The following is a 144,179-nucleotide window of genomic DNA, read 5'->3' on the forward strand; positions in this document are numbered from 1 at the left end:
ATTCTAGCCCTTTTCACTGCCATTTTATGTTTTTTCGTGTATGTTTAATTAATCTACTATTGTGTAAATAAAGCATTTATTATATTTTCAGTAGATGTCATGTGTATATTCACAGTTAAAATCTTAGTCAAAACTTGGAAAATAGTATTTTTAATATCTGACACTTTTTTAGATTTTACTCATATTAAATTATGTTTCATATATAAATATTTGAGGGAAATTAATGCCAAGTTTCTCCTGAACAAAATTATGTACAATGAGTGATGGTGCACTTAATATGAAAAAATTAAATTATGGTCGAACAGACATATAGCTTATATTTCAAGTTTTGTTTTGGTTCAGGACCTGGACAATTACCTCCGTCCTTAACCCCTTAAGGACCAAACTTCTGGAATTAAAGGGAATCATGACATGTCACACATGTCATGTGTCCTTAAGGGGTTAAAAGGTTAAACAGAGTTTCCTTTTTTTCCATATTGATTGATACTTGGGGCTGCAGAGTTTTCTAGATGTTTCTACAATGTATGCAATTATTTGCCAGCTATCAAGTACCATTAGTTCCCAGCATCTCAATTCTTAAAGGAATAGTCCAAGCACTATAACCACGACAGTGCAGGAGTACCCTGTACCCCTGCTATCCTATTGTATGACATCAAATCATTTAAAACAGTTCAACTTCACTGTGCAACTCGTGGCCTCCACTAATGCTCAGTGAGAGCAAGAAGCCAACAGAGCAGGGCTTAGCTCAATGAATGAGAGGATTCAGCTAATGGCATCTCCTGAGCAGAAGATTCTGACTGTCCCCAAGCTGTAGAGGAGGAGGTGATCCGATGTAAGAAGGAGGGTTCCTTACAATGGGGGGCAGGCCCAGACTGCACATGGTCTACCCTGGAAGAGCATAGAACCAACATGCTCACTTTGTGATGGGGCGTGCTTGTCATTGGTGATGACAAAACACTCCCTATCTGGCCCCGCCCCATTTTATAGAAAATGCTTTATAAATATTTTCATAATTAAATAAATAATAACAAAGATATCAACATTTAAAGTGCATGTGTTTGCTGTAAATCTTGAGGCTATGCATCATCTGCAGTAAGCTCTGCCCAAGCATTAAATGATTCAACCACTCAAATGTATTCACTTTAATTAAAGGAACAATGCAAGCACCATATCAACTACTGCCTGCTGTAGTAGTTATGGTACCCAGAGTGCCCTGGAACCCTCCCGCAGTACTTTGTCAAACCATTTTAGCATGGTTTAAAAACTTGACTGGGTTCCATAAGGCACCTGCAGCTGTGGTCTTGCAAGCAAGATGTAATAGCTGATCTTCAGGACTCTACCCCACAATTCGTTACACATATATCCAGAGGAAGGGGGGCTGTATGATGAGATGTGCCCCAGAAAAAATACTAATATGTGGACAATAATTTGCCTGTTTTGAGAGCAAGACTCATTGGTTGGCTCTCTCTGGCTTTAGAGTTACCGGTTGAAGATATAGTTAGGCTGTTTGTCAATCACCCACATTAAGATTTTAAATATTACAGTACTCTAAAGTACTTTTAAAGTACAAATTCATGTTCTATATCCATCTAGTTAAACGGACATTTGATAGTTTATTATATTTATTTCCTATATACAAACTTTTAATATTTTATCTATTTACTTCCAAAGGACAAAAGTAAGCATTAAACAAGATTGTCAAATTTATTGAAGATATAAGCATATTTAGAGATCTTGCAGTTAGATTTAATTTATTCGGGGAACTTATGTCAACTGTATAACTGTTGAATAAAATGTTTCCCTTGGCATTCTAAAAGGAGGCTTGGCACTCTACTAATTATAATTGGGATGTCAAATTCTTGGTGTTAGTAGAGCTGGGTACACGTCAGAGATATATTTCTGTAATTGAAGGGTTGAAACTGCATCAATAAAGTTTTGTAACTGTTAGAACTGATTCAATGGTGTAACTGAAGGACACTGACACTGTATTAATTATAGTGGGGGTGTAGAATTATCAGTGCCAGTAGATTTGGACATTTCAACATGACTGACACATTTATTGCGTTTATTATCAATTGTGTATGCCCATGCTGTGTAGTTAAGTCCCCTAAACCCCTGGTTCATTGGGGATTATGGGAACCACCATTTTAACTATATCTGTGTCTTCCAGTACTTCCCACATATCAAGTTGGGGTGAGTGGTGTGATCCCAGTAGATTTTTATTAAAGGGAACCTATAGTCCTGACAATATCTTTTTTTGGGGGGAGAACTATACATTTCGTAATATTGCTTTGACCTCTATCCACTAAAGTTCAATTACATATATCTTACATACCTAATTTCCAGCGGCATGTCACCCCGTCTGCACTGCACGTTCCACCTCCATCTTCTTTAGAATGCCCGCTCGTCTTCCGCATTATCATCCAATCCAATGCTTCTCATAGAGATGCATGTGTGGAAAAATCTAATGGTCTCTGTGAGCAACATTTGATTAAAGAACTGAGACTGAATCAGTTATTGCAGCGGAACTGCCTCTGGTGGCTTCCTGTAAAATACATCTACTTGTGGCGTGTTTAATCCTGTAATAAAAAATTGCTTTTTCTGCAAAATGCATTGTTTTACATTACAGGGCTAAAACAATAGGGGCATTGCACCCAAACCACATCATTGAGATGAAGTGTTCTGAGTTCCTACAGTGTTCCTTAAACAAACTCATGTACCTCACAAAATTACATGTAAGGTAAAACCATATTTCATTGTTTCTGGAGATTTTCATTCCCTCAATATGTTTATAAAACATACAACAATTTTGTTTTTAGTGGCAAATATTACATTGTGAGAAAATTTGCTTTGTAAACATTTGAAAGTTGTATTCCCGTAAAAAATGGGAAAATGTTGAACTTCCCTTGAGAAGAAAGAGATGTTCAAGGTCACCCATGGTTTCTGAACGTCCTTTCCTTGCACCTGTTTATTATATGTACTATAAACTCATCATTTTAATTGGAATTTATTACATGCATATCTTTGTACATTTTAAACACTGTGTTCATCAATCATAACATAGCAGGTTTTAAGTCTGATTGTATTTTCAAGAGCATCTGTTTTTGAAACTGTTCTTAATTAAGAATATAATTCCCATTTACATAGATAAAAAGCTTATCTTAAAATAGGAAATATCCAATTGGCATAAAAAGATTACCCTTGTGAAATGTCCTTTTTTTTAGCACTGGTTCTGCTTACATCTAAAAATAGGTACATTGTGAAATGTCTTTGACATTTAAATTAAGCAATTTTCCAGATGGAGCCCATTGTCTTGCAGGTAAATTAATTTTATTTGCCATTGATATTACTTGGGAATTCGTCATTTGTTTCAAGCATCTGTAATAGGTATTAAACTCAATTTATGATTTAGTACAGTGCTTCTAAACTAACCTATACTTACATAATGCTCATACTATTGACAAAAATAACAGTACATGGTGCATTCTGGTAGAATAATATCTTAGCTGCAAAATAAAGATAAAATAAGCCAAGTCAAGCTCATCTGAGTTTGCATTTCTGGATGAAGTTTGCAATATAAGGATCGGAACTTTGCGTGCCAATCATGAAAAGCTGGCTTTAAAGACAAACCACATGACGATTATGCGGATGGAATTTTATTTTATCCAGATCTCAAGTTTCCCTCAATTGAAGGGCTGAAAATATAGGGCCACCCCTAACACTAGTACAATCATGCTATTAGCAGTGGAGGGAATGTGCATTATTTGATCTCTCTTGCCATGCATGTATCAGCAAAGAGACACCAACATAATGCAGGATAATCCCAAGAGATATATGAGACACAGTTAAAACTTGATGTCAGTGCTATAATTGCCCAAAAAAGCAATAGCAAACCTTTTCTCCGAACGTTTAGCAGGGATTGGTTCCCACTGCTGGATTGTGGTAACGGAGACTTGAAGTAAGTAATGAATAATACCCATTTCAATATAGAACCAGCATGATGGTACCTACATGTGATGCCAATGTTCTCTTCAATACTGAAGCATCTGCATTTATGTAGATTTTTCCTTCCCTACTCCAGTTATTCATTATATAACATGAACACTTTTAGGGATTATCCCAAAGTTGTTTGAAGAAAAACTGTATTTCAAGATTCAGTTCGCCAGTCACCTCTGGAGCACCCAGTATAGAGACCTAACTGTGTTCTGCTCATTGCATCTAACCATATGCCCAACCCTAACTCTTCCAACTAATCCTTCCTCCAATGCCAAGTCTACACTTTAAAAACTGTATCCTTGAATCCTTGCTTACGGGCATTGTTGTACTCAGTGGCTGTAACCTAAAAGTTTTCGTTTTTTTGCATCAGTATGTATTTTGCACATAGAAACCCACAGACACATTGCAATATGTGTGTAGTAAATACTTCAAAAAGTATTCCTAGGTTTGACAAAAATTGGGGGTAACAGGGTCACATCGAAGGAGACAAAATACCTCATACAGACTAACAAAGCTTGTCTGCTTTTTAAAATCAAAATGTTTTTTATAAGACTTATTTAAACTAGTGGGCTGCTAAACTGCCTATAAGAAGACATTTACCAACAAAAGCAATCTGTCAAATCGATTAAAGAGAAATACACTTCTCACATGTTTTACCTGTAACCTCAAAAATACTTGAAAAATCTAGCTGCACTCCTTGTTTTATATGACTTGTAACTAGAAAAATAAAAGTACAGTCAATGCATATAATTTATTTCCCAAATCAGGAAAACCTCTCCTCTTACATTTGTTTTAAGTTGCACCAGCTGTTCTACAATTATTATGGACACTATTGAGGTTTAGGTTTTAGGTCTTATTTGTAATACATTTATGTATCATATAAATATCTAGTTAGGTTTTTAAAGTGGATGCAGTGTGTGTGTAAAGTGGATGTAGTATGTGTGTAATGGAAGCAGTGTGTATAATGGATAAAGAGTGTGTGTTTGTGTAATGGATGCAGAGTGTACAATGAATGTAGTGTTTTAAGATGCAGCATGTGTAGGGGATGCAGAGGGTGTGTAGTGGATGTAGTGTGTAGTGGATGCAGTGTGTATAGCGAATGCAGTGTGTGTTTGTGACTGCGTAGTGAATGCAGTGTGTTTATGACTGCGTAGTGAATGCAGTGTGTGTGTAGTGGATTCAGTGTGCATAGCGAATGCAGTGTGTGTTTGTGACTGCGTAGTGGATGTAGTGGATGTTTGTGTAGAGGATGCAGTGTGTATAGTAAATGCATTGTGTGTAGTGATGTCGCGAACATAAAATTTTCGGTCCGCGAACGGCGAACGCGAACTTCCACAAATGTTCGCGAACGGGCGACCCGCCATAGACTTCAATAGGCAGGCGAATTTTAAAACCCACAGGGACTCTTTCTGGCCACAATAGTGATGGAAAAGTTGTTTCAAGGAGACTAACACCTGGACTGTGGCATGCCGGAGGGGGATCAATGGCAAAACTGCCATGGAAAATGACATAGTTGATGCATGTCCTCCCCCCAGGCCCCCACCCCTGAGAATGGTGGGGGAGGGACCTACCGTCCTCCCCCCTGGCCCCCACCCCTGAGCAGTGGGTGGGGTCCCCCCGGCCCCCACCCACTCATTGATGACAAATAGGGGGCGGACCGAACATCGCATATGTTCGGCATCCGAGGCGAACGCGAACATGCTTTGTTCGCCAGGAACTATTCGCCAGCGAACCGTTCGGGACATCACTAATTGTGTGTAATTGATTGTGCAGTGAATGCAGTGTGTGTTAATATGCTGTGTAAAAGAGGGGCTACATTTTGTGGGAACAAAAAAAGTTGTTATTTTTGATATTTACTTTAGCAAATGTTATCTTATCTTCCCCTCCCTGCTTCTTACCTATCCAAAGAGGGGGGGGGGAATTACATTCTCTGGGGGTGTGGTGGCATGTGTGCTGCCAGGCTGACAGGCACTCTATACTGCAGAGGGCTCCCAGACAACCCTATCTTCACTTTCATGCTGCTCCTCTTTCCAAGTCTTGTGAGCATGGTGTGTGTGCTGTGTGGAGTGTTGCCATGGTAAACGGTGACATAGAGAAAGGAGTAGCTGGAAAGTGAAGATGGTGTTGGCTTCAATATACATGCAGCCGGGGTCCCCTCAGGGGCAAATATATATATAGCGATAATCACTATATGTATGTGCACATTGGAACTGTGAGGCCCTGGCCCTTTACAGCCATATCTCTCCAGGCCAGTCTCTATGGACAGTCCGGGGCCCCTCAGGACCGCCGGGCCTGTGACATCCATTATGGTTATCATGCTCTGATGACAGCCCTGTGTGTTTGACAATGTGTATGGCAGTATATATATGTGTGTGTTTCTGAGTATCTGTTTGTATGTGCTGTGTATATGTGTGTGGCATTGTGTATCTTTGTGTGGCATTGTATATTTATTTGTATATATGTGTGTCTATGTGTGTGGCAGTGCATGTTTGTGTTTGCAGTTTGTGTTAGTAATGGTGGATCTGTGAGTTGTTCTATATGAGTGAGTGTCTGTGTGAATGTGAGCATTTATGAAGGTGAATTTATCTGTAAATATATGCCTCTGTGTGACTGCAGTTTCTGCATGAGTGGCCAGGGCTCTAACAAGGTGCCTCGATCTGGCACCCTGCCTCGGAACCTGGGCAATCTTAATCTGACACTGACTGAGCACAGTTGTTAGAAATGCTATATAAATAATAGTACAATGCTCAAAAATAGCCTGTATTCCAGTGAGATAAAAAAATCCCAAATTCCTTGGAGCGCAAAGGGTTGCAATTCTACTGGATATTTCAATAGTATGCTTTATACAGAAACTAAAAAAAAACAAATAAGTAATAGGTTCACTGTGAGATATTCTTTATTTTTATGTCATTAACTTATATGTATTTAAATTAACCCTGTGGGTGCTTGGTGAGAACAATCATATTTTCACTCAGGTTTGCAGAGAAGATTTACATGAACTGACTACTTCTGCAAACAATATATATATATTTTTTTTTTACACATGACTTTAAAATAACTGAAATGCTACCGTAGGAAACTCTGAAATGTAGTCTCGTCTTCCAGCTGAAAATGAGGTCACATTGTCTCTTCTTTAAATACATAGAATGAAATTATATATATATATATATATATATATTTTTTTTTTTTTTTTTCTGTTATTCCAATAAAAAAAGGTATTACAAGTTACAAATTGTATTTGGTTTTTACATCTACATCACTGGACTAATACGGCTACAATCTCTCTCTCTCTCTCTCTCTCTCTCTCTCTCTCTCTCTTTTGCACTCCTACCTCCAGCCTATGTCCTGATGAAAGTCCCGGATTAGGGAATGAAACGTTGACTTGACAATAAAGTCATTGAATGACCCTCCCATCACACCACATTTTAATATTTATTTTCTTTTCTATTTCTTTTTCCTTGGTAAGCCCTCTTCTTTCTCAGGCCTACCTCATCGTCGGTTCCGGCACACCACAACCGACTTGCTCTTTTTCACTATCCTACATTTCATTATGGTATTTTACTCTGTACTATCATGAGCACCTAACACAAATATATATATATATATATATATATATATATATATATATATATATATATATATATATATATATATATATATATATATATACCGTATATACTCGAGTATAAGCCGAGTTTTTCAGCACATTCTTTGTGCTGAAAAACCCCAACTCGGCTTATACTCGAGTCAATAGTCTGTATTATGGCAATTTGCATTGCCATAATACAGACTGGGGCTGTGGGGGCTGCAGAGATCTTACTTACCTCTCCTGCAGCTCCTGTCAGCTCTCTCCTCCTCCACGCCGTCCGTTCAGCACCTCGGTCAGCTCCCAGTGTAAGTCTCGCGAGAGCCGCTGCTCTCGCCAGACTTACAGTGTGAGCTGACAGAAGAGCTGACCGGACGGTGCGGAGGAGGAGAGAGCTGACAGGAGCTGCAGGAGAGGTAAGTAAACTCTCTGCCAGCCCCCCTCTCCCCCCACTGAACTACCAATCCCACTGGACCACCAGGGAAGGAGCCCCCCTCCCTGGCACGCTAGCAAGCAGGGAGGGGGGACAAAAAAAATGTATCATAGTAATAAAAATAAATTAATTAATAATATAACAAAAAAAAATAATAATAATACAATAATAAAAATAGTAATAAAAAAAAATATATATAACAAAAAAATTAAAATAATAATAATACATAATAATACAATAATAAAAATAGTAATAAAAAAAATTATATAACAAAAAAATTAAAATAATAATAATATAATAATAAAAATAGTAATAAAAAAATATTATATAACAAAAAAATAAAAATAATAATAAAAAATATATTAAAATGCCCACCCCCCACCAAGGCTCTGCATCACACACACACACACTGCACTCACACACACACTGCACTCATATACACACTGCATTCACACACACACTGCACTCATACATACACTGCACACACTGCACTCATACACACACTGCATTCACACACACACACACACACTGCACTCACACTGCATTCATATACACACTGCATTCATATACACACACTGCATCCACACACACACACACACACACACACTGCACTCATATACACCCTGCATTCACACACACACACTGCACTCACACTGCATTCACACACACACACTGCATTCATATACACACACTGCATTCACACACACACACTGCACTCATATACGTACTGCATTCACACACACACACTGCACTCATATACACACTGCATTCACACACACACACACACTGCACTCACACTGCATTCATATACACACTGCATTCATATACACACACTGCATTCACACACTGCACTCATACATACACTGCACACACTGCACTCATACACACACACTGCACTCATACACACACTGCACCCTTACACACACTCTGCACTCATACACACACTCTGCACTCATACACACACACTGCACCCATACACACTGCACCCATACACACTGCACTCATACGCACACACTGCATTCTCATACGCACACACTGCATTCATTATATACACACACTGTAAATAAAAATTAAATTAACCCCTTAAGACCGCAGCCAAATGTACAAGTTGTGATCCAAAAAAAACGTAAACAAAACCTGGCATTTGCGCTATATGTCTGTCCAACCGTAATTCACCTCTTTCATATTAAATGCACCCACACTTATTATATATCATTTTATTCAGGGGAAATAGGGCTTTCATTTAACATCAAATATTTAGGTATGGAACATAACTTAATATGAATACAATATAAAAAAATGAGAGAAAATAAGATTTTTTTAAATTTTCTTAGTTCTATGTGACATTCTAACTGTGAATGTCATTATACTGTTTGCTTTTACTGCAATAAAATACACATATTTGTATTCAGCGATGTCTCACGTGTAAAACAGTACCCCCTATGTACAGGTTTTATGGTGTTTTGGGAAGTTACAGGGTCAAATAAAGCATGTTACACTTTTCAGTTTTTTCACATTGAAATTTGCCAGTTTGGTTACGTTGCCTTTGAGACTGTATGGTAGCCCAGGAATGAGAATTACCCCATGATTGCATACCATTTGCAAAAGTAGACAACCCAAGGTATTGCAAATGGGGTATGTCCAGTCTTTTTTAGTAGCCACTTGGTCACAAACACTAGCCAAAGTTAACGTTAATATTTGTTTGTGTGTGAAAAATGCAAAAAACTAATTTGAAAGCCAATTTTGGCCAGTGTTTGTGACTAAGTGGCTACTAAAAAAGACTGAACATACCCCATTTGCAATACCTTGGGTTGTCTACTTTTGCAAATGGTATGCCATTATGGAGGTAATTCTTATTTCTGGGCTACTATACGGTCTCAAAGCCAACGTAACCAATCTGGCGAATTTCATTGTGAAAAAACTGAAACGCAAGCCTTATGTTTGACTCTGTAACTTTTGAAAACACCCTAAAACCTGTACATGAGGGGTACTGTTATACTCAGGAGACTTTGCTGAACACAAATATTTGTGTTTCAAAACAGTAAAAAGTATTACAGCAAAAATATCGTCAGTGTAAGTGCCGTTTGTGTGCGAAAAATGCAATAAATTTCACTTTCCCTGACGATATTATTGTTGTAATATATTTTACGGTTTTGAAACACAAATATTTGTGTTCAGCGATGTCTCCCGAGTAAAACAGTACCCCCCATGTACAGGTTTTATAGTGTCTTGGAAAGTTATAGGGTTAAATATAGTGCTAGCAAATTAAATTCCCTATACTTTCGGCCTGGGTTGTTAGGCAGGTCCCGCTAATTGTAATTAATTAGGATACCTAATTATGTAAAATTATTACATAAATATATATGTAAAATTATTATATATACACGTGTGTGGATATATATATGTATATATATATGTATATAATTTTTTTACAATTATTTTTATTTATATATAGGTATACATATAGTGATGTATACGTATATACTTAGGTATATACATATATATATTATTTCGTTCTACGTGTATTTTGATATCAATATATATATATTAATATCAAAATACAGTTAGAACGAAATTACACAAATATATATAACACAAACATAAATATATATATGTAAAATTATTATATATACACGTGTGTGGATATATATATGTATATATATATATGTATATAATTTTTTTACAATTATTTTTATTTATATATAGGTATACATATAGTGATGTATACGTATATACTTAGGTATATACATATATATATTATTTCGTTCTACGTGTATTTTGATATCAATATATATATATTAATATCAAAATACAGTTAGAACGAAATTACACACATATATATATTTTTTATTTTTTTTTAATTTTTAAATTTATTTAACGTATTTATATTTTTTTTATTATAAAATATATATATAATTATAATTATGTATATATTTAATAAATATCCCTCTACGTGTATTTTGATATTAATATATATATATATAATTATATATATATATATATATATATAAATATTAAAATACACTTAGTGTATGTGTTAATGTGTGTGTCTATATATATATATATATATATATATATATATACTTAGATCATATATATAATATATATATAAATGATCTAAGTATATTTGATGTGTAACTGTAATTTATTTTATTTTGTAACATTAAGGGGTTAAGAGGGGAGCAGAGGGGCAGAGACAGTGTCAGCCAGTTATTTTACATCACTGGCTGACACACAGGATCAGTGATCACAGTGACAGGCTGTCACTGTGATCACCTCCTGCAGATCACGGTAATTGGCCACAGGGGGAGTGCCTGGGTGGCCAGGCATGCCCCCCACCGTGATCTGCAGGGGGATCCTGCCTGCAGTTACTATGGGTCAGCCAATAGGCTGACACATAGTAACCTCTGATCGCAGTGACAGGCTGTCACTGCGATCAGATCGCAGGGAGAGGCTGTCTCTGCATTCAGATCACAGTGACAGCCTCTCACTGCGATCAGACTCTGCAGATCGCGGTCACTGACCGCAGGGGGACTGCCTGGGGGGCCAGGCATGTCCCCCGACCGCGATCTGCAGATTGAAAATGCGGCCGGCTCCATGTGTCAGCCGATTTTAAAATCGGCTGACACATGGTAAATACCGATCGCAGTGACAGCCTGTCACTGCGATCAGAAGCTGCAGACCGCGGTCCCCAGGCACATGGGGGCTGCCTGGGGGGCCAGGCATGCCCCCCAACCGCGATCTGCAGCGGCCATGTGCCGCCGGCCACGTGGGAGTAAGACCGCCCAGGATGTACTATGCCGTCCTGCGGCGTTTAGAACCGCCCAAATAAGGACGGCATAGTACGTCCTGCGGTCTTAAGGGGTTAATATAATTTTTTTAGGATCTAATTTTATTTAGAAATTTACCAGTAGCTGCTGCATTTCCCACCCTAGTCTTATACTCGAGTCAATAAGTTTTCCCAGTTTTTGGGGGTAAAATTAGGGGCCTCGGCTTATATTCGGGTCGGCTTATACTCGAGTATATACGGTATATATAATCCTTTATCTAGCTAAATTGAGAAATTGTTTACATACAGGGATTGTTTTGGAGATTAAATTAACTTTTACCCAAGTGAACACATTCAGAGGACATCTTGTTTTGAATTACCTATGTTTTAACTCCAGTCTGATATGTCCCTTTAAATATATGCCAGCACAATACAAATTAAGTACATATTGCTATGCACTAAATTGGTATTCCAAACCTGGTTACCTGGAACTGATAAATTGCAGTAACAAATATATAATTAACTTCTGAGATGTGACTAAACTATAACATTTTCATTGTAAAGCAATATCTGGGCACTACTATGTCTTGTCCATTTTTTAAAACACTAAGGTTGATAATGATTTCATATTTTTGGATAAGCATTTAAAATTATTTTTTTAATATATTAATATGTAAAGAAACATCACATATAAAAAAATAAAAATATATAATATTTTTAAAAATATTAAATTATTTGGAAAGCTCATCAAAATATTAGATTAAGGCCCAAGTACTTATTGCATTTCCAGTATGATTAACAGGTTAACTGTACTATTTTTTTGATATTTCAAAACCACTTTACACCTTTCCTGGTCTATGAATACGGTTCTAATTTAGTGAGTGTTAATGTCTAAATGGTATTGGGCTATGAATAACTATGCAGCATAGATTATTTAATATACAAATGGAAAGGTGTGAAATAAGAGTTGCAGAAAGCATCACTGATGGCAATGCTTTCAAATCTTAGAAAACCTCATGTTTCTTTCATTGTTCAAAAAATATGTTTAAGAATTCTTGTGGCTTGCTAAAATGTATCACAGCTTATAATCATGTTCTATGTCCAGTGAAAGTATTGTATAAATAAATAATTGAATGCATAATAACTTTCATATGAATGAATAGTAAATTAGAGAAAAAAAGTTAAAAGCAACATATGAAACGCCAAGGCCTACGTTAGGTGGTCACAACTTCCTATATGGTCATGTTTGTGTTAGGTTGCCTATTCATACCCGGAGTCATTCCAGTGCTTGTTGTAATGTTTTTATCATATGCTGCATCAATAGTAGTCCGAGGCTACCTTAGACACCTCGCATCCATCCACCTTCAGAATAATTTATGTGAGGCACCCTCACAGTGCTTTTTTTTTTTTTAATCTCCACTTCTAAAATTCTCCATCTCAGCTATAGTCAAAGTTTAACAAGTTTAGCCTAAATTATGCCATCCATATTTAATTTTTAATAAAGTGTTTACTAAATAACTCTGATCGTTATTATTGAAATCTTGATAAAAGAGAGCCATTGCTAAATAGGCCCACTTATTGTTATTAAATGTTTCTATCAATTTTTTAATCTTGTATCACTCTTTTTTTCTTTTTCCTGTTAAATAATATATTTATGGCTTATTTAAATAGCAACACATCAAAACATTCAGTACATAGTAGACAGCTGCCTCTTTCATCCTTCATCTCACTGACCATATGTGCAATCATTAGTTAATATTTAGAAATCACGGCAATTATATTAATTGGCTTAAGAGTATTTTGAATCTAGTGCTCATATTTTGATGGAACTAATTATAGAATTTTATAGATTAAAAACATTAAAATATCTATTCCTCCTAAGTGTCCTGTTAACGAGAAATAGCGCCAAATTAGGACCATGCTCTGTCATAGTTTACTTCATTTGTATAGTCTGACACTATTTACTTAACACATCAATAGTCTATTATGTGGTTCACAAATAACTATGATGCCAAGTTTAACACACAAGGGCAGAAAAAGGACTTTATAATTTATAGAGTAGGTTAGGGTCAAATTCCTGAGGTCACACAGAGAATGGAAAAAGAACAGGTGAGCACAGAATGTAACACAGGCTGTATCCATGGATCGTGCAATGAATAAGGTAAGAGCACCAACAAGGAATCTCTACATACTTTGTGGAGTTAAACCATGGTGTCCGAAAAAAAAAGAAAGGGGGAATTGTGTCTATGACTGCAGCAGCAGAATCTAATGGCAATATGAGATGTGCAACTCTTTTGACCCAAATATGATAATGTGTCCCTTGTGTGTGTGTATAACAGTGTTGATGCATGTACAAAGTGCAGAAGATGCTCAAGAGCACAGTGTCAGTAAATCTCCTGCAAAACACCATGACCCTAATAGATACTGACTAGTTTACAAATGTGATTTTTGTTTCTACAGAAACGTCACCACATACCATTGTTTAGTGAACAAATAATTGTTCATCTCTATCTAAAGAGGATACATGTGTAATTCAGCCAGTCATGTATTGAGTTTTGTGATGTATTCAAAACCCACAAATTACTAGACTCCAACTTAAGCAGAACTTGCTGGTTATTTACCCTGCAGAACAAACCACCTTACATTGTAAAGCTCTACAATGCACCACACTCTCAGAACTGTAAAAAAGGTTAGAATGCATATTCCAGTTATTTTGTAGCCAGACTGTAGTGTAGTTGCTGAATATTACTTTTTTTTTTTCGTAAAGGAAGCTATCCATTCATAATGAAGTTTATCTAGCGTTCACATCTTTGGCTATTTGTGGCTTCAATTCACAATACAGCAGAATAAATGAAGTGTGTTAAATTCCGATGTATGTGTGACTTGCTATGGTGAAGGTAAAACTGAAGGTTTGCTGTGTACATTCTGACCATTTGAGTTTACATTGATACAGTGTCAATCATTGCAGCAGTCATGATAGGAGTTTTGTTTGTACAATGCATGTTAACAGTCTACTAAACAGTAAAATATTTTAATATATCACATATTTACACTCCTTTGACTCTGTTAGTAATTCAACCTTTATCTGCGGCTTATGAAGAAATATGAGTGTTATAGAGCAGCAAAACATATAATAATGATATCGGTGAAAAGGCAGTTTTTGTGTGAAAAATGTAAAAAACTAATCTTAACACTAAATTTGGCCAGGGATTGTGAAAGAGTGGCTACTGAAAAAGACTGAACATACTCCATTTTGAATACCCTGGGTTTTCAACATTTGCAATAGTTATGCTATGATGGGGGTAATTTCCATTCCTGGTCAACATAGGACCAGCAAACCAACCACTCAAATTTCAATGTGTATAAACTGAAAAGGGGAGAGCCCTACATTTGACCCTGTAACTTTTTAAAATTCCATGAGGGGCACTGTTGTACTTCCAAGGCATCACTGAACAAACATATGCATATTTTATTCCAGTAAAAGCTAACAGTACTATGACATTCACAGTTAAAATGCCATGCAGAACATGCACAACAAAAATATCTTAATTTCTCACTTTTCCATTTTGTTTATTTAAAATTATGTTTCATGTTGAAACATCTGTCCTTGGTGATCACTAGAATTTTTTTAACCCCTTCAGCAACTTGGGATGGGGGTAGGAGGGAAAGGGGCACTGTAGGGTCCTGCAGTGCCAGGAAACCTAATACCTTTAAGGTCCTGCCACAGCATTTGAATCAGTTTGAGGTCTGTGCAATTGCAAAACCTTGATTCTTTTCTTTTTCAATCATTCTGTTATAGATTTGCTGGTGTGCATCAGGACAATGCTGGATCATTGTTCTGTTGCACGATCCAATTTTATCAAAGGTTTAGCTGTCTGACAGATGGCCTCAAATTTGACTCTTGAATACTTTGTATACAGTAGTAGTTAATGTGGTAAGCTCAATGACTGTGAGCTTTCCAGGTACTGCGGCTGCAAAACCAGCCAAAACCATAGCCCCTCCACAACCGTGCTTGCCAGTTTGTATGAGGTGTTTGTGCTGATATGCTGTGTTTTTTTTGCCAAATGTGACATTGCGCATTATAGCCAATCGTTTCCACCTTGTTCTCGTCTGTCCAAAGGACATTGTTTCAGAAGTCTTGTGGTTTGTTTAGATGCAACTTTACAAACTGAAGCAATGCTGCTATGTTCTTTTTAGATAAAATAGGCTTTCTCCTTGCAACCTTTCCAAACAAATCATACTTGAACTTTAACATTTAACATGCTAACTGAGGTCTGTAGAGATGTAACTCTAGGGTTGTTTACAATTTTTATATATATATACATTGCGTGTTTTACATAAACACATAATGCATCCCTTACACACAGACAAAAAAAGTGCATCCCTTACACACAGAAACACACAATTCACATACACTCAAACACACAATGGATCCCTTACACACACACACACAAACACATAATGCATCCCGTACGCATACAGAAACACACAATTAATCCCTTACACACGCACACACATACACACACACACAAAAATAAGAACATATGATGGGTCCCTCACACACAAACAAAATCACACAATGCATCCATTATACACACAGAAACACATAATGCATACCATATGCACAAACACTTTGCATGTATCCCTTACACACACACTACACACTACACACTTCATCACCTATACAATGACACTTTATCCCCTACACAAACTAGATTGCCTTTAACCCCTTAAGGACACACGACATGTGTGACATGTCATGATTCCCTTTTATTCTAGAAGTTTGGTCCTTAAGGGGTTAAACTACATTTCATAAACATTACAACCTTTTAGAATAAAACACAACACATCCCCTTCACAACCTGTGAACGGAGTCAGGGGTGGGTCATGTATTCATGTAGGATTGAAAGGTGGCCCTGAAAGCCCATGCTTTGTGCTGTGTTACCCGATCTTATGTCTAAGGGTTTTAGTTTGCAAGCATTTTTTTAAAACCAATCTGGCAAAAGTAAATAATATAGTAATACTATTAATGCCAAACTAAATAAAGCAAAAGTAAATGCCAAACTAATATAACTATTCCCTACCATCTGTTCATTTACATATTGAAGTCAAAAGCTGGGTATCAACTCTGCAAACCTCTCAACTAGTGAGACTAAATTACGGTAAGGGATGCAGTAGTGGATGCAGTGTTTTTGTGTATAAGGGATACAGTATAATATTGGCTATAAGTACATACAACCAATCATGATCTAGTGAATGCCCATCAAAATAAGATAAATGCATGTCAATATTCAGAAAGACTTTATTTCCCCTGAGGTCATTGGAGTGGATCAATGTTGCATTATTTGTTATTGTTGCTGTTTTTCATTTTGGTTGCATTGGATCTTAGAGGTATATTACAATCCAACATCAGTAACCAATCCATACTGTATTCTAACTTTTGGTCCCACAGTGGTTTTTAAAATGAACATAAACCACTATTTCATTGACTATTCTACTATGAGTTACCAGTAATTCAAAAAGAGTCTGAAAACGTTATTGACTAGCTCATGATCTACTTGGTAGTCTTTAGTGATGTCCCGAACGGTTCGCTGGCGAATAGTTCCAGGCGAACATCGCTTGTTCGCATTCGCCACGGACTGCGAACATATGCGATGTTCGGTCCGCCCTCTATTCGTCATCATTGAGTAAACTTTGACCCTGCACCTCACAGTTAGCAGACACATTCCAGCCAATCAGCAGCAGACCCTCCCTCCCACCTCCTAGACAGCATACAATTTAGATTAATTCTAAAGCTGCATTCATTTTTTTTTGTATTATTTTTTTTTGTGTTTGTGTTTATTATGAATTATCATCCATAGCCAGTAACCTGTGTTTATTATACATTATCCCCCATAGCCAGTAACCTGTGTTTATTATACATTATCCTCCCATAGCCAGTAACCTGTGTTTATTATACATTATCCCTCCATAGCCAGTAACCTGTGTTTATTATACATTATACCCCATAGCCAGTAACCTGTGTTTATTATACATTATCTCCACCATAGCCAGTAACCTGTGTTTATTATACATTATTCCCCCACAACCAGTAACCTGTGTTTATTATACATTATCCCCCCATAGCCAGTAACCTGTGTTTATTATACATTATCCTCCCCATAGTCAGTAACCTGTGTTTATTATACATTATCCCCCCCATAGCCAGTAGCCTGTGTTTATTATACATTATCCCCCCATAGCCAGTAACCTGTGTTTATTATACATTATCCCTCCCATAGCCAGTAACCTGTGTTTATTATACATTACCCCCCCATAGCCAGTAACCTGTGTTTATTATACATTATCCTCCCATAGCCAGTAACCTGTGTTTATTATACATTATCCTCCCATAGCCAGTAACCTGTGTTTATTATACATTATCCTCCCATAGCCAGTAACCTGTGTTTATTATACATTATCCCTCCCTTAGCCAGTAACCTGTGTTTATTATAAATTATCCCCCCATAGCCAGTAACCTGTGTTTATTATACATTATCCTCCCATAGCCAGTAACCTGTGCTTATTATACATTATCCTCCCATAGCCAGTAACCTGTGTTTATTATACATTATCCCTCCCATAGCCAGTAACCTGTGTTTATTATACATTATCCCCCCATAGCCAGTAACCTGTGTTTATTATACATTATCCTCCCCATAGCCAGTAACCTGTGTTTATTATACATTATCCTCCCACAACCAGTAACCTGTGTTTATTATACATTACCCCCCATAGCCAGTAACCTGTGTTTATTATACATTATCCCCCCATAGCCAGTAACCTGTGTTTATTATACATTATCCCCCCACAACCAGTAACCTGTGTTTATTATACATTATCCTCCCCATAGCCAGTAACCTGTGTTTATTATACATTATCCCTCCATAGCCAGTAACCTGTGTTTATTATACAGTAGTCCCCCATAGCCAGTAACCTGTGTTTATTATACATTATCCCTCCCATAGCCAGTAACCTGTGTTTATTATACATTATCCCCCATAGTCATTTATCGTTGGACCTAGGCAGCATGATGTCTTAGGCTGGCCCAGAGTGAGTGAGTGAGTGAGTGAATAATATAATATATATGTTCAGAAACATATTAGTAATATATGTAAATAGGGTTCATGCAAAGAGGGTGAAAAGGTATTAAAGAAAAACACACTTATTGCATCAAATTTACAAAGCCAAACTTTTAAAAGCTTTCCTCATTTCTTTCTCGGGATGAGGAATATATCGGTTGTAGACTGAGGATTTCCATCTGCCCAATCTTTTAATAATATGCACTGGAGTGTCAGTGTTGAAGGAGACCGAGGCTGCCCCTATTCTAAATGAAAGAACAGAGACATGGATATAACCCAATCTTTGGAGTAGTGTTCTGATGTAGAAGATGAATTTAGCCGTAGTCAGAGGGATTCAGTGAGAGTAGTGGTGAAATGTGTGTGGCATGACTGAGTGTGGGTAAGTAAGAGTCAAGTATTTTAACTGGGCACTAGTTCTAGGTGGGATAAAGTGGTATAGCGGATGGATGAGTAGTTTGGTTCGTTTTAGAGGTTTGTAGAGAAAGTATATAGTGATCATGATTTTTAGCGATATCCAATATTTTTAAGGTGGTCCCAAACAAACATAAAATGCTATATAAAATTTGTGGGAATATCGAATAGTCGTATACAGTAAATCAGAGAGGGCTCAGAATATCGAACCATCGATCGGTAACCTGGATGAAGTAAGGGGTCTATCTGTTTTATTAAATACGCAGTAATATGCTTTTAATGGGATAGGACGTTAGGAAAGGTGTGTGATTGGGATATGTGGTTGTGGCTGTATTTACCTTATCCTGGGAACGACCTGGCTCCTAAGCTTGAGCGGCGCGTGGCTGGATCACTCCTGCCTCCACACGAGCCGCATGCGGCTTGATCTCCTCTTCTGACTTAGCCGCGTGCACTGACCGCAGTGATCGGTCACGTGGCCCGCCTGGCACTAGGAGCACGGCTCAAGTCACGAGCTCGCTCTTAAAGGGGCAGTGGGAGCCAAAAAGTTGATTCAAGCTCCCATTGGCCCACGTCATTCCAGCACCCCCACACACAAACGTTTTGGGGGCGTAGGCATGACGTGGGCCAATCCAATGTTAAAGGATATTTAAACTTCCCTAGCCCTATCCACTTTGTTCTATCGTGGTTTCTGTGTAAGTATCCTTTAGTGCGTTCCTTGATCTATTTTGTTTATTTTGGTATTGACCATGGCTTTGTTCTTGACTCTGAATTTATCTTTAACCCTTTTGTGTCTTGTTTGCCCGTGTAACTGATTACCATCTACCTGACCGCTATTAATGTCGGGTCGGTCAGGTAGGAGCAACATTGCTGGGTCATCCCCTTCTGGGTGAAATTTGCTTGTTGATAGCTGCTTAAAGTGAGATATTGAGGGAGCTCACACGAAGTGCGTCTTTCCTCCATGACAGCTAGGCCCCGCCCCCCGGAAGCTGCATTCTTAGTGAGAGGAGGGACAGTGTAGCTGCTACTGATTTAATAGGGAAATCGATAGCTAGGCTAGTGTATTCAGTGTCCACTACAGTCCTGAAGGACTCATCTGATCTCTGCTGTAAGGACAGCACCCCAAAAAGCCCTTTTTAGGGCTAGAACATCAGTCTGCTTTTTTTTTTCCTGTGTAATCTAATTGCAGTTGCCTGCCTGCCAGCATGTGTGTCAGGCTCACAGCGTATACTGTGCCCACTTTCCCAGTGCCACCACTCATATCTGGTGTCACAATAGCTTGCATTTAAAAAAAAACAAAAACTTTTTTGACTGTAATATAATAGCAGTCAGTTTCCTTCACACGTGTGCATTTCAGGGCCTGCCAAGGCACAGTGTCACACCAGTGCAACTCATTTCTGGTGTAACAGTAGTGTAAATTTAAAAAAAAAAAATACATGGGGGCTTTTTGTCACATTTCGGGGACCCTTGGTGTTGTACGTGGCTGGGTGGAGGAAGAGACCTTCAATGACATCAGTGAGGACAAGGAACGGGATATGGCTAGCTTGGTATCCAACCTTGTGCAAATGGGGAGTTTGCGGTTGTGCAAATGGACTGTTTGCGGTTGTTTGCGGTGCGTTAAACGGGGAGTTTGGTCTGTCACTGTGAAGCGGGCGTAACCCTTACACTACCTGATCGATACAACATCATACCTGATGTTTTAAAGCACGTTATTCCAAACAATTTAGGAATGTTAGGTGATTTATGCCCTTTATGGATTAAAACCAGACTCTGCATCAACTATGTAATTTTCCATGGGAGTTTTGCCATGGATCCCCCTCCGGCATGCCACAGTCCAGGTGTTAGTCCCCTTGAAACAACTTTTCCATCACTATTGTGGCCAGAAAGAGTCCCTGTGGGTTTTAAAATTCGCCTGCCTATTGAAGTCTATGGCGGTTCCCCGGGTTCGCCCGTTCGCGAACATTTGCGGAAGTTCGCGTTCGCCGTTCGCAAACAGAATATTTTATGTTTGCGACATCACTAGTAGTCTTGCAATGTTGAGCCTGAGGCTTATACCACGAAATAAACAACAAAATCTGATGCCTTCCCATTTTGATTATACAGCAGGTTGAAGGTTACAAACAGTCAATTGAATTAATGATGCATCATCAATCTGTTATGTTCCATGTGGACATTTCAATGTGTATGTTACTTTAAGGTAGTTCCAAATGGACTTTTCAGATAATGTGTACACGTGTGTTTGTTGTGTTCTTGATTTTGCCATGTTATATAGCAATTACAGTGCTTATTATTCATTTCATTTGTTTGTTTGGTTAAAAAGGAATCATTGGTAACAGTTTGTTCATGTTTTTTTACATAGATAATCTTGTCAGGGGGTGGTGTGTCATGTTGGTTCTTCCCATGAGCAAACACTGACATTTTTTGTAGGTTTTGGTAATTTGGATGTGAAATGTTTTCATTCTATTTTTAAATGTCAATCCTGCTAGAAGAATTATGATCACTTAAACTTGACGATGTAAGACAAAATACAGGGCCTTTTTTCACTGAATTGTTAATGGTCGACTAGTTCCAGGTGTTTATTTCATTTTATATGTATTATTTTTAATCTTTCTCCAAATAGTTCTTAATAAAAATTAGGAGCACGGGAATAAGAAATACATATTACCATTTTTGTTAAATAAACACTCTACTGTAGTGGTCATGGTGCCAAGAGTTCTGTGGTGAGCCTCTAATGCAGGTAGTAAAACCGTTTTTTGTTTCACTTCTTACCTTGCGTCCACTAGGCAACACTCCACTCCACATGTCTCTTCAGTTGGAAACTGCCTGACCAAAGCCCAGCAGTACAGGTGATCAGCCAATGTGTTGGCCCTGCCCAGCACAGTGTTTCTTAGGAGAGCTAATGGAAGCTCCTAGCTGGCTCGACTATTTATCAGTATAGTGAGATAGGGCATTATAATAATAAATCCTTCTGTTTCAGGAAATTACAGAAACAAATCAGTTTGGCTGATCATGTACATTCACATAATTTTTATTAACATAATTTAAAGGCATTCACACACATTCTCTCAAGCAGTGGTGGAAGCAATGCAGAGATATCCCTGGTGCAAAAAATCGTTTTGTGTCCCTCTCTAGCATAGAGCCTCAACTGTTATACAACTCCTATGATGTCGTGCATTATGGGTATGTACCATTTGCTCATCCTTGCTGGGTTTTATTTATAAACTGAGTTTGTGTATTTAAATGTAAAAAAAATCGATTGTGTGGGGTATGTGTGAATGCAGGTCATTGCATGCATGTGTGTGTTTGTACATACTGTTGCCATTTGATTGCAGTGGTATTAAGTGTTTAGGTTTTAATGCAGGGGTGTGGTTGCACTTTTGGTGTTTGAATGCAGGTGTGCATTTGTGTGTAGTGTTGGCATTTGAATGCTGAAGTGTGTTTATATGTAATATTAGTGTTTGGAGATAGGAGTGGGTTTGCATGGATTGTTGGCTGTTGATGGCACAGGTGTGTTTGTATATAGTTTGACTTTTCAGTGCATAGGTGGGTTCTTATGTAGTGCTGGTGTTTAAATGCAGTAGTATATTTGTGTTTAGTGTTGACTTTTATCGGCAGCACAGAAGGAAGTGACAGCCGGTCACTTAATCCCAGAGAGACTTGAGCAGCGCGGTAGGGGGTTGGAGGGGGAGAAGGCAGTGAGAAGGGGGGCTGGGCAGGGCTGGGTGATACAGGACAGAACACAAGAGAAAGCAGGAGAGGAGGGCGGTACAGACTGCAAGACCAGCCCCTAACTTCAAACAGCCTTATCGTGCAGACTGGAAACAAGGAGAAATATATAAAAAAGTGAGATTTTTGGTGCTTGTCTAGTACAAATATCATAACTTGAACTTCCCAAATCAGAGTCTCTTCTTTCTGGCCATGAGTATATACAATATGGGAAAAGGGGGTATAGGAAAGCAATGCCTTCAAAGTATCCTGTAAATCTGAGTAGGAGTGAATCAATCTGAATTATAAGAGGACAGAGGAACAGAATATAGTGTAGTATTTCCTCTTACTGGTGAATTGAATAGCAGAAATAACACTTATAAAAGCTTACAATCAGCTCCAGATATGTGCACTTTGTCAGTAGAATCTTGGCGCTTTGTTAGAAGATGTTCCAAGGCCAGTAGGTAGTTTTTGGTGGTAAGCATTGGGGGTGGTCTCCTCCAGTATAATAGCAGTTGGAGTTCACTGGATAAGAAATAAAACAGAATATAGTGTTCTCTGTATAAGTGCAATAAAAAAGAGAAATAAAAGCAGGTATACTCACAAAAGACAGCGGCATTAAGAAGGTTGTGCTCAATCCCAAACAGGTGGTATATCCCCCAACCAGGGAAATAAAATTGTGAATCCTCCAGATAAACAAGATAGCATAAGACACTACTAAAACACAGACATGTTTCAACAAAACTGAGATTTATCAAAATATTACAGTATAATGGACCTATCCTGTATAAATAGCTATACAAAATAAAAAAATAATAATAGTAAAATAGGTGACTTTTTAAAAGGGTACCAAGATGGCCACTGTATCATGAAAAAGGAGGGCTAATATTTCTTCTGCAGCCAAAAAGGCATGGTCAACATGGCCTAGAATATAAAACTATATTCAAATTACAGTATAGAGTGCACAATGTCACGTATTCCGCACATAAAAATGTGATTAATGGCATTTACTGTCCTGACAGGAAAAGTTGTGCCGAGCTGCAATCAATCCACAGGAGGGTTTGTGCTGAGCAGCAATCATGCAAATGGGAAACTGCTAACTGCCTTTGGGATCAAAGGCCGGTTACAACCAATCGGATCCACAGGCGGGGGTATTTAGGCCCAGTTCTCCTCTTGCTCTGTGCCCTGTCGTGGTTTCCCTTGTGGATGTCCGAGAACGCTTTATTGATACTGTTTTTTCTGGTTATTGGACTTTGGCATTGATTTTGACTTCCCTGTTCTCTGGCATCCCTGACCCCTGGCTTTTCCTTATTGTTGTGTCTCTATCTGTGTCCCTTAACCTTGGCATTCCTGACTATTCTTTGGTACATTAGTCCGGCCATTCTAAGGTCCGGTATACGTTATCTATCAGTCCTCTGTGTTACACAATTCTACGTGCTGGATCATACTGTAATCCTGACACACAAGAAGGTGGGGATGTGAACGGAACCACTTCCCTACTGAAACAAGCATCATGAAGGAAATTAAGTTTATCACACCACACCACATTATCGGTCACAAGGATAATCCTTGGACAAGGGATGCCACCCTCCAGCGTTTAAAAGGTAGGAAAGTGGAGGGTGACTGTAAAAGTGTATATTTTAATCTGCATGTGTGTCTGTATGTATCTCTTTGTCAGTGTGTGTTGTGTATTTGTATGTCTGTCAGTGTGTGTATCTGTATGTCTGGCAATGTTAGTTGTGTATCTGCATTTGTGTCTGTCAGTGTATCTGTATGTCTGTCAGTGTGTACATGTGTGTGTATCTGTGTGTCTGACAGTGTGTATCTGTGTGTCTGTACCTGCAGGTGTGTGTAGCAGTGTATGTGTATATGCACATACATCTCAGCATTCAAACACCAACACTACACACAAATAAACTCCTACATTCAAATACCAAATGTAATCATTAATTTTATATCTTTACTTGAAAAGTGAGGTTCTGAAAACCTAACTGCAGCCAGAAGAAGTTTATCCTATTTTAATTCCCTACCTACTGCCAAGTTGTGCACGTCTGCTTTGGGGTAATAGTGACCATTCCAGAAACAATCCCTTCATTATAGAATAGACACCTGTTAGATTCTCCAAAGAACGGTGGAGCTAGCCATTATTCTATTTTCCACTGTCATATATTTGTTTTCATTTATACACCCGTGGAAAAACTATTTAAAGATTGACTGATCTTCATCATATTCCAACTTGTTTATTAATGCATTCTGGTACAGTTTATTTACATTTTGAGTTTTCTTTCTACGTAATGGAAATGCCTATTTCACATTTTGAATGCTCTTGTTCGCCCTGTTGCTCCCCCCCCCCCCCCCCCCATCACCCTTTCCGCCTCGAACTTTGCAACTCACTTCACTGAAAAGATTTCTACATCAGGGAAGAGATCTCTAACCTCTCTTCCTCCCCTTCCAATACATCTTCCAAAATATTACCCAACCCAGCTTACTCCACTGTTCCATGCTAATTCGCACCTACTACAACAAGGTCTTTGCTGTGCTCCGGTCCTCCCACCCCACCACCTGTTCCATTGATCCTATTCCCTCATATCTCATCCGCACTCTGTCTTCCTCTCTTGCACTACCTCTTACTAAAATTTGCACTCTCTCCCTTTCCTCTGGCACATTTCCTTCATTCTTCAAGCATGCAACTATTACGCCGATTCTGAAAGCGGAGGCCTGATATTCCACAGGTTAACTCCACTATAGATCCCAGTGAGGCTCAGGAACAAGTAGTAAAAACACCATAAAGCAATAATTCCAGCAAACAAGTAATCCACGAATATCCCCATAAAGATCCCAATGACTGGACGACAGACAGCATCAGGAGCAGAACTGACCTTTAATCCACACAGTCTCCTTATAAAGCATTCTCCCATGCAAGGGAGGGATTCACATTAATCAGTACAGTATCCAATAGTGTAACCGTTACCTCCCACACATCTCCTCCCCTCAGTATGACACTTAATCCCATTATACATACTGTAGTTTTCCCCGAGTTCTGAATGTACCCCAAAACAAGCAGTTACAATAATACTGGGGTACCCCCTGGTAGCCCTGATCTGGGTGACTAACATATCCAAAAATCACCCAGATCGGACCATGAGTTCGGGAGTTAGGTGGAGGGTGTAATTTGACCGACCGCACACGAGGTGGTATCCGGAAAGAGTTCCATGGGTTTTGGCCCTGCGGTCGGTCTTCGTTTGGGAGGTAAAACACACATCAAATACTGCCATCCGCGATTAATCTTGTATTCGTATGAATCCCCTTGTTCGGTACTTTGAACCTACCGAACGGGAGGCTGATTAGCCTTCCCGTTCGGGAGTTACGGAGCCATGGAGGTCTCAGTGGTGTTCGGGTAATCGAGTGTCCGATTTGAGTTCCAGACATTCGACGACCAAACACCGCTGAGATTTTCATGCATAAGATGGCCGCCGCCACGTGTTCATATACCGAACAGCGGCCAGCCAGATACATCACTAAAGTACCGATTTAGTGGGAACGCTTAATAAGGTACACACTTCTCTCTGGGGTGGTCTATTGGTTCGGTAGTTTACATTCATATGGAGTACGGATGGAAACTACCGAACAATCATACGAATCCCACATACATTTTAAACATAGAAACAGAAACAACACACGAATTGTAATAGTATTACAGCCTTTTAGGACAGCCCTGGTACCATCTGCTACATACCCTATATCGATACTGCCATTTGCCTCCAGGATCCTTGAGATACTTCCTCAAATCCAACTCTATGCTTGACCCGCTTCAGTCTGGATTTCGCGCTCGTCACTCTGTTGAAACAGCTGTGACCAAAGTATCCAACGATTTAATCGCTGCTAAATCTCGCGGCCATTACTCTATCCTAATTATCCTTGATCTTTCTGCTGCTTTTGACACTGTTGATCCACAGCTTCTTCTCATTTTCCGTTATTTCGGTCTACGAGATACTGCTCTCTCCTGGTGCTCCTCCTATCCCCCCCATGACTCCTCTCCTGCAACTGTCAAAAATAACAGTAAAATAACTAAGAAATAAGTTCTCAGTGAATACTTTTCTAGCAACCTATTTCATTACCCGTACTTATATCCTTTGTGTCACTATACTACACTCCCTCTAGCATGTAAGCTCATTGAGCAGGGCCCTCAACCCCTCCGTTTCTGTGCATCCATTTGTCTGGTTACAATTACATGTCTGTTTGTCCACCCATTGTACAGCGTTACGGAATTTGCTAGCGCTATATAAATAATAAAATAATAATAAGGAATGGCTCCATAGCTTAACAGTTCTGTTTATAAATACCACACAATAACTTACCTTTAAATAAAACCCATGGTAATTATCTTTCCATCAGTGGAAAAAAAAACAAGTTTTAAGGTTTAAAGAGTCCTGCCTGGTGTAATAATTACGATGCCAGGAGTACTATGATCTAATTCCACAGTAATGGGGTAAACTGTTAACAATGGTTTGTCCTCTTATCTGGGTCCATGCCAAAAGCCGATCCAGTCGCCATTCATTGACTGGGAGCATCAGCTGACCTCTCTGGCCTACTGTGCAAAATAATTTGTACATAGTTTACATTAGCCAGTCCAGAAGTTCCTGTACCAGGCTGGCTACCGTCAGCAAAATGATGCTACCGGAAGTGGAGTTATACCTTCAGCAGCCATGGCATAAACTCAGCATGTGCAGTGTTTCAAAGCGAAACCCTGCACAAACTCCTTGGTGTAACCCTATAAATGAGTAATTAATATGATACTTTTTATATTTTTTTTTAATGTATATTGTGGTTGACAATTTTCAAACTGATGGCTGTTCTGTATATGGCTGCCATAAAGGATATGTTATTATGTAGCTTCTAGAAAGGTTTATTCATGCTCTCAGTGTAAGCAAAGATTCTGTGAAATTAGTTTTTTTTTCATATATTGAACATATAGGTGGTATTTTTGATAACACCGTGACGATATTATTATGTTTTATCCTAGGTGTACACTGGTGCTCAAGGTAAATTTCTGTTCTACAGAAAAGCATGCACATCTGATAAGACCTTATCCTGACCTTTAATATAGTTCTAAATTGTCATAAATAGTCATAAGATCACCCTTTAGCCACCTCTTTTCCATAAGGAATTTAACTCAGTTTGGCTCTACTTTATTAATAAATACATGCATACAAACATACATATATAGTTTCATACATAAATAACTAATCTATTATTACTTTCAATTATTTTTTAAAGAGCAATGAAGGCAGCTTTGTAAAAACATCCAGTAGCAGTTTGACAGCTGCTTCCTCCTCTCGTATTGACCATGTCTGCAATCATGATTTTACGCAAGTACAGAATATATAGGAGCAACCAGGGTATTGTTAATATCTAGCATTGGCCTGTGTTATTATAGAGTGGAATCCCATAGCACCTGTCCCCACATCAAATGTGCTTTAAAGCAGAGTTATATGTAGCTTTTAAGAATTCTCAGATAGAGCACATGGACTCTATTAACGTCTTCAGAATGGCGGAAAATGCAAAGAGGACAAAACACCACAAGAATGATTTAGACTTAGCGAAGGTTGAGTTAACATTGAAAAGAGTCTTTTTGCTAAGCTGAATTGGGCAGGCCAGAGTATGATCATACATCTAGGAGCAAGCCTGAGTTATATCCATCAGTTGTCAGTGTTGCAGGAATGACAATGTCCATACAATAGTAAACCTGTATGCAAAGGTCCCGACAGAATGTAATATTGCCTTAAAACATGGTCTTGAGAGCTGACCACAGACACATTTTCACTTGAGATCCTTAAAGGTGTAATTTGCAAATATAACAGGGACTATAACATTCAGACCTTACAATTAGTACCATTGCTGTTTAAACAAGTCCAGACTAACACAGATGTTTATATATATATATATATATATATATATATATATATATATATATATATATATATATATATATATATATATATATATATATATATATATATATACATATATATATATATATATATATATATACACACACACTCTTTTGTTATTACTATTACTATTATTTTTTGTTTTGTTTTTTATCTTTGAACTGAAAATGAAGTGGTCTGGGTGCCAGGTCCCCCAGTTTTTAACCCTTCAGATGTAAACCTAGCAGTTTCAGAGAAACTGCTATGTTTACATTGCAGGGTTAATCCAGCCTCTAGTGGCTGTCTTCCTGACAGTCGTTAGAGGCGCTTATGCGACACTGGATGCAAAAATCGCATTCAGCGTGCAGAACGTCCATAGGAAAGCATTGAGAAAGGCTTTCCTATGGACTGATTGAATGCACGCGTGGCTCTTGCCGCGCATGCGCATTCCGCTCCACTCGGGAGCCGATGTCGGTTTGGGAGGAGAGGGCACCAGTGCCGAGGAAGCCCGGTGCTGGATTAAAGTAAGTAGCTGAAGGGGTTTTAACCCCTTCAGTGCCAAGGGAGGGGGGCCCTACAGATGGGGGGGACCTAAGGGTTGTATAGTGTCAGGAAAACGAGTTTGTTTTCCTGACACTATAGTGATCCTCTAAGCTATTCTTGAATAAAACATTTTCCACTGGCAATACCCCTGTTTTTTTTCCTAAATATAATTCAAATATATATATCTTCTATGTGAGATATGTATAGCCTATTAAATATTAATCGGCAACAGGAAATCGATGCCACGTTCTAGAGAGAGAGAGAGAAAGAGAGAGATTAAATAAATATTATATATATATGGACCCTGGAATGAGGCACCTGTGACAGGGAGGGGTGCAAAACTGCAGAGTTAGCCTGGACTCCCAAATATATAAATGAAACCAAGAGGGCTGCACTCACCTGAACATGCATACATTATAGGGTGCTGCTGGGGCCAATTTATACAAAATACAGAATCCAGCGCACTTGCTTCTTATTCACTAAACAATGATTTCAAATTGTAGAGATTGTAATAGTTTTATTTAAAAACACCTCACCTAGGCAAAAAATAATGGGGGCTTAGTTGCCTGCTCTTATGAGATTAATCAACTTACTTGGAAAATTCTTCCTAATTTTTAAATAAAACTATATTACAATCTGTGTGAACAAACAGCTTACTGATTTAGAACTATATATACACAAACTTTGTAAGTAGTAATGTGTCATTGTGTAGCTTTATAATGTTTTAACTTGAAAAGCGTCTTACTGTACTTGACTTTGAGAATGAAAACAGTACTAAAAATGCTTTGCATTTCACTAACTCATTTAAGAGTTGCATTGATGGATATGTGTTTTGAATGTTTTCTGGAAAAGACAGCTAGTTTGTGTAAGTTTAGCAAAGCATGATGTATTGAAGTATGTTCCAACTCAGTGGAGCTCGTTTTATTGTGGACAGAGCCACATAGCCCTGTATTGTAGAAAGCACAGGCAATATCGTATTTGATAATTGAGAGCAGAACCTGGAACAAGGTATTAAGCTTTCTGAATATGTTTGGGAAAGAAACAAAAAGTAGCAGACATTTCTGTGCATTTTCTCTTTTTGTAAACAGTTAAAGGGACACTGTAGGCACCCAGACCACTTCAGCTCATTGAAGTGGTCTGGGTGCAAACTCCCATCACCCTTACCCCTGAGCATGTAATTATTGCAGTTTTTATAAACTGCAATAATTACCTTGCAGGGCTAAGTCCTCCTCTAGTGGATGTCTACCAGACAGCCATCGGAGGGACTTCCAGGTTCTTTGACGACTATTAGTCATCTACACAAAGCAGGACGTCCTCACGCTATGCATGAGGACCTCCAGCGTCGCCGGAATCACCCTAGGAAAACATTAAATAATGATTTCCTTTGGAGAGATCCTAATGTGAGCGTGGCCATTGCCATGCATGCGCATTAGGTCTCCCCTGCCGTCGTGGGAGGAGCGTTGGCTGAGCTGAACCAGCACTGAGGGACATCGGCGCTGGACCCAGGTAAGTTACAGAAGTGGTTATTAACCCCTTCTGCACCACGGGAGTGGGCTTTGACAGAAGGGAAAACTATAGTGCCAGGAAAACGAGTTTGTTTTCCTGGCCCTATGGTTTCCCTTTAACATATTTGGCTGCATGTTATATCAATTCTAGGTCCTTAATTGTGGCCTTAAATATTAGAACCACATATTTTTATCAAGCGTGTTTTCCTAGAAGGCTGTAAGACAGGTGGTACTGCTCAAAAAAATTAAGGGAACACTTTGTAAATCCAAGTCAATTACACTTCTGTGTAATCAAACTGTCCACTTAGGAAGCAACACTGAGTGACAATCAATTTTGCATGCTGTTGTGCAAATGGGATAGACAACAGGTGGAAATTATAGGCAATTAGCAAGACACCCTCAATAAAGGAGTGGTTCTGCAGGTGGGACCACTTCTCAGTTCCTATGCTTCATGGCCGATGTTTTAGTCACTTTTGCATGCTGGCAGTCTTTTCACTCTAGTGGTAGCATGAGACTACAACCCACATAAGTGGCTCAGGTAGTGCAGCTTATCCAGTATGGCACATTAATGCGAGCTGTGGCAAGAAGGTTTACTGTGTCTGTCAGCGTAGTGTCCAGAGCATGGAGGCGCTACCAGGAGACAGGCCAGTACATCAGGAGATGTGGAGGAGGTCGTAGGAGGGCAAAAACCCAGCAGCAGGACCACTACCTCTGCCTTTGTGCAAGGAGGAACAGGAGGAGCACTGCCAGAGCCCTGCAAAATGACCTCCAGCAGGCCACAAATGTGCATGTGTCTGCTCAAACGGTCAGAAACAGACTCCATGAGGGTGGTATGAGGGCCTGACGTCCACAGGTGGGGGTTGTGCTTACAGCCCAACACCGTGCAGGACGTTTGGCATTTGCCAGAGAACATCAAGACTGGCAAATTCGCCACTGGTGCCCTGTGCTCTTCACAGATAAAAGCAGGTTCACACTGAGCACATGTGACAGACGTGACAGAGTCTGGAGACGCCATGGAGAACGTTTTGCTGCCTGCAACATCCTCCAGCATGACTGGTTTGGCAGTGGGTCAGAAATGGTGTGGGGGGGCATTTCTTTGGGGGACCACACAGCCCTCCATGTGCTCGCCAGAGGTAGCCTGACTGCCATTAGGTACCGAGATGAGATCCTCAGACCCCTTGTGAGACCATATGCTGGTGCGGTTGGCCCTGGGTTCCTCCTAATGCAAGACACTGCTAGACCTCATGTGGCTGGAGCGTGTCAGCAGTTCCTGCAAGACGAAGGCATTGATGCTATGGACTGGCCCGCCCGTTCCCCAGACCTGAATCCAATTGAGCACATCTGGGACATCATGTCTCGCTCCATCCACCAACGTCACGTTGCACCACAGACTGTCCAGGAGTTGGCAGATGCTTTAGTCTGGACACTTTTTCCTTCATCTGGTATGGGTAAGGGAAATGTAGTCTTCATTGTTCGTGAGGCATCATTGTGTATATCTACATTTTTAAGTATGTGCAATTGCTGCTTGGAATCTTGGAAATCCACTACTGAGAGGTAGCACCAATCCTGTGCAAGTGCTCCCTATTTGAAGATGGCCCACATTTAGTTTTTCTATATAATATATATATATATATATATATATATATATATATATATATATATATATATATATATATATATATATATATATATACTTGCATTCTATAATCATTCTATTTGGTTTTGCCTGTTTATTAATAGAGAACTTGTTGTATATTTACATGGCCATTGGTTTATAAATGCTCACACATGTCTAACATACCCAACATATCCAATCATACCTGAAGTCCTGAAACATGACAACTAGGGCTTTGAACCACATAAAAGAAGAAAACAAGGAGCATAGGGGAAAGCAGATAGTGTAAAACATAAGAGGGTTTTTTCATACAAAATTAAACCGATTCTTTTAAAAAATTAATTCACTAAAATTCTGTCAGATTTTCAAATTCTTGAATTCAAAATGTCATTGAACTTTGAGAATAGAGGATGCGGGTGTAAGGAGGATATCTTCCATCATCAAAGTTATTTGGGGGGGTTAACAGTTTTTAACTGTAGACAAGTATCTCTAGACAAAACCAAATTTTTTTGTTTAGCACAGCATGGCAACTTATAAACTATGCTTCCCCAAAATCATCTAAGCATCAGCAGTTATCCCCCTCCCTTAGTATTGCAAACATTAGAAAATTAAAATTCTGTTGAGGTGTGTCTTGCACATACGTACTTTACTTGGTTACTTAGTTAATAGTATAAAAAAATGAAATAACAACCAAACCAGGCATACATATATTCTGCATCCATTTTCTTTTTAAATAAATTCTTTATTTTTGAAAGATTTTGTTTTATGGGAAGGGGGTACAGAAAAGAAAACAGGGGGTTAACGTTTGTGGTACAATTTTCACATTATAAACATATACTTATTATGGCATTGCGTCATTCTAAGCAGGTATACTTGTCCTTTGACCTTAGTTTCTGCGTTTAACGTTTGCATTTCAATAACTTCTATGTTCTTTTCAGGATTGTTGTTCTTTGGTCTTCGGGTTGGGGTGGGATACAAAGAAAAGAAGGGCACCATATCCCCATCCCTGTCATGATATACATTTTGTTGTTGTTCTTTCGATATGTCCTCTTAGTAATTTCTTGCAAAGTGTTTGTTGTGCATCTTTTGGATGTGGTTTTGGGTTGTCAGGGTGGTTGGTATATTGGGTTGTGCCACTTCTGTTCGGAGTGATTGGGTGGGAGGGAGGTTGGGTGTTTGTATGTGCTGCGTTTGTTTGTCTTCTTGTGGCGTGTAAGTCTGTGTTGTGTGTTTCAGGCGTGGGTGTCTTTGTTGTCTTCGGAGTGTGCCTCAGCTTCGTTCGTTGTGGGGTGGTATCTGTGTTTTGGGTGTCTTTGTTGTTGTGGTCAAGGTTCTCAAGTAGTGCGGGCAGTGGGTATTGTCGCCCTGTTCAGTGTTGGCTAGTGAGTATATGTTCTCTGGGTGCTCTACATGTTCCTCTTCCACAGTTTTGTACTTTCCTGTTGTAATGTTTATGAGGTGGGTTAGCCAGTTTTGGGCATTCTTGGGGGTTTTGGATTTCCCCTGTTATTGTCAGACTTCCTGTAGGTGATGCGAATAGTGTCGGTTTGGTGGTTCGGGTTTTACCTTGGTGGATGTACTGCTGGGAGGTGTCTTCGTGTGTGTTAGAATGGAGTGTGGTTTGAGTCTGAGGGGTAGGATGTGAGTGAGTGTGTGGGGTAGGAGAGAAAGGCTGGGAGGGGCTTGTGAAAGGAAAGGGGGGTTGGGGAGATTGGGACGGTGTTGTGTTTGTGATTGGTGTAACTGTGTGCGCCTTTGTGTGATGTTGGTCCGTTGGAGTTTTTAGGTTAGAAGTGGGAATTCATAAAACCATGGGTCCCAAATTTTATGAAAGTGTTTGGTTGTGTCGTGGACCATAGCGGACATTTCATCCATTTTAATGGCGTCTTTTATTTTCCGCTGGACTGTGTCTATTGATGGTGTGTCACGGCTTCCCTTATTTTCAGCTATTGCTCTCCTAGTGGCTAGCGCAATCTTAGCAATTAGTTTGTTTTGGGCCCTTGGTGTGTCGGCCATGGGTTTAGATAGGAGCCATATACATGGGTCAAGTGGTATGTCTGTGTGAAGGATCTTTGAGACCATGGATGCTATTTGGTGCCATAATTGCGCTGTAGGGGTGCATTCCCACCACATGTGGAGGTATGTGCCCTTGTGTCTGCAGCCTTTCCAGCATAAGTCAGTGTCTGACCTGCCCATCTGTTTGAGTTTTAGGGGGGAGATACATTCTGCATCCATTTTAACTACACACTCTGCAGCCACTTCCTAACCCCCTCGCACAGCCCTCATCATTCCACTGTTTAGCTAGACACAAATTGCCTCTGTCTTAAAGATCAGCCATACTTTGAAATAACTTCAGTCAGCACAAATTGTGTAAGCATTGAGTTCAGAGACAGGATGGAACCAATTTTGACTGCAAAAGTCATATAAGCATAGGATCGGGAGGGTCAATAGAGTCACTAGGGAAAGTGCCGCCCTGTCAGGGTTTCTTTGCTGTTTTAAACAGCAACCCTTCCTTTTTCAGAGACTGAGTTTTCAGCTGTAATTAACGATCAGCTCCTTCACTATGTTGCCACGGTTACTCACCTGAGAATAGTAATCAACCCTGCTGCTAATCAGTTCAGCCTATTTAAGTAGCAAATCCCAGAACCTCCTTGCCCTTGCGTGGTTTCCTGTTCCCCAGAAATCTCCTTGTTCCTGTGTTTCCTGTTTGTTCCTGGTTCCTGACTCCGGCCTTGTTCCTGACTCCGCTGCTCTTCGTGCTCCTGATCCTGGCTTGTCTGACTACCCGCTCTGGTGACTGACCCCTGCTTGATTCCTGGACTTTGCTTTTGGTTATTTATTTGTTATTTATTAATAAAGGTGTTTTTGCATCTAGTTCTGTCTCTGTCTGGTTCCTGGTACCTGACACGTCCTCACGAAGAAGTCAAGTGATGACCAGGATACCATGCTCACCAGGCAGCCACTGATATTAAGGGGGAGAAGGGAGAACTTGGCTTGTACATCCTGGACAAGTTATCTGCTACTTCTGTATCTGAGTGTCAAAGCAGGTTCCTGCAGATAAAGCAGGTTTATTTCCCGGAGCTGTCCGGAAGGAGCTGTCCGGAAGGAGCTGTCCGGAAGGAGCTGTCCGGAAGGAGCTGTCTGCATTCACCATGGATACAGACCAGCTGCATTTCCCTCTAAACCACCAGGAATCAGGCTTCCCCCACTTTGGCCCAAGGTAAGCCACAGTGAGGGTGAAAGAAGTTTTTTTTTTTGGTTTTTTTTTTTATTAAAAATGTTTTGTTTTCTAACATTCCCCTCAGCCCCTTATCTACCCTACGACATCCATTAAACCTCCAGTACAGCTCCTAAGCCACATAACTCCCAATACTGAGTCTAACATCCAACTGCAGCCTCTAACATAGTCACCAGAACATCTATAGCTTAAAGTAGTTGTTCTGGTGAATATAGTCTGTCCCTATAGGCTTTTTGCTGTAAACTCTGCCTTTTCAGAAAAGAAAACTTTGCTCCCTAGGGACACCTCCAGTGTCAGTCACTCAGACAGCCACTATAAGTGTTTTCTGGGTCAGTGCTGCATTATGTGCATGGAGGCGCTGAACTTTCCTCAAAGAGATGCTTTAATTCAATGCATTTTTATGAGGAAATGCTGATTGGGCAGTGCTGCATTGGGCTCCGACCCCCTGCTACCTTGGCTGAGATCTTCAGAATTGACGACAACAGCCAATCCAATGCATTCATTTGTATGTGACAGATTGTATTATGCTTGCATGTTTAAAATAGGACTACTTTGAAACTATACTCAAAGCTCCCCAAATGAGCTAATAGAAAACATATTTAAAAAATATATATTTATTATATATTGAATTTGAAAGAGATCGCTAATCTTCTGAGAACTATGGTTATTAATTGTTATAATTAATAATCCTGAGATTTCAAAATCCCCAAATTTCTAAATTAATACTACCGTATATACTCGAGTATAAGTCGAGTTTTTCAGCACATATTTTGTGCTGAAAAACCCTCACTCGACTTATACTCGAGTTAATGTCTGTATTATGGCAACTTACATTGCCATAATACAGACAAGGACCGCCGGGCTCATTACAAGCCCGGCGGTCCTGTTGGGGGGCTGGCAGAGAGCATTAACTTACCTTCCTGCAGCTCCTGTCAGCTCCCTTCTCCTCCGTGCAGCTCCTCTGTCAGCTCCCACTGTAAGTCTCGCGAGAGCCGCGGGGTCACCGCGGCTCTCGCGAGACTTACAGTGGGAGCTGACAGAGGAGCTGCACGGAGGAGAAGGGAGCTGACAGGAGCTGCAGGAAGGTAAGTAACCGCTCACTGTCAGCCCCCCCTCCTACACAGCCCATACACTGGACCACCAGGGAGTGAGAGCCCCCCTCCCTGGCAAGCTAACAAGCAGGGAGGGGGGACGAAAATTAAATCAAATATAAAAAAAAAATACAATAAAAAATATTAAAATAAAAAAAAAACTTAAAATATTAAAATAAAATAAAAAACTTAAAATATTAAAATAAAAAATTATAATAAAAAATGCCCTCCTCCCACCCAGTACACACACACACACACACTCTGCATTCTACACACACTCTGCATTATATACACATACACACACTCATACAAACAATCTGCATTCTACACACACTCATACAAACACACACACACACTGCATTATATACACACAGTGTGTGCGTATATAATGCAGAGTGTGTGTGTGTTTGTATAAGTGTGTGTGTAGAATGCAGATTGTTTGTATGAGTGTGTGTGTGTGTAGAATGCTGAGTGTGTTTGTATGAGTGTGTATGTAGTTCTAAAAATCACAGAATTTCATAGCCCCAAGTTTTACCCTCGACTTATCCACGAGGCATAGCATATTTCACAATTGTTGGTCACAAAACTGCCCTCGACTTATACATGAGATCGACTTATACACGAGTATATACGGTAGATATGGTATCAATTGGTATATCTCATACTTTACAGGTTGCTCCACAAGATACTAATGAAATAGAGGGAATGCAAAATGTAGTCCACTCACCATGTAAACTATTCCAAAATGGAGTTAGTCACATGTGGCATGCATCACAATGGGATTCAAATAACACTCTACTGAAAGGATTACCTCAACAAATTTATAAATATCAAAAAACAAGTACACTCGAAGAGATATGATTTAACAATTAACATCCAAACTGACACACACTTTGGTAATTGTGTAAAAGATATATCAATGTTTAATATAGATGCATAAAAATATAATATATATATATATACACATATATATAACAGTTGTTAAAAATTATATGCTTTAACTAACAATGCAATACTACATAAATCTAAACTGCAATAATCTCACAATGCTAAATACACATCAACAATGTTCTCTGCTAGGCATGAAAAAATGGTTCCCATCCAGCATGTGGCTTCACCTTATAAAGGGACTGAGCATGTGACTTTCCTTACCCAATCCCTGGGTGCCATTTTATGGGGAGGAGTCAGGCATCCATCTTGGCTGCATGGCACAGACAAAGAAAGTCTCCAAAAAGGCTCTCACTATTTCCCCTAGTGGTATAATTCTAAAATGGCATTCATAATAAACTGTATTAAGTGATTTTTAATGAATAAGACCCTAATAAACCTGTGTCATTTACACATATATATATATATATATATATATATATATATATATATATATATATATATATATATATATATATATATATATATATATATATATATATATATTGTAAGACTGTTTCCCTCACAAGGGGATGAAAACCGTTTAGGCGATAATCCCCTTCCAGATAGACCAGCAGCTACTGCAATCACCAACCTCCTGAACTGCAAATTGCACGAAGTCACCAACTCCCGAACAAGAGGCACACGAACCCTAGAAGCAGCCGAACAGGAAAAGCCCTAAGAATAGCTTACACTCCTGGCAATCGGCATACAGTCAAATCCCCCCCCCCCCTCCCCCCCAAGAATGAGACGACACTTCACTTTGAGGGTTAAGCAGGAACAACCTGATTTATTCGCACAACTGTCTTATAAAGGATTCTCCCATGCAAGGGAGGGATTTACAACAATTACCCAATACACCAATCACACATGAGTTACCTCCCACAATGCTAATTATCTCCAAGGACAGAGGCAAAACTCCATTACCCACATGGCAGACAAAAGACAGTAAAAGACATAAAATTGCATATTGATGCATTTAGTACATAAAACATACACATTCTACATATCCCCAGATAGCTTAGATCTGAGCGCACATTACTACCGAATGGCGCTCAGATCACATACATACAATTTAAATGCCATGGAGCCAAAGTCTTTCACATAGTCTTTCGTTACATGAATGGGCTCCATGGCTTAGCTATCTGGGTTAACATATCCACATATCCCAAAGCACCGACTGAACTGGTGTTCGACACCAAGGGCACGAATAGGAACCAGGGGGCAGACGGCTCAGCTGTGTTTGCGCAAGTAAGTGTCCGTTTTCAGTTCCACAGTGTTAGTGCTGAACACCGCTGGCCTTTCGGGACTTAAAATGGCCACTGCCACGTGTTCGGCAAACGAACAAAGGCCACCCAGCGTTCATCAATTAAGCTGCGGTTAACCGCAGCTTCTGGGCGGTCAATTGGCGGCACACTCCAGCTCCCCGGTGGTCCCCCGTTCGGTAGTTGGAATCTACCGAACACCATGGCAGAAAGGCATGAATAAGCCTTTCTGCAGGGAAAATAAACGGTTTAACCTGCAGGGCCATAGTCCAAAGGGAGCAGGCGAGCAACCAGGCTTCTCCAGTTCACAGTGGCGAGGTTGGTTTCGCCACACATATATATATATATATATTCTTGTGACTGAAATTATATATTTTTTCTGAGAACGATCGATTGTCATGTATATGACTATTTCATAATTTAAATGATAACGTTTTACTGTCTAGACATTAGAAGGTGATAATTGCAAACATAAAACAATAGTACTATTAATACAGAGCATCATACATTTTATTAGAAAACATCCAATTAAAACAACTGAATTGTGTTTTTTCTACAGTGCCCACATATTGCAAAATAATACACAATAGATCATTATTCTGAGACAATGCAAACCAAAATAATATAGCAGATCTGAGGAATAAAGAAGATTGCTTTGTTTTTGCTTGTGAATGCTTGCCAAGAGATTAATGCAGATATATATGTAAAAATATCAGAGATAGATATATTTAGATGTTCAAGGAATGTTATTTATCTTGAGTTTTCGATGGGCTAAATGGAGTAAGGCAGGGGATGTAATACATAGAGCTGCATGAAAAAGATTTTCAAGGTATGAATGGGAACATACTTTGAAAGAAAGAAATGTGTAGTTATAGTCATTGAATGGTAAGGGTGATGATTATTTACTCTTGGAGAACAAGCCCGCACAATATTGGCCAGATACATTGTTAAGTTTAAATACTGCTTGGATTTAATTTCCTTTGCCGCTTGCTTTAAGATATACAGTACACCTCTAGTTTCACATTGAGTCAGCATTATTGCGCCATTTATCTAAAGAACAGAAATAAAAGCTTAAAAACACAACACTATCATATACAACTTAACCCACCATGGGTGTGAGCACAAAATACAAAATACAATTTGGAAAAATAAATTGGATTTGAGTTTCTGTGCTCTCAGTTTTTCAAGACGTGGGAGTATTCTACATATATATTATATTTTAATGAATTGTCATTCCTCTGTGGTACCAATAATTTTTAGAGCTGTATTTTTATTAATAAAATTGCCATTGAGTTTTTATATTTAAATATGTCTGTTTTTATAGATGGCTGTCGGATGTAAATTATTATTATTATTATGTTATTTATATAGCGCCATTAAAGTCCGCAGCGCTTTGCAATGGGTGGACGAACAGACATGTAGTTGTAACCAGACAAGTTGGACACACAGGAACAGAAGGGTTGAGGGCCCTGCTCAATGAGCTTACATGCTAGAGGGAGTGGGGTAAAATGACACAAAAAGGTAAGGATAGTATTAGACTAGTGACAGTTGCAGAAGAGTAATCAGTCAGGAGCTATTAACAGTTTAATTGATATGCTTTTATGAAGAAGTGGGTTTTTAACGATTTTTTGAAGGAGTGGAGACTGGGTGAGCATCTAACGGAGGAGGGAAGCGAGTTCCACAGGAACGGTGCAGCCCTCGAGAAATCTTGAAGGCGAGCATCAGAGGTGGGAGTACGGACAGAAGATAGACGTAAGTCTTCAGCAGATCGTAAGGGCCTAGACGGGACATACTTGTGTATACGGGAGGATAGATAGGTGGGAGCCGCGTTATGTAGTGATTTGAAAGCAAGAACCAGAATTTTAAATTGAGCTCTATATTTTATAGGAAGCCAATGTAGGGACTGACAGAAGGGTGAGGCATGGGAGGTGCGGGCAGACAGGAAGATGGTAAATGATAATATATGACATCAGTGGCTAATAATTGATTTGAAAGTATTAAAATATTTCATTGTACAGGTGTTTCTTCACAGCTAATTAATTTGTAAAAAGATGTTGATTTTTATTATAGTATTTGTTTAGTATATAGGTACTGATGCTTACTGGGCACCCCAGTGGTACTTGGTCTCTGTTGCTGCAAGGTTGATTGAGCATAACACTTGAACCATAGCAATGGGCAACTGGGTACTGTTATAGTTAGGGAGTAAGGCCACTTATTAAAAAAAAAAGGTTCTAGAACTAAAATAAACCAAGAGGCTGGGAATTTCACAGCTAACACTTTGACTGTCCTATTTTAATGCCCAGGAGATGAGAACAAATGTAGTGGCCCATGTTGCTTATTTGCTTCCTTCACCCGTTCTCCACTCCCCATAAGAATAGGTCGGGCCTCTGAACAGCATCTCTTGGATTACAAATACCCCCCTTGCTTTTTGTTTTGCCCCTACAACTTTGTGCATGATGTGGGGGATGGCGAGATAGTCACATGGCTTTCTCGCTGTGTAGCCACACTTAGTTCTATCCTTTTTTTTAAAACTATTTTTATTGTAGCTTGTCAACACAAGCTTCAGGTAAAGGTAATCTAAAATCTAAAACTTGAAAAGTTAGACCACCTAGGTTTCAGGCTTTTGGGTATTTTACTTTTCAAACTCATCTATACTAAACAGTGTTACACTGTAGCAGTAAGTAAAATGTTGTAAATGAATTGTGTAGCCAGTTTTGAAGCTTTTCTGACAGCCATTTCACCAAGCATGATTTCAAATACATTGCAATGCCAGGTAGATTATAGTGTCGGTGTATATTGTATAATATGCACAATGACCACAAAGAATTAAAATAATTAGAACATTTCCTGTGATATCAACATCATGTAACACATTATTTAATATGTAAATACATATATATATATATATTCCAGCCTCTCATTTTAATGTAGCCAGCTATTATATTGTTAATATTATTATTATTCTCATTTCAAGATATCTGTTTGAACAGACAGATAATTACTAGTAAAATGCCTTTCTAAACTAAATTAAAAGTTTGAGTTTGGGAATTAAATCCTTCATGGACTCACTCAAACTAGTCTCTTTCTTCACACTTAACTCCCCATAAGTGACAGTTTGATTTTTACATCATGCACTCCATGCTGAAGGTACACTTTGCCCTCCAGATACAGTCTTTTCGTCTTGTTTGCCCTTGTTTGCAATCAGCTTACTCAACATGTCAACACCTCTGTGTCTACAAAACTAGGAGAGAAAAAAGAATCTATGGCTTATGATATACCTCCGTGCTAACATGCCTGGTATCCCCCCCTCCCCCCCCCACCACCTTGCTGTTGTTTTCGCCCCAGTTACAAGATGAATGTTGATCACTCAAACTGTATTGTGCTATTGACTTGCATGTACTGTTTCTGAACTGTAAGCTGCAAAATACATTCAATGAAGGTTTAAAAAAAAAAAAGAATCTATGGCCTGTTAAGTAGACTGTCACAGTCATACAATGTGATTATCAGAGTGCTTGTCACATTAGTAGCAAATATAGTATTTAGCTTCAATATGGTCAACATTCAAATATCAGTGCACCAGTCAAAGACAATGCTTACCATGACTTTTAATTAAAGGGAAACTGTCGCCATTGAATAAAACATAGAAAATCACCTATAGCTATAATCTGTTTTCATGAGATGCTCTGTTTTCTTTTACATTTGTATTAAATGTTTAGCAAATGTCATCATAATTCACTTCAGACAAGGCAAAGCCAGGGCAAATACTGCAAATGAAGAGGGAGGAATAAAACATAATTTAATTCTCCTCTTTTTGGTATGCTTGCTCTATGCTGACTGCAAGGACAGAGCTTATAACAATGATTGGCAATACAGGAAGCTAAGAGTTGCGGGATAAAGAGGTGTAGATTTCTACATTTAAAGGGACTATAGTCACCAAAACAACTTTAGCTTAATGAAGCAGTTTTGGTGTATAGATCATGTCCCTGCAGTCTCACTGCTCAATTCTCTGCCATTTAGGAACTAAATCACATTGTTTATACAGCCCTACTTACACCTCCCTGCATGTGACGTGCACAGTCTTGCAAAACACTACCTGTAAAGAGTCATCTAATGTTTATAGTACCTCTATTGCAGATTCGGTTGAATTTAGAATTCTGTATCTCCTGCTATGTTAATAGCTTGATAGACCCTGCAGGAGCCTCCTGTGTGTGATTAAAGTTCAATTTACAGTGCAAGAGATAAAAACTTGTAAAGTAAGTTACAGCTGATTGAAAATGAAACCAGTGAAATAATGCAGGATGTGTCAGTCACAGCCATGGGAAGGAGTGAATAGGGTTGCATAAACAGAAACAAAAAATATTTAACTATATATAGTGTCTAGAACTATAGTGTCCTTTAACCCCTTAAGGACCAATCTTCTGGAATAAGAGGGAATCATGTCATGTCACACATGTCATGTGTCTTTAAGGGGTTACATTTTAGATTTCACACTTCACAAATGCATTTTTAATAAATATAGGGATAAGTTAATATAATATTATAAATCCTGAGATATGGTTGTTCCCTTTGAAAAGCCTAGTTTGTGAAAACTGACTCATTTCGAAGAAAGTTACATCGGTGATACATTTGCCTACGGCTAATAAACAAATACAAACTGTCAAACAATCATTATTTAAAGAGAAATGTATAGATGAGTAGATTGTATGTATCTCATTTATAATTTAATGACAAGGCAAACCTCTCTGTGTTTCTAAGAATCACTGGCATGATAGCTTTTGCATGATTTCCTCAGTCTGTAATTGTTCTCCCAATCCACACAATTCCACTGGAATTCTTGTGCGCAATCAAAAAAATATACTGCATGATTGTTTGTGCTCTCAAGGGTCATTTAACTATGTATTAGCATAACCATTTTAGTAAGTAAGTTTCAAAATGTACCAAAGCATGCATTTTAATATTGTATGCTTCAATGATTTGATTCCTTACAGAAAAACATCTATAAATTCTGTAAAAAGGAATGGTCAGGTTTCAGTCTTTATGTATTGTAATCATCTTAAATGAATAAAGCGCACGCTTTTAGGAAATAAACTAGATATACTATTTGGAATATATAGTTTAGTTTGTGATGTAAACAGGATGTTTACATTATATTTCTTACATTTTATACGGTACATTGTAAATTGTTCTGACCAAAACAATACCAAAACAATACATAGGATTTGAGCTATATGTCTATTCAATCATAATTTATTTATTTTATATTATGTGCACACACACTTATTATATATAATTTTGTTCAGGAGAAACAGGTCTTTCATTTCAGATCAAATATTTATTTGTGTAAGGGGCAAATAGCCGTATATGGAGTAAGGATCCAGCATAAGCGTAGGATAGTATAAAGGGAGCAAGTCGGTTGTGGTGTGCCGAGACCGACGATACGGTAGGCCTGTAAATAAAGAGGGCCCACCAAGGAGTAAGAAAGTAAAGTAAATGGAAAGAAAAGAGTGTTGAAATGAGGAGTGGGTGGGAGGGTCATTCTGATGCTGACCTCAAGCGATAAGAGTCAGGTAAGGGGTGTCCCTTATATAGGGGAGTGAATTAATTTAAGCCCCTCCCACAAATACAGGCCAAACGGCCTTAATACTTGTGTAAGGGGCAAATAGCCGTATATGGAGTAAGGATCCAGCATAAGCGTAGGATAGTATAAAGGGAGCAAGTCGGTTGTGGTGTGCCGAGACCGACGATACGGTAGGCCTGTAAATAAAGAGGGCAAAAATGAATAATCAAAGATTTAATACAGTCAACAAATATATACAAATTAACCAGACATTTCCTTAAATGCATTATAGTATTTAATTCCTGGAAGAATTTTTGAAGGTAGGAATCTAGGACCGAAAGTGAACACCATTTGTTGTGGGTAGGATAGTATGTTATCTCTACTGTTGGTCCGTGTTGACTCGTTTCGGAATGTGGTAGAGCCAATAGGTAATGAAATATGTGTTTACGTACGTGGGATCGTTGAAGACAATGATCTGTCTGAGTGGTGGTGATGGTAGTGAATTCTCTGGCCTGAGAAAGGCATAAAAGGCAATGTGCATGGCTGGTAATGGCCAACTTTGTAGTATAATTGAATGGTTGTAGATCTAATAGGTCCGTTAAGGATGAAAAGTTGGATGGCTATTGGTAATCTCTGAGAGGAACGTGGGAGAATGGATTCCTGAAAACCTCTGAGTATATTCTTGTCTGGTATGATAGCATGAAGTTATGGTAGTTTTGGCCATAGGTTATCCTGTGTTGTTGAATGCCTGTAAACTATATAATTAATGGTGTGTGAGATAGTTTAAGGTGGCAAAAAGAAGCAAAACCTAGGAGAAATGTTATGACACAGGTTGAGCTATGTCGTGTTCCAAAGAGATTCTTTAAGCCAGGTGAAAAGCTGTGTTATGTGTTCTATAAGTATGGGACGAAAGTGCTAGGTGGGATAGTGCATGCTATGCTGCATGAGTATGTCTAATCCATGATTTTGTCTCTGGAACGAAAGCGTGGCCGTGACTGTATGGGCGGCTGTAGGAAGCGTATGATGAACATGCCTGGAATATAAATGAGACAATTATCGGCAGGGATGTATACCCCCGTCTGGTACATGAAAGTGAAATGTGATAAGTGGCCAACCAAGTGAGTTCCCCAGAAATATCATGACCTTATGGATGAGTAGTGGCGATTGTTGATGATATGACATGTGCCTAGTTGTCAGAGTAATAACGGATTGATGACCCTGACCATGATTTACCCCATGCCACAGCAGCTGCTACAATGGGGTAGATCTCCCAAAGGGGCTGAGGTGGTGGAAAAATTCCCAAACCTGGATGCCATGGCCAACAGCTCCAAAGCAATCGTTCCTGGTAGATCGCTGCCAAACCCGTGGTAGATGCCGCGTCTGACCATCTGGTTGGAGAAGTGTCAGACAATCCTGGAAGGAACATGCTTTTACCATGCCAAGTGGTTAAGAAATTCCCCCCATGTGCAGGTGTCTAGGGACATCCTCTGATCATCATGTTGGAAGTGTGGAAAAAAGGGGAAAGTACTCTGGATGTGAAAGCGTGGTCTTGTGGTATGATTGGCATGGCAAAATTAAGGAACCTGGTAGGGATTGTAGTTCCTTGCAGTTGTAAGTACTAAGCAGGAGGTAGTGATTGATGTGGATGAGAATGTTCCCTATTTGTCTTGTGGTAACTTGCGTGTATGGATGCTGACTCAAGTTGTATGCCCAGTAATGTGATGATAGTGTCTGGGCCTTCTGTTTCTTATGGGGTACTGGGATGCCCAAGTGGTCAACCAGACTAAGCTGCCGTGAGGCTTCTAGTGAAAAATATGTTATCTTTGATCAACAAGAAGTCTTCTAGATAGTGTATGACTGTAAGACCTCTGGATATGTTATCATAACCAGCACAGAGTATCTGCGAATATCGATAGGCTAATCTGGAGCTGGAAAGTTGAGCGGGGAAAGGATTGCCCAATTTATGCCATGTAAGTGCCAGTGTGTAGGGTAGATGGTAGCCGTTTACTGCGTTGATGATATTGGTCTTACTTAACCAAGCTTCAACCCATGCTTGAGTGATAGCTGTAAAGGTAGATCAATGGTGTTGTATAGTAAGAAAACTCCTTGGAGGGTATGAGGGAGTTGAGACTTGGGGTAGCGGAGGTGTGTGGTGCCAATAAGTCTATGGTTAGTCTTTGTTTAAGGGAAGATTCCTTGTGACAATACCAATGTGTTTGTGTTTGGTGCCCTGCTGTAAATGGTGGAGATTGGAAGACCCCTCTGCAGATCTTGGCTATGAGTGTGTTTATAGCCAATGGTTTTGTTGTGCTGACTGTAAGTGAGGGCATGCTATATTCCTTGAAGGTGTGTTTATGATACCTGTATGGGAGACCTTTGAAGCTCCAGAGCTTTAGTAAATCTACTACAAGTCTGGAAGGGTGATGAGTCAGTAGTGTTGAAAATGCATTGGTGTGTACGTTATTTGTAAGTTGTATTGGGACACATGGTTTGTCATGTGCCCTGAACCATTTGAACATATATGCAACAGTCTATATGCAATGCAACTACTCATATCAATGGTCTCTGGTAGTTCAGAGGTGCTGGTACCTGGAGCCTGAGAGCGCTCGTCCATTTGTTTGGGACAAAATCCCTTCTGTATGGGTACCTGCAAAAATAAACATCTCTGCATATTCCAATTGCCAACCCAACCAAGGGATGGTCAGTTCCCGATTTACCTGGAATCCCTGGATCTGACCACCACAGATACATCATCATACATATATATGCCTTGCTTCCCCAATGTGCTGACATCATACGTGCAGGGTTAACGTCTTATGTGTCATAAGAATTGATTGTACCAGGTAACCGAGTTTTGGTTGGTGCTGGTTGTACAGTAGCGTGAGGCCCAGCCTTGTGAGGGCTGTGGTGACCAACTCGAGATTGCCAGTCTGTCATAAATTTTTTGGCTCATGAGTTTGAGTGAGGCTAGTATAGCCTGGGTGTCACCTGAGTTGATGTAGCTGGGCCTTCCCCTGCCTCCGTGTTGTCCGTTGATGTATGGAGGAGTTTGAATAACTCTGCTTTCCTTGCTGTAGCAGGGTAGGGTATTTGTCACCTCCTTAGGTCGGTGGTAATGTGTGGGATCGTCCAGGATCTGATTGCTGCTGGACTAGCAACATCTCCTCTGCTTGAAGGTGTATCAATTCTAGCCGGGGTGCTAGGAAGAGGTGATTCTTCACCATCTTTTTGAGAAATACTTAAATAACAATAAAGACTGCAATTATTATTTGTACCCAGGGTTCTTGTACTGGCTTGCTAGCTAAGCCGTAAGGCGAAACGATTAGGCTTGGTGTTTTTTGGTGACTGGTGAGGCCCTGCTAGTTGCCAAGTGGCTTGAGAGGCTCTATCTATGCTTGGCGCGAGGGGATTTTGAGTGGCCACCGAACGTTGTGGCAGGATGTTGGCCTCTCGGTGACAGTAACCAGAAAATAGGAAGGGGAGTGACAGGTGAGGCCCTCTCTATGATACAATACGAGGCGGCTAGCTCACAAGTGGCCCGAGGGGTGTATGCCTCCGAATGTGAGGCGGGGTGTTGGCCTCGCGGGACCACTAACCGAAGCATAATGCAGAGAAAAAAAGGGGGTAATACCTATTGGGCCCTAGAACCCTAATTGCCAGTATACTATTACTATTCCAGGGAAGGTAAGAGATGAATAACTACGTGAGCAGGTGTATGTACTTGGTAGTATGGTATTGAACCTGACAATCCCTATAGGTTTTTAGTAGTAACTGTAAGCTGAATGGATAAAACTGTATGGCATAAGGAAATATGGCATAGACCAAGCTTATCTTAATACGTACAGTATATGTGAAAAGTAAAGTGCCGTGATGTGTAAATATTAAACATCGTAGCCATACTGGTTAAATATGTATCAATCTTAACCCATTAAGTGCCGTATGTACAAGTGAAAATGTGGTCTGTCTCCACCTTGTATGTTGTATGTCACCTTGCTAGGGGAAAGTCTGTTGTGTGAGCAGCGTGCTGTGTAAAATGTATGTGAACTATATTACCAGTTACGTATATACAGATGCGTCTGCTATTGTGTAATAATATATGTATTGATACCAGATGTTGATATAGTGCTTGCTATGTGAATTGTTGGATGTCTTATTGAATGGTAGGGGTCAGTGAACATGGTGTTGCAAAATGCAAGTGCACTGGAGATCTGCCCAGTGCCCTATAGGTGGCAGTGTAGTTGGATACTGATTGGTATGTGAAATGTTGTTTGTCTGTTGACCTATAGGTGTCAGTGTTTTGGTGTTTGTAAAACCCCATGAAAATTGTCAATGTACTTGACAGACCTGTAGGTGGCAGTGTTGATAGAACCACTGTTGGTCTTGATGTGAAATGTAAATTATTGTGAATTAAACCTGAAGTTGAGCCCGTGCTGGAGTTTAATTTATGGTTATGTTTAAAACAATCTTATGTGTAATTTATATTGGCTGGTAAATTGTATATGACATGTGAAGACTGTTTTGCTGTTGACCAGTAGGGGTCAGAAATGCTGATTGTATGTTAAAATACCCTTTAACCCCTTAAGGACCAAACTTCTTGAATAAAAGGGGATCATTACATGTCACACATATCATGTGTCCTGAAGGGGTTAATCCTACCGTTTGACAGATAGGAGTCAGTATAAAAGCGAAAATGCTGTAGTTAGTTTGTTTGCTTATGAAGTGAAATAAAGTCTGAGAAGCCTATAGTATACCGATTGACCGGTAAGGGTCAGCATGTAGGCGAAAATGCTGTGGTTAGTTGGTTTGTACATGAAGTGCAATAATGTCTGAGAAGCCTGTAGTACACTGAATGACCGGTAGGGGTCAGTGTGTAGGTGAAAATGCAGTGGTTTATTGTTTTGTACATGAAAAGCAAAAACGTCTAAGAAGCCTGTGGTACACCGAATGACTGATAGGGGTCAGTGTGTAGGTGAAAAATGCAGTGTTTTGTTGGTTTGTACATGAAATGCAATAATGTCTGAGAAGCCTGTAGTACACCAAAAGACCAGTAGGGGTCAGTGTGTAGGCGAAAAAAGAGTTGTTCGTTGATTTGTACATGAAATGCGATAATATCTAAGAAGCCTATAGTACACCAAAAACCGGTAGGGGTCAGTGTGTAGGTGAAAATGCAGTGGTTTATTGGTTTGTATATGAAAATGCAAAAAACGTCTAAGACGCCTGTAGTACATCGAATGACCGATAGGGGTCAGTGTGTAAGTGAAAAATGCGGTGGTTGGTTGTTTTTTACATGAAATGCAATAATGTCTGAGAAGCCTGTGCAGACGAAAATGCAGTGGTTTGATGGTTTGTACATGAAATGCAATAATGTCTGAGAAGCCTGTAGTACACCGAATTGCCGGTAGGGGTCAGTGTGTAGGCGAAAATGCAGTGGTTCGTTGGTTTGTACATGAAATGCGATAATGTCTAAGAAGCCTGTAGTACACTGAATGACCGGTAGGGGTCAGTGTGTAGGCGAAAATGCGGTGGTTCGTTGGTTTGTACATGAAATGTGATTATGTCTAAGAAGCCTGTAGTACACCCAAAGACTGGTAGGGGGTTTAAACAAATGATATGCATGAACATGCAATAGTTTTAGAACAGACTTAGACAAAATGCAGCCGTAAAGTGAGGACCTGACCCGTGAATGGTGCCGTGGGACTGATGCCTGGCGTAACGGGTAGGTCGACTTACGGTTTGTGAGTCACTTGGGCACCATCCACGGCGATGGATTGAAGAAAGAAGGTGGTAGGCCGGAAAAGCCTGTGGCTGGATTCCTGACACAGCTCTGCTTAGAAAACCTCATGGAGTAATCAGGTAAAATGGCGTCTGGATGACCCGGAAGTGGAAATCATTCTGATGCTGACCTCAAGCGATAAGAGTCAGGTAAGGGGTGTCCCTTATATAGGGGAGTGAATTAATTTAAGCCCCTCCCACAAATACAGGCCAAACGGCCTTAATACATATGAAACATAATTTAACATGAATAAAATAAAAGTGTGAGACATTAAGAAATGTTGCTATAGCTAAGTTATGCATTTTAATGTCATAATACTTCTACTGCAATAAAATGCACACATTTGTTTGCTGTGATGTCCCACGAGTATAACAATGCCCTCATCTACAGGTTTTATGGTCTTTTGAAAAGTTACAGAGTCAAATAAAAAGTTTGCCCTTTTCAGTTTTTACACATTGACATTTGCCATATTGGTTTGCTGGGCCTAAGTGGCTTTTGAGACCATTTGGCAGACCAAACATATTACCCTATCATGGCATACCATTTGCAAAAGCAGAAAAGCAATTGCCAGTCTTTTTAGTACCTACTTAGTCACAAACCTTGGCCCATGTTAGTAATCATATTTGTTTTTTGCAGAGAATACATTTTTACTCAGTATTATCATTATTATACAGTTTTCTGCTTCAAAACACACATATTTGTATTACGTGATGTCTCATGAGTACAATAGTACCCCCCATGTACAGGTTTTATGGGGTTTGGAAAGTTACAGGATCAAATATAAGGCTTGCAAATTAAATTCTCTGGTATTTCTGCCTTGGTTAATATTAATATATACTGTATATACTCGAGTATAAGCCGAGTTTTTCAGCACATTTTTTGTGCTGAAAAACCGGAACTCGGCTTATACTCGAGTCAGAGTCTGTATTATGGCAATTTGCATTGCCATAATACAGACTGAGGGAGAGGGGGCTGGCAGAGATCTTACTTACCCGTCCTGCAGCTCCTGTCAGCTCTCTCCTCCTCCGCGCCGTCCGTTCAGCACCTCGGTCAGCTCCCAGTGTAAATCTCTTACAGTGTGAGCTGACAGAGGGAGCTGCACGGACGGCGCGGAGGAGGAGAGAGCTGACAGGAGCTGCAGGACGGGTAAGTAAGATCTCTGCCAGCCCCCTCTCCCCCCCCCACTGAACTGCCAATGCTGGACCACCAGGGAAGGAGCCCCCATCCCTGCCATGTATCAAGCAGGGAGGGGGGACGAAAATAAAAATAATAATTAAATAAAAAATAATAAGAAGAAATAATAATGAAAAAATATATTAAAATAATAAAAAATAATAATAAATAAAATAATAAAATTGCCCACCCCCCCACAACTGCAACACACACACACACTGCACACACACTGCACACACACACACACACACTGCACACATACACACACACACACACACACTGCACACACACACACACACACTGCACACATACATACACACACACTGCACACATACACACACACTGCACTCATACACACACTGCACTCATACATACACACACTGCATTCATACACACACTGCATTCATACACACACACACTGCACTCATACACACACACTGCACACATACACACACACTGCACACATACACACACACTGCACACATACACTGCACTCATACACACACACACACTGCACTCATATACACACACACACTGCACTCATATACACACACACTGCACTCATATACACACACACACACACACTGCACTCATATACACACACACACACACTGCACTCATATACACACACACACACTGCACTCATATACACACACACACACTGCACTCATATACACACACACACACACTGCACTCATATACACACACACACACTGCACTCATACACACGCTGCACTCATACACACACGCTGCACTCATACACACACTGCATTCATACACACACTGCATTCATTATACACACACTGCATTCATTATACACACACTGTAAATAAATATTCAATTAATATATTTTTTTTAGGATCTAATTTTATTTAGAAATTTACCAGTAGCTGCTGCATTTCCCACCCTAGTCTTATACTCGAGTCAATAAGTTTTCCCAGTTTTTTGGGGTAAAATTAGGGGCCTCGGCTTATATTCGGGTCGGCTTATACTCGAGTATATACGGTAAGTATTTTTTTTAATATATAACTTTTTTGTATTATTTATGTATAATTACTTTTTTTTTAACTTTTTTTTTAAAAATATAAGTTTTAGGATCTGCCTGAAGACCTAGGCATTCCCCCTGCAGTGAATCTGCCAATCAAGCAGACCCGGTCATGTGATTGCTGTGTCATTGTGAGCACATGACGCGGAGGGGCAAGATTTCCTGCGGGGGGGCTACCTTAGTTGTCAGGCTGTTCCATCAATTGTGATCATTGCAGAGAGTAAGTATCCAGGCCAGGGGGAGGGGGTGCCAATTCAGACAGTTTTGGCTGAATTGTAGATCTTCCGAATTTGGGTAGACTGGTGATTCGTTCAAGCTCTGTATATCCAAAGTATAAAAAAATGTCTGTTTCTCAGAAATGGCAATGTTTTACATTGTCCTAGTAAAGGGACAGCATATATGCACCAAAATTAAAATTTAGTACTTTTGGAGCTTAGAGGGTGCCTAATCTTACCTTATATAACATTAGTGCCAATGAAGAGCCCATAAAAGTATATAAAGTATGTGTAAGGGAAATAGTAAATGTACTATTTTATGTATTTTATAGAGAAATAATTAACTACTTTGCATATGTTATTTCTATTTATTTTATTTTATGTAGTTCATATTTATTATATAGTGTTCTTATCAAGAATACTTTACAATATGTAAAAAAATCATAATACTAATATTACAAAAAATATTAAAATATCAAAAGAATATATCATATAAAAATGAAATAAAAAATATCAAAATATAAAACTATTAAAATATTTTTCAATATACTACAAAATTATTAAATTGTTTGGAAAGCTTATCCAAAGTTTTTAAACTGAGGCCATAATTTGATACACAGGTGGAAGAAAAAATAAACATTGATCAATATTTAGATTTATCTTTATGATAATAAACCTTAAAAAAACTGCAACCAGGGCAGAAAATCTCCGTATATGAATATATAAACCTGAACTATTATATATAGTATTGTTTAAAGAAAACAATGGGACAAATACAATTTATTACTAGTCTTTAATAGCTGGTTGGGTTTTGAAAGGAAGCCTCCAAGAAATACGAGTAGTAACTACCCAAACACTGGGAAACTCATGAACTGATTCAGAAACCTTATATGGTAAACCTTATATGAGGTACCACTGATAAATGCCTGCCATGTCTATAGGATAGTACAAGACAGCTGACCTAGTTGGCAGATAGATTAAAACGCATCAGCTTTTTAATGGAACCCACTAAATCTGTGCAATTTATGAATTTAAACTGATCTTTTTTTCCAATAATCTGTTGTTGATTACCCAGGGTAAGTGAGCTCTTCCAGTTCTAATATCTAGATCTTAAAGGAGCACTATAGGGTCAGGAACACAAACATGTATTCCTTACCCTATAGTGCTAAAACCATCATCTAGCCACCCTGACCCCCTCTTGCCTCCCTAAATATAGTAAAATCTCACTTGTATTGAAGTCTGAAGCTGCTGCCTCTACCCCTGTCTGCCTCAGACCTGCCCCTGTCTGCTGACAGAAGTGGTGGTCTGAGCCAATCACAATGCTTTCACATAGGATTGGCTGAGACTGTCAATGAGGCAGATCAGGAGCAGAGCCAGCACAAGTCAAACACAACCCTGGCCAATCAGCATCTCCTCACAATCCCAGGCATACCCCTATTAATAAGGGTCAGCCTATGTCATCAGTAAAGCGCTCCAGTTTCCACCACTCATATTCCCCTTCTAAAGGGATTCAGAGACAGAAATATAGGTCCTATGCTGATACAGTTAAAAATGACCTGAGTTCATCTACTTCCACTGGGACTAAGTTTGACTATAGGAAGAGTCACCGCCCCACGTCCTCACGTAATAAAGGCGAATCACCCAACCCGAATCTTACTGTGTTGGGAAGAAATAGTCTACATTATACCACTAGGGAGGAGGGGTCTGGGAGGGGAGTTGATCAGGTTCATGATCTAGGTGCCAAACCCAAGCAAAATTTCCCTTATAGGAGCAATGGTCCCAGTACACGTGATCATTTTTTAGAGCTGGCCCCCCCTCAAACAGTAGGGGAGAGAACCTTCCCAATGTTCAGAAACATGCACAAAAAGAGGGGGGCCCCCATAGGGGAACAAGAGGAAGGAAGAACAGTCCAGCCAAAATGAGATGTCTTTGAGAGGTCTGTTCAATCTATCCTCCCATACTCTCAACATAGGAGAAATTTCCTTGCTTAACAAAGGATTGAAATATGCCCCAGACAGATTACCTAATATCATTGATCTGTTTAAGGACCTTAACTACTTTGTCAGGAAACTGACTGTAGTTAGATCCTTCAACATCAGAGATTCTAAAGGCGTGGTGGTTTGCCCTAAAACCTTTAATACTCCACAGGATAAAATTGTCTTCTATAATTTAATTTCTCTTCTGGATGAACAGGAAGGGCCATCAAGCCAGTATGAGGATACATCAAACATTATAGAGGCCATTATTCCATCTGGCCTTAAACCCCCTTCTATGTTTTATCCCCAGATAGATAAAGGTCCGTATATCCAAATGTTTTATGATTTGGTCTTGAACGACCTGAGAATTCTCTGTAATAACCTTAAAAAGAGAAAAGATCGAGTTTGCAGTAACCTGGATAAAGCTGAATTAGCAGCTATCACCAGTTTGAAAACTAACAACAACCTCATCATTAAAGGGGCGGACAAGGGAGGGGGGATTGTTTTGTTGGATAGAGCTGCTTATCTAAAAGAATCAGAGCGAATACTCGAAAATAGAGATTATTATGAGGTCTTGGGAAGTGATCCCACTTTGCGCTTTAGGGGTGAACTGAGAGACCTCATAGAAGCAGCCTCACTGAGCGGTGCTATTGACAAAAAAGAAAGGAGCTTTTTTCTTTCAGCACAAGGAGAGATTCCCATTTTTTACTACCTGCCTAAGGTGCATAAGTCCCTTACCAATCCCCCAGGCCGCCCTATAATATCGGGTATAAATTCATTGATTTCACCTATCTCCAAGTGGGTTGATTTCCATCTACAAAGATATGTTCCCCATTTGCCATCTTTTGTGAAAGACACAGGACATGTGTTGTCCCTAGTTAAGGAGATTGAATGGTCTGAACAATATTGTTGGCTAACGATAGACGTAGCAGCCCTCTATTCAAACATTGACCACACTTTGGGCCTAAAAGCCCTTTCCCTTTATCTAGGAGCAGATCCACTCCTTCCAGAAAAACAATCACAATTCATTATTAGTTTCACTGAATTTATGCTGAAACACAATTATTTTGAATTTAATGGAAAGTTCTTCATACAGAAAAAGGGAACTACGATGGGGGCGAGTTTCGCTCCTTCCTACGCAAATTTATTTATGGGCCATTGGGAACAAGAAATGATCTTTGCGGAACCACACTGGATGGAGCGGCTCGCCCTGTATCGAAGATTTATCGATGACATTCTAATTGTCTGGAGGGGTGATTGGAAAGATATAGACAACTTTATGACCTACATTAACAACAACAGATGGGGTCTTTCTTTCACGCATAAGAAACACAGGTCCACAATTGATTTTCTAGACCTAACTCTTACAGGTCTTGGGAACAGAATCATTACCAAAACTTTCCAAAAGAGTGTGGATGTGAACGGTTACTTACATGCCAATAGCTGTCATCATCCCACATGGATACATAACATCCCCCTGGGACAATTCATCAGAATCAGACGGAACTGTTCGTTTCTGTCTGATTATGAAAGAGAATCCTATGTTCTATGTCAACGTTTCGTTGAAAAGTCCTATCCATCACACAAGATACTGAATGCTTATCTGAAAGGGCATAATTATGGTGATACTTCCACCCTTGGGAATCATGTTATGGATCTTCCCAGCCCTAAGCAATCCCTCGTAAGTGCATATTACGAGCAGAAATCACACACAGATGAGCACTATATGATTCTCCAACTTTTGGACAATGTTCAAGTCCCGAAATGTAAGACAGCTAAGTTTAACATCAGCACCAAGGAAGTGGGTAAGGGTACTACACCTATCTTTACGACTTCTTTTAGTAAAGCATTTGATGACATCATCGAGATTTTTCATAAGTATTGGCCCATTTTGAGGAAAGATCCTTGGCTATCTTTTTGCATTTCGGATTCACCAAGAGTCACATTCAGGAAGGCACCTAGCTTGAAGAACATTCTAGCACCCTCCAAATTGCAACGCCACAAAGAGAGGAAAACGACACTGACAAAAGAGGGCTTCACAAGTAAACGCTGTGGTCACACTAAATGCTTGACATGTGGTTATATTTGGCATTCTACCTCGAGTTTCAGCCCCTTTAACAAATCTGAATACTTTTTTGTTCAATCGGATATCAGCTGTAACACTTCCTTTGTGGTATACTTGTTAATTTGTCCCTGTGATCGGCAGTATGTGGGCCAAACAACAAGACCCTTGAAATGCAGGTTCCGTGAACACAGAACAGCCATAATTCGTAACAATTGCAAATCTTCAGTAGCTCGACACTTTTCTACTTTTCACGATAATAATCCTTCTGGCATTAGGTTATTGGGCCTAACGCATATTCCCCCATTCCAGGATATGGCTAAAAGGAAGAGGGAACTCATTAAATGCGAATCCATGTGGATTTTTAGGTTGAATACCATGACACCCAACGGCCTGAATGAGGAGTTAGATTTGTTCTAAGGGCTTTATTATTAGTTTTTTCTGTTCATTCACATTTGTATACTTTTATGCTGGTTCTGTGGTTTTGGGTCCTGATCAGATGTTTCTGTGCAAATATTATGGGGTATATACCATAAGCAATTGCGATTGTAGATCGCGCTCTAAACCCCTATACACAACTAATGTTTGCCCCTATAAATAATATGGGTTCTGTATTATAGTCATTTATTGCTGTAATTTTTGGCCCTTTTCGAAAAGGTAGAAATAACTTTTAGGGGATTATACCTTTCTTCTGTGTCTTCTATGAAGAGTCAGATCTATTCTAAGGTCTCTACCATCCGGTTCGTCTGTTTATTTATATCTGCATATTTCTATGTCGGTTCTTTGGTTTGGTACAGATATTTTTGTGTAAATATCATGAGATATATTACATACTATAAGCACTGGTGATTCTAGATCGCTCTTGAAGCTTATTATCATTTATATACACGATCAGTATCTGTCCCTTTAAATAACATGGGTTCTGTATTATAGGTGTTTATTGGTACGTTTTTGCCTTTTATAAAAAATTTATGTGTGTATATAGATGTTTCAGGGGTTTACCCTTTTCCTCTGTGTGCTCTATGGGTAGCTTTACTTATTATTTTCGTTGTTATTTTTATTCATCTTTATTCAATTTTATTTGTTTACTTGTTCTATACTTAATGGCTAATTGATGGGTGTATTTAAAGTTCGAACTGTGGCTGTTTCTGCATCTTGAGAAAGTCCCGTGGGCGGGACGAAACGCGTCGATAAGCCACAGCTGTTAGCTCGACACCCTGATCAGCTGTTGCAGGAAGAGGTCGGGTGCAGGAATCCCCGTGAGTGCCAACTTGAAGCGTGTTTTGCTGCCGGCCGGTCTCCGTACACCGCGGTCTTTTTTGAAGGCACCGACCGTGGTGCAACGTGTTTTCTGTTGGAGTGCCTTTTCTACCTACCGCGGTCTTTTTAGAAGATACCGACCGCGGTCCAGCACTACACACCTCACACGTCGGACTTCGTCCTGCTCCCGAGTATTCCTCTTGCTTACACCTCGGTGGGGGCCCCCACCGAGGTAAGGTACTTTTATTGAGTTCTCTCATTTATATTTTGTTTCATTTTTATATTATTGTGTGTTTTTTACATATCTAGATAGCTATATTATACCATATATTATATTAATCTAATCAATTATAGATCTATCTAGCTATCTATTTATTTACCATTTAATAATAAATATATTTATATTTGTATAAATTTTGGTTATTTTTACAGTTTATTTAGGAGCGCACATGCATTCTATATCGTGAGCTTACACTCAAATTTAGTCGCTTGTATATGTGTGTTGCTGCCCACTTAACTTTTTTGATATTAATTACACCGTGTTCTTTGATCTAGTACAAGACAGCTGACCTAGTTGGCAGATAGATTAAAACGCATCAGCTTTTTAATGGAACCCACTAAATCTGTGCAATTTATGAATTTAAACTGATCTTTTTTTCCAATAATCTGTTGTTGATTACCCAGGGTAAGTGAGCTCTTCCAGTTCTAATATCTAGATCTTAAAGGAGCACTATAGGGTCAGGAACACAAACATGTATTCCTTACCCTATAGTGCTAAAACCATCATCTAGCCACCCTGACCCCCTCTTGCCTCCCTAAATATAGTAAAATCTCACTTGTATTGAAGTCTGAAGCTGCTGCCTCTACCCCTGTCTGCCTCAGACCTGCCCCTGTCTGCTGACAGAAGTGGTGGTCTGAGCCAATCACAATGCTTTCACATAGGATTGGCTGAGACTGTCAATGAGGCAGATCAGGAGCAGAGCCAGCACAAGTCAAACACAACCCTGGCCAATCAGCATCTCCTCATTTCTATGAGGAAAATTCAGTGTTTGCATGCAGAGGGTGGAAACACTGAATGGCGGTGCTGCTCACTCTGCAGCTCTGCCCCAGGAAGTAGCTTTAGCAGCCATCTGAGGAGTGGCCAGTGAAGTTATCACTAGGCTGTAATGTAAACACTGCATTTTCTCTGAAAAGACAGTGTTTACAGCAAATAGCCTGAAGGGAATTATTATACTCACCAGAACAAATGCAATAAGCTGTAGTTTTTTCTGGTAACTATAGTGTCCCTTTAACTTTTAACACAACATTGTCTATATCTATCCTGGCTGCTCTTTCCAAACAGACTGATTTGGTGACATATTCCTCTGATCGGGAAGCTGAATAAAAAAAAACAAAAAACATCTAACACTAAAAAAGGAAAAAAACTTACCTTTTGCACTGAAGAATCTTCAAAATAGTATATATAATTAGTCATCATATTCATTTTTTTTTTTCTTTGTGTCTGATCTATCTTGTATTAGGCATTTTTAAATTAAGAAATTTAAAGGATTGTATTTTTTACACTTGGTAGGAACTATCCTGGAGTACACTTTCAGGATTATTGTTTCAGGACTTGTACAGTAAGCAAAGTAGAGTTTAAATGCCCTATTTGATTAACAGCCTATTAAAGATAAGAGCTCCTGAGAAATTAGATCTTAACAGTTCCTGTTGTTATAGCCATACATTTATCAGTAAATGTTTTGACATGTCGCCATTTTAATTGATATATTTTCTCAAAGTGAAATTTCTGCTTCCTTGGTAACATTTCAGATCTTGGGCTACATTACATTAAAAAATATAGGAATTTTTTACATTGTTTTCTTTCTCAATGACAAGTTTACCTCGTCTAATAGACTTGAGGCCCTTGTGTGAAGATAAGAAATACAATATAATCTATAAACATTTATCCCTCCAGTAGTTCTGTAGACGATAAACAAATAAATAAGAAATTAGAAATGTGTCCATTTACACGAATTCAGTGATGTAATAGTTATTGAATTGGATATTCGATTTTTCAAATACATTATAAGATAATTGTTTTGCTAGAAAATAACCTGGTACTAGAGGGGTTAAACTGCTAGCATACTAAATACATCATCTATCTTAGTTCATATATTGATCAAAAAATAAACGAGCTGTATTGCAATTTTAAGTATATTTTACACAGTATTAATATCTCATATCACATTGTGAAAACAGATCACAAAGATAACAGGCATTTGAATCATTTGAAGTGTTACAGCATGGATGAGATGGAATTTTATGAAAGACTATATATCCTGAAGCTGACCTCGGTGACAAAATTAATATTCTTGACAAGCACTGTAAGCATATTTAAGAAGTAAACAGCACAGACTTTGCATTCATAGTCACTCAATAACACCACGCCATAATGCATACAGCCAGGAGCTAATGTGCGTAACGGAAATTATTAAAGTCCCAAATATACTTCAGTGCACAGATGCGAACTTACATGCAATGTGTTTTATATTGAAGACATTTTTTAAAAAAAAATGTTGCACACTAAGCTTGCTACAGGTTAAAAATGTTATACAGATTTATTACATTGCTTCTCATTCTTTAAGAGGAACTTTTCATATAATGTTTACTAAACTCTTATATTAACCCCTTAAGGACACAGCTTCAGAAGCTTGTCTGACGCTTAATGACACAAGCAATTTTTGCATTTTCTGGCTGTTTGCGTTCAACTGCAATTTGCATCTCTTTGTTTATTGCACCGACACATATTATATACTGTTTTTTAAAGGACAGAAATGGCTTTAATTTAATGTAACATATAGATATATATAAATGCTTATTTATTATAAAAAAAAAATACAGAAAAATGCAAAAAAAAATAAAAAAAAATGTTTTTTTTTACAGTTTTTGCAATAATAATGTGTGCATAATTAGTGCAGGTTAAAGAAAGCAATTAAAAATAAATTAATTTAGTTGTTCTGATTTACAGAATATATAATGTGTCTGGGATTTTAAGTTTTTTTTTTGGTAGTTACAGGTCACAAAGCACAAGGAGTAAAATAAACTTTTAATGTGGAGCAATTTTAGAATTTGGTATGTTTGTATTGTAAGCTTAATAGCCATAAAAGAAAACAAAATTGCCACACAAAAGTATATATTTATATAAAGTAGACATCACAGGCTATTTACCTAAGGTTGTTTTGACACTTTCTACGTAGTAATTTCACCGCCAACCTCTGCTAAATATTGGAGATAAATTGTGTTTTTTTTTGTTTTTTGGGACACAAACTTATAACAAAGAACTTCTCATGTGTATTTTGTAAAGTTGGTGTGTGCTATTCCTTTACAAAGTTTTATTTTGTGTTCAGTTACACCTGCTGAGTAAAATGACACCCCCTTTGTATGTCTTTGGCACTATTTCGTGAAGCTACAGTGTCATATATGAGACCTGTCTTTTTCAGTATTCACAGTAGATTTTTGAGAGACGGATTTAATGTGCCAATGCTTCCATTTGGGGTATTATAACAGTTTGACTGTTCAAAAAAACCTCACAAAGGCCTACCATTTGTAAAAGTAGACACTCCTGGGTATCTCATATGGTGAATATTGTGCCTTAACATGCCCCCATTTTTTCACCAATATATGCCAAAGTATGTGGTAAAAAATTATTTTGGGCATTTTTTTACATACGGATTACATTTTTGCTGGGCCTTTTGTATATTTCATATGTGCCACTAAGTTCAAACCTACCAAATTATGCTCAGCTAAGTCTTCTGAGTAAAATGACACCCCCATTGTATGTCTTTGGCAATATTTTGTGAAGTTACAGTGCTGTAAAAGAGACGTGACAAGTTTACGTTTTTAAGTGTGAATTTTCATGGAGGGTTTTGATGTGTCCGTGATCCACTTTGGAGCACTTGAGCAGGCTACATATTACAACTACACCATAAAGGCATACCATTTCTTAAAGAACACATCCCAGGGTATTTCAAAAGGCATATTTTGAACCTTAGCATGGGATCATTTTTCCGCTAGCTTGTACCAAGTGTAGTGGTAATAAGCATTTTTTTCTGCCAGTATATTTTACAAACCTTATGTGTGCTACGACTGTAAAATACTTCATATGTTGCTCAGCTATGTTGGCTGAGTACAGCAATACCCCCGTATGTACCTTTGCCAGGTATATGTGAATGTTGAAGGGGCACATTTGAGACGCAGCCATTCAGTTTTTTTCTAACTTTGAAGTTTTACGCTGTGTCCATGTTCCATTTTGGAGTAGTTTAGATGGTTGGTTATTGAAACTTCCCCCCAAACACATACTATTTATTAAAGAATACACCCTGGGGTAATTCAAAAGGCATATTTTGAACCTTAGCATGGGATAATTTTTTCTCTAGTTTGTTCCAGGTGTAGTGGTAATGAGTATTTTTTTTATGTATTTTTTTACTTTTTTAAACTTTTTAAACTTTTTAAAACTAGTTTTTAAACTTTTGTTTTGCTTATTATTTTTTAAAAACTTTCTAAACTTTCTTAAAACTTTTTTTTTACAGATTTAACATTTGTCTAAGCTTTTTTTACCGTTAACCCCTACCTAGCAGTAAGCAGCACTAACCGTAAATTCCCCATTTGCCCATAACTCCCACCCACCCCAGCTTGCAAAATATATAATTATAAAATATTTAAATCAATTAATTAAATAAATTGATCCCCTGAGAGTTAATAAATAAATAAAAGTTAATCCTCAGGGGTTAAAACAAATTCGATCACAGTATAATACTGTGATCTGTATTTTGATCTCTGTAGGCAGTGATCGACTGGCAGGGAAGAGGTTAATTTTTATTTGGACTGGGTAAAGGCGGGTGTCTTTTTTATTTTTTACTTAAACGTTATTAAAACTTTTAAAAAAAAAGTAATTTTTAACTTTTTAAAGCTTATTTTAAAACTTTTTTTAACGTTAACCCCTAGTTAGCCTAAAATCCCCAAATTCCCCACTAACTTCCACCCACCCCAGTTAGCAAAATATTTAATTTTAAAATATTTAAATTAATTAATAAAATACATTTAACCCCTGAGGGTTAAAAAAATAATAATTAACCCTCAGGGGTTAAAAAAATAAAATCAGATGACAGTAAAATGTAATCCCTGCCAATTGATCACTGTAGTCAGTGATCAATTGGCAGGGAAGGGGTTAATTTTTTATTAAAATGGGTAAAGGGGGGTGGGATTTTATTAAAACTTTATTTTTTTTACACAGTGGGCAGGATCAGCACTGATCCGTCTCCCTGCACTTCACACTGAACCCGGAAGTGCAGGGAGGCGGAAGGTGAGTATACACAGCACATGTGCCCGCTCTGACATGCTGTCAGAGCGGGCTCATGGGCTGGGACAGCCCGATCCGGTGCTCCCGGTCTGCCTCTAATACAGAGGCAGACCGGAGCACCATTAACCCCGCGATCGCCGCGATTGCGGCGATCTGGGGTTAATTTTACCGCGTGATGGACAAGGTCCGTCACCCGTCGTTAAGGGTATCCCCAGGATGACGGACCTCGTCCGTCACCCATCCTGAAGGGGCTATACAAATATGTATTTTTGTAGTTTAAAAAAAAAAATTAAATGTTGAAATCCATTTTTTTTATCCTGCACCTGCGTGCCTCTGACATAGCTGTCAGGATTATATTAGTCCAGCAAGCAGAATAGTATCACACCCTAGAACTAAGGTAACGGGACTTAGAATGGCCGGACTTAACATACCCGAGAATAGTCAGAGAACTAGCCAAGGTCAGGGACACAGAACGAGGCACAGCGATAAGGAAAAGCCAAACGTCAAGGGTACCAGAAATCAGGGAAGTCAAAATGAAGCTAAAGTCAAAAACCAGAATAACACGATCAGGAACACACTCTCGGATAACCATCTAAGGGAAACCATTACAGGGCAATGAGCTAAGGAATAAGTGAGTTTAAATAACCCTCTTGCAGATCCGATTGGCTGTACCTAGCCCTTGACCCAAAAACGCGCGTGTGCGTCTTTTGTGTGATGTCATCCGCACGTTGTCTTTACCGTGGACAGATGTGGGGCTATATAATTGCGTGGGTCCGCAGTGGCCGGCATGCACCGACATGCCGCACAAGCCAGGCATCATGGCCTCCCTTCGATCTTCGGAAGGTAATTATCTCAGTTTTTCCACATGGATACGAAGGATACGTGACAATAGCTTCCTCTCAGTCATTGTTATAAACTCTGTCCTTTGCATTCAGCATCAGGGCCATTTTTAATGTGAGGCAAACGGCGCAGCTGCTGACCCCAGTAGAAATAAGGCGCCTGCACACTAAGGGAGCGCATCGGTTGGCCCATGAACTTAGGGCCACCCAGTGGGCATTTGTCAGCAATGGCCTGGTTGTGCACTGTAGCGTTTTAACAGTGCAACCTGGCACCTTCTTATCAGCACCATGGAAGGAAGTGACAGCCATGAGCCACTTCCTCCTACAGAGACTGAGCCCTGACTTGCACGGGAGAGAGAAAGAGAGGGCAGAGAGGAGGGAGGCTGGGACGGGAGAGTCAGCCCCCAACTCCCAACAGCCTCAGCCACCACACTGGACCCCAGGGAAGACACCCTCCAGCACCCAAAAGGAAGGAAACTGGAGGGTATCTATAAAATTGGAAATGTTGCATGTCTGTCTATATGTTTGTGTCAATTTGTCTGTGTGGATGTGAGTCTGTGCCAGTATGCCTTTCTGTCTATATGTTTGTGTCAGTTTGTCTGTGTGGATGTGAGTCTGTGCCAGTATGCCTGTCTGTGTGTGTCAGTATGTGTGTGTGTGTCTGTGTCAGTATGTCTGTCAATGTATGTATCTTTGTGTGTCAGCATGTCTGTCAGTGTGTGTGTCAGTAAACAACATTATGATGTATCCTGCTAAATCTTTAAAGAGTTCCTCCAATCGCTGCTTCAGCGATTTGAAGTGGTCATGGTGCCTGCAGTTTGTACAGTGAAATAATGCACATACAAACTTTAACCCCTCTGCTGTTAGAGGTGTAACTCTACCTCAGCCGCATCATTGGAGAGAATTATATTTAACTTTACATGCACAGTGTGCCATTCATTGGCATTCAAGAGTGGCCACCAGGAACGACATCCAAAATCAGATAATATTAATCCTCCTGCAGAAAAGACTAGGAACCCATTCCCCATTATTGTGGTACGGGTTCAATGTAGTCCTGTCATTATTATTATGATAACCTCTACAATGGGGCTGTAGTAGGTATGATGCTTGGAGTCACCCTTGAATGTAGAAAAAAGGAGACTCTAATGAATAAACTTTGAACTCAAGTTGTAGGTAATTTTCCATGGATTATTAAATGGTGTAAATTTCAGAGAAGCGACAGTTGCCTTTCAGGGCACCTGGACATGTTTAAGTTTAAATAGGATAACTTATTTTTTTATTTTTTTTATCGTGAGCAATATTTTCTACTTTGCTTATATGTCATAAAATGCTGATGCTCCTGATACTGCCATGCAAGACAGGCTGAAACAGTCCCATCATTTCCTGAAGTTTAGAAGCATTATGGGAAACACCCAAAGATGTCTGCACTAGAGAATCAATTTGAGTTTGTGGTTTCTTTTATTATCTTACAAGTCCATAACTATTTTTAGTACACTTTGTACTTGATGCTCACCGTGGGTAACTCCTTGCCAAGCAGGTTTTAAGCAAGTTACATTTTGCAACATTACCTAAGCCTGTTACGTATATATTTAATCAAATATATTATGTTCTCCATTCTCTACAATGATTTCCCTCAGTCACTGAGAGAAGTTGATCAAAGTTGGCACTTTATACAGCGTTAATAATGCTGAATCTTTGTGGTAACATAACATATCAGTTTATCATAATTTGCTGTTTAATAGTTAAATTGAACATTGTATACAAAAAAAAAAAAAGCCTGCATGTCACGTCTTTATTATAAAGATAGAGTAGCTAGCTACCAGTGCGTTATTTGTTGTCTTTCAGACAAACAGGTCAAATTAATATATTATTGTGTGTCTGATTTTAGAGTTTCTTCAAAGTTAAACCAAATTTTCTATTTACAATGCTGTTTACTAACTGGTGTATCTCTGTCATAACACCAAAGAGTAAAATTACTCCTCAGAAAATGTAAATGGAAACTCCATTTGCTATTTATAAATACATCATGGCTCCAAAGGCATACAATAGCATATTATTTGCTTAAATAGGGTAAATCGTGCACGTATCTTTTTGTCTTATGCATCAATAAAGGCCAGATTGTTGGACACCTTCTAGCTATAGATATACACTTGTAGGGCCAGAGGTTTGTCCTCTCTTTAAACCTATACATGCATGTACATCAAGAAAATTGTGTATCATCGGATGTTTGTTGGAGTCCAAGGACTGGACATTTTTTTAATTTAATTTTAAAATTCTTTATTTTTGTTGTGCAAGGGGTTTACAACAGGCCTGTAAAGCCACGATTGCTAATGCAGGCAAACTGCACAATTTTTGTATAATAAACATGGTCATACAAAATATGTCAGTAGGTGTAAAAGTATGAGCAAAAATGAAAGCAGATTAAGCAACTTACTTGTAGTTAGTCTAAGTAGTATAGTGTAGTGTGACAGAAACATGACAGAGAGCATACTAATAACAGTATTACCACTGGGTAGTAAATAATGGCCTTAGGGAAAAAGCAATCCGAGACTTAAAATAACATCAAACAGGTTAGGTAGGTCGAGTGGTAGTCAACATGTTATGTGATTAACATCCCAGCCCACTGGGTGGAGGACAAGGCAAAAGATGGGTCATGGCTGCCTAAAATGCATCCAAACATTCAGTATCTCCTCCCTTTGCATGCAGACACTGAACGTTCATCATTCATTGATTCAATTCATCTCTATAAGGGGATGCTGAATGGCCAGGGCTGTGTTTGAATCATGCTGGCTCTGCCCCTGATCTGCCTCTTTGTCAGTCTCAGCCAATCTTATGGAGAAGCACTGTGATTGGATCAGGCTACCACTTCTGATGATGTCAGCAGGCAGTGGGCAGGTCTAAAGGAAACAGGGACAACGCATGCAGTTGGAGACTTGAATACAAGTAAGATTTTACTATATTTAGGGAGGCATGAGGGACGTGCTTGGCTAGATGGTGGTTTTAACCCTATAGGTTCAGGAATACATGTTTGTGTTCCTGACCCTATAGTGTTCCTTTAATCATTTCCTTCCTCTATATCACTCTAATGTGTGATATAGTTAATGCTATGGATTGGTTCCAATTACATGCATTTTTTTTATTATTTTTTAATGGTGCAGATTTATAGTTGTAAGCAGCATTATGGTTACACAAGTTACTTTATGGACTTAATGCAAAACCTGCATATAAGTCAGAAAAAAGAACCAGACTAACTAAAATGGGTTATTCTCAAACATCCGCTTGTGAGCAGTGATAGTAAATATCAGATCTGACTTCTGAATTTAACTCATTTTAACAGCAATGGTGGTTTCACCATTAGTTAGTTAATTGTGATGAAACAATAATAAGTTTTGATCCATTCCATGAAACTGTATTTTAGATTAACCATCATTAAAAATGTAAAAATGTCCTAAAACTTTAAAATTGGCATGTGTGGATATTACAGAATTGTAATTACATTCACTCTGCTTAGTATAATACAGAGGGAACTATTGGAAGTTTGGAAGCAATTGCATTTGGAGGTAGCTACCTTGTTCGTTTTATACCCACTTGGCTAGTATTTCTCATTTGTGCCTTCTGTTGCCATTCCTGATAGTTATATATATAATTTGCATGGAAATCAGACTCCCACAGCAATGTGTTCACAGGGATTCCTGTACCTAGCTCAAATGAATAAACAAAATAAAAAACATACTTATACTAAAGCTTATTAATATGCATTGGCATAACTGACAGCTCTGAGCAGAAGGAGAGAGAAGAATTTCAAGTTTATAAATACACTATCACCAATGAAATCTTGAATGCCATATCTACAAAAAGATTATGTTATGAAACGTTGTCCTGCTTAATTATTAATGTTTTCACACTTAGGTGTGAGATGTCAAGTCATCTGTTGTTGTTGTTAATCTGAGGTTGTATTTACCTAATTTTAAGACCTGCTTATGAACAGATGCTTGTTATCATGTCTTGATATGTAAAACCATAGAATTCAAAGAGGGTGTACTTACTTTTTCCCATGACTGTATATATAAGAAATCATAACTGGAAGTCACAAATAGGACTGCATTATTTGTAATTTTTAGTTTAGTCTTTATTAATTTATAACTTAAACCTTGAGTGTGTGTTGGTGCCTCTAGCTTCCTCTTTGCCTGTCTGTCTGTCTGTCAGTCTGTAATTTACGGTCATTGTATGAATTAAATGAAATATATAATCAACACAGTAGGTATGCTGCAGGTACTCAGGCCTCCTATCTTTTCTGCTTTTGGCAGGAAAGGACCCCACAATCAGAACTCCCTGCATCTAGGGACACAAAAGACTGACCCGGGTAGCACATAGCATCTCATAATGTTGTGAAGAGGGCACTATTTTATATATTTATTTTTCTACTTTTTTAATGTGGCAGCTGGTTAGAAAGCATTGGCCAGCCATGATGTAATTAACCCTTTACCTGCCAAGGATTGTTAACTATTTGACTGCTTGTTGTTTGCACTGCCAGCGGCAGATAGTATTTAAAATGCATAAAAATCAAGTGAACAGTAATTTGCAAATATGCATTTGGTTTTAGTTAAATCGGTGCTTTGTGAATCTTCCAAATACTCTGTGTAGGATTTGGATGCAAATGCACTGATTGTATTCCAGTCACCAATCGCATCTAGGTGATTGCTGCAGATTCGCTCGGGCTGACCTAATTCCCACCAGAACTGGCTCTTTAAATATGAGAACTGCTATTGCAGCCAGAATTTGGTAATTTTCACTGGGTTTTGTCCATACGGACAAAATACTTGTGTTTAGTGAACAGCCCCTCGTGCCTGTTAAATACCTACCTATGAAATTGATAACGATTATCTCCTGTAGCAAAATCACCTACAACTCTTTACCCGTAAGATAACCTAAGGCCACAAGATAACAATCCTATCTACAATTAAACACTTACCTAGGAAAATAAATATATTACATTAGCATACTGGATACTGAAAAAAATCTTTAACAGTAATTCTCAAGGCCACAATCCTGTCTTTTAGCGGATTAACTGCTGATCAATTATTCGAACATAAATATTATTCCAACATTGTCAATCAGAATATAATGACATCCCAAATGGATGTTTTCAGTAATCCTAGGAGAGTACTTAAGAATTTGACATTTTGTTTTTTTAGATATTCCTTTTTAATCTCAGTATATCTTTGTAATATTTGTTATATAATGATGTATGCTTTTCCCCTTCTGAAACCTACTATATATGAGACAAATATGGCATTTAGTCTTCAAGTGTAACATTTGAGAAACTCAGAAATATTGCAAGAAAAGGGATACTGTATATTGCGTAAAACGTGTATCTTTTATAGAAAAGAAATTAGTAATGGATAAACAATAAACATTTGCACATTTATTTTTGTTGGATGTCAGAACAGCAATCTATACAAAAAATGCTGTTTTATTCTTTATTTGTGTGCTAGCTATGCCCACACAGTGGGATATCAGATGCCCAGAACAAATCCTGCATGTTGCTTGACTCTTGCAGAAGACAAGTATGAATGTAACTAGTGCCTCTGTCGGCCACAATTTGCAGACATAGCCTCAGTTATCTTTGCCAGGGCCAGACAGAGGAAAAAAATTGGCCAAGGAATTTTTTTATCACAGCAACCCAGTGGAATGGGAGTGGGGTCAGAGAGGGGGTTTGTTGTGTCATTACCAATAATAAGCACTCTTCCCCCCAAAGTGAGCATGTTGGTTCAATACTCTTTCAGGGCAACCCATACTGAGGAGCTATTGCATGAAAAAAGGCACTGTATCTGTATTTGTACTGTGCAGCACAAACACATTTAATGATATGCTTGCACTGCGTGTAACCTGTCTCTGGTGTCTCCACGCCTTCTTGGAAGTCGCCACCTACCACATGCCATTACAAAACAAACCAAGGACATTTGCATATCAGACTGATCCCACTAAAAGGGTGATCCAGATTCAAAATGTAGGCCATCTTTCTCTCTCTTTATGAGAGCTACAACAACCCCAGACTATCATTTTGGCCTTGTTTGTCCTTATCATGAGGTTTAGACAATATCCCTTTAGGCACTGTATGCAGAGGGTCCATGTCTGGATTACCCCTTAAATTTTGGGAGAGCAAAAACAAACAAAGGACAAGAGAGAACTGAGAATGGACAACAGCTCAAGTAGCCTGCCCATTGGTGGGTCTCCACTTAGATCTTAAACTGGTTTTAGCTTATCTTGTGCCAGTAAAAAAGGAACCATGGCAATTTGCATATCAGACTGATCCCATCCAAAAAGACGGTCCAGATCTAAAATGCAGGCCAGCTCTCTGCACGAGAGCTACAACAACCCCAGATAATCGTTTTGGCCTTATTAGGCCTCGTCAGTGAGGTATAGCTAATATGCTTATAGGTACAGTGAGCAATGGTACACATTCCACGTTTGGGTTACCTCTTAAACTTGGGGAGAGGAAAAAAATAAGATGCAAAAGAGTACTGAGAACACAGTGCAGCTCAAGTAGCCTGCCCTTCTTTGGGTCCCCACTCAGATTTTAAGCTGGTTTTGGCTCATCTTGTAACATTACTAAAAGAACCTGGGCAATTTGCATATCAGACTGATCCCACCCAAAAGGGCAGTCCACATCCAAAATGCAGACTAGCTGTTTGTATTAGAGATACAGCAAACCAAAACAATAATTTTGGCTTTATTAGGCCTCATCAATGAAGTATAGCTAATATTCCTCTAGGCCAGGCATAGGCAACCATCGGCACTGCAGATGTTTTGGACTACACCTCCCATGATGCTTTGCCAGCATAATGGGTGAAAGAGCATTATGGGGGATGTAGTCCACAACATCTGGAGTGCTGAAAGTTGCCTACACCTGCTCTAGGCACTATGAGCAAGGGGTTCACGTCTGGATTACCCCTTAAACCTGGGGAGAGTAAACAACTAGTTGCAGGAGAGTACTGAGAATGAAAAAGAGCTCAAGTAGTCTGTCCTTCTTTGGGTCTCCACTTGGATCTCTGCTGGTTTTTGGCCATCCTGAGCCATTACAAAAAGAACCAGGAAAATTTGCATATCTCCTATGTCATAGTTCCTTTCTTTCTTTTTTAATTTCCTCAAAAATAACTCACAAGGACGTAGAGGAGACTCACGAATGGACCTCTGAGAAAACACAGCCTCCACTCCAATTTCAGATGCATCGACTTCTAGAACAAAAAGTTTATTAGGATCGGGATGGACATGCAGAAAAGCAGAGGAAAATGCTTGTTCCAAAGACTCAGAAGCCTGCTTGGCCACCTTGGACTATTGTTTGGTAGTAACTCCCTTCTTGGTCGTGTTGGTGATAGGAGATATTTTCTTACAGAATTCCTGAATGAATCTTCAATAATAGTTGGCAAAACCCACAAATCTTTGGATAGCCTTGATTCCCAGCGGCAGAGTACATTCTAAGACTGCATTTAATTTCTTTGGGTCCATTTGAAACCCCTTACTGGAAATAACATAACGTGAGAAGTGTCTGGTGGATAAACACTTCTCAAGTTTGCATTACAGATCACTTCTGAGGACTGTTAAAAAAAAAGTACATACATGGATGTGGTGTGTTTCAGACCAGATGAGTGTATGAGGATGTTGTCAAGATAAACAATAACAAATCTTTGAAGGTACTGTTGGAAATGCTCATAGGTAATCACCAGACCTCAGCTACCATGGACTTAAAGTTCTATCCAAATACCTGGGGACACTCAATGAGAGACGATACAAAGAAGTCCATTCAGAAAATATCTGATGTTTATTAAATTGAACAAAGTTTATAGGGCAAAAAAATAAGGGGCATCTAGGGGGAGTATCATTAATTACCAATCAAATATTGACTACTGTTAACTAACAGCATGAAAAGCTTGTGCAAACAGAAATGGGCACATAACTATATTGACTGTTAACTAACAGCATGAACAAGCATGTGCAAACATGAAATGGGCACATAACTTCCAAGAAGGGGGACACGGACAAAGATGGTAATGAGGTCAGAAAACAATAAATCCAATAGACAGTATAAGCACACTCTCAGATAATAAGAACTATGACAGGGCAAGGAAACAAGGACAACCAGGAAGTATATATACCCTACTATGGGTTGTGATTGGTTACAGAGGACCATGATGTAACAAATGTGCATACATCATCAAAAGGTGACACATAGATTGACATTATAAAAGGAGACCAATGGAAGGTACCATATCATGTATAATAGGGATGTGCATGGGCAAAAAATTTGGTTCGGTTCAGCACTTTGGAAATTCGGGACTTCGGCAATTCCGGACTTCGGCAATTCGGCCCATTGGTTCAGTTTGGCACTTCTAAAATTTAAATTCGGACCAAAACGATTTGCACATGTCTAATATATAATGTCATATTGAGGCACCAGGAAGCTAGGGATGTGTGGGTGTGCATCAGAACAAAAAAGAGACATAACTTTTGTGATTGCACGTTGTCGCGAGGGACAGGTATCATGGCACTTCCCATACAACTCAGTTATTTAACTTTATTAATTAAAAAAATATTAAAAGTTGGAATTTCTGGTTAATCAATAGTTTAAAAAAAAGAAAACCATCAAGAGCATGATACTTTATTGTTTCTTTGAATCTTAGGAGTTCTATCTTAAATTAGATAAATATATGCTTGTTGGAATGAGTCAAATTCTATTCTTCATGTTAATTAAATAAATATTTTTGAGAACACAGTGATCTTAGATCATGTTTCAAACTGTTTAAATGCCTTTATGTTCAGCAATGTATTATTAATCTTACACATGAAAAATAAAACAGCTAGAATTAGTTTTGGAACTTTTAATAATTAATGCGACAGAACATAACAGCCATCAGTATACACAATTATCATTAATAAAAAATAATTAGACTGACTTCTGGTGTGACTTAAGTGTTTGAAAGAGTTCTACAAAGAGCAAAACGCAGCAGGCACAGAAATAACAATGTATAATGTAAAATAATCCTAAAAGATTTTTTTCTCCCATTAAAAATATACAATGTAGATAACTATGCAAATTCAGCTTTCTTGTTAATCAAATATGCTCCTATTTGTTTGTATTTGGATCATAAAAGTGACATTTATTATAGTTCCTCTGTTGCTGATAAGGAATATTCTCTGACAAGATGCTATCATAAGCAGTGCCTCGTGTCGCTTCAGCTTAGACTCTAGTATTGAACTGCATATACTGTGTAGAACTAATTATAGAGACCAGTTTGCTAGCATTCTTGTATTTTCGATTTTAAAAATAAATAAATCTGGAACAAGTTCTGAACTGTATAAAATGAGGCAGACCCATTTTTGTATGTGTAACAATGTAATTTTCGCAAATAAAAACCTTATAAATATAATAAATTAACAGGTTGTTTAAAATAGAAAAAATAATTTATCAACAGACCAGAATTATCACCAAATAGAATTTTTTTGAATTTTTTTTTAATTATGGGGTATAGTGTAAAATAAAGTTAAATAAAAAACATAAGCATGGTTCCCAGAATGTCATTATATACCACATGGATTCAGGATCAGTGGTCTTTAATTTTGCATTCATCTGCGTTTGAAGTTAAATGGGAAAGAGTCTATAGTAACCCTACGTAATCAGGATTAGAACTGAAACAATTTCAGCTGGCAAATAAGAAAACAATTTTTACTTACCTGATTCCTTAGGTTGGGATATGCCTCTGCCAATGTCACGCCAATCCGGTAATCTAATGCACATGCCCATGAGTGCCGCCCGTGCATTAGACCATCATAGGAAAGCATTAAATCACTGTTTCCCAATGGGCTTTTTCCAAGATGCTGGATGTGCTCGTGCAAAGCGTGAGAATGTCCAGTGTCATTTCACGGCGTGAAACTCTGTGAAACAGCAAGAAGTGCCTCTGGGAGACCACCAATAGATTAGATTAAATTGCAGAGCTGAAGTGGTTCAGGTCCATGTAGTGTTCCTTTAACCCCATTATACTGCAGGGTACACTATGCCGCCATGCAAACTGCAGGCTTGATCCTCCCCCTCCCAACCCTGCCTAAACCTACTTACCTTACATGGTGATCTGGATTGTGTGGACTGCAATAACTACTATTTCTAATATAAGTAAATAATAACACAAGTAAATCAGTGTATTAAATGTATACACAAAAAATGGGGATAAGTAAATCATACTATGACCTGGGTGATCCCAGACACAGCCGTGCCCATGAATACGTTAAAAAATATAATCTAATTAATGTATGTATCATTGGGTCCTGTGGCTGCAAAATTAGCCTATATCATCAACCTTTCACCACCTTTCTTGACGGTTAGTATGAGGTGTTTGTGCTGATATCCTGTGTTTGATTTTTGACAAAGGTGGCGCCAAACTTCTCCACTTTGATTTCGTCTGTACAAAGGAAGTCTTGTGGTATGCTCAGATGCAACTTTGCAAACCTTAGCTGTGCTGTCGTGTTAATTTTAGGGAGAAGAGGCTTTTATTGGGCAACCCTTCCAAACAAACCATGCTTGTTCAGTCTTTCTTTAATTGCTTTGTCATGAACTTTAACATTTAAATGTGCTTGCTGAGGCCCGAAGAGTCTTAGATGTAACTCTTGTTTTTTTTATTTTTTTGCATTTTTTTCTGAGCATTGTCTGACCTTGGGGTGAATTTGCTGGGATGTCCATTTCTGAGAAGATTGGCAACTTTTTGAATAAACTTTCTCACTGCAGAATAATGGACTTTTAATTGTTTGGATTTGGCCTTATAACCCTTCCCAGTTTGATGGACCGCAACAACTGCTTATCCAAGATCATTGCTGATGTCTTTACTCCTTGGCATTATCTTAACACACACCTGAATGCTCCAGACCAGCAAACTGCTCATATGTTAGCTTTTATAAAGGTGGTCACACTTGTTGATGATAAATTAATCAAGGGCATTTCATTGGCAGCACCTGTCTGCTACTTAGCCTCTTAATTCCTGTGGAAGCAGTAAGGGTGTACGATTATGTAAACTAGAAAAATGGTCAGAGCTGTAGCAACTGACATTTAATGTGGATAAGTGCAAAATAATTCATCGTGGGTCTAAAAACCCAACCCAGTAGGCAGACAATAGAGCAGCTGGAAAGGCTAGCAGAATGCTTGGTTGTATCTGGAGAGGTATTAGCAGTAGAAAGAGGGAAGTGCTCATGCCATTGTACATTGTACACTTGGAGTATTGTACGCAGTACTGGAGACCAAATCTCCAGAAGGATATTGATACTTTGGAAAGAGTTCAGAGAAGGGCTACAAAACTGGTTCATGGATTGTAGGGTTAACCTTACCAGAAAACATTAAAGAAACTTAACATGTATTGCTTGGAGGAAAGATGAGACGGGGGGATATGATAGAAACATTTAAATGCATAAAGGGAATCAACACAGTAAAGGAGGAGAGTATATTCCTATCACAACAAGAGGACATAGTCTTAAATTAGAGGTGCAAAGGTTGAAAAATAATACCAGAAAGTATTACTTTACTGAGAGTGTAGTGGATGCATGGAAAAGCCTTCCAACTGAAGTGGTAGAAATGTACACAGTGAGGAAGTTTAAGCATGCATGGGATTGGGATAAGGCTATCCTAGATAAGATAAGAGTAGGGACTCATGAAAGTATTTAGAAAATTGGACAGACTCGATGGGTAGAATGGTTTTTATCTACCATCACATTCTATATTCCTATGCTTCTATCTTTAGTTTTTCATATAATTTCTTCTCCATTTTGGCTTTATTTTTTGTTAAATAAATCACGACACGTGTAATATATCATGTGTTGTTGTTCATCTGGGGTAGTATTTACCTAATTTTAAGATCTGCTAAGCAACAGATGATTGTTATTATGTCAATGATATGGCGGACCATAGAATTCAGAGAGAGTGCACATTCTTTTTCCAATCACTGTACATATATAGGTGTAATCAAAACTATTCATAGTTTCTTCTCAATGTATACAGACTTTCAGCAGTTTTCAATTAACAAATCAAACAAAAGCAATTGAAATAGCTCAATGCAATGATTGCATTGTGGCCAGCCTAAGGCACACCTTTGCAATAATCATGCTGTCTAATCAGCATCTTGATATGCCACACCTGTGAGCTGGATGGATTATCTCAGCAAAGGAGAAGTGCTCACTAACAGAGATTTAGACAGATTTGTGAACAATATGTGAGAGAAATAGGTCTTTTGTGTACACAGAAAAAGTCTTAGATCTTTGAGTTCAGTGTATATACATCTATTGAGAATTTTGTTCAGTGTATTTACATATATTAATATAAAAATACACGTAGAATGAAATTACACACATATATATATATATATATTATTTAATAACTATATATATATATATATTGGATATATATATATATATATATATATATATATGTATATATATTTATATATATATATATATATATATTTATTATAAAATCTAAATAATAAAATAAATTAAAATTCATTAAAAGATGCAAAAATAATTTACAATATATATCGTCAAGGTATAGATAGAAACTGCAAATTAGAAAACAGCCACTCCTTAATTTTTTACAGAACATTTATGATAAACGTGAAAATATAATATAAAGATGAAAAACATTCTTATTAGCAAACAATATGAGCTCTCGATTATCCCTACTTCATACCATTTATGCTCACGGCTATTTCTCTTCAGTACACATTCTGCATTTTACAGGGATAAGATTTTTAAATAAAAGGGAAAAAGGCAAATTCTTATTAACATAGCTTTACAGCGGAAAATTGTGTTTTTCTCATTCTCTAACTAAGCAGGGTTTTTAAAATAAAAAATGTCAGTTCTGTTTTTAGAATGACTTTTGATGAAGGGCTTTCACATGAAGTTATTTATGGTTTTTAGCCGTACACACAAACTAATTAATAGATGCACATTGACAAGTGGCACACTTAATGACGTGCATCTATACGTGTGATTAACACGGAGAACATGTAAATGTAGTCTATTCGCATACACAAACGCTGAGTATGGAAAGGTGTAATATCTATGGTTATTTTAAGTGATATGTGGCAGCATTAACCACACAACATCTCACTTGTATATTCAGATTGTATACAATTGGTCAGGACCACGCTATGACTGTATGACATACAACATGGAACATCTGTATGATTATACTACAGATGGTGTAGTCTTTGTTGGGGTGCAATAAACATCATGACTATAGGAATCTATGCCTTGATGTGTCATGGTTAAATGTTTAACCATGCAGAGAATATACCATCCAGATTCCATCTACACAGTGTGGGACTTTTCCCTCTCAAGTGGAGCTTTGCAAACCCAGAGCCAGGGGTTATAGGGCTCTGATACATATGAGTTCTCCCACTTACCCCTTACTGTACACTGTACTATTCAGATAGTCTGCACTATATTTGTCTTTATTATTCATTTTCAGATTGGTTGTCACCAGTTTTTAGCGCGCTTACTTTGGTAATAGTGTTCAGCTTCTAGTTCACATCCTTCCCACCATGCAAGTTATGCATTTGATACATTTTGTATTAAATATTTTTTGCTGACTGATTGACTGATTATGGTTTTTAGCAGTACTCAAAAACTAATTAAGTAATACACATTGACAAGTGGCACACTTAATGACGTGCATCGATATGTGGGATTAACACGAAGAACATGTGAATGAAGTCGGTTCACATACACAAACGCCTACAGTTTTAGTATTGCTACCATGCAAATAATTTTCACATGTTGTGCATTTATAGTCTGGCAGAGTTGGGCTACACATGAAAGATTTTCCTTTGTAGGAATTAATGAGACTGCATCATATGAATACTAATTGGCACAAAAATAATTGATAAATCTATACTGAGGTTCCTGTATTCATCAAATCCCAGGTTTACTTTGTCATGCTCATGCCTCCTCTGCAACACAAGAGTTCCCTTTCATTCCTCCTTCCATCATACTTTGGACCCCTTTTCTCTCATCCCCATCTCCCACTGAAATCATAAATAATATATTGCATTACATGAGAAGTTGAAGACAGCACCAGCATTGCACCTTGACATCCTCCCACTGTCAGGCAACATCAAAAGTCTCTAGTTGTTGTAGGCTTCTCCTTTGAGTAGGAAGTGTGTTTGACAGCTTTCAAACATGGATACATCAGACAGTGGTTAAAGAAGAAAAAAGCCAAACATACTAATTCTTTGCATGCAGACATATATGTATGTATTCTATGCAGAATCATGAAAGCATCATATGAGAAGTAATATTTTAGGAATTCTTTATTATATACAACTAGAGTTTAAAACCAGACTTATAAACATAACCCTGTGTGGAAATAAATTGTACAGCAATTACCCTCCGCCAGTGGTATATTTTAGTTTTGTGCTACCCTGGCATGTCTGGAATGGAGTTACCCTAAGACAGAAAGCTAAAGGAAACCGTAAAGGAAAACGTACCGGTCCTTAGAGTGACAGCGCTAGTGACTGAGACAGATAAATGAAATGTCTGCAAGCAGACAGAGAATAAATTAGAGACAGGCCAAAGTCTAGGATAACAGAGATACACAGAGTCGATAGTTAGGCCAAGGTCAGGATAACAGAGAGCAAGAATAGTCAAACGAGCTGAAGTTAGAAAACAGTAAATCCAATACAGAATATAAACACACTCTCAGGTAACAAGAACTATGACAGGGCAAGGAAACAAGGACAGCCAGGAAGTATATATACCCTACAGTGGGTTGTGATTGTTTACAAGGACCATGATGTCACAAATATGTATACATCACCAAAAAGCAACACATAGATTGCTTTATAAAATAGACCAATGGAAGTTATATATCATGTTATATATGATATCATAACAAGGCACCAGGAGGCGAGGGATGAGTGGGTGTGCATCAGAACACAGAAGAGACCTCATTTTTGTGATCACACAGTGCCACGCCACACCACCCCCAATCTCAATTTACCAACCCCTTCCTGTCAAGGCCACACCTCTTCTTGTGTAAGGCTTATGCTTTTATCTGTAAACTTCAATCTTTAGGCTCCATCTTTTCCTCTCGAATTCTATTAAAAGTGGATATCATGTGCCTATATTTTATTGTTTTGTGTAACATTTCACATACGGTATCTATTATTTTCAGAGATAATCTTTTATACACGGAACAGCAGAGTGAAGTGGAGATTAAGGATTGCCTACAAGGACTGGTTTTATTTATAGTTCTTTTTACTATATAGTTCACTTTTAACTAGTTTTATTAATTCTGTTTATTAATAAAGATTCTGTTTTAATACCCAGTCACTCTTGAGCTCCTTATACTCTCACAATCACTCTGCTGTTCTGGATCTACATATAGCCCTAGGTGGGGATTGTTCCACCTAAAGCTCCATACACTAGAGCAGGTCATTGCTCTAGTAAATGTAAGTAGGTCTAATATTATTTACTTATCCTACTTTTACATACATACTGTACCATTGGTATACATCCTTATTTTTTTCATATGATGAACCGCACTACCTTGGGAATCTGATACCAGCAAAAAGAAATCCTTAGACACGGATTGTCCCGTCCAGTCTCCTAAAATAGAGATTTTCAAGCTCTGGAAAATGTGAGTGCCCCTTTGGAATATATCTTTATCACCATATTATTATTAACATACTGCACTATCATTGTACTTTTATTTCCTTTTTTTTTTAGAGTAAGAAACATAATTGCGAAATCTGCTGCTACCTTTGTATGTATGATTATATTATAATATTTCTTAGAGCTGTCCACCTAATTTACTAACTTGTTTTGTTCTATTGTTCACAAGGTAAAAGGAACTCCTTGTTGGTGAAAAGCTGCTTTATTGGATAGAGAGCACTTATTAAATTTTTTACTATCTGGTATCTTTATTTTTTATTGTAGCATATAAAGGCATAAAATACCAACATAAGTTGTACAATATGACTTCTACCTTTGTCAAGCCCCCCTTACAGATTAAGTATAGATAAATATTTCCCTTGATGCTCATCCATCCATTATTATTACTGCTACAGGCAGTGCATATACATGTATTCAGTGTACTGGTAATCTGAGTATTATTAACTATATCACCTGTAATGATGTTCATACATTACGGCCGCTTAGGATTATGGGCGGCAGAGCTTGACTGATCACCTCCTGGGATGTCTTCAACCTGCTGTTGGCTTTCTATGGCATCACTAAAATGCTTCCGGGGCACAGCAGTCACCTAAGTGTCCCAGCCGAGCTAACTGGGTGGTCATGGACCACAGAAAAAGCGGATGGGCTCAATTGGCTTCTAGAGTTTTGGCTTAGTGGGGAGCATTGCGGGTGAGCTCAATAGGCACTTAAAGTTGCAGGGCTTCTGAACTGACATTTGGGGGTGGCATCTTTTGCTGCCACCTTCCCCGGTAAGTGCTGGCCAAGGCAAATGCCTTGCTAACCTCGTGTTAGATACAGTAATACCCTCCTGTATTTGGCATCAGAATGGCCCTATTACTGTTATTAATACTGTATTACGCTTTGTAGGATTTATATATTTAATATATGTTCAGTTGAATATTCTATATCTTTCCAGGTTGTTATCATTTTATTTATACATATTTTGTGTTTTTCCAAATTCGTTATCTTTTGTATTCATTGTGGGTGTCTTTGTGAGGTACACCTGGGATTTCACTTTTTATGTATTACTACTTTCACTCACTTATTAGTGTTTATACATTTCTTATATACCCTCTGCCAGCAGCCTTGTATGAGTGTGCACTTCCTATCAGTCCTGCCGGGTCGCGGACTGGAGAGGAGCTCGGCCACGCTACAGGGAAGCGGCGGCCCTGCCTGGCACTATAGGATCCCTTTAAGAAAATTAATCCCTTTAAGCAAATTAATCAAACTGCTTATTGCTGCAAATATATAACAAATATGGTATACGAATCATACTCTGATATTGCATGGTAAGCTTTATTTTAACCCAGTGCTACTTGCATTCTATAACTGCAGAAAAATAAACAATCCGATTGTATGTGTTATTCATAAATGATGCTTATAAGAAAGGACTAACACAGCCAAAAACATGCATGCAAAAGCCAGTTTTGATACATATTTCCACAGCATGCCCTTAAAGGTCTATCTTGCCTATTGTGTTTCCGTCTGCATATTGTACAGTGAAGATCTGCAGTACACGACTGGAATTATTTATTTATAATTAAATTGCACATGCTGAAGATAAGCCAGCACCCACAACAGTATTAAAAAGTGCTCTGTTGTTATCTTAACCAGGACTACTTTATTTTTTCGACATGTTACAAATAATACCTTGATAATTATGATATTATTATAAGATATGCTAATGTGACATGAAAGGGAGAAATAAAGTAGATAAAAACATTAATTACAGCCTGCTGAACATGCTCGGAGACAGATGTGGTGCAAGGAGAATGTATAAAACGTAGGCAATTAAGATTGATATTCTTTGATTGTTATATTTCGTATTGTTTTGCAAATTTAAAAATAAAAGACCAATTATTTGATTATTCCAGTTTTTGTCTGAAATGTGAGCAGACAATGCCAATCATGTTTTCAAAATTGTGATTGTGTAGAGACCATGAAAGCCATTTGAGATTAAATTCCAAGAGGATATCACAGCTATCAGTTGAACACCTTAAAGGCTTCCACCGATAATTCCACTGTATGAAGATCCCATATTGAAAACTCATGCCAGATGACCTTTACTCTGATTGAATCTTCGATGAAGAGGAACTGCAAGAAGATTAAGTAAGTAAGTAGGTAAAATAATAAAAAGACAGAACTGAGGCCCGAGACGTTGAATCAAGATCTCACTGCTTTTAGGCCACCAAGTTACCCTGCATTTAAAGAAGGGCTAAATTATTGAATGTATATGGAATATGCTAAAACGAAGAATAGTAAGAATAGTTTTATTTGGTTAATAAATATATTAATGTATATCTATCTACATATTTAAACCTGGGTAGAAATATCTAATACAAGTACAATCTTAATTAGGATAGACAGACAGACAGACAGTTATATTTGTGTGTCTATAAAAAGGAATGAAAAGGATAAGGAGAGATAAATTGTTAATATATATTATATTGTACTTGGATTACATATTGTTACCCAGCTTTACATAAGTAGAAAAGTAATTAATATTAAAGTAATAAACAAGAATATATGGTGATTTGTCTTAATAAATAATAAAGCAGCTAATAACTATAAGGGGATCCGAAACATTCTGGAATCAAAAAAGCAGAACTAAATTAAATAATATGTAGCTATGTTTAACCAAAAATGTAAATTACAACAAACTGTGATAACTTGCACTCTCGCTGCTTCTTGTGCCTGGAGCTGCATGGTATATCATCATCGCGAAGACTGCAATCAAAAGTGTATGTATACCTTCGCACTCATGCTCTGTACTCTATTGCTTCATGGCTTAAATGAAGACCTGTGCATTCAGTTTCAAACAAATTAGGATATGCACAAATTTTGAGTAATCCATGAGATGTCCAAATTCCAACGTCCAAAATGCCATATGGACGTATCATAGATATAAATAAAAAACAGAAACTGGTCGAACTGTTTCATTTGTTTAATACATTGGATTCCCACCCATGGCACCAAAAAAAAAAAAAGGTGATTGATGGTTAAGGGACTGAATGGGGATTTTATGCACCCTGTCTTTACTGTCCTTTTTATTTGCTAAGACGCTTGTTTGGGTTAACATGATTCATCGACTACAAACTTTCATTTATCATTAGTGTCATAATTGACAAAACTTCCCATGACACAGACAATGTCTTTGAATTCAGTAGCCCCTAAAGAGGTAAACCCTACAATAGAAATTGTGTTAGGCTTTTTCTAACATTGTGTTAATTTGCTTTGTTAGTGATGAGAATATATTTTTATGATACATTGTAATTAAGATATATGAAAATTAGAGCACATGAGTAACATTAAAATGAGATGTGTGGATGTGCAATTTTTAAACTTTACTTACTCTCTCGTCTTTGATAAGGCAGTCACAATAATAATTGTTTTGTCATTTGTGCTTTTACAATCCCCACAACACTGTTACTGGAATGTTTGTTTTTGTCTTGTTGGGGATATCTGCTATAGGTTTATATAGCCCCTCTTCAAATTCCAATTATTTAAGATTACACAGTCTTTAATTAACAGAGTAAAAGTCATATTGTCACGGTGGCTGGTCTATCCCAGGGTTACTCAACCGTGCATGTTGATACCATACATCACGCTTGCCTCAGTATTGCCTTACGATGTCTCTCCTGCACACATATCGATGCTGCATGCCAGTATGGCTTTTATTGTGACAGGGATATCTCTGCACTAGTTGCTTCTTATATACCCTAGAGTTTGCAATATTTTTTTACGTAGTCATACAGTGCATCAATCTTGTATCGCAGACATGATGCTGACCTTTAGTATTCCATGAAGGAAATATATCTTCTGGGTTTGCACTGGTTCCTTGTCCTGTCATTGTTCTTGTAAACCTGAGAGAGTGTTCCATGTTTGATTGCCTTATTTGGTTTCTAACTCTAGCTTGTTTGACTATTTTTGACTTATTTAATTCTGACTTCAAATTGTCCCTAGCTGTTCTGTCTCTCTGTATTCCTTTTGACCTCGGCCTGTGTTACATTTATATCTGATGGCTTGCAGTCATTCTGCCTAACAGTACTCTGCACCAACTGGACCATTCTAAAGACTGGTACAAGCTTCTGTCCGGTCTTTGCCTGTGTTTGCATGTTAGAGTTAGGCTAGCCATAACACATATAAACACATTTGTCTATATAAAAATATGTATTATTTCGATAGGTTTATAGTACTTTTACCATGATAATTAGACATGTGCAAGTGGAAAAAAATTGTTAGCTTTCAGTTTTGTTTTAGTAATTCTGAAATTAGTTTCAGTGAAATTTGCTAATTGCCAATTCAGGAATTACCTGAAATTAGTCCAGAAATTTTCTGAAATTAACACATCAATTATTTCCTATAGGCTGCTGGATAGATGGTTCCCCTACTTAGGATACCATACAAGGGTGCTCTTTTGTAGGTGGCTTCCTTAATTTGGCACCCTGATGTTGGGGTTCCCCTACTTAGAATACCAAATGAGGGCACTGTTTAGTTGATGACTCTCCTAATTTGCTACTTTGATGTGGGGTTTCCCTACTTATGATACCAAATTATTGCACTGTTTAATATTTTGTTTTGCCCCCCCCCCCACCCTGCCTCCATGGATGAGGTCATCATAATTGACAATCTCAGCACTATTCTTCTCTTGCAGTTTGGCATGCAACTTCCTATCCATTATTAATGGATAACAAGGGCTGTGGCGAAAGTGACCTCACCACTGAACTTTGGGATAAAGACTCTGGTTGTGCCTCTTGGACAATTAACAGGAACAATTAAAACTTTCAAAGGGGCACTTCGAACTCCTGAAGCCATTCAAAGTGCCATTCGACCACGTGGCGGCGGACATCTAAAGCCGTGAGTACAATGAGCGGTGTTTGGTCGTCAAATTCATGGAACTCAAATCAGACACTCGATGGCGCGAACACCGCTAAACTTTACCTTACATGGATGTTCGGCTATTCAAACGGGAGTCGAACTGCATTCGGTAAAAAGAAACTCACGAACAAGAGAGATATACTGACTTTATCCACAAATGGCTACATCGTTATTTCGAAATGTACTTCAAATCCGCAAAGTAGACCCGCCGCACAGCCTGATACTCTGGAACTGTTTTGGGCATGGGACCATGCATGCGGTCGGTCAAAATATGACTTCCATAGAATTCCTGAACCCCTGAACTGCTCTGGGAGATTTTTGGATTTGTTGGTCACCCAAATCAGGGCTATCAGGGGATGTAACAATTGTGGTTATATCATGTGTTTTAGGGGTACCTTTGAGGTTTGGTAAAATATGTGTTGTGACGAGACCAATCTCGCCACATTGCATTGGAGGAGCCTGGTTGCCCGCCTGCTGCCTTTGGACTATGGACCAGACTTTAAAATACTTATTTGCCCTGCAGAAAGGCTTATTCGTGCCTTTTCTGCCGGGGTGCTACCGAACAAACAACCGATTGCACGGCCACCTGGGAGCTGGAGTGTGCCGCCAATTGACCACCCTGAAGCTGCGGTTAACTGCAGCTTAATTGACAAAGGCAGGGTAGTCTTTGTTCGTCGACCGAACACGTGGCGGCGGCCATTTTACAAGTCCCATACGGCCAGCGGTGTTCGGCACCTAAACTATGGAACTATAATCGGACACTTATTTGCACGAACACCGCTGAGCCGTCCGTCTCCTGGTTCCCATTCGTGGGGATGTATCCGAACAGCCGTACCTTCGGTATTGTTATGTGAACTGTGGTAACCCAGATAGCTATGCCATGAAGCCTATTCGTGTGATGAAAGACTTTGGCTCCATGGCGATTAAACTGTATTCGTGTGGTCTGGGTGCCATTCACCTAATAATGTGCACCCAGACCTGAGCTATCTGGGGATATGTAACATTTCTGTGTTTAATGTAATAAGGGTGACTTTATATATTTTAAAACATAATTCTGTATTTAGGTCCCCACATGTTTAATGGAGTTTTGTCTTTGTCCTGGGAGATAATTGGATTACTTCTCCAATTATCTCCAGGGCAGAAGGGAGGAAGGCAGGATGCATTGTGGAGATGTTTTACTACTGTTTGTCCTGAAATGCTAAATGTCTGTCTTTTGTTACAGTCTTCCATTTGGTCCCCTAGGGGAGTGTCCAGCAGGTGGGAGACCTGCATAAATACAGGGGCAGGTAGCCCTCAATAAACAGACCACTGCTTGACCCTCAACACGGAGCCTTGTCTCGTTCTTGGGGGGATTCACTGTATGCTGTTGGAGATTGATTGCTAGGAGTGTAAGCTGATGTATGCTTTTCCTGTTCGTCTGCTAGCAGCTATTCATGAGGTTCCAGTTTGGAGTGCTACCTTATTCCCTTGTATGCAGTTCGGGAGTTTGATGCATTCATCTAAATCCAATTTGTGAGTTTTGGGTGATTTTACAGTAGCTGTGCCTGTCTGTGAAAAGGGGATTATCGCATAAACGATTTTAACCCCTTGTCTGCTGAAACGGTCCATTACAATTGGTGGCAAGCAGCGGGATCGTTCCTACAGCCAGAAGGACAGCTACAGGAGACACCATTTCTTTGGATTTACAATTTGAGGGCAACGCATGTCTGAGTACAGCGACCCTGACAGCACCAGGATGGAACCAGCAGTGGAGTACGATGAGGGTGACATGGATGACCGGGATGCATTAAGGAAAGGCATCTGGTACCAGGCCCTGGATAATGTACAGTACCAGCGAGGCAAGAGTCTCCCCAGTGAAGAGCAGCGATGGCAGAAACGACTGGCACTGCGGATGCCCTTCCTGGGAGAGCAGCCTCTGGAGCAATGGGTAAAGGAGCTCGAGCACCGGGTATGGCAGGAGCTATGGCTGGAGGATGCCTACCAGGCGCTCTGGTGGTATATGGCACAGTATATACCCTGGACAGCCGAACATGACAAGCCAGAGGGAGAGGAGTTTGATGGTCCTGGCTTGTTATGGGAGTCCTTTGCAGAGCTTGGCTTCGGGAGCCCTGCGCAAACCAGACTTCAGGACATTTTCTATGAGAGGGAGGCTAGGCATGAGTGGGATGACCCCCATGAGGTAGAGCAAGACCTGGCTCACCTAGCAACCCTGGAGTGGGAACTGGAGCAGGACTACCGAGATCTCTTCCACTCCATTGGGAAGGCTCAGCAGGACAGTAAGGTGACAGACCCAGATCCAGACCCTTTCCGCTGGGAAGATATTGTAGAGATTTACTGGGAAGAACCCCAGGTGCCCCAGGTGGCCGGTAGAGATGGGACCGAGGTCTCTCCACCGGTCCTGCAGGGAATTGGGAGCCCAGTCTCCATTCCCCAGCGGCAGTGTGAATTGCAGGGAAGTGGGAGCCCAGTCTCCATTCCCCAGCGGCAGGCTGAGTTACAGGGGGCAGAGGTAGTTGGTCCTACCCCCCAGCAGCAGAATGATATGCCGGCAAGGCAGTGTGAAGTGCAGGGAGAGGAGAGCAGCGTCCTCCCTCCCCAGCGGCAGGCTGAGTTACAGGGGGCAGAGGTAGTTGGTCCTACCCCCCAGCAGCAGAGTGATATGCCAGGAAGGCAGTGTGAAGTGCAGGGAGAGGAGAGCAGCGTCCTCCCTCCCCAGCGGCAGGCTGAGTAACAGGGGGCAGAGGTAGTTGGTCCTACCCCCCAGCAGCAGCGTGATTTTTGGGGAATTGGGAGCCCAGTCTCCATTCCCCAGCGGCCGTGGGATTTATTGGGAATGGGGAGCCCAGTCTCCATTTTCTAGCGGCAGTGTGGTGTGCCAGGAATTGGGAGCCCAGTCTCCAGTCCCCAGCGGCAGAGTATCCAGCAGGGAATAGAGAGCCCAGTCTCCTTTCCCCAACAGCAGGACTCTGTATTGGGAGGAGAGACAGTCGGTCTCCCTCCACAAAGACTGGAAGTATGTATGGGAGAGGAGCTTAATGCCACCTCTCCCCAGCGGCGGATCGCTAATGGGCAGGGAATAGAGAGCTCAGTCTCCTTTCCCCAGTGGCAGAGTGTTCTATTGGGAGAGGAGCTTGTTACCACCTCTCCCCAGCGGCAGCTCAATGTACCAGGGGGAGACTGTAAGCCCCACAGCTGTGCAGATGGGACCGTGGTCTCTGCACTTACCACACAGGGGGTAGGGATGGTCGGTCCTACCCCCCCCACGACAGAGCTGTGTATCCAAGGGGGAGACAACCGGTCTCCCCATTCTGCAGCAGAGCTATGCACCTAAGGGGGAGACAGTCCGTCTCCAGCAACCAGGCTCCAACCAGACTACTCCGGTGGTAGTGCTGGCACCAGGACAGAGTACCGCTGGTCTCTGCCCACTCAGCAACCCACCAAGGCAGCCTACCAGTCCCCTACACAGCCGTGGTGAGGCACCTGGACATGGACAAGTTTCTCCTCTACCCAGGTGTAGTAACCATTTATTGTGGGTGGGCTGTACTGATTTTTCTGCTTTGTGGGTGGGCTGCTGGACTAACAAGGGCACTGACCGGCAGGAGGTCAGGTACCCTGTTAGTCTTTTTGGAAAGGGGGAGAGATGTGACGAGACCAATCTCGCCACATTGCATTGGAGGAGCCTGGTTGCCCGCCTGCTGCCTTTGGACTATGTACCAGACTTTAAAATACTTATTTGCCCTGCAGAAAGGCTTATTGTGCCTTTTCTGCCGGGGTGTTCGGTAGATTTTATCTACCGAACAAGCTACCGATTGCACGGCCACCTGGGAGCTGGAGTGTGCCGCCAATTGACTACCCTGAAGCTGCGGTTAACCGCAGCTTAATTGACGAAGGCAGGGTGGTCTTTGTTCGTCGACCGAACACGTGGCGGCGGCCATTTTACTAGTCCCGTACGGCCAGCGGTGTTCGGCACCTAAACTATGGAACTATAAACGGACACTTATTTGCACGAACACCGCTGAGCCGTCCGTCTCCTGGTTCCCATTAGTGGGGATGTATCCGAACAGCCGTACCTTCGGTATTGTTATGTGAACTGTGGTAACCCAGATAGCTATGCCATGGAGCCTATTCGTGTGATTAAAGACTTTGGCTCCATGGCGATTAAACTGTATTCATGTGGTCTGGGTGCCATTCACCTAATAATGTGCACCCAGACCTGAGCTATCTGGGGATATGTAACATGTCTGTGTTTAATGTAATAAGGGTGACTTTATATATTTTAAAACATAATTCTGTATTTAGGTCCCCACATGTGTAATGGAGTTTTGTCTTTGTCCTGGGAGATAATTGGATTACTTCTCCAATTATCTCCAGGGCAGAAGGGAGGAAGGCAGGATGCATTGTGGGGATGTTTTACTTCTGTTTGTCCTGAAATGCTAAATGTCTGTCTTTTGTTACAGTCTTCCATTTGGTCCCCTAGGGGAGTGTCCAGCAGGTGGGAGACCTGCATAAATACAGGGGCAGGTAGCCCTCAATAAACAGACCACTGCTTGACCTTCAACACGGAGCCTTGTCTCGTTCTTGGGGGGATTCACTGTATGCTGTTGGAGACTGATTGCTAGGAGTGTAAGCTGATGTATGCTTTTCCTGTTCGTCTGCTAGCAGCTATTCGTGAGTTTCCAGTTTGGAGCGCTACCTTATTCCCTTGTATGCCGTTCAGGAGTTTGATGTATTCACCTATATCCAATTTGTGAGGTTTGGTGATTTTACAGTAGTTGTGCCTGTCTGTGAAAAGGGGATTATCGCCTAAACGATTTTAACCCCTTGTCTGCTAAAACGGTCCGTTACATGTGTTTTTTTATGCCTGGAGATAATTGAATTGATACAGTATCTGACTCAATTATCTCCCAAGCATAGGGGAGGGAATGTATGTTTGTTATGGGAGTGTCATGCATTTAATAACTATTCTTATTGGTCTGTGTCTTTGTGTTGGAGTCCCCAACAAGGTCCCTTGCATGGGGATTGTCATAAAAGGCCAGTGTGGCACCATTAAAATTGAGTCCTGCTTTACCCTCAACATAGAGTCTCATCTCATGTGTGGGGGAAACGGCTGTATCTGCCCTGGGGATTGCTATATAACTATACTCCCCATGGATTATAATCACTAGCTCTTTTAAGAGCTGTTCCTGCTATGTTCTCTGGAGTAGGAGAGGATCGCCCACTGGAAGTTGGATCCTGGTCTTGGGTTCTGAGAAGGTGGGGGACGGCGAGTTCCCAGCCAAGCTATAACACTGGACGTGGGGACTACAATGTTGATGGTGTCGGGGGGAGTGCTTGGAGTCATCGGTGAGCACTAGGAGCATCGGTTGGCGGAGGCACCCGGTTAGGGTGCCAGGCGCTCCGTCACAAAGGCCTACATGACTCTCCTGACAAAAAATAATATATTTTCTTTCTCATTCAGATGTGTCACTGTTTTGGATTGCTTAATGTATGTGGTATGTTTTTACAAGTACTTATCAGTTATCATCACTGGATTTTAACCACTGGAAGAGTTATATAAAAACTATAAAAAAATACATTCATGGGATTCCCCTATCCTAAGTGTGTCATCTGAATTACACTGTGACTATATTTAAAGGAACATTACAAGCACCCAAACAATTTTAGCTTATTGAAGCCGTTTTGCTGTATAGATCGTGCCCCTGGAATGTCACTGCTGAATGTCATGCCGTTTAGGAGTCAAATCACTTTGCTTATGCAGTCTTAGCTGCTATACATATGCAATTTGTTTCGGTCCGAATTTAAATTCGGACAAATTTCAGACATGTGGATGCTTCCAAATGTCTGAATTGCCAAAGTACTGAAGTGCCGAATTTCGGAAGTGCCAAAGTTGCGAATTTTCGAATTGCCGAAATGAACCGAATTGCTGAAATGCCGAATTTCGGAAGTGCTGAAGTGCTTAGGATTTCTGAAAAGTGGCTAAACAGGAGAGGGAGGGAAAATTAGGGAATGATGACAGGAATCTAACACTAACCCTTCTCCTACTCCTACTCCTAGCCCTACCCCTAATCCTACCCCTAACCCATACCCCAACCTTCCTCTAACCCTAATGAACTATATATAATAACTGTTTCATGAAACTAAAATTGTTTTGGTGCTTGGAGTATCCCATTAGGTTAATGATTCACTTTGAAGTTTTTAGCTAAACATGTTCACAGGGAATTTGTGTTGCATCTCTCATGGTATGATAAAATGCTTTAGCCCATATCCATTTCATTCTGCTGTAATGCTCTGCCCAACAGCTATGGATAACTTGGACATTTCCACTTAGAGGTGTACTCACTTTTGTTGCCAACGGTATAGACATTAATGGCTGTGTGTTGAGTTATTTTGAGGGGACAGCAAATTTACACTTTTATACAGGCTGTACACTTACTACTTTACATTGTAGCAGAGTGTAATTTCTTCAGTGTTGTCACATGAAAAGATATAATAAAATATTCACAAAAATGTGAGGGGTGTACTCACTTTTGTGAGAATATATATATATTATCCCCATATTCATAGTTACCAGTGACATTCAGGGCTACTTAAGGTGAGATTTCAAAGTGAAATCAAACTGAATTTCAAATTTACGGCCAGAGGAGCTGAACTGAAAGCATAGCTGGGATAGCTAATTTTTAATTTCAATTATTTTGACCTTAAATGTGAAATTCACTTTGAGGAAAAACCGTCTATAGCCAAATGTACTCCTTGTAACGTATCGCCTGGCACCCCGACTGGGTACCTCCATTGAAGGATGCTCCCAGCGTTTCCTGAGGAGTCCAAGCACTCTGGCAGACACCACAATCACCGAACCGAAGAAGCATATAAATCCTCCCAAGCATATGAATGCTGTAGACAGTTGAATAGGAAACCATACGAATAGGTTTACACTCCTAGCAGTCAAACTGGAACAGCATACAATAAATCCTCCCCCAAGAATGAGACGACACTTCACTTTGAGGGTTAAAACAGGAACTCCCTGTACTGGCCCATATAGCCTCTTTTATTCCCAATCCCCAAAAACATTACAGCCCACATGGTTTTGCAGAACAACCAATAAACACATTACAACTCATACAATGCAAGTACAGCGGCCAATCAGACACAATGGGTCAATAGAAACACACCCAGCATATTCCACCCCTCTGCTTAGGAGATAATTGAGTCAATTACTGTATCTACTCAATTATCTCCAAGCTGAAAAGTTACACTTTTTATACATTTTAATAACTCCCTGATCTTACATCACATACGGATAAAACGTATATTTCTGTGATCAGCATAACTTGGGGAGCAACATATGTAAAAATCACATGAATCCGTCCAGGGGTTAAAAAGTTAGGGGAGGTCCCTTTATTATCCCTTGCCAGCATGGCTTTACCTGGTCTGGCAGTGTCCCTGGGACAACGCCCTGCTGGAGAACAATGGAGCTGGGGGAGGGGAAGAGCCTCACCTTCCCAGGGATTCAAAGGGGAAGAAAAAGTGTCCCAAAAGTTTCAGTATTTCCCTTCACTGTTGTTAAAAGGCCAGCACAGTACAATAAAGTACAATATGTCCAAATGCAGTTCTTTAAAGGGTCCCATCTTCCCAGGACCATAATCACTGGGCAGCAGGCGAGCAAGCAGTCCCCTCCAGGAAACTGGGTGTCAGGATCGGGACAGGGATCCAACACGCAGAGTACAAACAGTAGCCAGATACGTATACCGGACCTTAGAATGGCCGGACTAACGTAAGTAGTACAGTAGAGAATGGTCAAAGACAAGCCGAGGTCGAGGGTAACAGAAGACAGGTAAGCGAGAGACAAGCCGAATCAAGGGTAACAGAGATAAGCAGAGTAGAGCAAACAAGCCGGGTCAAAACCAAAAGGGATAACTAGAATACACGAGCACTGAGTGACTAGAACAAGCTAGAACCACGACAGGGCAATGAGCTAATGAAAGAAGCACTGTTAAATGCCCTGTTCAGATAAGTAAACACGCCTCCGAGGCGTCCTGATTGGTCCTGAAGCAATTGAGTGACAGGTCGTTCCGGGTTGGCGTCCTGACGTCGACTTCCAGACGTCATGCTATAAAAGGGAGTCACTCCCTCGCGGCCGGCTTTGCATGACCGGATAAACCGCGAGGAAGGGGGAAATCAGACCGTCCGGATGGATGAACGGCTAAGTCTCTATCTCTTTCGGAGGTAGAGACCTCAGGTACCCTGACAGTACCCCCCCTCTCAGATACGCCCACCGGGCGGAAGGCACCAGGGCGAGAAGGGAAGCGAGAGTGAAATGCCCTGCGGAGACGGGGAGCATGAACCTCCTCCTGAGGTACCCAACTTCTCTCCTCAGGACCATATCCTTTCCAATCGACCAGATATTGTACTCTCCCCCGGGAGATTCGAGAATCGACGATGGAATTGACTTCATACTCCTCCTGACCCTCCACCTGAACAGAGCGAGGAGGGGCGATCGTGGAGGAGAATCTGTTACATACTAGTGGTTTTAGCAAGGAAACATGAAATGAGTTAGGAATGCGTAAGGCATTAGGCAAAGCTAGACGATACGCAACTGGGTTAATTTGAGTCAGTACCCTGTAAGGTCCAATATAGCGAGGAGCGAACTTCATGGAAGGCACTTTTAACCGAATGTTTCTAGTACTTAACCATACTCTATCGCCTGGAACAAACACCGGTGCTGCCCTTCTACGTTTGTCAGCGTGTTTTTTAACCAGCATAGAATTGTGCAGAAGAATTTGTCGAGTCTGGTCCCATAACTTCCTTAAATTGGCAACATGGACATCCACCGGAAGAGGGCTCCGAAGGAAGAATGGAAGGATGAAAGCCATAATTCATGAAGAAGGGGCTAGAATGCGTAGAATCACAGACGAGATTGTTGTGAGCAAACTCCGCCCAAGGAATCAAACCGACCCAATCGTCCTGGTGTTCAGAAACGAACCAACGTAAATATTGTTCAACCTTTTGGTTGGTGCGTTCAGCAGCTCCATTGGACTGAGGATGGTAGGCAGAAGAGAAATTCAATTTGATGCCTAGTTGAGAGCAGAAGGATCTCCAAAAACGGGAAACAAATTGGGAACCTCTGTCAGATACAATTTGGGAAGGTATCCCATGTAAACGGAAAATCTCCCTAGCGAATATCTCCGCTAATTCGGGCGAAGATGGGAGTTTAGGTAAGGGAATGAAGTGAGCCATCTTAGTAAATCTGTCCACCACAGTGAGGATAACAGTCTGCTTTTTAGAGACAGGCAAATCAACAATGAAGTCCATAGCCAAACAGGACCATGGCTTTTCAGGAACCTCTAAAGGGTGCAGAAATCCGCATGGAAGCGAATGAGGTTGCTTGGTCTTGGTACAAACCTCACATGCCCCGATGAATTCTTTAATATCTTTACGTAACTCAGGCCACCAGAAATCTTTAGAGATCAGAGCATACGTCTTGCGAATGCCAGGATGTCCAGCCACCTTGCTGTTGTGGAAACAGCGTAATACTTCTAGTTGGAGAGTGGCAGGAACGAAGTGTCGATCCCCAGGAGTCTGTTTGGGCGCAAGATGCTGAAATTTCATGATCTCGGCAAGCAACGGAGAGTGAATCCTGAGATTCGTGTTAGCGATGATATTACCCTTAGGAACTATGGAGGAAAGGACTGGCTCAGTTATAGTGAACGGTTCATATTGACGAGACAAAGCATCGGCTTTAGAGTTCTTAGAACCAGGTCTATAAGTAAGTACATTATTAAAGTGAGTGAGGAACAAGGACCAACGAGCCTGCCTGGCGGATAAGCGCTTAGCCTCCCCAATATAAGACAAGTTCTTATGATCCGTTAAAATAGTAACAGGGTGTAATGTCCCTTCTAGTAAATGTCTCACTCCTTTAAAGCCTTAATGACCGCTAACAGTTCCCTGTCGCCGATGTCATATCTGCTTTCAGGCCCAGATAATTTCTTAGAGAAGAACCCACAAGGGTGTAACGGTTTGTCCACCCCTAACCTTTGAGACAGAACAGCCCCAACTCCCGTCTCAGAAGCATCGACCTCGAGTAGGAACGGCAGAGTCGTATCAGGGTGGACTAGAATGGGCGCAGAAGCAAAACGTTCTTTGAGAGTCTTGAAAGCAACAAGAGCCTCCGTAGACCAGGTCCTAGTATCAGCCCCTTGTTTGGTCATATTGGTAATAGGCGCAATGATAGAAGAGTATCCCTTAATGAAGCGCCTATAGTAGTTGGAAAAACCAATAAACCTCTGAATAGCCTTGAGTCCTTTGGGCAAAGGCCAATCTAAAATAGATTGGAGTTTGTCAGGATCCATTTTAAAACCTTCCCCAGAAATCACGTAACCAAGAAAGTCTATCTGAGACTGATCAAAGCTGCATTTCTCCAATTTACAGTATAGGCCATGTTGCAGAAGTTTGTGTAATACCTTTCTGACTTGTCTATGGTGAGTCTCAATCTCCCTAGAATGTATCAGTATGTCGTCCAGGTAGACAATAACACAATCATGTTGAAACTCCCTAAGTACCTCATTAATCAAATCTTGAAATACTGCAGGAGCATTGCAAAGTCCAAACGGCATAACTGTGTATTCATAGTGGCCATACCGGGTATTGAACGCCGTCATCCACTCGTGTCCATGCTGGATTCTCACCAAATTATATGCCCCTCTGAGATCTAACTTGGTGAAGATTTTGGAGCCCTTAAGACGATCAAACAACTCGGTAATCAATGGGATAGGATACGCATTTCTGATAGTTCTTTTATTCAAGCCTCGGTAATCAATACAAGGTCTCAGCGTGCCATCCTTTTTCTTAACGAAAAAGAACCCAGCCCCAGCAGGGGAAGAAGACCTCCTAATGAATCCCTTCTCTAAATTCTCACGAATATATTCCTCTAGAACAGAGTTCTCCTGAACAGATAAAGGATATACATTACCCCTCAGGGGCATAGTCCCAGGTAGAAGCTTAATTTTACAATCAAATGACCTGTGTGGAGGTAAAGAATCGGCATTCTTCTTGTTGAATGCTGCCTTTAAGTCTTGGTACAGGAACGGTATCTGCTTTTCTGTGGACTGAGTAGGACTACCATGTGTGTTAATATTAGCCAATGGAGAAACCTTGCGTAAACACCTCTCCTGGCAGTTCTGGCCCCACGAGAGTATCTCCCCTAATTCCCAATCGATAATAGGGTTATGTCTCTTCAACCATGGATACCCCAGAACTATGGGAACAGAAGGGGACGAAATGAGCATAAGAGAGAAATTCTCCACATGTAGGATACCAACATTTAAATTAATGGGTATGGTCTCACGAAAGATAACAGGGTCCAGTAGTGGTCTACCATCTATGGCTTCAACGGCCAAGGGTGTCTCCCTTAACTGGGATGGGAAATTGTGTTTAGTGGCAAAGGCTTGGTCGATAAAATTCTCAGCAGCTCCGGAATCTATCAACGCCATAGCCTTTACTACTTCCTTCTCCCAAGTTAAGGAAACTGGTAGCAGAAGCCTGTGATCTTTATAATTAGGAGTAGAGGACAAAATAGAAACACCCAAGGCCTGTCCTCAAGAGAAACTTAGGTGCGAGCGTTTCCCGGGCGGTTAGAACAGTTAGAGAGTAAATGACCTCTGGCTCCACAATACATACATAACCCCTCCCTTCTCCTGTGCTGTCTCTCCTCCTCAGAGAGGCGGATATAGCCTATCTGCATAGGTTCAGGAAGCAGAGAGACCGTGGATTCAGGGCTGGGAAATGCGGGGGCTAACCTAAAGGAAGGTCTCCGGTTCCTCTCTCGAGTGTTCTGTCTCTCTCTTAAACGTTCATCTATACGAGAAATGAATGAAATTAAATCCTCTAGATTTTCAGGAAGTTCTCTAGTAGCAACCTCGTCAAGGATTACATCTGATAGCCCATTCAAAAATACATCCATATACGCCTGCTCATTCCACTTGACCTCTGAAGCCAGAGACCTGAACTCTAGTGCATAATCCACAAGTGTTCGGTTCTCCTGTCTCAGGCGCAACAGTGATCTGGCTGCATTAACCTTTCTACCTGGAGGGTCAAACGTTCTTCTAAAAGCAGCTACAAATGCGTTATAGTTATATACTAACGGGTTATCATTCTCCCATAGTGGGTTGGCCCATCTCAGAGCCTTCTCAATGAGTAAGGTGATAATAAATCCTACCTTTGCCCTATCTGTAGGATAGGAGCGAGGTTGCAATTCAAAGTGGATGCTAATTTGGTTTAAAAAACCACGACATTTCTCAGGAGCCCCACCATAACGTACTGGTGGGGTAATGCGAGAAGAAGCACCTACTGTGGCTACCTCTAGGCCTGAACTTACAGGAGAGATAGGAGTAGTACGTATCTCCTCTGGTGGGTTATTGGCACGAGATAATAACGCCTGTAGCGCTAGCGCCATCTGATCCATTCTGTGATCCATGGCTTCAAACCTAGGATCAGGAGAAGCAAGCTGACTGTTTGTACTTGCAGGATCCATTGGCCCTGTCGTAATGTCAGGATCGGGACAGGGATCCAACACGCAGAGTACAAACAGTAGCCAGATACGTATACCGGACCTTAGAATGGCCGGACTAACGTAAGTAGTACAGTAGAGAATGGTCAAAGACAAGCCGAGGTCGAGGGTAACAGAAGACAGGTAAGCGAGAGACAAGCCGAATCAAGGGTAACAGAGATAAGCAGAGTAGAGCAAACAAGCCGGGTCAAAACCAAAAGGGATAACTAGAATACACGAGCACTGAGTGACTAGAACAAGCTAGAACCACGACAGGGCAATGAGCTAATGAAAGAAGCACTGTTAAATGCCCTGTTCAGATAAGTAAACACGCCTCCGAGGCGTCCTGATTGGTCCTGAAGCAATTGAGTGACAGGTCGTTCCGGGTTGGCGTCCTGACGTCGACTTCCGGACGTCATGCTATAAAAGCGAGTCACTCCCTCGCGGCCGGCTTTGCATGACCGGATAAACCGCGAGGAAGGGGGAAATCAGACCGTCTGGATGGATGAACGGCTAAGTCTCTATCTCTTTCGGAGGTAGAGACCTCAGGTACCCTGACAGTGGGGCAGACTCTGGTGCAGGGTCCAGTCCGCTACATTTCTCCCCTTTACCATCCAGACTAACAGGGTATCTGATCTCCTGTCGGTCAGTGCCCTGGTTAGTCCAGCAACCCACCCACGAAGCACAAACAGTAGTACAGCCCACCCACAATAAATAGTTACTGCACCTGGATGAAGGAGAAACTTGTTCAGGCCCAGGTGCCTCACCACGGCTGTGTGGGGGACTGGTAGGCTGCCTTGGTGGGTTGCTGAGTGGACAGAGACTAGGGGTACTCTGCCCTGGTGCCAGCGCTACCCCGGAAGTAGCCTGGTTGGAGCCTGGTTGTGGGAGGGGGAGACCGACTGACTCCCCTCAGGATACATGGCTCTGTGGCTGGGGGACAGGACTGACCGTCCCTACCCCTTGTGCTGCAAGTGCAGAGACTACGGTCCCATCTGCACAGTTGGTTTTACATCTCCCCTTGGTGGATTAGGTTGCCGCTGGGGAGAGGGGGTAACAAACTCCTCTCCCTTACACACTTCCAGCCGCTGGGGAGCAGGGCTGACCATCTGTACTCCCTGTAGCTTGGGCGCAGAGACCACGGTCCCATCTGCGCTGGTGAGGGGCTTAGTGTCTCCCCTTGGTGGGCTAGGCTGCCGCTGGGGAGGGGGAACGAGACTCTCCCCTCCCGGTAAAATATTCTGCCGCTGGGGAGCAGGGCTGACCCTCCGTACTCCCTGTAGCTTGGGCGCAGTTACCATGGTCCCATCTGCACTGGAGAGGGGCTTACTGTCTCCCCTTGGTGGGCTACGCTGCCGCTGGAGAGAGGGGGTAACATACTCATACAGGCTCCTCTCCCTGACGCTCTCTCTGCTGGAGGGGGAAACTGACTGCTTCCCCTTCCAATACCTTGTCTTGCTGTTGGGGATCAGGACAGACTGTCCTTATCCCCAGTGGTGTAGGTACAGAGACTGCGGTCCCATCTGCACTGTTGTGGGGCTTACTGTCTCCCCTTGGTGTGCTAGACTGCCGCTGGGGAGCAAGGACGGCACCTTCAGCCCCCTGTAACACACACTGCTGCTGGGGAGGAAGGATGGCACCTTCAGCTCCCTGGGATACCCACTGCCGCTGGGGAGGAAGGACGGCACCTTCAGCTCCCTGGGGTACACACTGCCGCTGGGGAGGAAGGACGGTACCTTCAGCTCCCTGGGATACAATCTGCCGCTGGGGAGGAAGGACGGTACCTTCAGCTCCCTGTAACACACACTGCCGCTGGGCAGAGAGACCAATTGGCCACAGACCCAATCTCCGCAATCGGCACTCGCATTCCCATGCTGCTCGATTCTCCGCATCCAACTTGTGCACAGTTGCCATAAGCACCTCTTATGAAGGATTCGGGCCATATCTGGTTAACCGTCTCATGACCTCGTCCCTTTACGCGTCGCCCTCAAAGCGATAGGTCATGTTTGCTGTAACCAGGTGCGCTGTACGAATACTAGCGTTGCCCTCAAATTGTAACTCCAAACGAACTGTGTCTCTGAGCTGCTCTACCTCGCACTAGGACGCCATCCCACCGCTTGCCACCAATGTAACCGATCGCCTGGCACCCCGACTGGGTACCTCCGTTGAAGGATGCTTCTAGCATTTCCTGAGGACTCCAAGCACTCTGGCAGACACCACAATCACCGAACCTAAGAAGCATATAAATCCTCTCAAGCATATGAATGCTGTAGACCGTTGAATAGGAAACCATACGAATAGGTTTACACTCCTAGCAGTCAAACTGGAACAGCATACAATAAATCCTCCCCCAAGAATGAGACGACACTTCACTTTCAGGGTTAAAACAGGAACTCCCTGTACTGGCCCATACAGCCTCTTTTATTCCCAATCCCCAAAAACATTACAGGCCACATGGTTTTGCAGAACAACCAATAAACACATTACAACTCATACAATGCAAGTACAGCGGCCAATCAGACACAATGGGACAATAGAAACACACCCAGCATATTCCTCCCCTCTGCTTAGGAGATAATTGAGTCAATTACTGTATCTACTCAATTATCTCCAAGCTGAAAAGTTACACTTTTTATACATTTTAATAACTCCCTGATCTTACATCACATACGGATATTTCTGTGATCAGCATAACTTGGGGAGCAACATATGTAAAAATCACATGAATCCGTCCAGGGGTTAAAAAGTTAGGTGAGGTCCCTTTATTATCCCTTGCCAGCATGGCTTTACCTGGTCTGGCAGTGTCCCTGGGACAACGCCCTGCTGGAGAACAATGGAGCTGGGGGAGGGGAAGAGCCTCACCTTCCCAGGGATTCAAAGGGGAAGAAAAAGTGGCCCAAAAGTTTCAGTATTTCCCTTCACTGTTGTTAAAAGGCCAGCACAGTACAATAAAATACAATATGTCCAAATGCAGTTCTTTAAAGGGTCCCATCTTCCTGGGACCATAATCACTGGGCAGGAGGCGAGCAAGCAGTCCCCTCCAGAAAAACTGGGACAGACTCTAGTGCAGGGTCCAGTCCGCTACACTCCTCACAACCCACTTCCTCTACAGCAAAAGCTATTGGCTTGTGCACACATCTTGCAAATACATATAACTGAAAGAACAGCACTTTGCTCAGAGGACACAGCCTAGGGAGAGTACCGGGTTCTGACATAATATATCCTACACCAGGGTTGGTAACCTTCGGCACTGCAGATGGTGTGGACTACATCATCCATAATGCTTTTATACCTATAATGCTAGCAAAGCATCATGGGAGGTGTAGTCCAAAACATCTGCAGTGCCGAAGGTTGCTTATGCCTGTCCTACACAGTCAAAGCAAGAACGCAGTTGATGCTTCAATATTCTGCATGAAATGCATATTGCATACTCCAATGTGAATTTTTATCACAGAAAATAAATGTACACTATGCTGTGCAAATTACTAAAGGATAATCAAAATCCAGGAGTTATTTTATGCATATGCTATTTTTTTTTTCATTGTATTAATTCAGTTTGTATAATATTCTTTGTCTCTGTCTTCTAATCCTGATTATGGAGCAAAATAATATTGTAAGAGAAGACATTGCGGTTTAGTGATCTATGGAGTGTGGCCTTTCATGAAGGATCCAAATAACTCAAATTTCTTTGAAGCTTGAGATATAATTTATTTTTAATTTAGTGGAATATGCAGAGCAAGATTAATCATAGTCTGAATCTAGCCAGCCTCTGTCATGCTTCTGATCAGGTCAGAGATGAGACTGAATAGGTAAGCTTGGAAAGTAGAAGGTTGAAAGAAATACTTCCAGGATATACCAGGTTTTTTTTTGTAGGAGCCAGGATCTGTAGTCTTGCCAGCATCAGAACACAACTACATTCAATGTCAAAGCAAATTGTGTAGCAGGGGGTGGCCTCTTACAGCAGGTTGAACTGATATGAGAGGCAGGTGAGAGAAAGTTTGTTCAGTCTAGTCGCAGGCATAGGCAACCTCCGGCACTCCAGATTTTTTGGACTACACCCCCCATGATGGGTGTAAGAGAATTATGGGGGATGTAGTCCACTACATCTGGAGTGCCGAAGGTTGCCTATCCCTGGCTCTAGTGGCTAAGGAGGCTACTAGTGGAGAAAACTGGAACATGTTTTAAAGAAACAGAAATATAAGAAACACAATTATCTGTCGTCAGGATAGGATTCTCCTAATTTCCAGGGGTTAGATAGAGGTCATATTACCATGAATTTGCTTGACCTCATTCACCATCCTTACATGAAGAATGAAGGGGTAAAACCCTTAACCTGAGTAGGACCCGGTAGTCATTCTTTGGGAATATGGATTTATTTGTCTACAAGTGTCTTTTAATTTTCTATACATTCTTATAACATTATTTTCTATTATACTTCTATTACACTCCTTACATTTTGTAAGAATCTGTGCCACAAAATATATTTTTGACTATCTGCTTTTCCAAATATTCTGAAAATGAAAAACCGTATTCACATTACAAAGTTCAAAAAATGTGCTTTAAGGTGATTAATTATTCAGACTTGTAACTAGCCTAAAACTACTGGATGTCACCTCAAATAACTATTTTAAGTTTTCTTTTTATGCAAATTACTGGTTTTACCTGTATTAGCTCAATCAGGCAATGAATTGTAAGATTTGTGCATATTCTTGTCGTGAGCTGATAATAATTGCTTAAGTCTCATCTTTGAGCTTTGTAATTTTCGGGCTACATAATTATTCATTAACATTAGTCATACTGTGAACACAAAATATCCATGTTTTGAAGAGAAAAATAGAGATTTCACCTTATATTCTGTAAAATACCCTGGTATGCTTTAGGATAATTACTATATGATTTTCTGGGTAAAATGTCTTAATCTTCTGCTACTTAATTCAGGAATTATATAGTTGACACAGCTATTATATACACTGAAAAAAGTGTATACTTACAAAGTTGAAGACCTTACAAAAAGTTTTTAATATCAGGGTTTAACATTTCATTAATTGAGAATAAGCAGAAAAGGAAACTCCATCTAAGTGATTGGCAATTTAACCTTGATGAGGGAATAATGAGTTTCTTTATATTGGCTTTTGCGATTGCTCCCTGGAGAAACTTCCCGCTTAGATTTTAACAAATTAGCATGATTAATTAATAACTAACCATTTCCTAAACATAATCACTAAGTTATTTTGCATCTCATAAATGAATATTATTAAGAGAAAAAAATGATTTATTAAAATTGTGCCTCTTGTTTATATTTAAAATGATTTGAGCATTAGATATGCCTCACCTTGTTCTGAAACCTGGAAAAGAGTTGATTGAAGAATTTAAAGAAAATGACAGGTATTCAAGAGTATTTTTCTGGTTTTCATCTATTTTGCTACCCTGCCATTTCTAATCACTAAAAGGGTGATAGTTTGCATTTTGAAACTCAGATTATCCCAAGCAAAAACTCCTTTTTCCTTATCCTAGATTCTTGTGTTATTTAAAATCTAGTACATACAGTAGAAAGATCCCCATAACTGTACCACCATATTATAAATATATATGTTCATTCCAAATAGGGATATGTAATTATGTGTATGCAATTGTCTCTGGTTAAGTGTTCGGGACTCTAAAACATTACTGATGATGACTGATAACAAATTTTGAAAGTTTACAATAAATTATTATTTTAAAAAGGCAGTATTTGTCTCTAATCTTATTCTTCTCAGTTTAACTAGAAACTGGTGGGGAAAAAAATGTGGCTCATTGAGTTATTCTGCAAGGCTTCTACATAATTTCCATTACGTTTTAGTTAAATTGTATTATTATTATTTTTTGACTCTATTAACCATTTTAATGTTTGCAGTTAACATACCACCCATTTAATTAGGGATATTTACAAATGCTTTATTATGCACTGCAGGCTTAACTTTACTTGCGACTCATAACATTTGTTTTCAAGAGCACCCCCCAGTAATAGTTGAGCTAATTTAACTCAAGAAATTAGGTATATGGTATAAAACCATGCTGGTCTTCACAAAGTTATTATAGTGATAGCATAATCAACATTACATTAATCAAGTGTAATGCTACCTTTGATTCACTGCTAATGGCATGTTGCAATTATAGTTCATAACATAACATAACATAACATATAACTGATTACAACTATTGAACAGATGTAATTGGTATGATAAGTTCAAATGCCAGATTTGGAAATTATTAAAATTACCCCAGTGTTCTTGTTATGCCAAATGAAGATTTAATTTATTTTAATGTGGTTGTGGTTGAGATTGGAGGTCTCAGATTTTGAGTAGATAATATGGCTAGAGATACTACTCTACTGGAAATGTCAGGACTCCCACAAAAAAAAATGCAGAATGAGAGTAGAGTATTAGATATGATCTAATGAGTATCCAGGAGTAGTGAATGATATATACCTTTAAGGGTAAGAGCAGTGTTTCATAAATATGTAAAACAAAATATATATAAAACTGAATTTAACTTGATAAAACTTAATAAAACTTAATACAATTCTATTAAAATGCCAATGTATTTCATAACAGAATTGAATATATTTACAATAGGTGTGGGATATGTGGTGCTATATGATAAATGTGTCTGGGGGAAAAGTAAATTCTAGCTGTTGTATACACTCTATGGGTACTCCTCAAAACCCACCATACAAAGACAATCACCAAAAAACAATAAAGACTTCAGACTTAATAGGTGTTGCAACCCCTTAGGTCTTCTGTCTTTAAGAGTGCAGCGCTATGTAATCTGTGAGGACACAGTGTATTTACCTGTGGTTCAAAGACAACTTATCCTCTATATTCTCCAGTGTAATATACATAAAAAGAAAACAGAAAAAATATACAGATAATTGTGCAGTATGTTAAATACTATAATAAAGTTAAGTGAGTAACAGATGTATCTACACTCACATTTTTTAGAGCTTTTTCAAGTTTACTAGGCTCTAAACTTCCAAGCGTCTGAGTCTTTTAGGGTAGATCACACGACCCCTCTCTCCAAGGAAAAGTGTGTATGTTCTTCTCCACAACTTATGTAAAAGACAGATATTTCACACTAAGTGTAGCATCTTTGGTAATAATTTCATATAAATAAAATAAGATTAAAGTGCTCACCTTTTTTAGAGCCTTTTGGTAACTGGCTCTAAGTATATAAGCCTAGTGTCAATTTGTGGGGTGACACTACCCCTTCCCTGGAATCACTTGTGCAGGATAGAAAGGATTAGGTAAAATAGGGAAATTTATTACAAAGTACCGTAAATACTCGAGTATAAGCCGAGTTTTTCAGCACATTTTTTGTGCTGAAAAACCCCAACTCGGCTTATACTCGAGTCAATAGTCTGTATTATGGCAATTTGCATTGCCATAATACAGACTGGGGCTGTGGGGGCTGCAGAGAGCGTTACTTACCTGTCCTGCAGCTCCTGTCAGCTCTCTCCTCCTCCACGCCGTCCGTTCAGCACCTCGGTCAGCTCCCAGTGTAAATCTCGCGAGAGCCGCTGCTCTCGCGAGACTTACAGTGTGAGCTGACAGAAGAGCTGACCGGACGGTGCGGAGGAGGAGAGAGCTGACAGGAGCTGCAGGACAGGTAAGTAACGCTCTCTGCAGCCCCCACAGCCCCCACTGAACTACCAATGCTGGACCACCAGGGAGTAAGAGCCCCCCTCCCAGCCATATATCAAGCAGGGAGGGGGGACGAAAAAAAATAATAATAATAAAATAAAAAATAAGATGAATAATAATTAAAAAATAAATATTAAAATAATTATAAAAAAATAATAATAAAAAAATAAAAAAATAATAAAATTGCCCACCCCCCCACCACTGCAACACACACACACACACACACACACACACACACACACACACACACACACACTGCATTCATACACACACACACTGCAACACACACACACACACTGCACACATACACACACACACTGCACACATACACACACACACTGCACACATACACACACACACTGCACTCATACACACACACACTGCACTCATACACACATGCTGCACTCATACACACGCTGCACTCATACACACACTGCACTCATACACACACTGCATTCATACACACACACTGCATTCATACACACACACTGCATTCATTATACACACACTGTAAATAAATATTCAGTTAATATATTTTTTTTAGGATCTAATTTTATTTAGAAATTTACCAGTAGCTGCTGCATTTCCCACCCTAGTCTTATACTCGAGTCAATAAGTTTTCCCAGTTTTTTGGGGTAAAATTAGGGGCCTCGGCTTATATTCGGGTCAGCTTATACTCGAGTATATACGGTATATAAAAACACTATAAAAATATATATATTTCTAGAAAATAAAAAACAAGTATATAAATGAACAGTATATTTCAAATGTTGGTGGTCCAAGAAATAATGTGTCCACTTTAAAAGCCAAAACGCGTTTCGCCGGTAAAAACGGCTTCCTCAGTCAGCTTGTGAAGGTCCTCTCATTGTACTGCATTATAAATGTTCAAAATCCTGCCGAAAATCTCGTTTTCCAATCGGGTTGGTCCTCTGTGTCACGTGATGCGGCTAGAACCCGTCGCGTCACTTCCGGTTTTTCGGCACTACAAGGTCCATGATGCTTTGCGCACCGTGCGCAACTTCCGGTTTTCGTCCGGTTGTTTATGGGGGATGTAGTTCATGAGCGCGGGGCTATCAAGTCCATATAAGAGCCTGCTTACGCTCAAAGCAATATGGGGATCAGAGTAAAAGGAGACGAAAGTATAATTGCATGTTATTGTGTTAAAACAAACATTCAAGTTATAGATATATACATATTGCACTTTGTCCCATATGTTCTTCATTTAGTGTCTTATGTATACAGATTTAGTCAGTAGAATACTGGTTTTGTCCAAGTTAATAAAAATAACAATGACAATGTACATGAATTAATATATGGATATACATAGTTATAAATCCTATGATAACTCAAATGTGAAAGACATATAAATATTTAACCAGTGAAAAAAGAGTGATAATGACTGAAGAATTCTGGACATATGCATATAATCTGATTTATAGAAAATTACATAATTCAAAATCTGCATTTAGACCTGAAGGGGCTAAAGTGTTCAAATTGAAAATCCATTTGGTTTCAATCTTTGCTATTTTTTTAATTTCATCTTCCCCTCGCCAGTTCAGTGTAACTTTTTGGATTGCCATAAATTCTAAAAATTGGGGATCTCTATTGTGTATCAAATTAAAATGTTCCAAAACACTATGTTTGTCATAGCCTTTTTTGATATTTCATATGTGTTTATTTATTCTTGTTTGTAAGGGACGTTTGGTTCTGCCTACATAAAACAGATTACATGAAAATTTCAGTATGTATATTACCCTTTTGGAAAAACGTGATCATTTGACGTATTTTATATTTCTTTTCCCCTTTTGGGTCATGGAATTCTGTGATATGTCTTTTTGTGCTTTTTGTGTTTCTACAAGCTAAGCACTGTCCGCAGCCAAAAAAAACCTCTTTTTGAAAAAAGGGGGTGGGTGTATTTTCTTTAATGTGATTGTGTACTAGTTTTTGTCTCAGGTTTGGGGCTCCTCTATATACTAATTTGGGTCTCTCTGGTAATATAGAATATAACATGGGATCGTTCCTTAACATAGGCCAATGTTTATTTATTATTTGTCAAATTTTATGGCTTTCTTGATTAAAATTGCAAATAAAAGGCAAATTGTTATTCTCATTTTTGTTTTTATGTTTATATTTTAACAAGGTAGATCGCTCCATAGTATTCACTTCTTTAATAGTATTTTCAAGGGAGGTTTCTTCATACCCCTTTTCCATGAAATCTTTTTTGATGTTAATGGCTTGAGTCTAAAAAGTGCTTTGGTCTGTGCAGTTTCTACGAATTCTCATTAGTTGTGCTTTTGGAATCTTTTTCAGCCAGGGAGAAAAATTGCAACTGTTTAGGTAGATGTAATTGTTCACATCCACCGGTTTAAAAAAAGTTTTAGTTTTGATGCAATTATTTTCTATAAAAATAGTTAAATCTAAAAAATAAACACTTTCTTTACTATGCTCCGTGGTTAATATCACTCCCCAATCGTTCGTATTTAAAAAAGTTTAAAAAGTTTTTAAAAGATCCACTGAGCCATTCCAGATAAAAAATATGTCGTCTATGTACCGCTTATAGGAGACCAGGTTCGCTCCCCAGTCCTTGTTGTTCTCTATAAATTGGGTTTCCCACTAGGCCATAAATAAATTGGCATAACTTGGAGTGAACCTCGTCCCCATAGCGGTACCGAATTTCTGTAGGAACAATTCGTTATTAAACCAACAATAGTTATTCTGGAGGATAAGTTCTATTCCTTCCATAATAAAGTTTATTTGTTCATCTGGGTAAGTGTTATCCTTTTTGAGAAAAAATGCTACTGCCTCTAAACCTTTCGTGTGTGAGATGATGGTGTAGAAGGAACTAACATCCGCCGTTACTAAGATATAGTTGGGTTCCCATTGTATAGGTTGTAGTGTCTGTATAATGTTTAATGTGTCTTTTAAATAATTTGGAGTTTTTTGGACAAGGGGTTGAAGGCATTTATCCAGGTATTCCGATAGGCTACTTGATACGGAATCTATCCCTGAGACTATCGGTCTACCTGGAGGGTTTGTTAAGTGTTTATGGATTTTGGGAAGTAAAGGAAAAGAAATAGAAATACTAAATGAAAAGGAATACAGATATTTGAATATCATCAAACCAAAAATTCCCGTCTTCTATCACCTTCCCTATTTTACCTAATCCTTTGTATCCTGCACAAGTGATTCCAGGGAAGGGGTAGTGTCACCCCACAAATTGACACTAGGCTTATATACTTTGAGCCAGTTACCAAAAGGCTCTAAAAAAGGTGAGCACTTTAATCTAATTTGATTTATATGAAATTATTACCAAAGATGCTACACTTAGTGTGAAATATCTGTCTTTTACATACATTGTGGAGAGGAACACACACACTTTTCCTTGGAGAGAGGGGTTGTGTGATCTACCCTAAAAGAAAACAGACGCTTGGAAGTTTAGAGCCTAGTAAACTTGAAAAGGCTCTAAAAAATGTGAGTGTAGATACATCTGTTACTCACTTAACTTTGATTATAGTATTTAACATACTGCACAATTATCTGTATATTTTTTCTGTTTTCTTTTTATGTATATTACACTGGAGAATATAGAGGATAAGTTGTCTTTGAACCACAGGTAAATACACTGTGTCCTCACAGATTACATAGCGCTGCACTCCTAAAGACAGAAGACCTAGGGGGTGGCAACACCTATTAAGTCTGAAGTCTTTATTGTTTTTTGGTGAATATCTTTCATACATTCATAATTTGCAGAATTCTACCAAGTGTTTATGGAAAAGCTTGTTGTTGGGGGTAGTTATCACGGTCCTGCAGTTCGGCCGGTAGATGAATAAACTGTGTGGTGCCGCGTGTGTGTCACTGTTCTCCCCTCTTGCATTCCAAATACAACTCGGTAGTGTAGCAGTTTGTTGTAAGTGCCGAAAAGTGTCCTGTCCTTACGTGTTTCGTGAGCAGTCCCCAACAACAAGCTTTTCCATAAACACTTGGTAGAATTCTGCAAATAGTGAGTGCATTTTAATCTAGCAATTTTATTAAAGTATTCAACACAGTAAACACTATGGATCTCTACTTTATTTCTTTGTAGAACGGAGGAAAAAATCCATAACTTAAGACCATCATATATGATCTTAAAGTATATCAATTTATATGCAGTGAACATTTTGATACCACACCAATTGAAGAAGATATCACTGTTATTGTACGATATACAAATAGCTCATTCAGCAGATTAACCCCAGCTGGACTAATAGCTAGAGCGAACTGATACTAGCTAACATTGCATAAACTGTATCAACATTTTGTTTTGATACTTCTATCAAACTGAGACTGCAATTATTGGAATCATTGGGATTTTCATACATTGGTATTTTAATAGAATTGTATTAAGTTTTATTAAGTTTCATCAAGTTAAATTCAGTTTTATATATATATTGTTTTACACATTTATGAAACTGCTCTTACCCTTAAAGGTATATATCATTCACTACTCCTTAATTTATTTTAAGATTGAAATAATAAATGCAAAGAAACAGACAAATTCTTGAAGCAGTGATCCACATTCTGTTGGGACAGTACTGCCTGTGGCTCTAACAGATGAGGTTTATTGAACGCATTTGTAAAGGATCCTGCTATCCGTGCAGCGCTGATCCTTGTAGCGTCTCCTGAAATCCAAGCTGAAAAGAGTGAAGTAGTGATTATAGCTCCCAATTCCCCAAACATGAGTCGTGACTTCATGAAGGGGTAAAACGAATGTGTTTATTGATGGCCAAAATCAGCCCTTTTATGATGGTCTCCCAGCAAGGGAACTCCCACATGGGACCTTGTGGAAGACTGTAACAAAATATGCAGAACCAATCAGTATACAGTACAATTCTTATACACACCCACAGGAAGAGTGTAACCCCTCCTCTGTATCCTGGAGATAATTAACTTACCTCTCCTCTCTATCCTGGAGATAATTAGCTTAAGTGGTTGCAGTGAACCTATATATCTCCGGGCAGAGAGAAACATGTGCTTTTTACCTTTTAACAAAACTGTATTAAAATCAATAACTCATGTTTCGCTGAACGAAGTCCCCATGTTCCACACACCCCCAGATAGCTTGGATCTGAGTGCATATTATAGGCGAATAGCGCTCAGATCCCACGAACACAGTTCTCAATAACGTCGAGTAAAGTTTAAGTTCTCCAGCTGTAGTGGAAGTTAAACTGCACGAACCCACATACAAGTGTAACAGGGGAAATGTACAATCCAAGCAAGTAAGGCGAATGATGTGATCCAGAGACAGAGGGCTCTGTCCCAAGTGCCTTAAGACCCCATGACTTAACGGGCCAGCATCCCAGGGTAAGAGGCTAGCAATCCGGCTCCTCCAAGCGATAGGGGGGTAGGGCAGTTTGTCAAATGCAGACCCAGTGACAAAAGCCATTTTGTCACAGCATGTATTCTTGTTACAGTATAATCTTACTCTACAATAGAAATTTGATTAAAATACTGGAACATGATATTCTTAAGACATTTTTTTTAAATGAACACTCATGGGGACCATCAGTTGACACATGATGGACATCTTTGACCAAGGGAGGCGCCTTGGCCCTTTAGCAGCGTGATCGGTTCCCCTGGTCTATGAGAAGCCTCAGTGTTGGGAGGAAGTGAACAAATTACTTCTACCCTGTGTACCCACGAGGTACGTGGGAGAGGGAAACAGGAGGAAGTCTGAGAGCCAGGACCAGAACAGGGAAAGCCTGGCCTAGACTCCCATCCCACTCAGCCAGACACCACTGGACCCCTGGGAGCCCATCCTCCTGTACCAGAAAGGAATCTGTATATGATGTGTTGTGTGTGATCTGTGTGTGTGTGTGTGTGTATGTGTGTCTGTGTATCTGTTTGTGTATCTGTGTGTCATTGTGGGCCCTTCGGTATGTGTGTGTCTGTGTATCATTGTTTTTCCTCTGTATCTGCATGTGTGGTAGTGTGTGTGTCTGTATATTTGCATGTGTATTAGTGTGCCTGTGTATCTGCATGTGTATCCATGTGTGTCTGTGTATTTGTATGTGTGTTAGTGTGTGTTTGTGTGTGTGAATATGTATGTGTGTCAGTGTGTTGTGATCCTTGTTAGTAGATAGCACGGTCCTCTAGGGCAAAAACATGCACAGTCCTTTTATTTTCATATAATTCAGGCACTTTATTTGTAAGTCCACACAGGAGACAGCAGCAAATGAAAACATAAACATAACAGGTTTCCCCTTTAAACAAAAACCTAGCTCGTCTGAGCACTGACTCACTTCAGGTTCCCTATCTCTCAGGGGTTAAACTAGAACAAAACAATATTGGTTTCACCAACCTAGTTCTTTGTCTGCTCTCAGCACTCCCAGTGCTCCAAGCCAGCCTTGACTGCTTCACTTTCTGCACTCCCAGTGCTCCAAGCCAGCCTTGACTGCTTCCCTTTCTGCACTCCCAGTGCTCCAAGCCAGCCTTGACTGCTTCACTTTCTGCACTCCCAGTGCTCCAAGCCAGCCTTGACTGCTTCCTTTTCTGCACTCCCAGTGCACACAGTCTCCTTGACTCTCTCTCACACTGGAGAGAACAGCCTCTCTCCTACCTGCTTCCTGGGAGGAAGCCAGCAATCCCCCTTTACCTGCCTAGCAGGGAGGGGTTTATTCCCACTGCTACAGCTGATTTTCTGCAGCTGAGCAGTGGGTTGGAGACAGTCCAAAAAACCCTGGCCTGGATCTATGTCTCGCAAGAAAACCACTAAACTGTGGAGTGGAGCATTGGCCCACCCTTCTCTCCAAATGCTCCACCCCAGGGGCCCATAACTAAACAAAGCTTTGTGTTGTGCAACACACAAACTACATATACTCCCCCTGGGGTTAAATGGCTTCTCTGCCTTCACTTTATCACAGTGTGTATCTGTGTACCTGCAAGTGTGTCTTTGTGTATTTGTGTGTATGTATATGCGGATATTTCAGTGTGTGTCTGTATATGTGAGTGTGCATGTATCAGTGTGTGTGTGGCAGTGTATATGTGTAAACATCTAAGCATTCAAACTCCAACACTACACACAAATACACCCCTGCATTCAAACGTCAATACTACATACACCCCTACATTCAAAGGCAAACAATACACACAAGTAAACCACTGCTTTCAAATGGCAACAGTGCATAAAAACACACAACACAACATTACGCAGAAAAACACATCTATATTCACACACATATACTCCATACAAAAACATTCAGTGCTATGTACAACCCTGCAAGGATGAGGAGATAGCAGATCCCCAGCTGGCAAAGCATTCTTGTATGACAGGTGGGGATCTACCTTTTTTTCCATCCTTGCGATAGGGATGCTCCAATAAATTCTTGCATCAGAGCATCCTTGAAGGATAACTAATCAAACTGTTTGGGTTCCATCAGGAAAAGTTGACTTCTGTTCTTTTCAGTGGAGCATTTCACTTTTCTCCTATAGACCTTCATTAGAGGCCTGGAAGAATCGTTCACCTCCTAATTCCTCCAAGATTCAAAAGACACACTGTATAGTTTAGCATAATTTGCTTTATTACTTTGCTAATAGTGCTAAATGTGCACTCCTTAATAGTGTTGTCGCGAACCCGGAATTTTCGGTTCGCGAACGGCGAACGCGAACTTCCGCAAATGTTCGAACCGGCGAACCGCGTGAACCGCCATTGACTTCAATGGGCAGGCGAATTTTAAAAACAACAGGGACTCTTTCTGGCCACAATAGTGATGGAAAAGTTGTTTCAAGGGGACTAACACCTGGACTGTGGCATGCCAGAGGGGGATCCATGGCAAAACTCCCATGGAAAAATGCACAGTTGATGCAGAGTCTGCTTTTAATCCATAAAGGGCAGACATCACCTAACATTGACACCTGTCCTCAAAGCCCAGCCCTGATACACACTGACACAGAGCAGAATAGAGACTGTTCCCCCTACATAGGGTCACTTGGCAGATATGGATTGACACCTGTCCTCAAAACCCCTGATACACACTGACACAGAGCAGAATAGAGACTGTTCCCCCTACATAGGGTCACTTGGCACATATGGATTGACACCTATCCTAATGATCCCTGATACACACTGACACAGAGCAGAATAGAGACTGTTCCCCCTACATAGGGTCACTTGGCAGATATGGATTGACACCTATCCTAATGATCCCTGATACACACTGACACAGAGCAGAATAGAGACTGTTCCCCCTACATAGGGTCACTTGGCAGATATGGATTGACACCTATCCTAATGATCCCTGATACACACTGACACAGAGCAGAATAGAGACTGTTCCCCCTACATAGGGTCACTTGGCAGATATGGATTGACACCTATCCTAATGATCCCTGATACACACTGACACAGAGCAGAATAGAGACTGTTCCCCCTACATAGGGTCACTTGGCAGATATGGATTGACACCTATCCTAATGATCCCTGATACACACTGACACAGAGCAGAATAGAGACTGTTCCCCCTACATAGGGTCACTTGGCAGATATGGATTGACACCTATCCTAATGATCCCTGATACACACTGACATAGAGCAGAATAGGGACTGTTCCTCCTACATAGGGTCACTTGGCAGATATGGATTGACACCTATCCTAATGATCCCTGATACACACTGACACAGAGCAGAATAGGGACTGTTCCTCCTACATAGGGTCACTTGGCAGATATGGATTGACACCTGTCCTAATGATCCCTGATACACACTGACACAGAGCAGAATAGGGACTTTTCCTCCTACATAGGGTCACTTGGCAGATATGGATTGACACCTGTCCTAATGATCCCTGATACACACTGACACAGAGCAGAATAGAGACTGTTCCTCCTACATAGGGTCACTTGGCAGATATGGATTGACACCTGTCCTAATGATCCCTGATACACACTGACACAGAGCAGAATAGAGACTGTTCCTCCTACATAGGGTCACTTGGCAGATATGGATTGACACCTGTCCTAATGATCCCTGATACACACTGACACAGAGCAGAATAGAGACTGTTCCTCCTACATAGGGTCACTTGGCAGATATGGATTGACACCTGTCCTAATGATCCCTGATACACACTGACACAGAGCAGAATAGAGACTGTTCCCCCTACATAGGGTCACTTGGCAGATATGGATTGACACCTGTCCTCAAAACCCCTGATACACACTGACACAGAGCAGAATAGAGACTGTTCCTTGTCCACAGAGACCATGATACACACTGACACAGAGCAGAATAGGGACTGTTCCCCCTACATAGGGTCACTTGGCAGATATGGATTGACAAATCCCTGACAAACAGCTACCACATGCAAGGAAGGCAGCAGGGGCGCAAATGACCCACTCCCGACGTGGGAAGGTAGTGACGACAAATAACAATACAGGACTCTTTAGAGGCCCTGTGATTGTAATCAGTCCACTTGAAATCCTTTAACTTTGATCAATTGGAGGGAAGTCTGGTGCAGAGCCACTGACCCATGCGCAGGGCCAGCCTTAGGCCTTTGGGCGCCCTGTGCAAGAAATCTTCCCGACGCGGGAAGGTAGTGACGACAAATAACAATACAGGACTCTTTAGAGGCCCTGTGGTTGTAATCAGTCCACTTGAAATCCTTTAACTTTGATCAATTGGAGGGAAGTCTGGTGCAGAGCCACTGACCCATGCACAGGGCCAGCCTTAGGCCTTTGGGCGCCCTGTGCAAGAAATCTTCCCGACGCGGGAAGGTAGTGACGACAAATAACAATACAGGACTCTTTAGATTTTCCAGACCCTGGGGTTGACATTAGTCCAGATTTACATCTTGTGACCCATGAGGATGTTCCAGGCACTACTTGTGAAATAAAGACAGATAATAAAGTGAATGATCCTTCTCCTTGGGACTTGCACCCTGTCGTTGAAGGTGGAGTAGGCAATGGCAAGAGCATGCTGTGGGTAGTCAGTGCAAACACTCTCTTCCCGGTGAATAATGAGGAGACTAACTATGATGACGTTATTTGCGTTGAAAGTAATGATGCCAGAGATCTTTTGAAACCATATGGAAGGAACGAATTGGTTAAAAGAAAGGCAAGAGACACGCTATAGAGACACAAGATATGAGTGGCAACTGTCAAAGCACACTGGCACAGGTCTGCAGAGAACACGCTGAAGTAGGCCTGAGACACCCGCTTGAAGACAAGTAACTGCTATTCAATCTATAACAGTGAAAAACAAATTTTGTTTTTAAAAGCACGCTATAGAGACACCAGATATGATTGGCAATGTGCACTGGAACAGTGCTGCAGAGCACACGCTGAAGTAGGCCTGAGACACCCGCTTGAAGACAAGTAACTGCTATTCAATCTATAACAGGGAAAAACAAATTTTGGTTGTAAAAGCACGCTATAGAGACACAAGATATGAGTGGCAACTGTCAAAGCACACTGGCACAGGTCTGCAGAGCACACGCTGAAGTAGGCCTGACACCCAGACGCTTGCAGACAACTAACTGCTCTTCTATTACAGTGAAAAAAATTATTTATTTTAAATCTAAAGCTTAAGCTATTGTAAAAACAGATATGAGTGGTGGCACTGGGCTAGTGGGCACAGTATCCAATGTGAACCTCACACAGAAGCTGGCAGGCAGGCAACTGCTCTTCTATTACAGTGGAAACAAAGTTTTGGTTTTAAAAGCACGCTATAGAGACACCAGATATGAGTGGCAACTGTCAAAGTACGCTGGCAGGGTTGTGCAGGGCACACGCTGAAGGAAGGCCTGACAGAGCCGCTTGAAGGACACTGACTGGCTGCTATTAGCTTACACTGGAAACCTTTTTTCTTTGTAAAAGCACGCTAAAGAGACACCAGATATGATTGGCAACTGTCAAAGCACACTGGCAGGGTTGTGCAGGGCACACGCTGATGGAAGGCCTGACAGAGCCACTTGAAGGACACTGACTGGCTGCTATTAGCTTACACTGGAAACCTTTTTTCTTTGTAAAAGCACGCTAAAGAGACACCAGATATGATTGGCAACTGTCAAAGCACGCTGGCAGTGTTGTGCAGGGCACACGCTGAAGGAAGGCCTGACAGAGCCGCTTGAAGGACACTGACTGGCTGCTATTAGCTTACACTGGAAACCTTTTTTCTTTGTAAAAGCACGCTAAAGAGACACCAGATATGATTGGCAACTGTCAAAGCACGCTGGCAGGGTTGTGCAGGGCACACGCTGATGGAAGGCCTGACAGAGCCGCTTGAAGGACACTGACTGGCTGCTATTAGCTTACACTGGAAACCTTTTTTCTTTGTAAAAGCACGCTAAAGCGACACCAGATATGATTGGCAACTGTCAAAGCACGCTGGCAGGGTTGTGCAGGGCACACGCTGATGGAAGGCCTGACAGAGCCGCTTGAAGGACACTGACTGGCTGCTATTAGCTTACACTGGAAACCTTTTTTCTTTGTAAAAGCACGCTAAAGAGACACCAGATATGATTGGCAACTGTCAAAGCACGCTGGCAGGGTTGTGCAGGGCACACGCTGAAGGAAGGCCTGACAGAGCCACTTGAAGGACACTGACTGGCTGCTATTAGCTTACACTGGAAACCTTTTTTCTTTGTAAAAGCACGCTAAAGAGACAGCAGATATGATTGGCAACTGTCAAAGCACGCTGGCAGTGTTGTGCAGGGCACACGCTGAAGGAAGGCCTGACAGAGCCGCTTGAAGGACACTGACTGGCTGCTATTAGCTTACACTGGAAACCTTTTTTCTTTGTAAAAGCACGCTAAAGCGACACCAGATATGATTGGCAACTGTCAAAGCACGCTGGCAGGGTTGTGCAGGGCACACGCTGATGGAAGGCCTGACAGAGCCGCTTGAAGGACACTGACTGGCTGCTATTAGCTTACACTGGAAACCTTTTTTCTTTGTAAAAGCACGCTAAAGAGACAGCAGATATGATTGGCAACTGTCAAAGCACGCTGGCAGGGTTGTGCAGGGCACACGCTGAAGTAGGCCTGACACCCAGATGCTTGCAGACAACTAACTGCTCTTCTATTACAGTGAAAAAAAATTATTTATTTTAAATCTAAAGCTTAACTGATTGTTAAAACAGATATGAGTGGTGGCACTGACTGTGCAAATGGGCAAGGCATCCAACCTCACACAGAAGCTGGCAGGCAGGCAACTGCTCTTCTATTACAGTGAAAAAAAATATTTATTTTAAATGTAAAGCTTAACCGATTGTTAAAACAGATATGAGTGGTGGCACTGGGCAAGTGGGCACAGTATATGCTGTGAGCCTGACACACAGGCTGGCAGGCAGGCACCTGCAATTACATTACACAGGAAAAAAAAAAAAAAGCAGCCTGATGTTCTAGCCCTAAAAAGGGCTTTTTGGGGTGCTGTCCTTACAGCAGAGATCAGATGAGTCCTTCAGGATTGTAGTGGACACTGAATACCCTAGCCTAGCTATCAATTTCCCTATGTAATCAGCAGAAGCTAAACTTTCCCTCCTCTCACTAAGCATGCATCTTCCGAATGAATCGAAAATGGATGCTGGGAGGGAGGTTGGAGGGTGTGGAAGGGAGGGAGTGCTGCTGATTGGCTGGAAAGTGTCTGCTGACCGAGAGGCACAGGGTCAAAGTTTGCCCAATGATGACGAATAGGGGGCGGATCGAACTGCGCATGTGTCCGCCCGCCGCGGCGAACGCGAACAAGCTAATTTCGCCACGAACTGTCCGCCGGCGGACAGTTCGGTACATCACTACTCCTTAAAAATACATTAGTCACAAACTATAATAAATTAAATCTGCAGTCCTTTTATTTGATGCCTTAAATTCATGGGAATTATTATTTAAGATTAAACCCCTTCTTCAATGGTTACATTTTAATTTGCATTTGCAAACCAATGTAAAAAGAAAATTGCCTCCGTATTTGCCCATTTATACCCAGCATTTTAACTGCTGGTTACCTCAGTTAATATATGTTGATACTGTGAGACTCCTATTTATCTTTTTGACACTTTTTAAATTTTAGTGGCATTTTTGGGAAGCTCCATTCCCCAAAATACAATCAGTTTCTTTTCAAATATCCAGAAGCAGGATATTTGATATTTTTGGTTTTATCAGTCTTTGTTATGCTATAAGGCACAGATCATAGTTTAGATCCTGATCATTCAGACTTCTGCAATAAAATAGTAATATACAATATAATCTTCAAAAATATTTAACCCTTAATATCTCGGTAAAGAGCGAATACATTAGTGAATAAAAATGTAAAATAAAGAATTTTAAAATAAAAAATAAATAAAAATGAATTATCTAAATTTAAAATAGATTTTTATCCAGTAATTATCTGCTAGCTATTCCACATTTTAAATACAATTGTATTAACCATAAAGGACAAAGTGACAACAGTATATTTGAGTTTTCTGTGTATCTGCTTTACTTTAAACAGCTTTTATGAAATGTTTTGCATTTGTTGATAGTCAGATTTTCTCAGTAGGGCACAGAAACGCACGGAGTAACAATTACATTATATTGACTCCGAGAAAATAATTACATTAATTTGTACGCTGGCTTTTTAATGCTGATATATAATAAGAGACTGGATGCTGCCTCGGGAGCCGCATGACTCATATGCTGTTTGAGAATTTGCTTCATTAAGGGTTTCATATGAAAGTTAACACTTGCTTCCTGTGTTTCTGAAAATTTGCAGCACTCCATTAGCAAATTAAGTAAGTGCCGTTAACAGGCAGCCTGGGCTGTGCCCAATTTTTCTAAAAGTGACTGTGTATGTAGATAAAAACGACTAATTTCCAGATTACGAAAACAATTTTGTGAACTGCTAATGGGTTCTGCAAAACCTTTGTTTTCCCTCTACTTTCTTTGTGTTATATAATGACCTAACACATGAAATATAATGCATGTAGACACATAAACAAAACCATATTTGTTGTAAACATTCTATTCGTTAAACAGTGTATCTTAGTATTTTAATTAAATTAATTATAAATGCAGTTCAAAGCAGGGGTAGGTAATAGATCATACTGTTTCGGCTGCACGAGGAGCCAGCAGGTACATTGCCAGATATTGCTGAAATTCAAATCCCAGCACTCTCAGTTTCTGTTTTTTACAGTGCAAACATTAGCATACATAATGGAAATTAAAAATCAACAACAGAAAAGCATACTGTGTTGAAACCCAGAATTTTAATGAAGAAGACGAGAAGTATATTTACTAAATAAATAGTTGAGATGAGTGAAATAATTTTTCTAAAGTATGTTAGAGAAATTCTAATTTGTTCTTCTGGTCTTCATTTGTACATGATGACAATAAACTCTCCAATCTATTACTTAGTGGATTGACTCCAATTAGCTTTTTGCAGATCACCTTTACATGGTTATTCAATACATTCCTAATTTTGAATAATCAAATCTACATGTTCCATCTCAGCAATAGCCATAGCCAGAGGACAGTTGGCATATTTTAGGATGTGGGCATGTAGAATGATTTGATCTATTAATAAATCACCCCAACAGATCTCAATTCAATATATTACGTATGAAATACATGTTTAAAAACCTGGAACAGTAAGATACAAAGAAAACTTTTTTGAAAAACCCACTAAAAGCAGGGTTATCTGTATGACTATCAAAACAGTCAAACAGTCATGACTCATTTTGAATGGCATTTTGTGCAGATTATACAGGCCTAAGGATGGCATAGCATAATGGAAAATATAGCTTAGAAACATTTGAGGTGCGAAGGTTAAGCATAAATTCACAAAAGAAACCAATGTATAAGCGCTGTGGGATGTAATACAGACAATATCACAGGCAATTTATTTAATAACAAGTTAAAAACCCTTACTTGGGATCTAGTGGGTATAGACTCACAGAGTCACCCACATAAAAGCATGTAAAACAATCAAGGATACGAATCACTTCCTGGTTTCGTTCTGATCACGTGGTCTGCTTCCGGGTCCGCCCCTCTGATGACGTACGTGTGACGCGTTTCGCCCGCCTCCACAGGCTTCCTTCTCCGACGTCATGAAGTTCCAGTCCTCTTTTTGAGTGCATATCTCCTCCCCCTTTGTCACTCCATTGGTCGGGAGGCGTGGTTATCTCGATCGCATTTAGCTAGTCAATTACATAGAATGTGACGTAGAATGGAGGTGTATGATCAGGTAGACCTAATGCTGGGGCGCTCATCAATGCCTTCTTAACATCCTCAAATGCCTTCTGCTGTTCAATGGTCCACAGGAAGGGATCGTGTGCCTGTGAGGAACTGACTCTGCTGGGTTTCGAACCCTGGTTTACATGCTGCTAAACCTCTTCCTTACCAGTACACCAGCCTGCCTTTTTTTTTAACTAACATATGTATAAACTTCTATTGAACTTCCTACATCAGCTTCAAAACTAATCATATTATTACACACAGTCTGAAAACAGCCAGAATTTCAGTATCCACCTATTATTGGGTCTAATACTATATGAATAAAAGCTCTGCAAACAGATAAAATCTTAGATGGCATTTTTACATATTAGATGGCATTTTTAAACAAATAAAGTCTTAGATGTCATTTTTACATATACAAAAACATATGCAATAGAGGACTATCCTATGCAGTGACAAAATATCATTGCTTCATACATAATATAATTCAATATATCTGAATGCAGTTGTTTAAAGAGCATTCAGATTTCCCCTTTAAAGGGATATTTCCCTCCAATGTCGTACCTCTTAAAGGGATACCTCTTTCTATTTTGTATTTACCCTTAAAGGGCCAATGAGATCTCATCAATTCGCTTCATTGAAAACAAGTAGACAAAAATAAATATAAAATATAAAATTGCAAAATCCAAAAATGGTGTATGGCAATGACATTTTCCCCCAAAAAGATAATTATACAACATTTTACAGAAACACTTCAAGCAGCAAATACACTGAGTTAGACATCCTATTATGAATTTTATAAATTTTATACAATATGAGTCATCTTCTTAAATAAGGTATTCCCAATTTGAATTTATGAACATTGGTGAGGAACACTTTCACCTATGTTTTCATAGAGTGAAAACATCAAAATATAATCACACCAAACGACAATCATATATCTATTGATTGAAGTACCTACTAAAAAGAGGAACGGAGGAAAAAACAAACATTAAGCCTCAAAATAAAGAAAAAAGATGAGTAGATGAATCAATGAAAACATCCTCCAATATACAAAGTGGAAAAACAGTTACAAAGAGATTTTTATAGGAAGTGGCAAACTTCAAATTCTCCATTTAAGCCCCTAGGGGACAGTGATTTTAATTTAAACACCCACCTCATTTCTTGCCTTGCTAATTTGTTATCCAAATTTTCACCCTTCCAATTCCTACTTACTCTTTCCATTCCAATAAACTGCAGTTTAGTAACATCTCCCTGGTGTTTATTAATGAAGTGTGAGGATAAAGGGTGTTCCTTAAAGCCCATTTTGATGTTTTGTACATGCTCTTCAATGCGAACATGCACTTGTCTAGTGGTTTTGCCCACATAGTGCATGTTGCATGGGCATGTGAGGACATAAACACAATTAGTAGTGTGACAAGTTATAAGTTGTTTAACACGGTATACTTGTTGTGTATTTCCTCCTATCAACTCTTTTTTAACACATTTGGGAGATCCTGTAGTTCTACAGGCCAAACGGTACCCACATTGGAAGAAACCTATATCTTGATTAAGGAAATTCTTACTTTGATTTTCCTGTTTGAGGCTGCACTAGATGGTTCTTAATACTTGATATCCCTCTGTAAATAATCCTTGGTTTTTTTGGGACTATCTGCTCCAACAGAGGGTCTTCTTTTAGAATAAACCAATACTTGTTGATAATATTCTTTAGTTCTCTATTTTTCCCTGAATAGTTAAAAATCAAGGAAACCTCCTCATTCTTGTTTTTATTTTTATTTTCATTCTTATTTACATTTCCTTCATCTCTCATCCTCCTATTGGAATTTTTCAAAAGATCCTTCCTGTCTACATTCTCTATCTCTTTGTAGGCCTTATCCAATAAAGTCTTTGGATAGTGTTCAGCTGTAAATTGATCCATTAACTTATGTATTTGGAACTCGCAAGTTTCCTTGGTGGTGCAGTTTCTTTTCGACCTCAGCATTTGTCCCTTGGGGATATTATTCAGCCAGGTACCATAGTGACAGCTATCATAAAAAATAAAACTATTAACATCTACCTTCTTGAAGAAGGTCTCGGTACAAATCCGATGATTGGAAATAAAAATACGTAAATCCAAAAGATTAACTTGGCTGTCACTATGGTCCATGGTAAGTCGAATTCCCCATGAATTGGAGTTAAGGGATAGCAAAAACAAAGCAAGCTCCTCTCTAGAGCCTCTCCAGATCCAAAATACATCATCAATGTAACGGCGATAGGTGACCAGGCTCCGCGCCCAGCTATGGTCCCCATAAATAAAGGACTCCTCCCAGTGGGACATGAATAAATTTGCATAGTGGGAGGAGTCCTTTATTTATGCTCTTTATATTTACAGATCAATTTAGCGTGCTTTTTTTTGGTAATTATTGTTAAGCATAAATTATCTAGATAATTGTAGTGACATTGCTACAGGGAGGCAAAGACCCCTTGTTCTCTGCCTGTTGGCCCATGGGTTCCTCCATGCAGGAATTTAAGCAGGAGGGAGGCAAAACCTAAAACAATCCCCACAACCCAAACATCTGGACACATTCAGGCACCTCACACATTACAAGCATCTTGCATACATACCGAGGCCCTACACACACAGCCACCTCATACACAGAGACAGCACACAGCCACCCCTTACACAGAGCCAGCACACACACCCAACTACTACACACTCAGCCCTGACACTCATATAGCACACATAGATCCACTACCTTACTGATTGAATTTTGTTACTGTGGAATGCTATGATACAAAATGTTGCTTTCATGTGCTCCAATAAACCAGCTCACTTTAGATTTACCTTGAGTGCCTGGACATAATTTATTTTCTGCAAATTACATTGTGAGAATTGGCCAACCTCAGGCCCTATTGCACCCCGGGATCCAGGAGAGTGTGGTATCCTTTACAGTAATTACATGAATTGACCATTAGACAGCCTTCTCAGTTACGAGACAATCTTGATTACTAAAAAGGAATAAAAGCTTTAAATGTTTTCTGTAAAGTTAGTGTTCATGTTGTTAATCAGCCATAGTTATGTGACTTGTTTTATTTGGCTCTACTACCCAAAGTCATGATCAAAGTTATATGGATAATAGTACATTCAGAATTAAGCTAAACACCAACTATTTAAGGTGGATGCCCTTGCCCCCTCCCCTTTTCCAGTTTTATTGTTTGTTTGGTTTTCTTCTTTTTGTTTGTGCATAAATATAAACTTTTATTTTTTCATAGATATTCCATTTATAATTGGTTTTAATTACTACATATTAATGCAGTTGTGCAATAGATAAGAATTATGGGTCATTATACAAGGAACAAAATACAAATAATAAGCCTGTTTATTTTGAAATATTGTTTTTTTATTTAAGTAAACATATACTGTGTTGTATGTTCACTCAATATATGTATGATTTAATTTGTTTGTAAGTTTTACATTTTTTTTCTTAATAAACATTATTTGAAGAGGAAATATAAAAACACCAGATTCGAGAAAAAAAAAAAAACGGACACAAAAATTAAAAACCCCAAGCAACAACAAAAAATAGGTCCATCTCTGTGCAGTATGAGCTTCAAACCTTTTTAAAGGTTTTCCAAAGCTTTGGAAATTTACAAGAGTGCTCCATACTACACCATTTTGGAAAGTACCATAACAATATTTTGTGGAATGTTTGAGCATCAAGGAGCTACAAAGAAAAAAAATCTTTGTGCATCCTGCAATCTTCAGTAGGTTTTTGGTATTTGCCAATATTATTGTCCTCCCTCTATTTGACTTCTGTTTAACAGCCTGTGTGCCCCCTCCCCATTCCACCCCCCCCCCCCCACCCCCTTCTCCCACCACTCCCCATATATGGTTTCTGCCATGGGTTAAAATGTTTAATTATGCATCCCAAGATAGTAGGAGAACTAGAATTTGAAGTGAGGTAGCTAGAAATATTTGCAGTAACTTGTAAAGCACACAGTGAATAACCCTGTCTCTAGAATTAAAACAATTCAAACAAAACTTTTTTGCTGAAACAATACTTGAGAAATAGTTGTTTTATCAAAGCCAAAGGAGTTTAGAGGGTTACAAATTCTGTAGTACAATGTGTAGCCCCCTAATGTCCTTTGGGTGTTCCATACCATTTTGGAAATTTGGGGATTTAAAGAATGTCTTTGGTGCAAGTGAGGTTTAATTACTACTTATACTATGAAGATAAAGCATCAATCAATATCTGGGGTTCTCTTCTGTCAGTAGGGGCAAATGTATTGGACCCAAGAGGAGCAACTGCATGTGATGAGCACTCAAAGTGAGCATTGCCACGTCCATTTAAAATGGAGAGACACTGGTCTCGGTAAGCCTCAGCTTTGTAATCAGTCATAGAGCTTTGCTAAGCAGCATATCGGAGTGAAATTAATCAGGGCTATTTACTAAAGAGAACATTTCTGGAAATTCTAAATGAATTTCAAAATTAAGTTCAAAATAGCCAAAGTAGAAAAAATACCCAAATCAGTTCTGTTTTCAGTTTGACTATTTTGGTCTTAAATTTGAAATCCATTTCAAATTCCAAGCTGATTCTCACTTTTAATAAATAACCCAGAGTGTTTACAGACAGTTCTCAGAGATGACAGTGTACATTATTAGTGATGTACATTGTGCAGACTGCAGAGATATCCTGTTGATGACATGACCACGGATCCCCTTTTAATATGGAACCCTGTACATGGAAAATAGAAATAAATATGTAAAAGGCCAAATTATTAAAAATAAACCAGCCCCTTTAAAAAATAACGTTGCATTACATTACTTTGGGAAATAAAAGGTTGAATGTGAAATAAAACAAAATTACCCGTAGGATTTTAGTAGAATTAAAATGTAAAACGTGTAGTCAGGTGGATATGTGAATACCCAGGGCTTTGCAAGCTTTGTAAACCTATTATAAACATTTTCTTCTTTTTAATTAGTGAATATTAAAATAAATCATTTGCGTTCTGCAGACACGAATGTTATGCAATTTGTCTACTAGCCACATAGGCAGCTAAAAATAAATAAATACAAATAAATTAATTAATTAAGCAACTAGGAATAAGAACCCCTGCCAAAGCAGAATTGTGTGGTTCCTCCTATTCGCTTCACACCACAGATGGCCGTGTAAGGGTTAATAATAGAGTGGGTGTGGAACCACTTTTATTAACTCTCACATTGCTATTTTTTTATATCTCAATCTTCCCCAGCCAGATGTTGCTAAACTGTAACTCTTGTGATTTTCTGACAATATATTCCATTCAAAGAATTCTGGAAGCATTAGGCCTTCAATATCTAATGAGCTACAGTCAGAGATCCTGGATTTAAATGTAGAGTAGAATCATTACCTTCAGGCTTTTTGCTGTAAACACTGTCTTTTCAGAGAAAATGCAGTGTTTACATTACAGCCTAGTGATAACTTCACTGGCCACTCCTCAGATGGCTGTTAGAGATTCTTCCTGGGTCATGGCTGCCTAAAATGCATCCAAACATTCAGTATCTCCTCCCTCTGCATGCAGACACTGAACTTTCCTCATAGAGATTCATTGATTCAATTCATCTCTATGAGGAGATACTGATTGGCCAGGGCTGGGTTTGAATTGTGCTGGATTTGCCTCCTTGTCAGTCTCAGCCAATCCTATGGGGAAACACTGTGATTGGCCCAGAACGCCACTTCTGCTGATGTCAGCAGATAGTGGGCAGGTCTAAAGGAAACAGTGACAAAGTATGCAGCTGCAGACTTGAATACAAGTAAGATTGTACTAGATTAAGGGAGGCATGAGGGTACCAGGGGGGCTAGATGGTGGTTTTAATACTATAGGGTCAGGAATACATGTTTGTGTTTCTGACCCTATAGTGCTCCTTTTATTTGGGAAAATAGCTCAGTAATCCATTCTTACATGATTTGTAAGCTATTTTAATTATTTCAAGCAATTTGGACTGATTCGGATGAGTTCCAATCAATTCAGATGTAGTTTGGTAAATGGCAGAGGATAATAAATTGAGTGAACTAATTTGATAATTTATACTCCAGATTACCCATTTATTTACTGAGTGATATATATTGTTCTACTGAATACATCGATCTTTACAAAGATTACAGTAGAGCAGAATCAACGTTTACAGCTCATAAGTACAAATGCAGAAGGATGAAATTTAAAGCTGACCAGGAACTTTATTCCTTTACAGAGTGAAAATAAATGGTAGTGCAAGGAACAATAAGTGGGGCATATTTAAAGGGACACTATAGGCATCCAGACAACTTAATCTCAATTAAGTAGTCCGATTACCATATCCCTGTCGCTTTAACATTGCAACTGAAAATATTGCCATTTGGCAGGAACGGCAATGTTTCCATTGCATGGTTTACATGCCTCTAGTGGCTGTTATACTGACAGCCACTGGAGGCGCTTCCACCAAAATAGCTGAGTAAAACACGGCTATTTCATTTAGATGGTCTCATACTTGCCCACATGTGCACTAACTTCCCTATGCTTTCCTATGATAGAGCATTGGATTAGCTGATATCATCAAGATTGATGATCTTGTTCAAGAAGGCATGCCAACAAAATGGGGACAGGCACAAAACCACAATCTAGCCCCCCTGGTCATCCGTTGCCCTCCCTAAATATAGTATAATCTTACTTTTGTTAATGTCTGCAGCTGCTGTCTCAGGCTCTGATCTGCCTGTGTGGTTGACATCATGAGAATTGGTTCTCTAAACCAATCACAATGCTTTCCCATGGAATTGGCTGAGACTGTCAAGGAGGCAGATAAGGGGCAGAGCCAGCAAACTGCCCTGGCCAATCAGCATAACCTCATAGAGATGCCTTGAATCAATGCATCTCTATGAGGAATGTTCAGTTCTCCATGCAGAAGGTGGAGACACTGAATGGCAGTGCTGCACAGTGTGCAGCACTGCTCCAGGAAGCACCCCTAGCAGCCATATGAGGAGTGACCCATGGAGCTATCCCAAGGCTGTAACGAAACACTGCATTTTCTCTGAAAATACAGTGCTTACTGTAAAAAGCCTGAAGAGAGTGATTAGACTCACTAGAACAAATACAATAATCTGTAGTTTTTCTGGTGACTATAGTGTCCATTTAACCCCTTAAGACCGCAGCCAAATGTACAAGTTGTGATCCAAAAAAACGTAAACAAAACCTGGCATTTGCGCTATATGTCTGTCCAACCATAATTCACCTCTTTCATATTAAATGCACCCCCCATTATTATATATCATTTTATTCAGGGGAAACGGGGCTTTCGTTTAACATCAAATATTTAGGTATGGAACATAATTTAATATGAAAAAAATATTTAAAAAATGGGAGAAAATAAGAATTTTTTAAATTTTTTAAGTTCTACGTGACATTATAACTGTGAATGTCATAATACTGTTTGCTTTTACTGCAATACAATACACATATTTGTATTCAGCGATGTCTCACGTGTAAAACAGTACCCCCTATGTACAGGTTTTATGGTGTTTTGGGAAGTTACAGGGTCAAATATAGCGTGTTACATATTTCAGTTTTTTTACATTGAAATTCGCCAGATTGGTTACGTTGCCTTTGAGACCATATGGTAGCCTAGAAATAAGAATTACCCCCATGATGGCATACCATTTGCAAAAGTAGACAACCTAAGGTATTGCAAATTGAGTATGTCCAGTCTTTTTTAGTAGCCACTTGGTCACAAACACTGGCCAAAGTTAGTGTTAATATTTGAAAATGCAAAAAACTAATTTGAACGCAAATTTTGGCCAGTGTTTGTGACTAAGTGGCTACTAAAAAAACTGAACATACCCTATTTGCAATACCCTGGGTTGTCTACTATTGCAAATGGTATGCCATCATGGGGATAATTTTCATTCCTGGGCTACCATACGGTCTCAAAGGCAACCTGGCGAATTTTAATGTGAAAAAACTGAAACGCAAACCTTATATTTGACTCTGTAACTTTTGAAAACACCATAAAACCTGTACATGAGGGGTACTGTTATACTCAGGAGACTTCGCTGAACACAAATATTAGTGTTTCAAAACAGTAAAACGTATCACAACAATTATATCGTCAGTGTAAGTGCCATTTGTGTGTGAAAAATGCAAAAAATGTCACTGTCACTGACGATATCGTCGTTGTAATATATTTTACTGTTTTGAAACACTAATATTTGTGTTCAGCGAAGTCTTCCGAGTAAAACAGTACCCCCCATGTACAGGTTTCATGGTGTCTTGGAAAGTTACAGAGTTAAATATAGTGCTAGACAATGTAATTCCCTGAACTTTTGGCCTGGGTTGGCAGGCAGGTCCTGCAAATTGTAATTAATAAAATGACCTAATTATGTAAAATTATTACATAAATATATGCGTAGAATTATTATATATATATTTGTGTATATATATATGTGTGTATATATATGTATATCATTTTTTTTAATTATTTTTATTTATATATAGGTATATACATAGTGATATATACGTATATACTTATGTATATAGATATATATATTATTTCGTTCTACATGTATTTTGATATCAATATATATATATTAATTTTAAAATACAGTTAGAACGAAATTACGCATGTTTATATATTTTTTATCTATTTTTTTTTATTATTTTTTTATTATTTTTTTATTTATTTTTTTAACGTATTTATATATTTATTTATTTTTTATTATATATAAATATATATATAATGAAAATTATATATATATTTAATCAATATCATTGTACGTGTATTTTGATATTAATATATATATATATAATTATGTATATATTAATATTAAAATACACGTAGACAGTGTATGCATATTTATGTGTATGTGTGTATATGTGTGTATATATATACTTAGATCATATATATAATAAATATATATATGATCTAAGTATATATAATTTATTTTTACACTGTTTTAACATTTTTTATTTTTTTTTCAGACAGCAGGGGGAGTACCTGTCATTACAGGCACTCCCCCTGCTGGCAATGCCTTGGACGGCTATGCCGTCCATGTGATCGCGGGGTCCTCGCAAGGACCTCGCGATCACATGGCCCTGGGCGGCTGAAGAGGACGCAGGGGGACTCCCTGGGCTCCCAGGTAAGTCCCCCATACCGCGATCGCCGGCGTGGGCTCGCCGGCGACCGGGTAAGTACATAAGATCGCAGGACGTACTATGCCGTCCTGCGGCTTTTAGAGCCACCAAAATAAGGACGGCATAGTACGTCCTGCGGTCTTAAGGGGTTAATTTACAATTCAAAATATATATTTAACATAAGTGTAAACTTTGCTTGGACGGAATTAGTAAAAAGATTTGCACTTACAGCATATGTTAACCCCTTCAGAACCGAGGACGGTTCAGGACCGTCATCGGCATTTTTGCGTTGCCGACCGGTGACGGTCCTGAACCGTCCTAACGGTCCAATGTACTTACCCGATCGCCGTCATTCCCCCGGCGTTGGTCCCGTTGTGGGGAGACTGCCAGCAGCCCAGGCAGTCCTCCCTGGCGGATTAGGACCCCTGGGGCCATGTTATCGCTCAAAAGAGCGGTCACATGGTCACAATAGGTGTCCATGTGTCTGACTGCAGGGGGACTTCCTGTGCTGACAGGCAGTCTCCCTGCAAGTGTAAAATCATAAAAAAAAATTAAAGTTAATAAAACAAGAAATTATATATGTCTATACACATATAATTAAATTACACACGTATATGTATATATATTATATATAATAACTATATATATTGTATATAAATAGTATTATAAAATACAAATAATAAGTAATTTAAATTAAATAAAAACATGTACAAATAATAATACAAATTTAAAAAAAATATATATCTATATGAAATTTTATTCTCCCTGTATTTTGATGTAATATAATAAATATATATGTAATATATATATATATATATATTTATATCAAAATACACTTAGAATGAAATTGTATATATATCTATGTATATATAAATAAATAAAAATAATATGAAATATACATATGTCCATATACAAAATTACATAAACAATTATATAAATATACACGTAGACTTCAAATATATAAATATGCATATATATTTAAATTCTACATGCATATTTATGCAATATTTTTACATAATTAAGTAATTTTTTTTATTGCAATTTGAGGGACCTGCCTGCCAACCCAGGCCAAAAGTCCAGATAATTTAATTTGCTAGCACTATATTTTAAAGTGCAAAAACAAAGTGGTAAACCGCGCCACATGATAATAGGAGATAATTTAAACAAAAATGTACATACATACAAGTGGTCCCAGTATTGAGGTAGTAGATATAAACCTTAAAAGGATAAAAATGGAAACAATAGTGCAATATGCCAATGTATAATAGTACAATAGTGTAATAATTTAAAAAGCCAGTAGGAGGACCAACTCACACTTTCCAGAGCTGCTAAGAGCTCTGCTGAATAGCGCCTGGATGATCCCCGTCTAAGGATATGGTGGTGGTATCTGGTATCCGAGGCTCCACAGACGTATATACAATAAAAGCACAAAGAGAATCCAATAGTGTATTATGTATATATAAATAAGTAAAAGGCAAAGGGTAAATACCCTACTTACAATTTCCAGAGCACTATTTTAATAATAAAATTGCAGTTTGTTTCCAGCTCTTGATCTACCTCTCATTCCTGTGCACCTTGGATCCTGCTTATATCCCTTGGTGGGGATTATACCACCACAAGCACTCACCACCAGAGCAGGTTTAGTGCTCTGGAAATTGTAAGTAGGGTATTTACCCTTTGCCTTTTACTTATTTATATATACATAATACACTATTGGATTCGCTTTGTGCTTTTATTGTATATACGTCTGTGGAGCCTCAGATACCAGATACCACCACCATATCCTTAGACGGGGATCATACCGTCCAGGCGCTATTCAGCAGAGCTCTTAGCAGCTCTGGAAAGTGTGAGTTGGTCCTCCTACTGGCTTTTTAAATTATTACACTATTGTACTATTATACATTGGCATATTGCACTATTGTTTCCATTTTTATCCTTTTAAGGTTTATATCTACTACCTCAATACTGGGACCACTTGTATGTATGTACATTTTTGTTTAAATTATCTCCTATTATTGTGTGGCGCGGTTTACCACTTTGTTTTTGCACTTTCTGGTTAATAGCAGGTATTGGGAAGTCCTGCTGGTTTACTGCTGCCGTTCACCCATACATTTTAGAGAGCGCCTACACCTGTGTCTTTTCTAGCACTATATTTTACCCTGTAACTTTCTATGACCCCCTAAAACCTGTACATGGGGGGTACTTTTTACTCGGGAGACTTTGCTGAACACAAATATTAGTGATTCAAAACAGTAAAACATATCACAGCAATGATATTGTCAGTGAAAATGACTTTTTTTGCATTTTTCACACACAAATGGTACTTTTACTGATGATATAATTATTGTTATACATTTTCCTGTTTTGAAACACTAATATTTGTGTTCAGCAAAGTCTCCCGAGTATAACAGTACCCCCCCCCCCCCCCCCCATGTACAGGTTTTATAGCGTTTTTTGAAAGTTACAGGGTCAAATATATGGGTCAAATATTTTTACATTGAAAAAGGCCAGGTTGGTTACGTTGCCTTTGAGAGCGTATGGTAGCCCAGGAATGAGAATTACCCCCATGATGGCATACCATTTGCAAAAGAAGACAACCCAAATGGGGTATGTCCAGTCTTTTTTAGTAGCCACTTAGTCACAAACACTGGCCAAAATTAGCGTTCAATTTAGTTTTTTAGTTTTTTCACACACAAAGTGGCTACTAAAAAAGACTGGACATACCCCATATTGAATACCCTGGGTTGTCTACTTTAAAAAAAAACATGTACATGTGGGGCGTTATTCAGAGATTTATGACAGATAATAGTGTTCCAATGTCACTATTGATAAATTTTAAAAATGTATGTTTTGAAACCGCAATATCCTACTTGTACCTTGTAACTTGCAAAAAAAGCAAAAAAGCATGTAAACACTGGATATTTTTAAACTCAGGACAAAATTTTGAATCTATTTAGCAGTTTTTTTCATTTGCTTTTGTAGATGAGTAAAAGATTTTTCAAGTAAAAGTCAAAAAACATGTATTTTTTCCAATTTTTCATCATTTTTTTTTATTTTTTTAAATTAAATTACCGTATATACTCGAGTATAAGCCGACCCGAATATAAGCCGAGGCCCCTAATTTTATCCCAAAAAACTGGGAAAACTTATTGACTCGAGTATAAGACTAGGGTGGGAAATGCAGCAGCTACTGGTAAATTTCTAAATAAAATTAGATCCTAAAAAAAATATATTAATTGAATATTTATTTACAGTGTGTGTATAATGAATGCAGTGTGTGCGTATGTGTGTGTGTATGAGTGCAGCGTGTGTGTATGAGTGCAGTGTGTGTGTGTATGAGTGCAGTGTGTGTGTGCATGAATGCAGTGTGTGTGTGCATGAATGCAGTGTGTGTGTGTATGAATGCAGTGTGTGAATGCAGTGTGTGCAGGGCCGGTGCAAGGATATTTGCCGCCGTAGGCAAAAAAATTTTTGCCGCCCCCTCCCCCCCCCATATGTCCTGACTTCCCCCCCTCCTCCCTCAGTGGTCCTTACCTCCCCACCCCCGTGTTCCTTCACCCCCCCCCCCAGTGGTCCTGACTCACCCCTCCCCTAGTGGTCCTTACCCTCCCCTCCCCTAGTGGTCCTTACTTCCCCCTCCCCTCCCATAGTGGTCCTTATCCCACCCCCTCCCTCTCATAGTGGTCCTTATCCCCCTTCTCCCTCCCATAGTGTTCCTTATCCCCCCCATCCCTCCCATAGTGGTCCATATACCCCCCCTCCCTCCCATAGTGGTCCTTATACCCCCCCTCCCTCCCATAGTGGTCCTTATCCCACCCCCTCCCATAGTGGTCCTTATACCCCCCTCCCTCCAATAGTGGTCCTTATCCCCCCCCCTCCCTCCCATAGTGGTCCTTATACCCCCCTCCCTCCCATAGTGGTCCTTAACCCACCCCATCCCTCCCATAGTGGTCCTTATACCCCCCCACTTCTCCCATAGAGGTCCTTATACCCCTTTTTTTTGTTATTATTAAAAAAAATTTATTATTTATTTCTTATTTTATTTATATATTTTTTTTTTTCGTCCCCCCTCCCTGCTTGATATATGGCAGGGAGGGGGGCTCTCCTTCCCTGGTGGTCCAGTGGCAGTTCAGTGGGGGGAGAGGGGGGCTGGCAGAGCTGTAACTTACCTTTCCTGCAGCTCCTGTCAGCTCTCTCCTCCTCTGCGCCGTCCGTTCTGCTCTTCTGTCAGCTTACACTGTGGCTCTCGCGAGATTTACACTGGGAGCTGACCGAGGTGCTGACCGGACGGCGCAGAGGAGGAGAGAGCTGACAGGAGCTGCAGGAAAGGTAAGTTACAGCTCTGCCAGCCCCCCTCTCCCCCAGTCTGTATTATGGCAATGCAAATTGCCATAATACAGACTATGACTCGAGTATAAGCCGAGTTGGGGTTTTTCAGCCCAAAAAATGGGCTGAAAACTCGGCTTATACTCGAGTATATACGGTACATGAGATTATATAAATAATGGTATGTAAAGAAAGCCTATTTTGTCCTGAAAAAAATATATATAATTTGTATGGGAACAGTAAATGAGAGAGCGTAAAATTACAGCTAAACACAAACACCACAAAAGTGTAAAAAGAGGCCTGGTTGCAAATGTACAACATCGCAAAAACAGTCCAGTCCTTAAGGGGTTAAAAAGGCCCTCCAGGTTGGATTTGATCCATTTTTAATTAATTAAGCAAATAAATTAATTAAGCAAATAAAGTGTAAAAATACGCTGTGGCAAGATGAAGGAGAAAATGTAAGTAAAAAGGTTAGAACTTCTAAAGTAAATATACTGTGGTATAAAATTTGATTGAAAATATATTTTTTATGGAGTTATGGGAGTTGTGGTTAGGGCTGTATATACAAAGTTATTAAACTCCTTAACTACGGAGAATGGAAAAAACTATTTTTATAAACTGAAAATATTATATATTTACAGGAAAAAATAGGAGCTATAATGAATAAGGAATGTTAGGTGATTGTAATTTAGCCAGTCCAGGTATCAGATCATTGTATAAGATTAAACGATTATGGGATTAACTGAAGAATTACCGTTTAACCGTTAAATACTCTCATTAATTTTTTCTGAAATATTGTTAGTTGTGTAGCTCGTTATAATGCAGTTACAAAAGGAAGGCATGGATGACAGGATAAAAATGTAAAATTTAAATTATTAGATTTAGGTTTTTTGATTCTATTTTCATTTTTCTTTATTCTGTTTTAGTTAAGTGAAGCAGCTTAAGGAACAGACCATGTATGCTGTGCTTGTTACACTTTAGCTAGACAGCAAGATGACAAGCAGACAGAAATAGCTGTTTGTCTTAACCAATACTGATTTTATTCCTGGGTTTCCTTGTTAAAACTGCAACATAAATAAAACAAACCGGTATCACAATCTGCATACTTACAATGATAAATACATGCTATGTTAAAAAATTAAGAAAACATACAAGAATGGAAATCTTCAACTTAAACATATGCAAAACAGTCTTTAGCAAATAGTTAATGAGTTTACAGGCATATGTTTATTTAAAAAGCAAAGGTTGAAGAACTTTACTTTTGAACCAAAATGGCTTCTCCAGACCGGAAATACGCTAACTCCATTAGCAGGTTACAGCGTCACACTTCCTATTGTCACATGATGGCCTATCGGACCTACACTGCAGCAAACAATTGCTATATAAGGTGCAAACATATTAACTGTATTGTAGACCGTACACCATTCAATTCGTTAAGTTAGCAATGTAGGTAGTTTCATAATTTCTACATATCATTTGTCGGAAATGAGTAACATAAGTGCATCCTCTAAGATAAAATGTGCAATAATAAAAGAATAAAAACATGTATGTCATAGTATGGGAAAGATACTACCCAGTGGGTCGATGCTAAAAAACTGAATTAGTAAGAAAAATATTTTAGGAAATTGATAAGCCAGTAAAAAGTAAGGAAACAAAGAAATGACTGGAAACAAAATCAGGACACACTTAACATCTGTCATTACGGATCTCTAAGTGACAGTCTTAGACTAAGTCTAAGTGACAGTCTGTGGTCAGGTCTTCAAAGCTTGTAGGCATATCTCCATGACTATCTAGAAGTCTAGAGACTAGTTTTAAAGAATGCAAATGGGCTTGTGACTCCGAGATATACCAAGTTAAAATATCTTCCCCCGAAGACCAACAAGGATTGAGGGGACCCTCACTGGAAATGCAGACATAAGCATAAGTCCAGTAGAAACATTAAATAATGAGTTTCAAACTGGTAAGGTTGTTTCCCTTCTGTGGCACCTATTATGGCATTCTTTTCTGCCACATTTTGAAATGTAATGATAACATCACAGGAAGCTACAACAGAAGCTGCCAAATATAATATTTTTTTTATCAGTAATTGAGAAAAATAATGGAATTAACTTTTGTTGATTTGCAACATTTGATCACATACAATGTATAGATCATATTACAGTGAAATTTATATATTTAATAAATGGCAGAGTTGAGCATCAAAAAGAGGTTAGGAAATCACAAAAGCAGGAATAAGAGTAATAAAGAGGGATACAATACTGAAAAGAAGGAAAGAGACATACAAGGGGGTAAGATATACAAAATGGGGCAAATTGGTAGGTAAAGGTGGCTAAACGGGAAATAAGAGACACATCTGTCTACACAGGCCACGATGGTTTGGGGGGGGGGGCAAAATTCATGACCAGAGAGACGTTCATGGTTTAACTATTGGACACAATAAAAATGTTTGTCTTTTAGGTATGGGATGGCCTTAAAGGGACACTATAGTCACCTGAACAACTTTAGCTTAATGAAGCAGTTTTGGTGTATAGAACATGCCCCTGCAGCCTCACTGCTCAATCCTCTGCCATTTAGGAGTTAAATCCCTTTGTTTATGAACCCTAGTCACACCTCCCTGCATGTGACTTGCACAGCCTTCCATAAACACTTCCTGTAAAGAGAGCCCTATTTAGGCTTTCTTTATGGCAAGTTCTGTTTAATTAAGATTTTCTTATCCCCTGCTATGTTAATAGCTTGCTAGACCCTGCAAGAGCCTCCTGTATGTGATTAAAGTTCAATTTAGAGATTGAGATACAATTATTTAAGGTAAATTACATCTGTTTGAAAGTGAAACCAGTTTTTTTTTTCATGCAGGCTCTGTCAATCATAGCCAGGGGAGGTGTGGCTAGGGCTGCATAAACAGAAACAAAGTGATTTAACTCCTAAATGACAGTGAATTGAGCAGTGAAATTGCAGGGGAATGATCTATACACTAAAACTGCTTTATTTAGCTAAAGTAATTTAGGTGACTATAGTGTTCCTTTCAGGTAGATCCCTAGCAGTTAACTATCAACTTCCATGATGCTTTGTTAGCTTTTGTAAACCGTGAAGCATTGAACACATTGTTTAAAATCACACTTAACTAAAATCCACTGACTTTAGAAACCACTACAAGAATCCTTTAAATGTGAAACAAACTCCAGCAGACTTCCCATTAGAATTTAAACTAAATCCTAAGTGATATCCTGGAGCTGTGCATGTTAATACAGACACATTTTCTAAAGTGGAAATGCTTTTTGTGGAATATGTGTGATGTTAATGAAAACTGCCATGTGCAAAGGACTGAATCTTTAAAAAGGAGATTTGTTATGAGGGTGCACTAAATGATTTTTTTATTAAAGCTACTCCACATTATTATCATTAGCTTTGTAAACTAAAAATACCTTGTTCTCAGACTAAAGAAAGGCAGTGACATTTCAGTTTTCGACTATTTGGCCAAGAAATTTTAAATTCCCATTAAAATGCAGTAAAAACACACTGATTATGTATTTTATTGGTCAATGCAAAATGCTGTCCATTAAATACCATACATAGAATCCCCCCTCCTTCCTGCCTTCTAGGTGAAATAAGTTTTACTCTGAAGAGACTTTTGTGAAAGCTGGAGATTCTGAATAAACAGTGATACATTGTTGATAGGAATACTGTACAGATGATACACATTTCTTCAAATGGACAAAGATGGACACTTGATTTTTTTTACGGTGTGTGAGGGTGTGGCCAGGGGCAGGGCTATCCGGAAAAATTTTAGGTGACTTGCTACTAACAATTTATAAAAATAAAATATAATTTAGAACAAGAACAATGTATCTTATTTGCACAGACTGATTTATAAACACATTTATTTTTGTTTAAAAATTCATTATAGTGAATTTTATTGCTGTGGAGCTCTGTTATATACTAAAAAAGAGAGACATTAGGATAGAAAAGAGGGACAGTGTTATTTGGTCCTAAAATAAGAGCTGTCCCTCCTAAATAGGGACAATTGGAAGGTATGGATGAATAGTAATTCATTTTACTGCTAAGTGAAAAAAGGAGACCTCTTAACTTTTGAATACTATAAGTAAGTACAATTAGTATGGTAAATATCTTTATAGATGGCATTAATACGGAGTTTAATGCTGTGATTTACTCTGAATACAAGTAAAGCTATTCAGCATCTGTAAGTGATACAGGTAAATTTGGAATAATATATTGATCCAGACTAGTTATTTGAGTCAAAAAGAACAGATATTTATTACATCTGAAAATTTCAAGAAATTGTAAGATAAATAAAGTGCTGCCCTCTGAAGGAAATAAAATCAAAATACATCTTGTGCTTTCGGATACAGCAGGCTTTTTCAAAAGTGTTTTAAAAAAAAAAAGTGAAAACACTTTTGAAAAAGCCTGCTGTGTTGGCGAAACGCGTTAAGTGAATATTATGTTTTATTTTCTAATAAATAAGCATAGATTTTTTTATCTACTCGTAGCTTTCTGATTAATTTTAAAAAAAAAAGAGTTAATTTAAAAAAACAAGAAGATTTTACTGAGAGGACTCCACCTTTTACATCCCTGGTGGGGATTATGCCAAAACCTAACTTTCCTCTCCCTTGGGGAGTACCTCTCTTTTTAGTTTATTTATTTTATCACGTTTTATCAGTGAGCACTATTGGTTGTTTTATTCTTTTCCCATTATCGGTGATCTGCCCCTACAAAGCTCTGAATTCTGCACCCCCTACTGGCATTCATATCTGAATACACCATTCACAAAAGTCTCCAAAGGACCAGTATATCCACAGGCAGGGATTATACCGCCCAAGTGCAAACACTTGGAGCTAGTCGAAAGCTCCAATAAATTGTAAGTGCTTTTTATATTCCCTTTACTGATCACGGAAAAATACTACACTATATGGTATTCGTCTGTCATCTTATTTTACATATTCACTGTCTGTCACTTGGACCTGAGCACAAGCAAAAGGCGCTGCTACCGCATCACTATCCTACACCAAACCAACTAGTAGAAAGAAAATACTCTGGCCTGGGTATTTCTAGCTGCCTATCTTTTTTTATTTCAAATTAGCGCTAGAAATCCTGGCTATTTATCTGATGTATTAGAATAAAACTGCAATACAAAGTCAGCCTATGTGAACTAACTCCAGTACAGTATATAACATAACACTATTGTAAAAGGTGCCATTTTTGTTAAAGAATATACACCTGCGTCCTCAAGATACATGTGAGTGTTACAGAATTATATCAAATATAGAATTGTATATATTATGTTGTATGTACTTTCACTTTATATCACAGTGACTGCATTATTGCTGAAACATATTTATATATATGTACTTTTATTTTATGTACAGCGCTACGGAATCTGATGGCGCTATATCAATAATAAAATAATAATAATAATGTTCAAGTGCTCCACTTTTCAACTTCTTTTTTTTTTTTGTCAAAAAACAAAAGTTTAGTTCACAGTTATTCTTCTCCATAAGAAATTGTAAAATGACAGTCGGCGAAGCAGCAGAAAACAAAATAGAACTATAATGGAAAATAGTAAATATATCCACTAAACAATGCAGAATATATATTTTGCAATGTTACAACCTTTAAGAGATAGCAACAGGAGAGATGTTTTCTGATGCTCAGAACGACATATTTAACAATTTAAATCCTTTTTTTCTTGTTTGCATGTTTTTTTATTAGATGGTTGTACGCATTTCTGAAAAGCATATTTTGTTTAATTTTGTTGGTGTTTTTTCTATTTTCAAATCCCTTTTTTCCTTGTTACTATGTTCATTGACAATGAAGGCAATAAAAAGAGTTTACACTAGAGAAAATATGATCTAGATCTTTTTGAAAGCACCAATTATTTCTGTTTCGTTTCCCAACTGAATTCTCAAAAAAGATGGAGACATGGACATGGATGTAGAGTTGTAGAGAAAGCTTTGTTATGCGTGATCAAGCGAGATTGTCCTCTAGCAGTTTTATAAAATTTCGTTACCTTTTTAGTACAAAGGATGATACCCCTCGGTAATAGGATTAATAGATGGCAATATCAGAATGAAGTAGTCTTCTAAAGAGTTCTAAATAGCGAACACATGCATCTTTTAATATTAAGTGTAGTGATGTTCCATAGGTTGATCAGTTTTTTAGTCCTTTTCTGTTTGTGACATTTAATAACAAGACGCCAATCCATGAGTGATGGAGAGAAAATTCTTTATGGGGAGTTTAAATATGACATCTGACAAAGCAGATTTGACATATTCAAAAAGATGAAGAATTTTGAATTTATGTCTTCGAGAAACGTGCATCTGCAGCAAAAATGCTCGTGGCTAGTTTCCCTGTGACACTAGCCTCAAGCAGTTATGTTGGAGTGTGATTTAAGTCGTTCAATGTCAAATATATTTTAAAAATTTAGATATTTTTCTGACTAAGATTTCTGGTATATTAATTCTACTAAACCCCTGGTTCTTTTTATGTATGAATGTCTTAAATTATTATGATAAATGTCTGAAGTTACAAAAAATCAGACTGGTAAAATATAAAGTACAAACAAATAAAGAGAATAATAGAATAATAGAATCATGGGTGAATTGTGCTGAAAGTATTTAAAGCATGTATTTCAGTTGTATAGTAAAAATGTGTGTGAATGTCTTACCATATGTAATTATATAGGAAGTAAATGCTGTGCTATTCTAACTGATGATTAATAATGGGTTATGATGTGTTATCTATTTTATTGTATAAATATACAAATATAGTCATAGTATTGATTCATTTTCCAGTAACCAACATTTATAGTATTGAGACTCACTAAGAGACATTTTTTTTCTATTTCTTTAGAATATAGTATGATTTATAATGTAAAGAAATGGAAAACACTGAAAGCTTTTAATGCTAATTTGATGAAATTATTATAAAACATGAGCACTTGTTGGCTTTATTTGTTATTAACTGTATTTAGTTATATGATATTTTACCTTGTGATATAATAAGTTAAATATAACTAATTGAATAGCAGTTACTTGTCTTCAAGCGGGTGTGTCAGACCTACAGCGTGTATTCTGCCAACCTCTGCAAGTGCACATTGCCACTCATATCTGGTGTCACAATAGCGTGCATTTAAAACCAAAAAACTTTTTTCACTGTTATAGATTGAATAGCAGTTAGTTGTCTTCAAGCGGGTGTGTCAGGCCTACAGCGTGTATTCTGCCAACCTCTGCAAGTGCACATTGCCACTAATATCTGGTGTCACAATAGCGTGCATTTAAAACCAAAAAACTTTTTTCACTGTTATAGATTGAATAGCAGTTACTTGTCTTCAAGCGGGTGTGTCAGGCCTACAGCGTGTACTCTGCCAACCTCTGCAAGTGCACATTGCCACTCATATCTGGTGTCACAATAGCGTGCATTTAAAACCAAAAAACTTTTTTCACTGTTATAGATTGAATAGCAGTTAGTTGTCTTCAAGCGGGTGTGTCAGGCCTACAGCGTGTACTCTGCCAACCTGTGCCAGTGCACATTGCCACTCATATCTGGTCTCACAGTAGCTTGCACGCATAGTTTTTTTTGTGTGTCTGCCTCTGACAACAGCGATGCCATTTGCAACCTGTGCCAAAAGAAATTTTGTACCCACCTAGGTACAACTGCTTTGCGTAGGCACATGATCGCACATCACAAACGCCTATGGGATCAAAACATGAGTACAAGCAGCACACAAACTCAAAGCCGCCATCCTACTCCTGGTCCAGCATCTTCAGCCATGTCAACCACTGCTGTCCTCCTTGCCCCCTCTCAACCATCCGCCACTCCGTCTCTCGCCTTGAGCAGTTCCCGCTCATCTGCCCATAGTCAGGTGTCTGTCAAGGACATGTTTGAGCGTAAGAAGCCAATGTCAGAAAGTCACCCCCTTGCCCAGCGTCTGACAGCTGGCTTGTCTGAACTATTAGCCTGCCAGCTTTTACCATACAAGCTGGTGGAGTCTGAGGCATTCAAAAAAATTGTGGCTATTGGGATTCCGCAATGGAAGGTACCCGGACGAAATTTCTTTGCACAAAAGGCAATCCCCAACCCGTACTCGATTGTGCAAAAGGAAGTAATGGCATGTCTGGCACACAGTGTTGGGGCAAGGGTCCATCTAACCACTGATACTTGGTCTGCAAAGCATGGTCAGGGCAGGTATATCACCTACACTGCGCATTGCGTAAACCTGCTGACGGCTGCCAAGCATGGAATGCGTGGCTCTGCATAGGAGTTGGTGACACCGCCACGACTTGCAGACAGGTCTGCTGCCACCTCCTCTACTCCTCCTACTCCATCCTCTTCCATAACCTCCTCGAGTGAGTCCTCTTCTGCTGCTGCGTCTTGCTCCACATCAACGGCACCCCCCAGCTCCCCAGGTACTATTCCACATCCCGGATACGGCAGTGTCACGCCGTCTTGGGTTTGACTTGCTTGAAAGCACTCCTGTCCGTCCTGAACGCACAGGTGGAAAATTGGCTGACTCCGCAGCAACTGGATATCGGCAAAGTGGTTTGGGACAACGGAACAAATTTGTTGGCGGCATTGAAGTAGGGCAAGTTGACACACGTGCCGTGCATGGCACATGTGTGTAATCTGATCGTACAACGCTTTGTGCATAAGTACACAGGCTTACAGGATGTCCTGAAGCAGGCCAGGAAGGTGTGTGGCCATTTCAGGCGTTCCTACATGGCCATGGCGCACTTTGCAGATATCCAGCGGCGAAACAACATGCCAGTGAGGTGCTTGATTTGCGACAGCCCGACACGTTGGAATTCAACACTCCTAATGTTCGACCGCCTGCTGCAACAAGAAAAAGCCGTTAATAAATATTTGTATGACCGGGGTGCTAGGACAGCCTCTGGAGAGCTGGGAATTTTTTTGCCACTTTACTGGATGCTCATGCGCAATGCCTGTAGGCTCATGCGTCCTTTTGAGGAGGTGACAAACCTAGTCAGTCGCACCGAAGGCACCATCAGCGACATCATACCATTTGTTTTCTTCCTGGAGCGTGCCCTGCGAAGAGTGCTGGATCAGGCTGTAGATGAGCGTGAAGAGTAAGAGGAAGAGTTGTGGTCACCATCACCACCAGAAACAGCCTTATCAGCATTGCTTGCTGGACCTGCAGCAACGCTGGAAGAGGATTGTGAGGAAGAGGAGTCAGAGGAGGAATGTGACTTTTAGGAGGAGGAGGAAGACCAACCACAACAGGCATCTCAGGGTGCTCGTTGTCACCTATCTGGTACCCGTGGTGTTGTACGTGGCTGGGGGGAAGAACATACCTTCATTGAGATCACTGAGGAGGAAGAACGAGAAATGAGTAGCTCGGCATCCAACCTTGTGCAAATGGGGTCTTTCATGCTGTCGTGCCTGTTGAAGGACCCTCGTATAAAAAGGCTGAAGGAGAGCGACCTGTACTGGGTGTCCACGCTACTAGACCCCCGGTATAAGCAGAAAGTGGCTGAAATGTTTCCAAATTACAACAAGTCGGAAAGGATGCAGCATTTGCAAAATAAATTAAAAAGTATGCTTTACACAGCGTATACGGGTGATGTCACAGCACAACGGGAATCTAACAGGGGAAGAGGTGAAAGTCATCCTCCTCCTCCCACGACCACGCCGGCAAGGACAGGACGCTTTAAAGACGTGTTGTTGATGGAGGACATGCGGAGCTTTTTAAGTCCTACGCATCACCACAGCCCTTTGGGATACACCCTCAGAGAACGACTCGACCGACAGGTAGCAGACTACCTCACCTTAACTGCAGATATCGACACTCTGAGGAGCGATGAACCCCTTGACTACTGGGTGTGCAGGCTTGACCTGTGGCCTGAGCTATCCCAATTTGCAATAGAACTTCTGGCCTGCCCCGCTTCAAGTGTCCTGTCAGAAAGGACCTTCAGTGCAGCAGGAGGTATTGTCACTGAGAAGAGAAGTCGCCTAGGTCAAAAAAGTCTAGATTACCTCACCTTTATTAGGATGAATGAGGGATGGATCCCAAAGGGACTGACAGTGGGCGATACATTCGACTAAAAAGGGCCTGATGAGATGAGCTGCCTTGGGCTAAAAATGGTGACCCTATGTAGGAGGAACAGTCCCTATTCTGCTCTGTGTCAGTGTGTATCAGGGTCCCAGAGGACAGGTGTCAATCCATATCTGTCAAGTGACCCTATGTAGGGTGAACGGTCCCTATTCTGCTCTGTGTCAGTGTGTATCAGGGATCCTTAGGATAGGTGTCAATCCATATCTGCCAAGTGACCCTATGTAGGGGGAACAGTCCCTATTCTGCTCTGTGTCAGTGTGTATCAGGGTCCCTGAG

This window comes from Pelobates fuscus, chromosome 1 (genome assembly GCF_036172605.1).
Source record: "Pelobates fuscus isolate aPelFus1 chromosome 1, aPelFus1.pri, whole genome shotgun sequence".
Taxonomy (NCBI): Eukaryota; Metazoa; Chordata; class Amphibia; order Anura; family Pelobatidae; genus Pelobates; species Pelobates fuscus.